The sequence below is a fragment of the Equus quagga genome, chromosome 2 (assembly GCF_021613505.1).
Source record: "Equus quagga isolate Etosha38 chromosome 2, UCLA_HA_Equagga_1.0, whole genome shotgun sequence".
NCBI classification, from domain to species: Eukaryota; Metazoa; Chordata; class Mammalia; order Perissodactyla; family Equidae; genus Equus; species Equus quagga.
This window is the reverse complement of record NC_060268.1, coordinates 162,171,780-162,315,958: the sequence shown is the minus strand read 5'-3', so window position 1 is coordinate 162,315,958 and position 144,179 is coordinate 162,171,780.

Here is a 144,179-nt window from a genome sequence, read left to right as displayed (position 1 = left end):
AGTGAATCATACCTTTGGCATCTTTTGGATGCGGAGGTTTCCTCAACATCTTCTGTGTTATAATGAGGAAGAGAGGGCTGCTCACTGCTAACACACTTAGGGGAAGCATGACTGATGCAAAATTTGGGAGGCACTCACTCTCAGGATCATGCTAGTGTAGGGCTGGCACTTGCAAGACCTTGAGAATGAGCGCCTCTTTAAGTTTAAAAATTTTACACCTTGGGCACCTTGCTTGTAATGCCGCCTCCAAGCCCTGATGAGAAACCTAAGGGTTTGACCCGGAAGAAAATCCATTGCCTATTACATTTGTGAGCAGAAGCGAGTTTCTTAACTTCTCTTGGGCTTAGAGTGGTCACATGTAAAATGAGATTCATGTTACCTACTTCATAATGTGGTTCTGCAGCATTAATTTTATAAGATTACAACTGTGAAACTCTTCCCAAAAGGCCAAGGGATTTAAGAAGCAGGGAGTTCTTATAATACCTTGAAAATGGATTATGTAGCTCCCTGGTGAAAAAAGAACAAAAGAAGGAGACTATTTCAAACAGGCTTTTACAAGATCAGCTTCTTTACCTGAGACATAAATCTTTTTACCACTTGGTCCAAATTTGCTTCTTCAGCCTCATTTCCTCATGTTGTAATTTCCCGTGAGGTCCTTAGGCTCCAGGCAAGCTGCAACTCTCACCCTTCTCGGAGTGTGTAGTCATGCTTCCTTGTAACTCCCTGTCTTCCTGAACATACTGTTCTTTCTGTATAAAATATCTATTTCTGTTCGTTCACCCAGCAAACTCCAATTTATCCTACAATACTCTGAAAATGTGATCTCTTTGGTAAAGCCTTACTCCATTGCCACACTTATCAATACCCTGTAACACTCCATTTATAGCCCATGAATTTACTTAGCATGTTATGTTATGTATGTCTATTTATATGACTCCAGCAGACTGCAACATTTTGAAGGCAGGAGAGATATGTGTTTTTTTTTTAAACCTAAACCCTAGGAAGCAGCACATACTTATCAAGCACAGCTTATATCCATATTTATTTATTCATTCACAAGCATTTCTTGAGTTTCTATATGAGGTAGTTCCTGTGCTTGGCCAAAAAATGGGGATTAAAAAGTATAGAAGGAACTATAGTAGAAAAAAATTATTTAGATTCAGAAGCTACTATTGTAGGCTATTATCTTTGACCATGCATCTTCATCTTTAAAATCTAACCATTATCAAATCCTCCTTCAGAGAGTTTTCATTCAGGCACTCATTTAACGGCAGCCACAGAACTGCAAAACATTATGGGGTCTTCAGTTGTCATTGCAGACAAGGTCTTTTGTTTCTAAGGATGTTGTCACAATTTGGGTAAGTAACAACCCATGTGTATCTAGGTAAAACATAATAACATTGATAAAATGATAAATACACAGGGAAATTAAAGATGTGTTACAAAAATGGCACTGTTATTTCTTTTATAAGACAGAAATATCACTATGACTTGAGGTAGTAAGTAGGGGCCTGGATTGGAGCCAAGGTTGCCCCCAGGTTCCTAACCTACACATGAATGCCAGTCTTCCCTCCATCTGCGCTTTTGCATAAAGGCAGTTTCTGACTCTCAATGTTCATCTCCACAGGGTGCAAATCAGTGATTTTGCTCTCCAGATCTTCCTCAGGACTGTTCCTACCATTTCTGAATACCAATGGATTTCCTAAGCAAGTTTGCCAGACATTTGCATGTAAATTACAAGCCCAGCTCCCATGAAGAGACTGTGTTGAAATGAGATTCTCACCCCACTCCACAAATCAATCAATCAATTAATCAATCAATAAAACAGGAGCCAGAGATTTTTATTAAACATTTTAATGAAAACACACTTTCTCCAATTCTCTTTCCCTAGTCATTGATTAAGGAATAAGATTGCTTCCAACTCTCGCCAGTTCACGCTTCTCCAATTACAGACATAGCAGTTATTTTTCTGTTGCTATTTTATTGGCCTGATTTTCCAGTCCTTCATTTAGAAACATGCAATCCATATATCTAATAAACTTATCCAAAACTCTTCGTGTTTTTCTTTAATCCCAAGTATTTTTCTTTCCTACGGAGGCATTGCACTTGGCAGTTGTCTTCCTGAGACCTGAATAAAATGAATAAATATATACTTTAAAGAGATACTGTTACCCAGAAAAGAAAATGTAAAATAGAGAAATGTTTGAAAACAGTTCTCATCATATATCACAGGTTCATACATTTATTGTCTTCCCTCAATCAAATGAAATTGGCATAAAACAAGCCCTGTTTCGCAAAGAATAAAGGTTGTTGCATAAGAATATTTGGAAACAATATCTCATATTTTTAAAAATAGCTCAGCTCCTTCTCCAGAAAGGATTTATTTTTTTCCCTGCACAGAACTGGCTGGAAGGCCACAACTATTGATCGAGTCCTGTAAGGGCTCCTCTATCTCAGCATGAATTCTCTTCTTACACCTTATAAGACCAGTTCAGAGGAAATTATTTTTCTTTATAAGCCCATCATGAATGAGTCACACAATTTTAAGTCTACGGTTAAATTAACAATAATAAATATAATAATAATATCAACATGATTGAACATTCACTATTATTGTCATACTTATTAAGCCCTGTATTAGCTCCTTTCGATTTTATAATAACCCCTGCTCATTTCTCCAGTCTCGTTTCCTCCTCAGACTTTGCCTCTAACTTTCTTGTACATACCTTGCTCTTCCCCATGAATGAATGTTTGCCCATGCTGATGTTTTTAATTTACCCAGGGTTTCTCTCTCTACACCGTCACACACCAACACTCACCCCTCCCATTTCTTTGTGTAGTAAATTCTTAGTACATTTCTATTCACCCTTCTGTATATTTTGAAATATTCCTGCCTTTAAAAAGATTGAGTGTACTTGTTATATATATCTGTAAACTCATCCCTCCATTTCTGTTGCACACGTCCAATCATCACTTGTGCCATATCTCTCCTCCCAGATAGATTGCAAACTTCCAAAGGCAGAGACAACAGCTGTCTTATTCAGAGTTCTGTCCCCCTTCTGCAGCTTCAACTGGTCAAAGTCCAGGAGACCCTAACTTCTGCCGGAAAGGAAAAACTCCTTTCAGTTTTCACTCTGTTAGTTATGGATCCTGGATTTGTGTAAATATGGAATTATTATTTTTTAAATAGTTCTTAAAGAGAGGTCCAATGTAAGATATTTGCATTTCAAATAAATCTGTGCTATAAAATATTATATTTAGGTTGTCTAAAGTCCTCTACAAAAGCAGAATGAGAAATGTCTGAGTTTAGAACTGTTTAAAATAGTTAAGACTTGGATTAAATTACTTTAATTAGAGAGTAAGAGCTATGTTATATATCCTGTATTAGCTTTTGCATTGGTTCCTAGGTTGCTCATGGCTTAGTTTTAATGCCCTGTAGGAGAGGAAGACATTTCCTCTTCCCAAATGGGGGTTCGTCTGGCCGGAGAACGAATTAAATTCACATGAGACAGAATAGCTAGAGAAAATTAAACAAAGTTTTATGAGGAACCATGGCCCGGGGCCTTTCTTCCCGAAGGAAGAAAAGGCACCACAGAAGTGGGGTGCACAGAGTGGTTATATACCCCCAAACAGGATATTTCACATATGATTGAAATGTCCCTTTTACAATAGTCACGAGGCTGCTCTGTCAGCACAGCACTTGATGGAAATGGCAGATAGGTCTGCTGTCTCAGTGAACGCCACGGGGTGGCAGGTGTGTTGCCTCAGGCTGGGGGGTCACAGATGAGCGCTGCAATCGGTTCCCAACCTAAAGAAAGATGCTTAATCTTTAAGGGGATGCCAACGTTGGGAGGGGGAGGGAAGTCAGTTACAGGAGGTTACCAGAGAAGCACAATAAAATTCAGATTTAAGTCCTTGCCTTTGGTATTGATTAAGAGTTTCTAGAAAGAAGGTCATCTCCTTTCTTCTTCCTGGTACAGAGAGGGAGGCACCTTTTAAAGATAGAGATTTACCTTACAAATGTAAATGTGTCCTAACAAAGGGCAAGTTCCATTCCTCAGAGCCTCCTTCCCTGTCCCAGTTTATCAAAAGCAATCAGCCTCAAATAATCCTGATGCCAAAGAGACTTATCTTGGGGTGGCCATTTCCAGGTCCCTACATTATATATCCTGTATTAGCTTTTGCATTGGTTCCTAGCTTGCTCATGGCTTAGTTTTAATGTCCCATAACAAAACCTTGCAAAAGTCGAGATTTTCTAATATACTCACTTTGACTACCTCTCGGTCATTACTATATAATTCTTGCTTTTTTCTCCTTCTGGTTTTCATCTTTGCTTGTTTGAAGGTTTTTGATTGTTACCAATTTGGGAGAGGATTGCGTTGCTTTGGTATCTCTACATTTTATTTGTGTTCCCTGAAATATTTTGTGAAAACTCTTGAGAAATCAATGTCTAATAAATGTCTATAAATTCATAGAAAGACAAATCACATAGCATACATAAAACATGTATTTGACTATTAGGAGATAGTATTTTGTATAATTCATTGTTTTGCTCAGTGCCTAGCGTGGTGTCTTTCACATAGATGGGGCTCGATTACTTTACTAAAAACAGAAAGTTATTATATCAGTGCAACGAATTTAGATATGAGAGGAAGGAAGAGAAAGATGAATGTTTCCTGCTACAGGAATAGCATAGGGAAATGTGTGTGCACTACTGGGGATTTTCTAAAACACAAAGCAAGAGGGGAAGGTGTTATGTTCACAAGCTTTGAGTCAGACAACCTTGGTTAGAAACTCAGCTCTGTCACTTACTCTCTGTGATGTCTTTGCTAAGTTTCTTACACTCTCTGAGACTCAATTTCACTACTTGTAAATTAAAGATAAAAGTATCTGCACTCTACATTCAGGAATTCATTCAAATAATGTTTATGAAATGCCTACTATATGTTAGGCATTGTCCAAGAGGCTTTTTTGTATTCGCCATTTAATCCTCATGATAGCACCGTTAATTTGTTATTACTTATTTTATATATGAGAGGAAGTGAGACTTAGAGAGATTAAGCAATTTGCCCAGGATATGCAATAAATAAATGGCCAGAGACCACCTGCTGCTCTGAAATTGTCTAGCATACCTATAAATCTCAGGGCTATGATGAACTCTCTCTCTCTCATTAATAGCTTTACTTTCTCTTCCAATACTATTGAGATTTATCTTTATTAGTATTTTACAGACACTACTAAAATAGTATATAATAAGTGGAACAATAATCTAATCTATTACCCTGGTGACAATTCCCGATGAGATGGGAAAAATTCACACAGGTTACGCCTCCGGATAAAATCTCTATGCTAATATTATTCAGAGGTGAAGGGTGAGATAGACAATAGGCTTTGGAACTAATTAAACATAATTGTACAAAATTTCCCCCATGACTTGTTATGATTGTCTTGCCATGAGAGAGCACATGGTATTGCAGAGAAAAGTAGCAATAATTACTTCCCATATTTCAAAGATTTTATTTCAAAGATTTATTTTAAACATCCCTGTTCAAGAAACTTTACCTTTTCTTTAGTCACCAGTTGAGCAAAATATTCATAAAACTTTGGGGGGAGGGAGGATGAGAAACTCAAATTTTAAATATCTTTATTGCCAATGTTTTTTAAAAATTTATCCAAGAAACCTTTGTTTAAAATATATACAAATAGGGGATGGCCTGTGGGCTATTCCACAGTAGTGAAATAGTGCGTACCTACTCCACTCATCAGCCATGCTGTGGAGGCATCCCACATACAAAGCAGAGGAAGATTGGTGCAGATGTTGGTTCAGAGCTAATTTTCCTCAAGCAAAAGGGAAAAAAAAAAAGAGGATTGGCAACAGCTGTTAGCTCAGAGTGAATCTTCCTCACTCACACACACACTATATATATATATATATATATATATATATATATATCCACTAATATAAATCATTCAAATAAATATAGAAATGATATACACATCCTCATCACATAAAGAGAAATTACCAATACTTTGTTGGTTTTTCATATACGTGACAGACTTTAAAAATGAGATGACAACACTATTTAATTTTCTTCTCAATAAATATATTCATGTGTTGTCATTGTTATTATCAAGACTGCAGGCAAATTGGTTAGTTAGCCAGGACCAGTTTGGTGACACTTAGACTATGTTGGTGTGTCCAGCATTTTTGATTTGTGTTGAGCTTATTTCTGCTAGCTTCCCGGAAGCCCCTCACATCTCTTTGGTCAGTAGTGTGAATACTCTTCAACCAATCACTGGCACGATGAATGAGATTATGGTGATTGGCTTGAACTAAGAAGTATTTCTAGGAGGCTTCTATACATGATGTTTTCTCTCTATTTTCCTAAAACCCCTTTGATTTATGTATTATTTGTTTACTTATAGACGTATGAAAGCTGAGGTCCAGAGGTGGTAACATGCATAAGTCACAAAGCTTATAAATGACAAAATCAAAACCAGAATTTCCCAAACCCTACATTTTAATTTAGTGTTCTTTTCCTACTTCAAGATCTGTCCATAGGAATAATCTGTGACTTCATTCTGTGCTGACCTGTGGTAGGTGCTTAATAAGTACTAGTTAATTGGGACAATGGGTACTGCCAGCCATGCTTTTTTATAGCATGGAGTTTAACATATTTTTTCAAGGAAACTATACTCAACGAGGGTCTTATATTTGGATAGAAATTAATATGGGAGAAAAATCATATATTTCTCTCTACGGTAGTAAACACCAAAAAAATTAATTTCTCTAAATTATACCATATTTCTATTTCTCACAGCTCCACCTATCAGATTAGAAAGACAAGACCAGAAAGATAACCTACACTGAAATTGGGACCACGACAGGATGAGATCTGCCCCTAAAAACTGATATTTTGCATAGATCCCTTCTTCTCCAGAAAAGTTTAAATTAGAGTGAAAACTACCAACAGTTGGTGTTAGGAAAATGGCTGGGAAGATGACCATTCAAATCATCCGTTCCTATTATTGAATTTTCCTAGGGAAATTAATTTTAATAGACAGGAAAGAAGGCAGGCTTCATGGAAGGAAAGAAATCATCATATAATGAAAACCAGCTCTTTATTGAGTGCGGACTATATGCAAAGGATCATGTGTCCCTTGGGGGATCTTAACCTAGGAGATAAAAGGGGACGTATATCTCAAAGGTAGATTATAGGTCCAGGCAATGTGAACTAAGACCCAAAGGAGAGGTATGGTTATTCTCTAGGACCTAGAAGAGAAAAATTCCCCAACTTCTGCTCTGGGGAACTGAGGTTTGTCCATTATTAAGGAGTCTGGGCTATATTCAGTACTCACTTAGAAGACCTTTACCACAGATCTTGTTATATCAAGGAAAAGATGTTCCCCTTGCTTTTGTGTGTTTATTGGAGTCCGGGTATCAGGCATCAAGGTTGGTGCAACTGCTCAGTGATTCTGTCAGATGGGGGGAAGTAGGGGTGCAGTTAGCCAGCCTACAGTGTCAGTATCTTTCCCTATAATAGCTAGTGTGCTTTCTTCCATCTAAGTAAATCGTTATTGAAAAACTCCAAACCTTGGTGTTTTGTGGGGTTTTTTTGGAAGATAAAAAGCTGATTTTTATTTTAGGGCAGTCACAAATACCACTTAGTTTTTGATTATACAGATGTCATAGCTGAAAAGTTGTACCAAAATTGCTCTAATCAGGTATTTCTGACTCTTTACTTTAAATATTATGCTATTATAATTAGCCTTCTAAGTCTTTAAGACTAAAAGAACTCAATTTTTGCCTTTGGTTTGTTTTCTTTAAGGTTTAATGACAGTATTTTGTTTTTGTAATGTAATGGAACTTCTGAACTGCAAATAAAGGATCTAAGTGAATAGGCTTGAGAATCAGATCAATCTGGGTTCAAATTTTTAATTCTTTTTACTAGCGAAGTGTTCTCTTGAAATGATGTTTAATTGCCAAACACCTTGCTGTGGCATCTCTTGTATAAAGGAACTTAAAAAAATTTTAGTCGTGTCACTCTGTTTTTTTTTTTTTTCTCATTATTGTTGTCTCTACAGATCTAGATCCGAAGGACATTTCATTCAATTTGGTGAAAATGCAACTAACTCTTCACAGTTTTATATTTTCTATTTATTACTTTGATTGACTTGCCTCTTGCTATTTGTCTTTTCTCTCTAATTTTCATTTGGGTACTTCTAATTGCCCAAATAGTTCATATGTCCCCATAAGGTGTAGAAAAATTGTCTATTGAAATGTGTTTACTTGTCTCGACACTTAGACACGAAGATATAGGCATACTATCAGAGATGAATTTCTTGACTACGGGGATTTTCTTCTGTTCTCCTCCATAAAATGAAAACCCTTTTCATTGTCTTCTGTTCTCCCCACTCCCTCAGTACCTCCTTCCTGCTCCAGTTTCTCTTTCTACTTTCTCTGCTTGTGTTTGTGGGCTTTGATTTATGGTGGAGCCCCTACTGTCGTTCTCCTCTTGAATTTGAATATCAATAGGGATCTGAGGCACAGAGAAAAGAGAAGCTGCAGGGTTTCTTTCACTGTCTTGGCCTTTTGTTTTAGGCTCCTCTTATAACCAAGATAAGAAGAGAAAACAAATTCTCCAGGTCTTTCTCCTTGCCTCCTGTCTTTATGTTCACATAGCATTCTCCCATTATGTGAGTCTGTCTCCAAATTTCCCCTTTTTTATAAGGACATCAGTCATCTTGGATTAAGACCCACCCCAAGGGCCTCATTCTAACTTGATAACAGACCCTGTCTTCAGACGAGATGACATTCTGAAGATACTAAGGATTAGGGCTTCAACATATGAATTTGAGGAGGGAACAGGTCAATCCATAACACCCTCAGATAAGCTGGACTCATTATTTATTAGCTTTTCCAGCCAAAGGAGACTACAAATGAGATGGAAAATACAGAGCCATAGTGCTATTTTTGACCATCCCCAGGACGAGTCTCTTGCCATAAAACTGAAGTATTTATGCCTATTATCTGCTATTATGGAGCTTTGTTATCTGAATCTAGAGATCTTTTCCTTCTTGAATCAGCCTTCTGTCAGAGAAACTCTATATAGTAGAAGGATCAAGGAAACTTGAGTTCTCATTCTGTCATGACCCTAAGAATGTTCCTTCACCATCTTTGGTTCTTGGTTTATTCATCTATGAAACCAGGTAGTTAGACTTGATGATGGTCATAGTCCTTTATGATTTCTTCTTTCTAGAATTGATTAAATTAAAATGCCATTTAACCTTAATCACTTACCGTCTAAAAAGCACCTCTGCTAGTTTTTGTGTGGATTATAAAGAACAAACAACTTTCCTTTCTCATTTTCTGGAAAATTGCCATAGTAAACACATATATCTGTGTAGATTATAAATGTCAATGTTATCCTTAGAGTTGTTTAAATGCAACTTGTACCAGGAAGTTATTGAGGAGGTGAATGTCTGAAAAGGATAACATGAATCAAAGATAAGAAAGCGTCGTCTCTGATCCACCCAAAGCACTAATATGGGTATACAAGTCAGAACCTTCGGGAAACTACATCCAGCTGCCAAACCAGGCCCAGGAAGGGAGAGCTTGTGGAGAGTTCTGTGCAAAGATATTTCTGTTGTATAACTACCACTTCCATGTCTGCAGCCATACAATTGCTGGTGGGTTGGAGGCCCCTGTTGGTCAGCATCTTTGGCTGTCGGGACAATGAGTTGGTTGTCAGGCACTTCTTCATTCATCCATCATTGCATCTGAATTTAGAGAGTAATGTCTATTGTTACTCCTGCTTTCCAAGTCAATTCCAAATTTCTATTTTCACCAACTGTAACCCAAAATCATAGCATAACCTAATGGATTATATTAGTTTTTTGGACTACTGTACAAATTACCACAAACTTAGTGGCTTAAAATGCTCTCTCACATTTCTGAAGCTAGAAGTCCAAAATCAAGGTATCAGGGGGCCATGCTTCTGCTAAAGGCATTAAGGGAGAATTCTTCACTGCCTCTTCCAGCTTCTGCGAGCTCCAAGCCTTCCTTGGCTTGTGACAACTTAAGTCCAGTCTCTGCCTCTGTCTTTACATGATCTTTTCCTCTTATCTTCTCCTCTTCTTTTTGCCTTCTCTTCTTTTAAGGACACTTTTATTTGGATTTAGGGTCCACCCAGATAATGAAAGATGAACTTATTTTGAGATCATAAACTTAATTGTATGTGCAAAGACATTTTTCACAAATAAAGTCACATTCACAGAATCCAGGTGGTCATTTCTTTTGAGAGGCCACCATTCAACTCATCATATGGACATTTTGGGAAATAAAGTTCCTAGCTTACTTAATCGTGTTGACACAGAACAATTGAGAACTGACAATCTCTTTTCAACTTGTCATCAAAATACATACCTTTTTTCTTTAACCAAATTTGTTTTTAAATAAACTCTGTAGCAAAATCATGCTTCCATATAAAATGATACAGTTATTATTTGTAAAACTGAAAACACTAATCTTCTTACCAAAGAAGACAGAAAAACTACCATTTGTCATGTTTTTCATATTTATTCATCTTTGGGTGTACTCCTTCCTCATTTAGTTAATTTGTACTCCTCCTGTTATATTCTGAACCTGCAGTACTGAGATATAAGTTTTATCATTATTACTCATTCTTAATACCACCTATTTTTAGATGTTTGATGAATAGGAAAGGAAAAATTATTTTAAAAAATTGAGTTATACATGTAAAAATGTTCTGTCAAAGCATAGAAGAAATATTCATAAACAGTAAAGGGCACATTTGTACAATTGCTCACATGCTGATACCTGATATTCAAAGCTTCTTTCTTCTAATGCCTGTACCATATATCCTTTGCTTTCAGAAAGTGCCTCAATTGGTCATGATTCTATGTGTGGTGGGGTGACCCAATCTTTAATTCCTGAAATATCTGTGCAATTAGAAGCTCTGCCTGTATTTCATTATTGATGTTTATTCATTTATTTAACGTTTTTTTATTTTAACACTTATTTAACATTTGATTATTTATTTGACTTTTTTTATTTAACATTTTTAATAGGGCAGAGAAGTACTATCACACTGGAGGATGTCCTACATCCCAGACATATTATTCCATACCTCTATTTTTTAGAAACAATCCAGTTTCCCCTTGGTAATCAGGATCAATCTCTCCAATCAGCATGGTATTCTGTTCTTTGCCTATTAGTTCTTTGACATGAAAAGCTCATGTTTGCCAGTGGCAGCATCAGCAGCCAGTAAAGAGAAACATTTTATTATGTCACCTGTTAGAAGAATTCGTTCACTGAGAACAAAATTGTCTAAACAAGCAAAACCCAAATTTGGGTATTAGGCAGGAAAAACTTTTCTAGTACATCATGGAGGCAATAGTTAGAATAATCCCCACCATTTGCATGGCTTCATCCCTGGATCAGTGAATTCTAGAAATACAAAAAAGATTACTGGATATTTATCACAGATTCAGAGAATATAAGACATCCTGGAGGATACAACCTCACAGCCTCAAAGTGTTTTCATCCTCTGATGCTATCAGTGCATCTTTAAAAGGCCAGTCCTCCATTCTGTCAAGCCAGCTACTTCATGATGATGGGGAATGTGGTAAGACTGATCAGTTACATGAGCCTGACTCCACTTATATAATTCATTTTCTGTAAAAGGAGGAGTTCCCTAGTCAGAAGCTATACTATGTAGCATGCATGACAGTAAATAAGGCATCCAGTAATTATTCAACTGGGGATTTTGGCAGAATCATTGCAGCCAGGAAAGAAAATCTATATCCAAAATAAGCAAATCTATATTAAGGAAAGAAAGTCTATATCCAAATAATATCCTATTTCAATGAGAATAAAATACTGTCTCTTTCATAATGAAAATAGTTCAGTGTAACCAACTGGCCACTTAGGACCAGCTGGTTGGTCCCTCCAGCTAATTGTGGGCTCAATGTTAATCTGTGCTGTTGGCACAGTGAGTTCTCACCCATAGCTGTAGCCACTTTAGTCTTGTTGAAGTGAATCCAACTTTCTGAGCCCATGCATAAACTCTAACTCTGCTGCCATGGCCAATTTGTTCATGATCCCATTGGACAAGGACAGGATGTTCTGGGGAGAAAGGCCAATTGACTTTCACTGAATATTTTATCTTATCCGTATGATTATTGAGATTCTCTCCTAGCTGAGGTTGCTCTTTTGTGAGTATTGGCATACCCTCCCCAGATTCACTGGTCACCAACTTTCCCATTGCCTTCTTTCTAAATCTTTGAGCATCCACACAAACCATTAGTTATTGCCTAAAAATTAGAGTAATTCCTTATCATTAGCAATCTTTCCTTAAAGGCAAAATTCACTGTCCTCTGGACTGAGCGCATCTTTCATAATAAATCAACTCAAGTAGTCTGATATCAAAGTTTTAGAAAATCTCCTCTGTAGTAAACCACGAACTTCCTGACATCTCAGCTTGATTCAATGCAGACCACCTCTGAGTTCAGTTTTCAGACATCTGACTGAGAAACTGTTGGACCCACTTCTCACTGCTCCAGTTTATGGAATCCAGGGATTTTGGCCAGCGTACCCATTTGAAACAGTAGGCTTAAGTCAACAATACATTTCCCGACTCTGATCCAAAATCTGCCTAATTAATTCCCATACATGTTCCAGTTCTGGTAAAGTAAATTGGCTAAGTCTCACCATTTTATTGATATCTACAGTCCCTCCTCATGGCTCACACCTTGGATCCAGTCTCTTGAGACCTGCTGGCACTGGATCTGGTTATAAACCTAGATGCAATGAGATATGTGTGGATAGGTCTTGATCGAGATCTCCATTCTCCCAAAAGGAGAATACCTTAGAACTCACTGCCAGTTCTTCAGGAAAGGTAAAAAGAATCCATTCACATAGGGCAGAATGAGCTGCTTCTACTGGCAATTGAGATGTGGCAGAATTTGGAACTTCAAGGCCCTCAGTCTCATGAGAGTTTTACATTTTATTTTTATTTAAATTTTCAACATCCCGATGCTTCCCAACAATATCCTAACATTAGCATAAGAGAACCTAAAAGGTTTAGTTTGGGTTTATATTTTCAGAAATCTTAACACTGTGACTAGAGGAGATACGGGTTGCTGTCAGGGCAAAATAGATGTGTTCTGGTTTCTTATTCAAACATTTATTTGGGAATTTGAAGTCCTGTCCTCAACTTTTTTTTTCCTTCCAAATACTCCAGCACTCTTAGAAGCAACCACAAACACCCACAATCATTATGCTCTTTATTTCCACTAAATTGTTCTTTGACTCTATGACAACAACTACTTGATATCCAAAGCCTTGCTTTCTGAAAGCACTTTACTCCAGGTGACTAAAAGTGTTAGTTTTAGTAACTCATTTGCCAAGGCTGAGCAGGTACTATAAATGTCTGATTTATCTCTGGCAGCAGTGTCATTAGTCTGGCTAAATGTTGTCAGATCATTTAGCCAGTTCCACATTTCTGTCCGTAAGTTTCTCTTTCCATGGAACCACTTCTGACACCAATATCTGAATCTTTGAAACTTTAGTCATGGAAGCAGAGTAGGGTATTAAGAGATTTAAGGATTTATTTTAGATATTTAGATCTTTGCAAGAGCTGGAGAGATAAAGGCCAGAAAGGAGGAGTCACAGGATTAGAGAAGTATCACTAATTGTTCCTCTGACCCTCTGGCACAGTTGAACAAGTCAGAGCTTTGGCTGAAGTCTGAAAAGCCTAGCAAAAGCCATCTGCCAAAGTAGACCTGAAAGGGCAAGCTCATGGGGAGATTGACTGGAAAGTATGCTGTTATCTAAAGACCACCTCTGTGGTTCTGCAGTTGTGCATCTGGGAGAGGGCTGATGGCAGCTAGGTCTGCAGTCTGGAAAGTAAGCCAGATGCAAAGAAGAGGACAGAAGGGCAAATGAGACACACTGAGCTATTCTGTATCTGTACGTGAGCATATCTGGCCATGAGAACCTTCTAATATTAATGGCAGTTGCTTCATTTCCCCCTTCCAAATCTCATGCAATATTCTCTTTTTTGTCAATCCTAACCTGGGATGACACAAGGGTGGGTATTCTGGGATACATAGCTCTTGCATAGCTAAGTTCCCACCTTAACCAAGTTGCCATGGAAACATCCAGCACATATATAACAATATTTAGTTCAATAACTAGTCACTATTTACCTTGCTGTGGTACTATAGACACTGCTCAGTGCAAAGTAAAGCTTTCTGTGCGCTACACCTGACCTCTCACATGCCAGCCAATATTTCTTTTTCCAAATCCCAAACTGAATCTCAGAATCTATTGACTGAATCTATTGAATTTTGTTCTCCTGGAGTTCCACATTCCAGAGACTTCTGACCTCCTGCTGAAAAATAGATTACCTTCTTTATGTTTTATATCTACTGGGTGTAGCTGTTATTTCCTGGACACTGATGTCCTGATCTTTGTTTGTTTATTTGTTTGTTTTGTTTCATCTATGTGGTCCGAAACCTTCTAGGTCGGTAGCTTCCTGAAGAAATATGTAGAAGGGAGAGAGGAGTAGAGGAGAAGGAAAAGGAGAGAGACTATGCTTATCTGAAAATTCTCTGTATTCTATTGTCACACTGGATTGGAAGTTTTGCTGAATACGCAATTCTAGGTTGAAAGTATTTTCTCATAATGTTATTGAAAGCACAAATCTTGTGTTTTCTATCACCAACAAGCCTATTGAGATTCCCTACATGATTCTATTTTCCATCTTGTTTTAGCTCTCCAGAATTCCTTATGATCTTTGTACTTTTGAATTCTGAATTTGGCAAGGTATGCCTTGAGTTGGATCCTTGTTTTATTTGCTGTATGGAATACTCGGCCTGCTACTTATTCAATCTGGAAATGAATCAATTATTTCTTAATTTTTTTCTCTCAAGCTAGTATTTTAAATAGGAAGTTCAGGTTAAACTTTTCTTTTTATTCCTATTATTTTTACAAATGAAACAAACTCAATATCCATTCAAACCTATTTTCCTTATTCTGTAGTATGCTCACTATAATCGTGATGGTTACCAAACCTACTGTTAAATGCCTCCTACCATATGCTATGTTCAATACAATTCGTGTCGTCTTTGCACTAGATCTCTCTTCTTTTTCATTCCACTCATCCAAATCATACTGGTCAAAGAAGGTCCAGTATATGCCCTATTTCCTCTAGGGAAACTTCTGAACATTCTATTTATCAATTGTCTCTTTTTCTCTGAGCCCTTGAACACCTACACTTTAGAAATTTTATATGAATAGTAGTAGGCAGCAAGTGTTATACTGTTCTAGGTAATGTTTTTTGAATCCAGGATAGTTTGGTCATTCTAAGTAAATTTGTGTAAATATTTCAGAAACTTTTGTAGTAGATTATGGCTTTCTTTTCTTTTTATTTTATTAAAGACTATTTTTTAAGAGTAGCTGTAGGTTTACAGTAAGATTGAGAAGAAGGTACAGAGATTCCCCATATACCCGCTGTGTCCACATCTGCATACTCTCCTTTATTATTAACGTTGCTTAGCAGAATGGTACATGTTTTTACTGAGGATGAACTTACATTGACACATTATGATCACCGAAATCCATAGTTTACCTTAGGGCTCACTCTTTGTGTTGTCCATTGTGTAAGGTTGGACAAATGTATAATGACACATTGTCCATCATTATAATATCATATGGAATATTTTCATTGCTCTTAAAATACTCTGTGATCTGCCTATTTATCTCCCTTGGCAATCACTGATTTTTTTTACTGTCTCCATAGATTTGCATTTTCCAGAGTGTCATATAGCTGGAATCATACAGTATGTAGCCTTTCAGATTGGCTTCTTTCATTTAGTAAAATGCATGTAAGATTCCTCCATATCTTTTCATGGCTTGACAGCTCATGTCTTTTTAGCAATGAATAATATTCCATGACCTGGATGTACCACAATTTATTTACCCATTTACCTGCTGAAGGACATCTTGGTTGCTTCTATGTTTTGAGAATTATGAATAAAGCTCCTGTAAACATCCCTGTGCAGGTTTTTGTGTGGAGATAGGTTTTCAACTACTTTGGGTAAATACCAAAGAGCACAACTGCAGGATCGTATGGTAAGAGTTTGTTTAGTTTTGTAAGAAACTGCCAAACTCTCTTTCCAAGCAGCTGCACTATTTTGTATTCCAACCAGCAATGTAAAAGAGTTCCTGTTGCTCCCCATCCTTGTCAGCACTTGATATTATGAGTTCTTAATTTGGCCATTCTAATAGGTACATAGTAGTATCTCACTGTTTCTTTCATTTGCATTCTCTGATGACACACCTTGTATAACATCGTTTCATGTGCTTATTTTCCATCTGTATATCTTCTTTGGTGAGGTATCTGTTAGGGTATTTGCCCCATTTTTTAATTGGGTTGTTTACTTTCTTACTTTTGAGTTTCAAGTGTTCCTTGTATATTTGGTTAACAGCTTATATTGGATACATCTTTTGCAAATATTTTCTCCCAGTCTGTGGCTTACTTTCTCATTCTCTTGATAATTATCTTCTGCAAAGCAGAAGTTTTTAATTTTAATGAATTCAAGCTTATTAATTATGTATTTCATGGATAATGTCTTTGGTCTTGTATCTAGAAAGGCATCACCATACCCAAAGCCATGTAGGTTTTCTTCTTTGTTATCTTCTGGGAGTTTTAAAGTTTTACATTTTATACTTAGGTTTATGATCCATTTGAATTATTCTTTTGTGAAAGGTGTTAATTCTGTGTCTAGATGGTTTTTTTGTGTGGATGTCCAGTTGTTCCCAGCACCATTCTTTTAAAAGGCTGTTTTTTCTACATCATATTGCCTTTGCTTCTTTGTTAAAGATTAGTTGACTTTATTTATGCAAGTCAATTTCTGAGCTCTCTGTGCTGTTCCACTGATCTATTTGTCTATTCTTTCACCAATACCACACTGTCTTGATTTCTACAGCTTTTTAGCAAGTCTTAAAGTCAGATAACATCAGTCCTCCAACTTTGTTCTTCTCCTTCAATATTGTGTTGGCAATTCTGAGTCTTTTGACTCCAGATAGAAACTTTAGAATCCTTTTGCCCATATCCGTAATATAACATCCTGGGATTTGACTGAGATTGCGTTGAATCTATAGACCAAGTTGGGAAGAACTGACATCTTGACAATATTGAGTCTTCCTATCCGTGAACATGGACTATCCCTCCATTTATTTTGTTCTTTTATGATTTCATTCATCAGAATTTTGGAGCTTTCCTTATATAGGTCTTGTATACATTTTGTTAGATTTATATCAAAGAATTTCATTTTGGGGGGTTCTAATATAGGTGGTATTGTGTTCTTAATTTCAAATTTTACTTGTTCATTGTTAGTATATAGAAAGTGATCAACTTTCCTATATTAATCTTATATCCTAAAACCTTGCTATAATTGCTTATTAGTTTCAGGATTATGTTGTGATTTGATGCATAAAGTTTCTTATTTCTCCAGCTTTGCCTTACTTATTAATGATGACAGAGGAACAGTAAAAACTTGAGTAAAAAAAAAAACAGTAAAAAATAACTTCATCTTATTTCACATTGTTAGTCTTATCTTTAAAACTGTGTTATTTGTTTAATATTCTGTACTGTCTTAGTATATGGTTTTAGGAACAGAGAAGAAATTTCAGAAATTCACTATTTCCTCTCACTTTTTTATTATTTTCATATTGTTCCAAAAAGAATCAAAGATTTTGAAGAGCATACAAATTACTTATAAAAACCACATTGATCATAATAACTTAGATGTGTTTTATGGCCCAGAATGTAGTTTATTTTGGTGAATGTTCCTTGTGAGCTTGAAAAGAATGTGTAATCTGCCCTTGTTGAATGAAGTAGTCTATAGATGTCAATTATATCCAATTGACTGATAGTGATAGAACTCAAGTTCTACTATGTCCTTACTGATTTTCTGCCTAATTGATTTGTCTATTTTTGATGGAGAAGTATTCAAGTCTTCAAATATAATAATGGATTTATCTATTTCTCCTTGAAGTTGTATCAGTTTTTGCCTCATATATTTTGACACTTTGTTGTTAGGTGCACACATGTTGAGGATTGTAGTGTCATCTTGGAGTATCGATCCCTTTCCTTTATCATGGTTCTCTTTATCACCGATAACTTTGCTTGCTTTGCAGAAATTTACTATGTCAGAAATCAATCTATGTCAAAAATTAATATAGTTACTCCCATTTTCTTTTGATTAGAGGTAACATGGATTATCTTTCTGTATCCTTTTCCTTTTAATTTTTATGTAACTTGATATTTAAAGTGGTTTTTTCTAGACAACACGTTAAGTGAGTCTTTGTCTTCACCCACTCTGATAATCTCTGTCTTTCAATTGGTGTCTTTAGACCATTGACATTTAAGGGGATTATTGATATAGTTGGATTAATATCTATCATTTTTTTTTCTTTTTTTTTTTTTTTACTGTTTTCTAGTTGTCCTTGTTCTTTGTTCCTATTTTGGTCTTCCACACTTTTTTCTGCTTTTGTTGTTTTAATTGTGATTATATATGATTCTATTTTCTCACCTTTCTTTTCATATCAGACTTATTTTTAATTTAATTTAAAAAAAAATTTTCCTTCTCCCCAAAGACCCCCATACATAGTTGTATATTTTAGTTGTGGGTCCTTCTAGTTGTGGCATGTGGGACGCTACCTCAGCATGACCTGATGAGCGGTGCTAGGTCCATGCCCAGGACCCAAACTGGTGAAACCCTAGGCCGCCAAAGCAGAGTGCACAAACTCAACCACTTGGCCATGAGGCTGGTCCCACAATAAGACTTCTTTTTAAAAAAAAAACTTTACTAGTTGCCTTGGAGTTTTAGATATACATTTACAATTAATATAAGTCCACTTTCTAATAATATTTTATCATTTTATGGGTGTGAAAGTATCTTATAATAACAAAATAATCTTACTTACTCCCTCCCATCTCTTGTATCATTGCTGTTATTCATTTAACTTATACATAAGCATATATACACATACACAAAGTATATGTAATTGAATACATTGTTGATAGTATTATTTTAAGCAAACTGTCATCTATAGATCAATTAAGAATAAGTAACATGAAAGTTTTTATTTTACTTTCACTTTTTTCCATTGCTCGTCCTCTCTTTATGTAGATTCAGGTTTCTGAACTATATCATTTTACATCTCTCTGAAAAACTTCTTTTAGCATTTCTGACAAGGTAGATTACTGGAAATATTTTCCCTCAATTTTTGCTTGTCTGAGAAAGTGTTTAATTCTCCTTCACTTTTGAAGGATAGTTTTTCAGAGTGTAGACTTCTGGATTGGTGTTTTTTTCCTCTCTACACTTTAAATATCCAGTCCACCCTCTTCTTGCTTGTATGGTGTTTCAGGAGAAGTTGGGTGTAATTCTTATCTTTGCTCATCTATAGGTAAGGTGTTTTTTTCCTCTACCTTCTTTCAAGACTTTTTTTTTTTATCTTTGAGTTTCTGAATTTTGAGTATGATATGCCTAGGTGTCATTTATTATTTTTGACATTTATTCTTTTTGGTGTTCTCTGAGCTTTCTGGATTTGTGATTTGGTAACTGCCATTAATTTGGGGGAAATTCTCAGTCATTATTGCTTCAAATATTGCTTCTGCTCCTTTCTCTCTTTCTTCTTCTCATATCCCCATTATGTATATTTTACACCTTTTACAATTTTCCTGCAGCTCTTGGATATTCTGTCATTCATTTTTTTTCTCTCTTTTCTTTTCAGTTTTGGAAGTTTGTATTGTCATGTCTTCAAATTCAGAGATTCTTTACTCAGCTATGTCTAGTCTACTAATAAGCCCATAAAGGTCATTCTTTATTTCTATTACAGTGTTTTTGATCTCCAGAGTTTCTTTTTTGATTCTTTATTAGAATTTCCATCTTTCCCTGCCTTGTACTGTCCATCTGTTCTTGCATGTTGTCTACTTTTTCCATTAAAATCCTCAACATATTAAACACACTTTTATAAATTAATTGTCTGATATTTCTAACATACCTGCCATATCTGGCTCTGGTTATGATGCTTGTTCAGTCTCTTCAAACTTTGTTTTTTGCCTTTTGGTATGCCTTGTAATATTTTGTTGAAAAGTAGACATGGTGTACTGCGTAAAAGGAACTATAGTAAATAGGTCTTTAATAATGTAGTCAGAAAGGGGAGCATTCTAGAGTTCAATGATTAGGTCTCAGTCTTTTGGTAAGCCTCTGACCCTAGACTGTGAAATTCATCAGAGCTCTTCTCAGTCTCCCCTGCCTCCTTAAGTAGGACACGATGGCTGGGGAGACTGGAATTGTGTCTTTCTCTTCCTCTATGTGGAAGGCTAGAGGGGTTGGAGTTGTGTAATTCTTTTCCCTCATGTGGAAAGTTAGAGCTGACTAGAGCTGAGTATCCTCCTTCTCAAGGAGATTAGTCTCTAATAAAACCCCAGCAGGCTAGGCTCTAGTAAAATAATTTCTCCTGAAAGTAAGTCTTGTTAAGAAGAACAGAATGCTCTGAGGTGTTTCAGAATGGTTCCTTTTCCCCTCCCATGATGGAAGTAAGTGAGGATTTTTCTTTTATATTTACTGTGAAGACCTGGTAGAGCTCTTATAGGCACAAAAGTGTGGAAGCCCCTCTATTACCAGATTCCCTTGGGGCTTTCAACTCTTAGAGTTGTCCGCACTGAGCCTCCAGTAATTCATCAATTATAATTCAGATTTTCCTACCCTATCATTGGTTCCCACAAAGGTTTCAGCTCCTGGGTTTCTGTTCCAGTAAGTTGTGATTCTCTGTATTTGCCTGTGTTCTCTCCAATTTTTTTTTGGGGGGGGGGCAGCAGTTTGCCCTGAGACCTTGCTTCTCTGCCAAATATAAGAAAAGTTGTTGATTTTTCAGTTTTTTTAGGTTTTTACTTGTTTTTAGGATGGAGTGGAGTCTAAGCTCTTACATTCTGTACCAGAAACCAAAAGTCCACAATATATTAGTACTTTCATTTCTATAAATAATTAAATATTTTTTTCAAAGCTTTTCTAATTGGATTGATCTTCAGCAAGTTCACATACAGTAAAAATAAAAAAAAAGATTTGCTTCCAACTTTTTCATAAAAAAATAACCATTTTAAATGACTTGGAAATATCCTTGGTAGAGAAGGCAAACAGTTTTTTTTAAAACTAATAAAAATCTTATGAGAAAATCAAACTCTTACTTGCACGTGATGAGGGTAATAAACTTTTGCTCCAATGAAAAGAAGCTTACATCAGTTTCAGCCTTCTTTTTGAGCTGCAAACATTGTTATTTTTCCCCTAGCATAATATAGATGTCATAAGCCATGCCTAAATGTGCAGAAGACATTTACTTCTGTTAGGTTTTTTTGAGCCATATAAAACTTTATAAGTGTCTATTTTATACCTTGTAAGTACATTTTAATTTAAATGTGTTTTTAAACAGACTTTATCTGCTTACTAGCTGACCAGAGTGGTTTAATTTCCAAAGTAATGGCATGTTTTAAAAAATCTCTTTAAAATGCTCTTAAAGTCTTTAAATATCATACTTCTATTATTTTTAAGTTTACTTAATTACATTGTAATTTTATGAAATTTAGAGTAGTGGAGCATAGGATGTGATTATAAATTTTCTAGGCTTCATTTCTAGGCACGCTATCGAAAGATTTCATGAACTAACAGGTTGTTTTCCAGAGAAAAGATCTTCAACAGGCCAAATAGCAAAAAGCCAGTGTATACAAATATCTGAAAGTTAAAGGACAGAAAGTACATTTAATCATGCATAGGTATGTTGGAGTGTGGAGTGGAGCAAAAGATGAGAAATTCTAATTTATACACAGCACACTGGAGGAAAACACGTCTGCCGAGGTTCACATAAGCTTCTTAATTTTCATATTTAAGGTTCATTTTCACTTCCAATGACATAAGAGAAGGACTGGATAGTGTGCTATGGAAGGGAGAAGATAATTATTTTCTTGGTACAAGATATACAAATGGAGCTTCAGATTTATTGATAGATCTTATCCTAAGGAAAAGGAAACTGATCAATTCCCTCAAAGTCTGTGTTGAGCAAGGACGGGACCAATTCTACCTGAGGAAGCCAACCTCTCATCGGGACGTCCCTCAGATGAGATATAACCCTTTCTGTAAAATCAGAACAATACTCTGAATCCAAATATTCTGTTAGAAAGACAACAGGGACCTTATCTGTAAAGAAGGAAATGATAAATGATGAGAGTTAATGAGGATACTAAGTTAGGCTTAGAAAGAGTAAAATGAGTAAAACTCAGGTGAATAGTAATATCAGATGCTTAAGTAGCACATACTACGTGTCAGTGGCTACTTTGGGTATTTTACACATACTAACTTATTTAGTCCTAGCAATGGCCCAATGAGGTAGGTACATTTAGCATCATTCTTTAAAAGCAAACCAAAAAGAGAGGAAACTGGGGCATTGAGAGTTTAAGTGACCTGCCCATATTACAGTGCTTAATCTGAAAGGAAGCGAGGTTTGAACCCAGCCAGTCTGACTCCAGAATGTGAACTATTAACTTCATAGGATACTGTCCCCTGTGTTATGCGGTAGCTTTCAAGTAATTTGATAAAATCATAAATGGTTTTTAAAGTTTTGATTTCTACTTTGTCCATATCTGAGTAACAGTTGCTGGATTAGCTCTGTGATGTAAACATTTAGAAAACTGTACAGATATATGAAAAAGATCCAATGTATTCTTAAATGTTGGATAATAGCAGCAGAGGAATATATTACTACGAAAAGGAAAGCAAATAGAATGAGCCCCATGATCATTCTGGCTTCCTGCCTAGAGACGTTTACTAAACTCTGACCCAAGTAGACAAGGCAAGAGGAACCAAAAACAAACAGGACTTTAAGAGTATGTGTGTGTGTATGTGCATACATTAAATTTGTATATATATTAAATTTGCCACAACTATAAGGACCCACAACTAAAATATACAACTATGTACTGAGGGGATTTGGGGAGAAAAAGCAAAAAAAAATTGTATATGTATTAAATTTATAAATATATGCAAACAAACATAAAATAAAAAGTGGATATAAGGTCAAATAGAAAATGTAAAAAGTAAAGAATTTCTAGAACTGAACAGTACAATAAATGAAATGAAAAATTTGTTGGTAGACTTAGTAAAATCTACATTACAGAGGAAATAGCAATAATCTTAAATAGGATTATAAAGACTATCCAAGCTAAAGCACAGAGGAAAAAGAAACAGAGCCTCAGTTATCTGGGAGACAAGTTTCCTAAGAAACAAGTAATTCATGTTCCAGAAGGAAAGAATGATGACAGAACAAATATTTGAATAAATAATGGCCAAATAATTTCCAAACTTAAGGAAAAAATCCTGTATTTTCAAAGAATTTTAATGAATTGCAAATAGAAGAAGTAAAAAAGAAACCACACCAAGGCATATGATAAATGACCTTCTGACAAGAAAAAAAAATCTTTAAAGCAGCCAGAGGAAAAGGAAACAATAAGTATCAGGGAACACAGACAAGGTTTTCCACTGACTTCTCATCAGAAAATACTTTATTTATATGTTTGGAGTGATTGGGGAGGATGAATGTCAACCTAGAATTCAGTATCCCTTGAAAATATCCTTCAGAAATAAGTGAAAAATGAAGATATTTTCAAGACAAACAAAAGACGAGAGAATTGTCACCAGCAGAATTGTAGTATAGGAAATCATAAAGGAAGTTCTACAGGCAGAAGGGAAAATATTTCAGATACAAACTTGAGTCTACACAAAGGAGTGAATAGTGCTAGCAATGTTAAAAATGTGAGCTGGAGCCGGCCCAGTGGCGTCATGATTGGGTTCACGCATTCTGCTGCAGCGGCCCAGGGTTTGCTGGTTCAGATCCTGGGTGTGGACCTATACACTGCTCATCAAGCCAGGCTGTGGCGGCATCCCACATAGAAGAACTAGAAGGATTTGCAGCTAGGATATGCAACTATGTACTGGAGCTTTGGGGAGGAAAATAATGTGAGTAAATATGTAAGATATTTTTCACATTAAAAATGTAAGAAGTAATTTACTATTTAAATCAGAAATAATAGCAACACAGTGAAGTTTGTAACATATGTAGGTGTAACATATACGGAAACAAAAGCAGGAATGATAGGTGCTATGAAATATTTACATTGCAGTTAAGGGAAATGATCTTATTTGAGATAGATTGTCATAACTCAAAGATGTGTACTGTAAATCCTAGCATAACCACCATGTTATGTTTCACAACATAAAACAAAGAACTATAGCTAATAAGAGAGCAGAAGGGATAAATGGAATATTAAATACTCAATTTATCCAAAACAAGGCAGGAAACATACTCAAAGCAATTTAATGGGGAAAGAAAAAAAATTGTTCAACAAATTGTGCTAGACCTACTGGATATCCATTCATAAAGAAAGTGAATCTCTACCTGAACCATGCATCATACACAAAAATTAATCCAATGTGGATCAGTCCTAAATGTGAAATCTTAAAACCATAAGATTATTGGAACAAGACAAAATAATATGTCTTTTGTGGATGGGCTAAGCTTCTTACACGAGTCACAGGGAAAAATAACTATAAAAGAAAAAATGGTAAATTAGACTTTGTCAAAGGATAAAACTTCATCTTATAAAAAGATATTAAGAAAGTCACACATTTGGAAAAATATTTGTAAAACATATATCAGACTATAAGATTTCTATCCAGTATGCTTAAAAAAAAAGTTGAGGAGAATGATCATGTTGAACTCTAACATAACTTTTAGGATAACTTTTTTCCCCCAGGATTCATTTCTCTTGAGAGCGAGTGATACTCTCTACAAGAGAGTTTGTTGGCATTTTTACACTCAGTTGTCCTTAGGCTTTATCTCTTTCATCTTAGATTTGTGCGTTTAATAAATCAATTTATTGTTCATTTATCTAAATTTTGTAACTTGCCATTTCTGGCTGCTAAATGTTTTCCTTTTTGTCTAAAAGATTTTTGATGTTAACTTTCCTTCTAAGTTTGTGTCATTTGCCTTTTGGACAAACATGAACACTAGGCTTTGATTAAGGCAGTGAAAAGTTGTTAATTAAGTCCACTAACCCAATATTGGATCTCCCATTAATTAAATGGACATTCAGACTTGAATGACAGATGAAGGATTAACTATTTTCAGATCTTCTAAAACATTAATGACGGATAGAGCCAGGCAAATCCAAATAATCTAACTCAGTTTTTTTTTTTTTTACCTTAAATTCACTAGTCTCAGTTTCTTTCTTTAATTTTTAAGTTGTACTTCTCAGATCTTCATTCCCAGCTCTCCCTCAGAAGCCAGGGCTCTTTTCACAATACTCTATTGTCTCCAAATTTACATTGCATTTTGGAGATAGTGTTATTTCTCCATGTAGGTCAGTAAACAAGCCAAACGATTATAGTGTCTCCAAATAGTTATTTTATGGAAGGATTGACCTGAACTACCCTAAGTGATTCCATCACAGAGTTATTGTGTTGATATTATAAGATACTAGACACAAAGTCCCTACCATAGTGTTGGCGTTTATAAAAGGTGTACAGTAAGTAGAAATTGAATAAATAAATCTCAGCAGTCTTGGGCACGCAAAGGTCTCAGAGGTCTGTTTCCACTGTGACAAAATAGGAAGGTTTCAGTTCATCACAGGAAGACTTTAGTACACATTGCTTGTTGTCCATGCCTCTATCATATTCGTGTTTTTAAGTTATTGAAGAATAGATATGTAATGAGCTTCTCATATATAAAATGTATAATTTGATGTTTTAACATATCTACACTTGTGAGAAACTACCACCACAAGCAAGATAATGATGATATCTATGACCCCCCAAATTATATCTTGCTTTTTTGTAATCTCTTCCTCCCTGCCCTGCCCCCGTCCCCAGGAAACCACTGCTCTGCTTTCTGTCACTATTAAGTAGTTGGCATCTTCACGACTTTCATTTGAATGGAATCATACTGTATGCACTTGCATTTTCTCAGGCTTGTTCCACTCAGCATGGTTATTTTGAGAGTCATCAATGTTGCAAATATCAACATTTTTTCCCTTTTTAATACTGCAGGCTATTCTACCATATTCGTACACCACAATTTGTTCATATATTTTCCTTTGTTGAACGATGTTTGGGTTTTCAGTCTGTTGATATTATAAATAAAGCTGTTATGGACATTCATGTACAAATCTTTGTGTAAACATGTGTTTTCATTTCTCTTGGGTAAATACCTAAGTGCAGAAATTGGGTTATAGGGTAGGCATTTGTTTCACTTTTTTTTTTTTAAGATTTTATTTTTTTCCTTTTTCTGCCCAAAGCCCCCCGGTACATAGTTGTATATTCTTCGTTGTGGGTCCTTCTAGTTGTGGCATGTGGGATGCTGCCTCAGCATAGTTTGATGAGCAGTGCCATGTCCGCGCCCAGGATTCGAACCAACAAAACACTGGGCTGCCTGCAGCAGCGTGCACGAACTTAACCTCTCAACCACGGGGCCAGCCCCTTTGTTTTGCTTTTTAAGAAACTGTATAACTGCTTCTCAGATGGTTGTAACATTTTCATTCCCACCATTAGTGTATGAGAGTTCCATTTGCTCATATCCTCACCAACACTTCATATGATCAGCCTTCTTAATTTTAACCCTTATAGTGGAGGTGTAGTGGTATATCATTGTGGTTTAAATTTGCATTTTTTTAATGACTAATGGTGTTGAATATCTTTTTATGTGCTTATTTTCCACTCACCTATCTTTTATCTTTTATAATAAAGTGTTTGTTCTAATATTTTGTTGCTTTTTATTGGGCATTTATTATAGATTTGTGCCTTTTGTTAGATATTTGTCTTGCAAATATTTTCCCATATTCTGTTTCCTTTTTATTTGTTTAATAGTATCTTTTGAAGAGCAGGAGTTTTAAATTATGATTAAGCCCAATTTATTGATTTGTTCTTTGCTTTTTCTGTCCTATGATTTTTCCCCTGCATTTTTTTCTAAAAATTTTATGGTCCCAGCTCTTACATTTAGATTTTTGATCCATTTTAAGCTAATTTTTGTATACGTGGTAAAGTAACAAAATTTGCTTGTTTTTAATATGACTATTCAGTTGTCCCAGCATCATTTGCTGAAGTCAAAGTTATTCTTTCTACACTGAATTGCCTTGGCAGTTCTGTCAAATATCAAGTTTCCACAAATATGTGGGTCTATTTATGAACTGTCTATTCTATTCCTTTAATCTGTTTGTCTATGTTTGTGCCAATACTATCTTGATTACTAGAGCATAACGACCCTTTAATCAAGTCATTCCAGCCCTTCCACTTTGTTGTCTTTTCAAAATCTACATTTTATCAAAGTATACTTTTTGCCTGAAATATCTTTCCTTTCAAAAGGAAAATACTGCTACTTTATTCTACCAAAAAAAAAAAAAAATCTAGACATCCAAGTCTGGATGAAACTCTGGCTGTAAAGACGAAGTGTAACTCATTCTTTTTGACCACAGATCTTTTCTGAGACCAGGATGGTAGTGGGTCCTCCAATGGCCTTCTGCATTTCAGTGATAATGCAACACAAGTGATGATGAAGGGAACATTATTCCTGTCGTTTTAGTAAGGCCGATTAGTTACCTGGGCCTAATATTTATAGCCAGTCACATTGACAGCTAAAAGCGTAACTAAATATCCTTTTTTGGTATATTTAAAAACGCCCTGGATGATGAGAAAGGCATCTTTTTCCCATGGAATATTGTTGTATAATTTCTGGCTTTCTCTAATTTTAGTATCTTGAGATACTATTTATATGAAGACAGAATTCCTGGATTAGATAAGGCAGCTTTCCTTTACAAACAGGACTCAAGAGAGCTCTCGGGAAAGCTAGGAGACCCTTTCTAGCTGTAGCCAAAGAATTCTTAGATGCTCTTCTTGGAATAGACTTTAATAATTTTTTCTTGAACTTCATTTCAGCAGCTAGTTTTTTTCTTTTAAGTAATCTTGAACATGTATGTGTGTGTGTGTGTATATATATATATATATAAAGCAACTGATTTGGTTTTTTTTAATTGGTTTGGTTTTTTCTTTACTTTTTAAGTTTTTAAATCTTAGATTAGTAATGACTCATTTGTCTTGCATTACCTCATATAGTTGTTACAAGGATCACAAAAGGTAGTGAGTATAAAAGAATTGTGCAAATCATAGACTATCGTACGTACATGGTAATGCATGGTAAAGTGACAAATAGTTACTAGATATTCTAAAAGTAGCGAGAGGGAATATTTCAGGTAGTTTATGAAAACGCTATTTTTTTTAAAACCCACGTTTAACACTCCCTCCGTATTGACACATTGTATTGGGGATCAGGGTGTGAGATAAAACTGCATATAATCATGGATCAGAGATTACACATACATTTCTCTTTGAAAGGTTGGGAATGTTTGCTTGGAAGTTTATGTTGCAAAAGGTTTTTGAGATTTCTCAGTACTCTGAATTGAAACAGTTTTTTGGTAGATTAATGTTGTCTTATATGGGAGGAAGATGGGAGTGCTGTATATTTTCCATTCATATCATAGGTTATATTTACTCTTGTGATTATTTATTTCCTTTTCTCATCATGAAACTCTTAATTCTGCATTCTTGGTGTTATATCTCATATTATTTTATGAGATGGCCAGAAATCCATAATTCCCCAAATTGTTGATAGCACTAAATTATCAGGCTTGCTCTTAGTACATATCATCTGAGCCTCTCTGTTTTTAAATTATGGCCAGTGGCCAGTCTACCAGCTCCTCAGCTGGTCTTTCCTTTATAGCACATGTGGTTCTTCATACCACAGCAATTTTAGAAAATCAACAAATATTATAAGTTCCATTGGAGCCCATATCACTTAGGGACTGAATAATTTATTATTACAGTGTTATAAATGCCTCTTTCCTCTCCAACACATTTTGAATACAAATTGAAGTGGTGCTATGTGTAAAGGAGAGAGAGAGCCTTTTGAAATGATGTTCAATAGATGAAAGGAATAAGATAATATTCAGGGTTCCTCCGGAAGCAGTGCCTCAAACATCTTCAGCTCTGTGTTGAGCTGCTACTGTCAAACCTAGCCTGTATACTTTGCTAATGAGAGGTTTTGCCAGTGAGAAAAGGGGTGAGGGATGAAGGGAGCATCTCCAGAGGTCTCCCGTGCATTTGGTAAGGAAACTAGCTCCCTGTTACCAAGAATCATCATTGGTGCCTTCCACTGTTACACATCCAGCATTGCATTGTGTGATTCTGATTTGTCCCAAAGGCTAACAGTATCCCTAATCATGACTCTAAGAAAATAGTGGCAATAGAAGTCCCGTCTCTTTCTTTTCCCATTCTAATTGTGATGGATCATATAGGTATTGGCCTTAAGTCTATCTTTGGAATCAGCAGAAAACAGTGCTTTCTTTTCTGGAACAGGGGCAATGAGTGATTGGAGGAGGGATGAAAATCACTCTCTGCTTTATGATGTGTGAATTAATGAAGGCATTAAGCCATTCTAATGATAGATAAGGAAATTATATCTGCTATTGCTGAAAGAGATAAAACTGTTTCCTCATAAATTAAAAAGGTCTAAAACATTGCAAGCTCATCGATAGTGCATGGGCAACAAAGAAGTACAATTTTATAACCCATTATGTGGCACCTTAATTTATTGACATCTATCATTTTTTTCTGCTTCATATCTGTTGGTTTTATTCTCAAAAACTTATGGAAAGCATCAATTTTTGCAGAAAGTAAAAAGAAATATAGGTCACACTACTACAATTTTTAAGAAGAATGCTGGGATTTCCCTATTTTATTAGCATGTTGCACTGTTAACTTTTATTTAGTTGACACTCCTCTATAGAAAGGAACTGTGCCCTAAGCTTGAATGGCATGATTTACTGCTCAAAGGTTAAATCCGGATTCATAATAAATGGTTAGATGTATTCCTAAACTGTCACAGCAGGAGTGATGTTCTTTCATATTGGTAAAACCCCATGGAATTTGTTGATTCATCAGCCAAGGGTATTACAGAGTATAATGTCATAAAAGTGCACGGAGGAATATGTTTATTGAACTTCTCTTGCTATGACTTTATGTCATCTCCACAGCTGCGGCGACCGTTATTGTGACCAACTTTCTGCTGGTGCAACCTGGTGCTGCCTTGCCTCAGGCCTTGCATCATGTACTTCTCACTGCTTGTTTGCAGCTTCTCCAATGCCAGGATATAGGATGCCTAGAGGAAACTGCTCAACACTCATACATGTCCAATCTGGAAATACTATCTAGGAGTGTAGAAGAATTGACACACTGCAACTACTCTTGACAAATTCAGGATGAAAGCCACTGCATAACTGCTTCCTCTTTTGATCCCTGAGACAATATCCCTCTCACTCCCTTTTCAGGAATGGCAAATAAAAGACGTGTCTGCTGACCCTTTGCATTCTCTTGTCCGTCATTGATGATAGATGGAGTTACTCTTCACAACGTGGTCTCAGAAAGTCACATAAAACGATGTTCTAGGCAGGCATCAATTAATTGGAGTTAGTATCCTTGTCCTACTTCTTTTTCCACTGCTCCAAAGAGAATTAGTTTCATGGATTCTCTGTCTTTAATTATTAATCATTGATTTCTGTTATACCAGAAGAACTAAAACTACCCACATGGAATGGACAATGCATTCACTGCTGCAATGTAGAAGCAAGACAGTAGGCAGGGCTTGCTCATTTACTTACTCACTCTTCTTATACTAATCTTATGGAAGTAACAGGAAATCAATTTGTTTCTCAGTACAATTATAATAACTATTTCACCATGAGAATAAGTTGAAAATAGTTGAAAACACAAATGCTGATTGTGCAAATTGCATAACTCTACCATATAAAAAGTACTAAGAGCAATCATGACGAAGGAGAGACCTAGCTCTATGTTCTGGCTCCCTCAATGGACCGGACCTTTTGGATTCAGAATTGCTTTGAACTGTTGACTGCTGTATTACTCCTGTTTTCACAATTTTGAAAAAGAGATTTATTAGTGGTTACCCTGTGTTTACCCCACCATTATATATTGGGTGTATGGACAGTAGCTACTGTCCTATTCCATGTTTTGGATGAGAAATACTGGAAGTGTTCCTAGCAGCATGGATCACCAATGATACATAGTGATGATATACTTGGTAACATAACCTTAGGTTAGCTTTCTTTATTATCCTGTTGCTACCCAGTCTCTACACACATTCCTTAGAATTATTCCCTAAGATAAATTATCTGTATACAAGGTTATACAAAGCCTCGTTTGTCAGACTCTGTAGTTTAAAAGAAACTAAGTAAAACACATGCTTAAGAATTTGCATATATCATTATTATTCTGAGGAATTCCAGTGATAGAAATCTAACTCAAACTAATTTTAAGCAAAAGTGATTATTCACTTACTCATACACACGAAAAATATGAAGAAACTGAATAAGAGCTCAACAGGTTTATTAGTAATTGCCCTCTCTCTTTCAGATCTATGTGTGTATGTGTGTATGTGTGGGCTTCATTCTAAAACAGGATCCCCCATGATGGTAACCTTATACATCTACATGTTTGTAACTTGCTAATTTCTGAGTCTAGCAGAAAGATACATTCTCTTCCCAAAGTTTTCAACAGAAGGTATAGAATTGAGCGTCATTTTCTCTGGTTGGCCTGACTCCATTCACATGTTACCCTGTGGCCAGTAAGATGTGATACTCTGAGTAGACATTTCTGAGCTACATGTCAATCTCTATAGTTAATACATACCCACCTTAAGAGCATTGTTTGAGAGTATAAAAGTAGTTGTTCACAAGTAAAATCAGAAAGATAATATCATAAGAATTGAAGATGAATGTTGGGCAGAAAAAATACAACAAATGACAATACACAATTCAATCATCTCACTCATAGTTCACAGGCCCTTTGACAGACAGAGAGCTTATGGGTTTGTGCTTCCCCATCCCTTCCGCAATACCCTAAAGATCACTTATGAGTCTCCTGCTTGTTCTGTTGCCTCATTTACTCTGCTTTCCCTGGTTGTTATATGTCCTTTTATAAGCACTTCATTGGCTTTGATGTTTGGCTTAGTGCTTTGTTGTATTTGTAGGGTATATTTGAGGTCAGATGACATCTCCCAAATGCTCACTGTGGGATTTCTCAATTTTTGTACATGGCCATCACTCTTAAGAATGCATTTGCATCATCAATGTTATTTTTCAGTGATCATCTTTATTGTGACATTCAAGCACTGAAGGGGGTCTACTGAGGTCATGAGAATCTCCTTGATGTGTTTCACCTTCTAGCGAGTCTTCATGACAAACAGAAGGATGGGGTATGGAATTCATCAAGCAACCAACAAGATATATATGGTGGGATGATGGTAGAGACATTGTGGTGAGAGACAAGGAAAAATTTGTTCAGTATGTCGAGCTTACTCGCCTACTCATTATCTCTAAGAAAGAACATCAACTCCTGTTCAGGAACTTGTATAATCATTTTAGATTGGATTTCAAGTTAAAAAATAAATAAATAATGCATTAAGGATCCATTGGGTAATGAATCTGCATCTATGTAATGGATACACTTTTGTAAACCCTTGGTTGTTTCAGACAATTCTCCACTAACTCAACTCAAAGGAATTGCAAAATTTTGTGCCAAAACTTGTATTAAAAATTATTTTGACCATTGCTAGTGCATAGTATGGAGTCCACAGGGGTGTATTCAATTCTGGGGTGGCCTAATTAACTTCAGTTTTTTCCCTTACTCCAGGGCTTAGCTCAAATATCTCCCATTGAGCTTCAAATCTAGTGTAACATTGTTAGCATGAAAATGGAAGGATAGAATACACTGGGCTTAGGGCAATAGTATCTCCCATGGAAAGCATGCTTTACTGAAGATGAGTTGGGAGAGACATCAATTATAAAGAAATACAGATAGTGGATTAGGACTCAGTGTGGGCAGGTGGTCAGCTTTGACCAAGTCCTAGCAATTGGCCAGAATGTCCTATCCTCTTATGTTGCCATAGCAAGAAGATGGATTCCTAAGAGACTTTGATAGATTATTTTGTGTGTCTACTTTCTAGAAAGACGTCTCTTAATCACCCCATTAAATGTACCACACCATCCTTTTGCAAATCGTATTAAAGAAATGAATCCTCTAAGTTTTAAGTTTCTAAATGATGTATGATGTGTATCAATATTGGGTAATTTATTATCTAACACCAATTCCTTCAACCTTGAAGAGAATCAGGGACAGTATTTGCTATGAAGTCTGTATATGCCCTCCACAGAATTAACGATACAAAAATATCTATGGACCTTTCATATGAAGATATGGGTATCATACTTGTGCATTCAACTTTCCTTTCTGGGATCCGAAAAGTTGATAGAGATCACTGGACTGCAATTCCATAAAGGCAAGCTTTAGAGCATCTAGCATAATGACTATTAGGCACTGAAATATTTTTGAATTAATTAATAGGTAAAGCCTTCACTGCTTTGTGAATGTTGTATTCACTCTGCCCACATATCTAAATAGTATTGTCATTTCTACCCTAGAAATCACTTTTGGAAGAGTTTCCACTGCTGCTTCCTTAACTCAGCTCCTTATTCTTAATTCTTTACTCACCTGGATTGTAGCAGTTGAGTTTTGTTAAGCATTCCTGCCACTGTCTCTTCTCATTACAGCCTATCATATATAGTACCATTAATCATGATCATCTCCCACCTGTTTAAAATTATTCTGGCTTTTCAATTGCCAGAAGATAATGTACATAAACTTTTTGGCCCATTATATAAGAAATTATATGGAGTGCCCCTATAAAAGAAAACTTGTAGCAGACCAGTTAAAACAGGCAAGGAAGACTTTACTCAAGTGTCTTGCAGTAGCAGAGAGAGATTGAACTCAACTCCTTAAACAAAAGGCAGATTTTTTTTAAGCACTGGAGTGAGCCAGTGGAAAAGTACTGGGGGATATTGGGGGAGGTTGGTCAATGTGATTAGGCCATCTAGGTTTACTAATTGACTTTATTCAAGTTAGGCTCCTACCCTTCCACAGAGACTGGGAGATAGAGGCCCTATTTGTCTTAATGATTATGTTTCAAAGAAACGGCTCTCAGGGCCATTGAGAAAGACATTACTGCTCGCTCTTTGGTTAGAATGGAGAGCATACTAAACTGCTCAGTGCCTTGCACATGGTGCTGTTCATTCTTGTCCTTGCTGTTTCTCTCATGCTGGATTCTTCTGTGTTCCCTTTGGATTAACCTTATTAAACAGATTTCTCAGAGATTAGAAGTAAAGTAAGCAGAAAAGTTGTATCTCTTTTCAGTGTGCAATTCAAAGAGAAATGCTCTGGAACTCTACAGCCAAGAGTACTGATAACCAGCTTTGTGATCCTTAATTTCGACCTCTCTAATGTGTACCTCTCCTTTCTTCCGAGTCTATTATGGGTTGCTCCTGGAATTTTATGCCTCTATGCAATTCTTTGTGATACGTTTTGGTGGAACGCAGAAGGTTTTATAGAGTTGTACTTGTTTTTTAGATTTTAGAAAGTTTCTGTGAAATGTATATTTTCCCAAAAAAGAATTAATTGAAGGGAGAGGCCATATTGAGGGTGTCATATCTGGCATTATCATGAAGATTATCATCAAATTTATTTAGCACTTATTATGTGCCAGACACAGTACTTAATGCTTTATGTTCATTACCACATTTAACTTTCCAATAATCTAAAAAAATAGCTTTTATGAATATCCTAGTTTTACAGATTTAAAAAGTGAGGCACTGAGAGAGGTTTACTAGTTTTACAAAGGTAGGAAGTGATTGAACAAGTTCTCAATATCAGATCTTTCTGATTTCAAAGCCCACACTCCTTGACAGTATGCCACACTTATTCCCATATGGACATAATCATGATCATAATAACTGGGCCATTTTGCAACCCTTTATGAAAATGTAAACCGAATTCAAAGGTATTATTTTTTAATTCTCTGCCTCCCTTTTCCCCTCATCATGGATACATAGTTCTCATTACAACTAATTCTTCATCTCTTTCCCATCTCATGAAAATAGGCCTAAAAATCTATTAATGCTAAATTTTCCATATCCAGGATTTAAAACTTAAAAACGTTTCCCTTAGATTCTCAAGTTCTTTAAACTTTTCTCATTAAGAAGCTACTAACTCACTCTCCTTCTCTGTGCTATTTAATCCCTACTAATCTTCCAGGACTCTGAATATTCCCTTGACTCCTAAGACCACTAAAATACTTAGCCCTGGTAATCCACACATTGAAAGTATAAACAAATGAGCTGGTGTCCATAATTTGAAAACAAATAACAGAAAAGATACATGAAGTTATTTTTTCTTTGAAACAAATATATTCAATGATGAACTAGACACAATCTTTATTCGCATTTCTTTTCCAAAAAGTAGACCTGGTCATTTTTCCATGAGCACCGCTGAGAGAGAGGAAATTTACCCTCAGACAATTGCCTTGGAGTATTTGATGGGAGGTACCCACCCATCTGCAGATTTGACTCTACCTAGCACTCTCCTCTATGCTGACTCACAAAGATTTTCAGAGATCAGAACCATAGAGAAAACTGCTGGAAAGAATTTCCATATGCTCTATTCCTTGGATATTTATTTAATCTGCTTCCAAACATTTCTCTATGACCTTAGGTTTGCACATTTAAAAATCAAAACAGAAACCTTCACATTTCTATTCATTGTGAGGAAAGAGGTGCCGAAAGGGTGCATTTATAATAGTAGTTGTTCTAATTATCATGGTACAGGATGGAAATGGTAAAAAGGAGTAGAACTTGAACGTCAAAATCAGCTAGACTGTCAGATATACATATGTAGTCCTACCTATATGCCAGCTTCAGCTTTACAAACCTAATAGTAGTGATAATAAAGAAAAGATAGATAAAGGCTCACTTCTGAAGAAAAGTATCATCCAGAGGTGTGGTATACACACACATGCACAGACACACACACACGTACATTATGTATTGCATACCTATTTCTACACTTTCAATTTTTTAATGTTTGTTATTTTTTTCAGCTTAAGATATTTTTAGTTAGATTTTTGTCACATGTAGACAAAATAGTCATAATGAACATAAACTTGCATAACATGCAATCTTGAAGAATGGTCATAATGTGGTTGAAGTGAGAGGCAGGGGAGGATAAGTGGTAAAGGGTGTCCTTTCTCCCCTTCTTATTTGCAGAGAAACAACTCCTTTGGCTTTAATTACCTAATCAGTGAAATAGAGTCTGGGTTTTTACCTCTATAAACAAGACTTTGCAAAGTTCTAACTAAGCTAAGCAAAGGAACTTGAGATCTCTGGGTGAAAGTTAAAGGAGGCAAGGACTAATATTTATAATGCCACCTCCAAAGTGAATGTGTTCCACCTTGTTTTATTTCGCGATATTAAAGTGTGGTGGAAGCTGGGAAGAGATGCATAGAGAGGCATTTTTCAATAACTAAACATCATTTATTTAACTTGCAATGGCTGCTTTATGATTTCTTTTATAAACATCCTTTCACATATTTCTGCTTTCAAAACAGCAGTTGCCTCTCTCTCCCCCCTTTTGTCTGTCCTCGGTTAACCAATTAGTCATCCTCTCAGTCTCTCTCTTACTTTCCCTATATCGTCATTTTTTCATCTCAAAAAGAGAACCCTTTTACTCTAAGTGGTCATATAACCCAGTGAGTTTACCTAGTTATTTTCTTAAAGGAATATAATATTTTTTAATTCATTTAAGGACACATTCTCCAGGTCTCATATCACACTCAGCTGAAAAAAATACGTTGCTTGTTTCCACATCTTAAACAAAATTAAACCTTTCCTCTTTTGCTCTGGTTTCTGAGGGTCATAAAATATGCTAGCAAACGTGATATAGTGGGTGGAAAGGAGGTGAACTTGAGTTAATTATGAGGGTGATCTTTTATCATTCTCTACAGAGCTCTTGTTCTGTGTGGAAAGTAATGAAATAAGGGTTTCCAGACTCATAAACCCATAAATAAGCGTCCTGGTAATCTATCTTTACTGTTACCAGATTGAGACTGAGACCAGAGTGCTCAAGCAGGATTTCTTGTTCAGCGACTATTCTAGAAATCATGTGGGGGAGGTGGAGGTTGAGCAAAGGAAGATGGTATCCTTGTTCATGTGAAACTACCCTCAAATATCCTTGGAAACATATGGAAAGATTGAAGAGAGCCCTCACAAATATTAAGCAATTGGCGGAATAGATCTCCAACAAAGGTAACAGATACTAGAATTACTCAGACCAATTTAAGAAAGTAGAGCAGAGTAGAAATGAGAAAATGACTCAATATATATAAGACTTTTTTACAAAATGAACTAGTGACCAATGTTCAATATTTTCTGAGGCCTGAACAACAGGCAGTAAGCTCGTGAGGCACCTGGGCTTAGATTAGGCCGCAGAGAAATTCCTTTGACAAAGTGAATCAGAAGCTGTATAATGGGTAACAGACGGCAATTATTGGAGCTCCCATGTCTCAAGATCTTGTCAGAAATGATTCTCAGTTGGGATTAAAGGATATACGACATCCTCACAAATGCGTTCTTATCATAGAAACTGGGATATAAGGTGTGTTTTTGAAAGGAAGGCATAAAAAAGTGTAGGTACATGTCTTTTAACCTGCTGTATCCTCTTGATTTCACTGCATGGAAAGAGAGCAAAGGAGAGAGAGAGAAAGAGGGACGAGAGAATGAAACAGGAAAAAAAAAATGGAAGAACTAAAAGAGGATAAAAAGATGATAAGCAGGAATCTCCTGAACAATAACAAGGCATAAGATCATATATGCCAATGATCCAGGAGAAACGAGGTTGAACCAAGCATCAACTGGCTTGAAGAATAAAAAGAGAAAAACAGGTGCCACAAAGTGGCCACTCATGGCCTGGGGATAGGAGAATGTGGAATCTAGGAGAGAAGTGTTACTAGAAAGTCACCTACCATGGCCCTCCTCAAAGTTAGAGATATGACTAAAGAGTTTGGGCTAATGCTGATGGCAGGCCTCTCTGGTATGATTTGGTCCTGTTTGGAAATACAACCTTTTTCTGCTTTTTCATTTTTACTGTCTTCCTGATCATCTCATGTAGTCATCTATTCTTAAGAGCAGCGCAAGGAGAGGCTAAGTGAACAAGTTGGCTATATCCTAGTTATGACTGGAAAGGTAGGAGAGGGGGTAGAGCTGGGACAATTAGGGAAACATTTAATACAGTGTTTAAGTGCATCACTCAGATAAACTTGGCTGCGATGCCCAAGCACTTATAAAGTCAGTGACCTTCAACATCTCTTAATGTCTCTACTTAGTCTTTAAAATTTGGCAAATGGGAACAATTACAGTCTACCAAGAATTACAATGAAGATTAAGTTAAATAACGCTTATTGATTTTTTAGTGTGGCTCTTGTCAAATTCTTAAGAAATCCTATTTGTTATTTTTTTTAGGTATTTTTTTAATTAAGATTATGATAGATTACAACCTTGTGAGATTTCAGTTGTACATTATTGTTAGTAATGTTGTGGGCACACCACTTCACCCTTTGTGCCCTCCCCCCCCCCCCCCCCCCCCCTTTTCCCTGGTAACCACCGATCGGTTCTCCATGTCTATAGGTTAACTTCCACCTATCAGTGGGGTCATATAGAGCTCGTCTTTCTCTGTCTGGCTTATTTTGCTTAACATAATACCCTCCAGGTCCATCCATGTTGATGCGAATGGAACAATTTGGTCCTTTTTTATGGCTGAGTAGTATTCCATTGTGTATATATACCATATCTTCTTTATCCAGTCATCAGGTTCTGGGCATTTAGGTTGGTTCCACGTCTTGGCTATTGTAAATAATGCTGTGATGAACATAGGGGTGCATGGGATTCTTGGGATTGCTGATTTCAGATTCTTAGGGTAGATACCCAGTAGTGGGATGGCTGGGTCATAGGGTATTTCTATTTTTCACTTTTTGAGAAATCTCCATACTGTTTTCCATAGTGGCTGCACTAGTTTGCATTCCCACCAACAGTGTATGAGGGTTCCTTTTTCTCCACAACCTCTCCAACATTTGTCACTTTTGGTTTTGGATATTTTTGCCAATCTAACGGGTGTAAGGTGATATCTTAGTGTAGTTTTGATTTACATTTCCCTGATGATTAGGGATGATGAACATCTTTTCATGTGTCTCTTGGCCATACTTATATCTTCTTTGGAGAAATATCTGTTCATGTCCTCTGCCCATTTTTTGATCGGGTTGTTCGTTTGTTGTTAAGCTGTGTGAGTTCTTTGTATATTATGGATATTAATCCTTTGTTGGATAAGTAGCTTGTAAACATTTTTTCCCAATTAGTGGGCTGTTTTTTTTGTTTCAATCCTGTTTTCCCTTGCTTTGAAGAAACTCTTTAGTCTGATGAAGTCCCATTTGTTTATTCTTTCTACTGTTTCCCCCGTCTGAGGAGTTATAGTGTCTCAAAAGATTCTTTTGAAACTGATGTCAAAGAGTGTACTGCCTATATTCTCTTCTAGAAGACTTATTGTTTCAGGCCTAACCTTTAAGTCTTTGATCCATTTTGAGTTTATTTTTGTGAATGGTGAAAAAGAATGATCGATCTTCATTCTTTTACATGTAGCTGTCCAGTTTTCCCAACACCATTTGTTGAAGAGACTTTCTTTCCTCCATTGTAGGCCCTCAGCTCCTTTGTCGAAGATTAGCTGTCCATAGATGTGTGGCTTTATCTCTGGGCTTTCAATTCTATTCCATTGATCTGTGGACCTGTTTTTGTACCAGTACCATGCTGTTTTGATCACTGTAGCTTTGCAGTATGTTTTGAAATCGGGGATTGTGATGCCTCCGGCTTTGTTTTTCTTACTCAGGATTGTTTTAGCAATTCGCGGTCTTTTGCTGCCCCATATGAATTTTAGGATTCTTTGTTCAATTTCTGTAAAGAATGCCCTTGGGATTCTGATTGGGATAGCGTTGAATCTGTAGATTGCTTTAGGTAGTATGGACATTTTAACTATGTTTATTCTTCCAATCCATATGCATGGAATGTCTTTCCATCTCTTTATGTCGTCGTCCATTTCTTTCAAGAAAGTCTTATAGTTTTCATTGTATAAATCTTTCACTTCCTTGGTTAAATTTATCCCAAGGTATTTTATTCTTTTCGTTGCGATTGTGAATGGGATTGAGTTCTTGAGTTCTTTTTCTGTTGGTTCATTGTTTGTGTATAGAAATGCTACTGATTTATGTATGTTTATTTTATGCCCTGCAACTTTGCTGTAGCTGTTGATTATTTCTAATAGTTTTCCTATGGATTCTTTGGAGTTTTCTATATATACACGATCATGTCATCTGCAAACAGCGAGAGTTTTACGTCTTCATTGCCTATTTGGATTCCTTTTATTTCTTTCTCCTGCCTAATTGCTCTGGCTAACACCTCCAGTACTATGTTGAATAGGATTGTTGAAAGTGGGCACCCTTGTCTTGTTCCTGTCCTCAGAGGGATGGCTTTCAGTTTTTGTCCATTAAGTATGATTTTGGCTGTGGGTTTGTCATATATGGCCTTTATTATGTTGAGGTACTTTCCTTCTATACCCATTTTATTGAGGGTTTTTATCATAAATGGGTGTTGGATTTTGTCGAATGCTTTCTCTGCATCTATTGAGATGATCATGTGGTTTTTGTTTCTCATTTTGTTAATGTAGTGTATCATGTTGATTGACTTGCGGATGTTGAACCATCCCTGTGTCCCTGGTATAAATCCCACTTGATCATGGTGTATAATCTTTTTGATGTATTGCTGCATTCGGTTTGCCAGAATTTTGTTGAGGATTTTTGCATCTATGTTCATCAGTGATATCGGCCTGTAGTTCTCCTTCTTTGTGTTGTCCTTGTCAGGTTTGGGGATCAGAGTGATGTTGGCTTCATAGAACGTGTTGGGGAGTACTCCATCTTCCTTAATTTTCTGGAATATTTTGAGAAGGATGGGTATTAAATCTTCTTTGAATGTTGGGTAGAATTCTCCAGAGAAGCCATCTGGTCTTGGACTCTTATTTTTGGGGAGGTTTTCGATTACTGTTTCTATTTGTTTACTTGTGATTGGCCTATTCAGATTCTCCATTTCTTCCTGGTTCAGTTTGGGGAGGTCGTAAGAGTCCAGGAATTTGTTCATTTCTTCTAGGTTGTTCAATTTGTTGGCATATAGCTTTTCATAGTATTCTCTTATGATCCCTTGTATTTCTTTGGTATCTGTTGTGACTTCTCCTCTCTCATTCCTAATTTTATTTATTTGAGATTTCTCTCTTCTTTTCTTGGTGAGTCTGGCCAAGGGTTTGTCAATTTTGTTAATCTTTTTGAAGAACCAACTCTTTGTTTCATTGATCCTTTCTATTGTCTTTTTAGTTTCAATATCGTTTATTTCTGCTCTTATTTTTATTACTTCCCTCCTTCTAATGACTCTGGGCTTTGTTTGTTCTTCTTTTTCTAATTCTGTTAGGTGTCATTTGACGTTGCTTATGTGAGCTTTTTCTTGTTTTGTGAGGTGAGCCTGTGTTGCGATGAATTTCCCTCTTAGGACTGCTTTTGCTGCATCCCAAATGATTTGGTATGACGTGTTCTCATTTTCATTTGTCTCCAGATAATATTTGATTTCTTCAATAATCCATTGTTTGTTCAGTAGCGTGTTGTTTAGTCTCCACATTTTTGCACCTTTCTCTGCTTTATTCTTGTAGTTGATTTCTAATTTCATAGCATTGTGATCAGAAAAGATGCTTGATATTATTTCAACTCTCTTGTATTTATTGATGCTTGCTTTGTTTCCCAGAATATGGTCTATTCTTGAGAATGTTCCATGCACACTTGAGAAGAATGTGTAGCCTGCTGTTTTTGGATGAAGTGTTCTATATATATATCTATTAAGTCCATCTGGTCTAATTTTTCATTTAATTCTATAATTTCCTGGTTGATTTTCTGTCTGGATGTTCTATCCATTGGTGTTAATGGGGTGTTGAGGTCCCCTACTATTATTGTATTGTTGTTGATGTCTTCTTTTAGTTCTGTTAAGAGTTGCAAATTTTGGTGCTCCTGTGTTGGGTGCATATATATTTACAAGTGTTATGTCTTCTTGGTGGAGAGTCCCTTTTGTCATTATATACTGTCCCTCTTTGTCTTTCTTTACCTGTTTTACTTTGAAGTCTACTTTGTCTGATATTAGTATAGTGACACCTGCTTTCTTTTGTTCATTATTAGCTTGGAGTATTGTCTTCCATCCCTTCATTCTGAGTCTGTGTTTGTCTTTGGGGCTGAGGTGTGTTTCCTGGAGGCAGCACATTGTTGGGTCTTGTTCTTTGATCCATCCTGCCACTCTGTGTCTTTTGATTGGAGAGTTCAATCCATTTACGTTTAGAGTGATTATTGAAATGTGGGGGCCTACCGCTGCCATTTTATGTCTTGTTTTCCGATTCTCTTCAATTTCCTTTGTTTCTCGTCCCATGGTTTAGTCTGTTCTGATGTAGAGCTTCTACTCTCTGTTGTTGTCCTTCTACTTATCTCCTTTGCTATTGGTTTTGCAGTCCCTTTCCTTTTTTTGATTTTTCAGGAATGAGGGTTTTCCTGAGCATTTCTTGAAGAGGAGGTTTGGTGGCAATGAACTCCCTTAATTTTTGTTTATCGGGGAAAGTTTTTATTTCTCCATCGTATTTGCAGGATATTTTCACTGGGTAGAGAATTCTTGGCTGCAGGTTTTTGTCCTTCAGATTTTTGAATATTATCATTCCACTCTCTTCTAGCCTTTAAAGTTTCTGCTGAGAAATCTGCTGAAAGCCTGATGGGGGTTCCTTTGTAGGTTAATTTCTTCTGCCTGGCTGCCCTTAGTATTCTCTCCTTGTCGTTGACCTTTGCTAGCTTCACTACTATATGTCTTGGGGTTGGTCTACTTGCATTGATAAAATTTGGAGATCTATTGGCTTCTGTCACATGAAGTTTCATCTCCCTCCCCAGGTTTGGGAAGTTCTCAGCCATTATTTCTTTGAATAGGCTTTCTGCCCCCTGCTCCCTCTCTTCTCCCTCTGGTATACCTATAATCCTTAGGTTGCATCTCCTAATTGTGTCAGATAATTCTTGGAGAGTTTCTTCATTTCTTTTTAGTCTTCGTTCTCTCTCCTCCTCTGCCTGCAGCATTTCTATATTTCTATCTTCCAAATTGCTAATTCTTTCCTCCATATTATCGGCCCTACTGTTCAATGTGTGTAGATTTTTCTTAATCTCCTCTATTGTGTTCTTCATTTCCAGTATTTCTGTTTGGTTCTTCTTTATAGTATCGAAGTCTTTTGTGACATAGCTCCTGAACTCTTTGAGTTGTCTATCTGAATTCTCTTTTAACTCATTGAGTTTTTTAATGATGGTTGTTTTGAAGTCATCATCATTTAGGTTGTATATTTTGTTGTCTTTGGGGTTGTTTTCTGTGTGTTTGTCATTTTCCTTCTGTTCTGGAGATTTAATATATTTTTTCATATTGCTTGATGGTGTAGATTTGTGCCTCCACATAGAGATAGAGTTCAGTTACTGCTTCCACTTGTTTCTACTGGTGTGGTTGGGGGACAGCTGTTCATACTGCTCCAATCAGGAACCCTATCAGCTGTTGCTATCTGGGCCTGGGCCCCTCCATGCAGTCACAGTGATCCTATGGGTTCCCTCTTCAGCTGTGGAGGCCATCACAGGGGGGCTTCAGACTGCTGGTGCCTACTGTTGCAGACCACCTAGATGTGGTCCCTCCTTATGTTTTGCAGCGGTTTTATGGGCTTTCCCAGTGGCCAGGGGCAGGATCACTTATATTTGCAGCTCTGTCACTGTCAGCGCCCACAAAATCTCGCTTGTCCACTATGGGTCACAGCAGAGCTATGGGCATTTTCTACAGTCTGTGGTTAGCTCCCCTAGCTATGCTACTTTTGTCCCAAGGTCTTCCAGCCTTGTGGTTGCCAGATGGGTGCTCTCTACTAGTGCTGTGCAGAGGCTATCGCTGAGGCTTCTGTGAGACTGTAGAGTTTCCCCCCTGGGCCACAGAGCCAGGTAGCTGGAACTCCACTCAGCCCCAGTCCTCTCCCCTAGGATCTTGGGGAGCTCATTGCCCTAACTGGGGGATAGCTGGATACCTTGATTTCAGTGGCAGCTGGTCTGCTGCTGCCCTGCCTGAGATTCTCCTCTTCGGGACCCTCCCGGAGTTGTGGATGCTGGGCGAAGCCTCTCTGCTAATGGTAGGCAAAGACCCTGCCTGCTGCCCAGATGGGCCTTCAGAGTTTCTCCCCTGGGCCGCATAGCCCACTGCTGGAGCTCCACTCAGCCCGGGACCTCTCCCTGGAGATCTCCAGTAGTCCCCCCCGGGCGAGAGACCGGTCAGCGGAGCTTGCTGCGTCAGCTGGCAGGCTGGCGAGCCATCCGGGAGAGCCCCCAGGCATTGTGGAGGCTGGGCAGGGCCTCTCCGATAATGGCAGGCAAAGTCCATGCCCGCCGCCCGGCTGGGACTTCAGAGTTTCTCCCCCGGGCTGCGTTGCCAGCCGCTGGAGCTCCACCCAGCCCCGGACCTCTCCCAGGAGATCTCCGGTAGTCCCTCTCCCAGGAGATCTCCGGTAGTCCCGAGCCTCTCCCGGGCTAGAGCCGGGTCAGCGGAGCTTGCCGCGGCAGCTGGCGGGCTGGCGCGCCATTTGAGAGAGCCCCCAGGCGTTGTGGAGGCTGGGTGGGGCCTCTCCGATAATGGCAGGGAAAGACTCTGCCTGTGGCCAGGACTGAACTCCAGAGTTTCTCCTCCGGGCTGCGTAGCCAGCCGCTGGAGGTCCGTCCAACCCTGGACCTCTCCCAGGAGATCTTCGGTAGTCCAGATCCCCTCCCGGGCGAAAGCCCGGTCAGAGGAGCTGACAGGGGCAGCTGGCGGGCTGGCGCGCTGCTTGGGTTTCTCTCCGGGGGGCCCCCAGGCGTTGTTGATGCTGGGCAGGACCTCTCTGCTTATGGCGGGTAGGGGTTTTCCCCACGGCCTCCGGTGTGTAACCTGGAGCTTCCCTCTGGTCTCAGGTGTAATTGCCGGGGGCTTAGGTAGGGGTCTGTTCACCTGTTTCCACCGTCGCTCCTCTGGTGTGCACTCCCTCCTGCCCTTGGCGTGTGGCGATGTTCTGGGAGCGTCCGCAGGGAGAAAGCCGCCCGCAGGATCTAGGCTGTTCCGGGGGCGGGGTCAGAGAGTTTTCACCTATCTCCACCTCCGCCCTGAGGGAAGTCTGTCCACCTTCCCATGTATAGCAGTGTGGGTCTCTCCGACGTCCTGAGATGCTATATAGATATCCTTTGTCAAGAGATGAATGTCCAATTAGTTGTAGATTTGAAGGTGGAGAGATAAAGAAGTCTGCTCATGCGGCCATCTTGGATTTTCTCCTCCTATTTGTTATTTTAGTTGAAAGAGTAGTGACAAGAGTCTTCAAGGAAAAATATGAGTTCTTTCTCACCTTTCAACAACACCTGTACTGGACCTTGCTTGAGATCTTATGTTTAGACACTATGGGCCATTCAGTTTTCAACTTCAGTGTCCAGATGTGTGTAAATATAGTGCTGCCTGTTCTCTGGAAGTTAATTTGGACTACTAAAGCTAGAGAGAATTAATTTTAGCAAAATGAGAAGAGTAAATCATTCATAAACAGTTTTGGAAACATAAAGAAAATTGTTTCCAAATCACCCACAAAAAAATATATTTGAGAGCCAAGGTAGCCTTTTAGCTTTAAGGTATTCTTTTCCAAAACAGAAGGATTCACATGCCCATAAGTTTCTGCATGGTGGCCTGGAGCATTTGAGGAAACTACCCAAATAAACTTAAACAATCTTGGCACAGAAGAAAATAAATCCAACTTTAGTGCCTGTAGCCATGGGTAAGCAAAGGATCTGAGGATGATTGCTTGTTTATGAGAAAGACGGAGAAAAAGAATGTTGCCCTGTAAATAACTTTGTGATTTCCAGCCATCCTGGGTTAACATTCCAAACGTGTCACTTACCAGATACTTAGTATTGAACTAATTTGTTAATCTCTGAGTTTCCAGATAGATGCATCTGTAAAATGTAAATATTAATGGTTATCTTGCAGTTGTTGTAAAGGTTAAAACATCGTACTCGTTAAAGAAAAGGCATAATGAAGAGGTGGAAAAGTTCAAGAAAGATGGTCATGGTAAAAGTATGCATTAATTGTATGTCTCCCATTGACTTTGACTGGAAAGATTAGGGTAATGGCGTGTTAATCCAGGAGAAAAAGCTAACCTCATGTGCTAACCTGAACACTGAAGCTATGTAAACCTGCTTTTTATTTTTAAGAAACATCTCTCATTAGGAAGTTGGATTTATATGTAAAAAATACAGCTAGTGAAGAACAGAGTATCTTGATGACTTTTAGAAGCCATTAGAAGAGTTACCAATGAAGTAGTCTTGAAAGAAGGTAAGGGATGGTTCAAAAGAACGAGTCAAATAATGGCCTTAACAGGATGCAGTTCCTTCTGACCAGCTTTCTGGTAGCCAGTACTCCTGAAGAAGAATACAGCCAAGCATTAGAAAGGAGCTAGATCTTGGGGAAAAACTTGTTTTTGTCCAATCTCTTTGAATATAGTCTCTTTTTGTCCCCATCCATGAACACCACCCTCTTCTTTCATTCCTTATAGACTAACTCTCACTGTGACTTCTCAGTTCTGAAATGTATATATTGCCAGTCCAGATATGTCCAGACATGTAAAAAAGACTGATAGATCTTTTTTGTAAAGATAAATTCTGTCAGTTTTACTTCAGTACCTGTATGAACCTAAATATTTTATTATTTGAGCTTTTATATAGACACATTTTGAAAATGAGCTAACTGTATAGTTTTACAAATCATCTTGCTGGGATAACGAAGATGAATGTTCACAACAGGGAATAGCCTTCGCTGATGCTACTGGGACATAAGTCATGCTTTGTTCTCTTTCTACCCAAATTTGTCATCTTGACTCCACCAAGTCCATTGCTCCTGAGTCTCATATGCCGGCTCTGATGATTTAATAATCATTGCAGTAGGCTGAAAAATAGCCTCCAAAGATACTCAAATTCTATTTTCTGGAACCTGTGGTTGTTACCTTATATGGCAAAAGGTACTTTCCAGATGGGATAAAATTAAGGGTTTTGAGATGGAGACATTATTTTGGATTATCTGGGTGGGGTACTAAATATAATCACGTGTCCTTATAAGGGGGATAGTGTGAGATTTGACTATAGAAGAGGGAATAGGAAACAGGACAATGGAAGCAAGATGTGGAGTGATGCAGCCACCAGCTAAGGGATGCCAGTAGCCACTAGCAGCTGGAAGAGGCAGGGAAGAAATTCTTCCTTGGAGCCTCCAGAGGTATCAACTCTGCTAACACCTTGATTTTAACCCCATAAAATATGAATTTCTTGTCTCCAAACTGAAAGGGAATAAGCTTCTGTTATTTTCAGCCAAAAATATTATGGTAATTTGTTATAGCAACAAAGGTAAACTAATACAGGGGTGGTCCAGATTTATATTGAGAAGGATTCTAAGGACTTTCCAGAACTCAGAAATAGTTTTGGGATTTATTGGTCTTGCTTTTCATGATTTAGGAAGAAGTGCAAAAGTATTTGTACTGTTTATGTTTAATTTCTGCATATTTTGAAAGACGCTACAGAACAGACAATAATTTAAAACCAATTGTAAAGAATAGATGTCATGAAATCTGGAGCATGTTGTCCTGGCACTTACCACATGAATAGTTGACCCTTGGCATTCTGGAGAGATATATTCAGACACCTCTGCAAATCACTCATCTTGGTAAAATTACTCAAAATTTCCTAAGAACTTTTTATGTGTCATTCACTATTCTGGATACTTTATACATATTCTCTCTCTTTTTTAAATCTTCACAGTGGTCCCATGAACTAGGCACAATGATCACAACCCAGTTAACCTATGAGAAAACAGTAGCTTAGAAAAATTAAATAATATGTTGATGATTACACAGCTAGCAAACAATGGAGTTGGGAGGCAAGCCCAGGTAGTCAGACTTCTCAAATCTTAACCCTTGTGCTGTAGGGTCTCCAACGTGTAGGGGAACTAAAAGTAGCTGAGATGGGAAGGTAGGGCCATTGGGTAGGCTCTTTCACTATCTTGCTCCTTTACACTAGTCTCAGCATTGCCTTATTCAACCTTGGCTGAGCACTCTACTTACACTGTCTTATTTAATCTCCACCACAATTTTATAGCATAGCTGTGATTTTTCCTAAATGTTCATTTTCAGGGTCTCTGCAAAACATTAAAAGCTCTGAAATTGTAAACATCAGTGGAGAATTGTAGCACAATCTTTCACCATTTCATCGAAAGATCGGAAGATTAGACCTTGACAACAGAGCAGTAAAGACTAGTAGGCAAGGTCGTTATTTCCAATGATGGAAAAGTTCAATAAAAATGAACAAAAAGAGGTCAAAGTACAGAGAATGTGGCTGCATGCTGAAGAGCTACATTTGTCTTCCCCTGTGCTCAGATAGCAACGTTCCACTTCACTATACATAACTCATTTGTATTTACAATACATAATGTGCATAATTTCTTTTTTGTAAATTATTTGTGGTTTATTTTAAGGGATAAAATGATCAAACAAAGGAAAAAACATGCAAATGCTGCAAAGAAACTCTCCCTCCTCTCCAGTGTTACGGAAATTCCCAGAGCTGGACTCATGAGGTGGCACAGGACCCGAGCCACATCATTCTCAGTGTAGAAAAATATTGATATGTTTGTGGGATATCTGATTGCTCCTTATGGCTGCAATGTGGGATGATGAAGAGAAAAGAAGATAAGAATATTCCTTAAGGGAAATTAATATTTAATTTTAAGGGTTAAATTGTCTCTAAATTAATAGAGTTGTCTGATTCATAATTCAAATATTGAACTCAGTCAGTTTTGAATTTGTTATTGGATGTCGGCCAGTGAAATTTATTCATTGCTATATTCTAAGAGATTTGAACATTAGTATTTTTCTGTATATAGGATTCTTCTTTTGAGAGAGAAGATGGAATAATAAATTAATGATCAGGTGATGTTGTTGATCCTACTTCATCATCTTTTTAGTTTTATGATCTTGGATGGTTTATTTAACTTTTCTGCTTCAACAACAACAAAAAAGACTGGAGAGAAAATACTAGCCTTGTCTATGTGAGGGAGATACATATGTATATGTATATATGTAAATATATGTATATACATTTATTATTAATATTTACATATATAGAGAGAGATTGTAAGCATTTTATGAAATGATGAGATGAGATGTTTGTTCCCTATTCTAAACTCACACAAATCATAGTTTTCCTTCTCTTTTTTGGCCACAGATACAGTCTGTCATTTTGTCTTTTCTCTAGAAGATTGCATGTTCCTTGAGGGTAGGGCAGAGTCTTTTCTCTTGTGCTTATCATTATCAGAAGTCAATAATAATGACTCTCAGCCGTGCTTGCCATAAAGTGAGAGATGAGTGTGCTGGAAAAGGAGAGGGAAAGGGAAAGAGGCAAAGATAATATATTATTTTTATTCAGTTATTTATTCAAACATTTTATATATTTTCATATATGCAAATGTATATATGTATGTATGCATGTATACACACCCACACACATACGTAAAAATGTTGTATCACATATGAGCCAGACATCCTTATGATTTTCAGCCACTAAGTTAACACCATTTGGACCTCATCCTTTCCAGAATGAGCATTATGGTTTCATGACTGTACCTCTGATTTTGCTCTTAGGTGAGCAGACTCCATTAATCACTTCTATAGGATGGGTCAAGGAATTATTTAGGCAGTAGAGCCCACTTCTTCTTCAAAAGAGAAGGAAAGCAGGGTTGGAGGTGATAAATCTCTCTCATAGAGGATCTCTGGGCATTTTATTTCTACCAGCTACAAGAGAGTGTGGGAGGCAGATAATTGCCCCCCTTACCCCTGAACGCCAAAGACGTCCATGTCCTAATCCCTGGAATTTTTGAATATATGACCTTACATGGCAAAAGGGACTTGCAGATTTGATTAGATTAAGAATTTTGAGATGGGAAGATTATCCTGGATTATGTAGGTAGATCCAAGGTAATCATTAGGGTCCTTATAAGAAGGAGGCAGGACGGTCAGACTCAGAGATGGAGATGTGACAATTCAAGCAGAGGTGTGAGAGATGAGGCCAAGAGCCAAGGAATGTGGGTAGCCTCTAAAAGCTGGATGGACAAGGCTCTCTAGAACCTCCAGACAGAACACATCTCTGCTGACATCTTGATTTTAGCCTGTAAGACCCATAAGACATTCTTACCTCCAGAACTGTAAGTTCATACATCTATATTATTTTAAACCACTAACTTTGTGGTAATTTGTTACACCCACAATAAGAAACTAGCACAGAGAGGAATCTATAAGTTAGAGAGACCCAAACATCCAGGAAAGGTGCCGTCCTGGCAGATAACGCTCCTTCCGCCTCAAGGACCTACAGATATCATTTTGCTCTGTAGTTTGGAAAATGCTGCCTTGAATTTAGCCCTTAAAACCAAACCTCCTGGAGCAGGGCATACTACTCAAAGGTTTTCTTAAGCCTGAGATTTCCAGTCCTGATTTTGTGAATCCACAAAATGATTTCAAATAACTCCCCATATTTTGATATAAATTTAAATTTCTCTAAAATTTTAAAATAAATATGTTGTTTTATTATTTGTTACTTTTTTCTGCTATGGGTATGGTATAGTAACAATTAAATACCTAATAAGATTGTGCTTAATATGGCACACCTGTCTCCCACAGTCATTCACCACAGGATACGTTAAGGCACAGGATAAATATGATCCATCTTGTTGGATAAATATGATTTATTAGTATTCTGGGAACATGTTATTATATTAAAGCACACATGAACGTAAGAGTCAGATGCTCATATTTTCAGATATTATATGACAAAACACAACCCAAAATTCCCTGATGTTTTTGAAGAAAAAGTACAAGACTTCAGAGGAATGTTACACTTTCTACACCAATTCAGTTGGTACTTGCACTTTCTCCAAGAAATCCCCAAGGCTGCTGTGGAGGGATTTCGTGGAATAATTTTATTTGGAATATATCTTTTAGCCACAAGGTATTTATTTCTCTACTTATGCACGTACAGTCAAATGTCTAATACTCCACCATCAGATTTGTGTCCCTGTAATACAAAGATTTTACTAACACTACCTCTTTGTACACTTTCCATTCACACTTAAATACTCGCTGTTCTTCAGACTCAATCTAAAATTTCACATCTCATTGCCTTTATTCATTCTGGTCCATATTCTATGAAACCCCTTCTATTCTCTCAGTTCCTGATTTGTGTCTGTCCATTCTTTAAAACCAAGCTCCAATTCCGCTTCTCTCACCAGGCTTTTGTAAACTCTCCTTTCTCCTTCTGTGACGTTAGGGAGGAAAAATCACTCAACAAATGTCTACCAATTCCCAACTTTGTGCCAGGTACCATGCCAGGCAATGGGTGTACTAAATTGAACAAGGAAAATATTTGGATGATTTCTCATCTGGCTTTTTTCCATCTCACCTAAGTGATTACTTTTTTGCCTTCTATTTTATTTATTTGTAAACATATGATATAGTTGAAAAGATAGGGAATTTGGAGTCATGTAGCTCTGAGTAACAATCAGAGCTCTATGAGTGATAAACCTGTAATAACGAAAAATCACGTAACTTCTCTGAACGTCACTCTCATCACAGTTACTTCATGGTGGATTTTTAAAATAATGCATATCCATAATCTTGCCTGCTAAATAGTCAATGATCCAAAAATATTGGTCTTCCTTGTTTCCTACCAGCTTACATATTAGTCGAGGGCAGCATTCTTATTTAGTTAATCATTATCTCCTCCATAGCACCCAGCACAACTCTAAGCAAAAGGTGAAGACTCAATAAATAGTGAGAGAACAAGTATCAATAAATTTGCCCTCCAGGAGAAGTGATACAGTCATGGATGCTCCCAAATAAATGGAAGCTTTGAAAACAGTTTAGAGGATGGAGTACTACTGAGTATGTGTTTGAAGAGGCTATCAATGAATCCTGGGCCATTAAAGAATGGCATACAATAATAATAGTTTGGCATGAACCCTAAACATATCATGTGCATATTCCTTAGAAAAGAAAACATTTAGTAAACTCATTCTGAAGGAACTGATTAGTCAGGGCACTGGGTTCAAAATAAAAGAGGAGAAACTCTTTCTCAAAATAGGTGGGAAAATCTGAAGTCACATTTACTGAACACTTTATGAGATATTTAAGTACAATTAAGGATAAATGCTAAGCGGAGAGTGAAATTAGATCCTAAGAAACTGAAATGACTTGAGGGAGATATTCATTTGGAAAATTCATTTGGGAATTCTAATTCAATCTATAGCATTAAACAAAAGCTACAGATTCCTTCTCGTACTCCATATCCCTGTAAATGTTGGGAAGGCCTCCAGTGAATGAGAAACTGTGTCATCTGAAAACGTGGAGAAGAAAAAGGGCATGGATTGATGAAGAAAATCCCAACCACAACGTGCAAATCACGGAACCGCTGTGGGTCGAGGAGCTTCATGAAGAGTTCTCCATGCCTGCAGGTGGTGGATCCTGAAGGTAGGAGAGAGTTCAAGGACTATGACTTCTTTAAACCCTTTGAGGGCTATCCCATCTCAGTTATCACCATGAACTTGGCTTTATTAGCCTTCTAGCCTCCTTTTCTCCTGCTTCTCTCTTGAGCCTGCTCAATTCAACCTTCTTGTGTTTGGGACCTATACCTCCCATCCCATCTTGCAGCCTTTCTCTGGCTATTAAACCAACACTTGGGATAAAGGCTGACAGCACCTTTTCCCTTCCAACAGAAATGTGGCCTTTCTATAAGAAGCACGCAGAGTATAGCTACCAGAAGCCTCTCCATGCAATAAACGCTTCACTTGCCGTAAGGATTCAAGCAACTTCCTCAGCAGATAAATCTTTGTGTGTGTCTATGCATCAGTGCCTCAAATGCCTTCTCGCCACTGACTACATTTCCAGAACTGGGTGAATGAGTGATACTGACCTAATCAGGAGATGGAAAGAGAAAGGCAAAAGCTTTATTTCTCTGATTTTACAAAATGGGAGACAAAAAAAAAAAAAAAGCACACATTAATCTTGTGTGGATTTTCCAAGCTAGTAGGATTTAGTAAGAGAATTGTTAAATGTAACCTAAAATCCTGGGAAAGAATATGATTTTGCATTTTAGACTTTATTAAAATGAATGAGGTTTCCAGTTCTCATTTCAACATCTTACTATGCTAAGTTTTGTGGCTGATCTTTCACATGTGTATTTTCACAGAGGTGCTCCTCGGATTGCTAGCTAAACAGAAGCAGATGAATCTCTGCTTTCCCCTCTGATTTGGTTGTATCACTTTGTCCTGTACTTAGTGGAGAATTTGGTTGCTGTCTCAGGGCTTCATTCTGTTTTGTTTCAGTTTCCCACCACTTTAGATCCAAAGTAGAACTGGTCCACTTTGAAGCAGGAGAGTTTGTGGGTCAAATTTGTCAGTCAGTTTCACACTGGTTACACCATAAGCTGGATGTAGAGATTTCCATTGAGCTAACAGGCTAAAATGCAAAATAGAAAGTATACCTGATGTGAGTACTTTTGGAAACAGAACACAGATTTTTAGTCCCTTTATTCCTGTTTATTCGTATCTTTCTTCATCACCTCAGAACAGTGTATTATTAGTATCTCCCTCCATTTATCTATATTGTCCATCTCTACATGTAAAAATTCTGTCTTCCGTCCATCCTTTAATATCCTGGCCAGATTTTAAGGCCTATCTCAAATCATAGCACCTCCCTTTCCAGATTACTCTGATTTATTATTAGATCTTCATCACTGAATTCATATGACGCTTATCATCTGCATTATCCACTTTAATATTTAATCATTAGCATCTGCTTTTATTACAGGTAAAGAGTTTAACTAAAGTATGTACTTTTCATAGGCTGGTTGCATAACTTTGAAGTCACTGTGATACCTCCTACGTGGTAAGATATGTTGCCAGAGTGATTCTAATAGTGTGATTCCTCAAATCTTAAATATTTCACATGCTCTAATACTACTCTAATTATTCTTTTATTGATTAAATTGCTCAGAAACTCCCATAGTTCTAAGTGATTCATTTTCATCAGAGGTGTACATTACAAAGGCAGACTCCTGAGCTCTTCCCTCTAAAGACTGTGAAGTTTGTTTCACTATGAGTTTGAAAACTTTCTTCTATTCATTTTCTCTCTCTCTTTCATTTTCTTGTATATTTTCCCTTTTTTGTGTAGTGTTATTTTTGTTGTTGCTTTTACAATTACATCAGGTATTCTGAGGTGGGTGAGCTAAGGAACAAACTCTAAAATCTGCTGCCATACATGCTTCGGACACTTTTATCTATGTGGCTCCGGAGGCTTTAGGAAATACCATCTCAAGTAGATTTCTGCTCTCTGAATCTGAATTTTCTTTTGCAATATTTGATCATACAACTGTTACGGTATATTGAAAGATTCAGGGTCAAGTGCCTGAAAGTGGAAAAAGAAAAAAGATCCTTGAGAATTTGATGTCTGGCTGCAAAGTTTGTCTACCCCCTGGCTTGGGGCTGAGGACTCTGAATTTGACACACAGATAAATTTTGCACATTATGGATTTAACACAGAGAGAGTTGCCCACTTAGGTGGCCAATGAATTGTACAAGGCTCTTAGCAACATTTGAAAAGGAGATCAGCCACATTTCCACAGCCATTGATTTACCTAGCAAAGCATGAAATTTGATTATTCTCTTTTTTTATTCTCTAACAGTCATGGCTAATTGGATGTAAAACCATCTAGTCTTATTCAAGATCAAACTAAATATCTGATTCAGTGAGCCCTGCTCACACAGGGCAATCATGAGATTCTCCACGTAAAAATCTTTGGGGGTGGATGTGCTTAGCACAGAATGTTGAAAGTGTTCAATTGCTCATTAAGTGCCTTGGAGATGAGACATTCAGAATCTCCCCATTCCATAAAGCTTTTACTTTCCACAGCAGCAGAGACGTGGAATTACGGAGGTTCTGAAGAAGTGCAAGGTGTGAAAGGGAAGCACGGTAGGAAAATTTCTGCACTAGAAATCAGGAGATTTTAGTTCCAGTTCCCAACGTCCAATAATCTCAATAGTGAACATCTATTAAACACTTTGCGAAAAGTTTCTATTCTTTTCCTTAATTTTTCCAGAAATGCTGTCATATTGAATGTATCAATGAAGAAACCACATCTCAGGAAGTTTAAGTGACTTTCCCCATGTTACCTCGCTACTAAGTGGGAAAGCTGGGATTTGAAGCAGACCGTTTAACTCGAAAGCAGAGACCTCTAAACCACTGTGTTTCTCTGACACTATTTGACTCATGTAAACTCTTGAGATAACTTAATCCATATATATGTATATACGTATATTTAAATGTTTTTTTGTGTATGTGTATTCCAGTTCTGTATTGCCTTAGTTGTCTGACAATAGATACTAACATGTTCATAAGAGTATATGATACTATACCAAGGTTTGGCTTTCAAATGTAAATGCCACAGGAGTCAGACAGGATGTATGGAGAGAGTTTTCTTGACGTAAAACATGTCAGGTACCACTGAGCTGTTGACAGGAACCCAAAGCAACATCCTATTATACATGGAACACAGAGCTAAGATTTACAGGATCTCTCAAGTATTTTTACATAGTTTTACGTGAAGCCTTCTAATTTAAAAATATTGTGTCAGAAAAAGAAAGAAAATGCCGGTCAACACAAAGTCTGCAAGCTGGCTTGAGATATTTGCACTACAAAAATGCATAGTCTTGTTGTTACCAAGAGCCCTTGTTTTACGTGGCAAGGGAATGTTATTTGTATGAATTTGGGAAATATCATATAACCTCCTAGAATCTTAGTTGTCTTATGCACAACACGGGTCTGACAGTTGCTCTGGTTGCTTGTATCTGTTCTCCAAATCTAAAATTTTAGATTCTCATAGTAAGAGTCATGGTCTTAAACCTTGATTACCTCACATTATGACTGAGAAGATAGAAAACTCATAGATAAAGATAACGTGAGAAACATTTTATGGCAGCTTATAGACAAGAGTATCTTTTGCCCTCAGCACTCAACGGAAGGAATGGTTAAAATAAAGCAATGCAAAACTTCAAAAGGTAGGCTAGATATCACAGAAGAGCTGTGATATATTTGAGAAGCATTAGGTAAGCAAGAGGTTGGTACTTTAGTATGGGATAAGTTATCCTATGGAGAGAAAACTCAACAGAAAATGTTAACTGTTTTCAAATAACTGTAAGACTTTCAAATGGAAATAAAAGTTAAATTTATTGCTTGTGGCCCCAAGGAGCATTGCTGAGTGAAAAGTTTAAGAGACAGCTCTGTTGGGTAGAATTAAGATGTTATATATAGGAGAGTTGCTCCAAAAGAGAATGCATTCACTATCATGGAGGCATTTAGTCTACTTAAGTACTTATCTTTATCTGTGCTCTTTAATTTTTTTGTGTGGATTCACGTTAATCTCTAGTTTGCTTTAATTTCAGCCTAAGGACTCCCTTTAGTATTGCTTGTCGGGCATTGCTAGTAGCGATGAATTCTCTCTGTTTTAGTATATCTGAGAATGTCTAATTTCACTTTCATTTTTGATAATGATTTACTGGGTATAGAATTCTTGGTTAAGAGCCTTTTTCCTTCATCACTTTGAATATGTCATTCCGTTGCCTTCTGCCCTGCATGGATTCTGAAGATGACAATTTGTAGTGTATCTAGGTGGGGATCTATTTGACTTTATCCAACTTGGAGTCTGTTGAACTTCATGGTTGTATATGTGAATATTGTTTCATCAAATTTCGGAAATGTTATGCCATTAGGCCATCAAATATTCTTTCTGCCCCCTTCCTTCTCTCCTCTCCTCCTGGAATTGCCTTGTGTAGAGGCTGGCGCACTGATTGATGCCCTGCACATCTCTGAGGTTCTTTTCATTTTCCTCCATTCTTTTTTTCTTGATCTAGATAATCTCAATTGAAGTATATTCAAGTTCACTGATTTTTGTTTTTCTGCCCCTTCAAATCTGGCTTTGAGTCCCCTAGTGAATTTTTTCATTTCATTATTGACTTTTCAACTCCAGAATCCCTATTTTAAAAGTTCTATTTAATGAAAGTCTCTGTTTAGCAAGACATCATTCTCATACTTTCTTTTGTTTCTTTGGCTGTGATTTCCCTTAGCTCTCTGAACTTAGTTAAAATAGCTGATTCGTCTAGTAAGGCCAATATCTGTGTTTCTTCAAGAGTAGTTTCTATACTGACTGCTTTTGTTTTTCTGTGTATAGGCCAAACTTTCTAGTTGGCTTGCATGACTCCTAATTTTTTATTGAAAACTGGACATTTTACATAATACAATATGGCAACTCCAGAGATTGTTGTTGTTTCTGTTTGTTGTTATAGTTGTTGTTGTTTATTTAGGGACTTTTGTGATCTAAATATGAAAAGTTTGCATTCTTTGTTGTGTGTGGCCACTGAAGTCTCTGTTAGGTTCAACTTAGTGGTCAACTAATGACTTAGGAAATATTTCCTTACGTGTCTGAAACCAATAAGTCTCCCAAATGAAACAAGGTCTGTGATGTTGGATATTTCAATTTCCCAGAGGTTGAAGTATCATGCAGCTCAGCTCTGTTCAAATATTTTGTCTACTTATTTCTCTAAGGCAGGAAAATGGAAATGGGAGAGCCTTTTTTTTAATGTTAAGGCCACCAAATTTTGCTAAATGAAAATGAACTCTGAGTATGTAACAGTCAGCCTGGCACTTTTTCTTCATGATCAACAAATCAATATGTAACCACGATTGCTTTCAGCTCTTTCACCAGAGAAGCTTGGAAACACCATCAGAAGGGATCAGTGATGCATATATTATATTACAGAAATAGAATTGTATGTTTCTGAGGCAAAAGTTAATTATATATTACACACACAGATAGATAGATATAGATAGATAGATTTGACATGATGGCATAAAAAGCATACTTAATTGAGGGGCTGGCCTAGTGGTGTAGCAGTTAAGCTCGAGTGTGCTCTGCTTCGGTGGCCTGGGTTTGCAGATTCCGATCCTAGACACAGACCTCTACCAATTGTCAAGCCATGCTGTGGCAGCAATCCACATACAAAAAGAAATAGAGGAAGACGGGCACAGATGTTAGCTTAGGGCCACTGTTCCTCAAGCAAAAAGAGGAAGATTGGCAATAGGTGTTAGCTCAGGGCCAATCTTCCTTACTATATATATGTATATATACTTGAGTTAAATGCCACACCATTAACTCTAGAGACATAATACTTCTGGAAAGAAGATTGGAGCCATTATGTTACACAGTTCTACTTATGTGGATATTTTGAGTCCGTCAAATACAGAAATATTGAAAACAAAGTAAGTCAGATGGCATCTACGACAGGGTATGGTAGTTCTTCCTTTACCACAGTCACCGGCTATGTTGATATCTTCTTTATGTTACAAATTTTATACGGGCTTTTTGAGACATCAGTTTAGAGTACTGCCAACAAATATAATTGTTATGAAGAACAAAAAGAGGAACAAGGCAGGAGGACAAATAAGAAGATTGTGGAGATGGAGTAGAAAGATGGAAAGAGGTACATGTGTGTGAAGCTTGCCTCAGTGTCAGGATTTGTGTCTAAGGTGCACCACTCTAGGACATAGTACCTCCTAAAATCTTTGCTGAACTGAATTAAGTTTGGCAACTAATTTGACAAATGAGAAGTTAAACCTGGTAGGAGACCCTTGAAAAGGTACAGATTTGGGGTAGGTGGAAACTGTTAAGTCTGTTTTAAAGTTGTTGGGCTTGCCAACAGTAGATGTCACTGCAAATTGAAGAGGAAAAGAAAGAAAAGAAGTGAAATATGGCAAAAACTATAGCAGAATAAGACAATATATAGAAAACTATATATTATAAGCTGTGATTATATCAAAAGTGATCTTTACATTGAGAAATCTGGAAAAAAATTTAACATTTTTATTTACTATCCTTTTTTCGAAAAGTGTAGAGTTATAAATCAAATGAATTGTAATGAATGATGACTATTAGAGTTTTTCTTACAATAGTTCGTTTTATTTTAAGGAGAACAAAAAGATGTATTAGAATAGTGTATCAGTCACAGTCCACTCAGAAAAATAGAAAGCAGCTTAGTATTTAGTAAAGTGAATTTAACATAGGGACTTGGAGTTATTACAAAGATCCCATCCATGTATGGTTAGTTTTCTCCGAGATGAGAGGGCAGGCTGTTTCCATTGGCAAGTGAAGCACTGAGAAATTCAAGAGTTTCAAGATTGTCAGCTTCTTTTAAATTCATCCAGCTGTCTCTATTCCAAAGTTAGGCTCCTACTTGGTTCCAATGCCCTAACGTTCACGTAAGAGAGTTTATATCTATAAATCATATTTTCTTGTAATTATGCAGCCCATACAATAAAATTTGAATTTATGTTTCAGAAATGTTTCCCTATGGCTACAAGAAATAAGATATTAGTTTCAGGCCACCATTGAAGCCTTCTGCTACTTTGATATTGAATTGATCTCAGAGATTAGACTCAAGCTTATGTTTCTTTCAGAAAGTGCCCTAGTGCAGTGAGCGTTGGCCATCTTACTTACAGCCCTCATTGTCCTCATTCCTTGACCAAACAGTCAAATGCAGTCACCACTTAGGGCCCGAGGCATTTGCTCTAATAGCATCTTTGTCAAAATCAACCACAGGCAGCATTTTACTTAATTGTAATGAATCCGTATGGCATGGACTGCCAGTTTTTTATTCCTTTTGGTAAAGAGCTCAGCATTATGTTCATTGCCAAGTAACCACCACACTGTTTCCAGAAACCATTCTCAGATGGTTCTGCTGCTTTTGAAGAGGCATAGGAAGAATAGTTTAGGGAATAGCAAAATAAACCGGAGCCGGGAACACTGCTGGTGCTAAGGTGGAAGACTATTGCTGATAGAAACAGCAAACAAAATAAGAAGGAGCAATTCCTTCTCCCCTCCCCCTGTTTTCCTTTGTGCCTCTTGGACCTAGTAGGAAGCCATCTAATAGAGGATAAACGTTTGTGTTTCAGTTCCCGCATTATAAACCAAAATACAGAAGGATAAACTGGGGGGGGGCGAGTAATAGCTTAATGATTGGTAGAGCTTTGTTGGAAGTAATGAATCATTCTTCAAAGTAAGCTTTCTTCAGATTTTGACAACATTTTTCTATGAAATAAAGAATGAATCTCTAACTTCAAGCTCAAAGATATTCATATATATTCAATTATGCATTCAATTATATACAGATGCTCCCTGACTTACGATGGTTTGACTTACGATTTTTTTGACTTTACTATGGTGTGGAAGCAATGTGCATTCAGTAGAAAGCATATTTTGAATTTTGATCTTTTCCCAGCCTAGTGCTATGTGGTACGACACTCTCTCGTGATGCTGGGCAGTAGCAGCGAGCCACACAACCCAGTCAGCCACACAATCGCAAGGGTAGACAACCAATAGACTTAGAACCAGTCTGTACCCACACAACCACTCTGTTTTCCACTTTCCCTACAGTATTCAATAAGTTACTTTATTATAAAATAACACTTTATTATAAAATAGGCTTTGTGTTAGACGATTTTACTCAACTGTAAGCTAATGTAAATGTCCTGAGCCTGTTTAAGGTAGGCTAGGCTATGTTATGATGTTCAGTAGGTTAGATGTATTAAATACATTTGCAACTCACAATATTTTCAACTTACAATGGGCTTATCAAGACATAGCCTCATCATAAGTCAAGAGACATCTGTGCATATATATATAAATTATATGTAAAAGTAAAAAACTTTGAGTTTTCCTTGAAGATATTAAGGAAAACTTGATGTGTTTGTGTGTGTATGTGTGTGTTTCTGAGTTCTGACCTTCCTAGGTAGTGCTTGAGCTTAAACATAGAACTAAATTTACATACATATTTAACCAATTCTATGCCTGTTTTTGAAAAAAAAATGTTTCTATTAAGTATAATGCACTGCAATATACAAATTATTACACAAAAATATCAGATGTGAAAAAAATAAAACTGAGGTGGGGTTTATTTAAATTTATAACATCTTTTCCTTTTCTAAAATGTTCATCATTTATAATAAAACAGTATGATGGAACTCAAATGCAATAAGCCATCCAATTTGACTGTCTGTGAATAAAAGAATAAGCCTTTTTGGACGTTTTACTTGGATTTCATTGAATTTCTTTTTTTGGGCCTTCAAAAAAATCTTGCTGGCTGTAATATATTTTTGCATAAACAGTAGCTCCATTCTCCCTCAATGGGAACTGAACGGAATCAAGTATGTTTTTGCCCAACTTAAGGATTGTACATAACTCATGCTTTTGAGAATCTGGACAAAATGTAAAAGGAGGTCTTTTGGGAAGATATTTAAGACAAATGAATAAGAAGGAAAGCACAGAGTGAGGGAGAGGTAAATTGTAAAAGCCAAATCATGTATTGGCAGACACAAAATTCTGGGTTACACTCAAGCATTTGTTTCTACAAAGAATTTCACCAATAATTGTCAGGTAAATCTGAACAATGGGAGGGAAGGCTTCTGGAGATGTCTGGTTCCTAGAGCAAGGATTTCAGAAAGTTAGTCTTGGTGTGCTGAGAAATTCTCCTGGAAAGCTTGAAAGCCAAATATATTTTTAAATATTTGGCTTCTCAAGTACATTTGAAGATTGATAAGCAAGTTCAGGATATTCAAAGAATAAGTAAGAGAGGGAAAACAATATCCTTTATAACAGGGAATGAGTTTTAAAACTGCAGATAACACTTCAAATTAAAAAAGAATATTTGTAATACAGGAAATAGTGACCTTTCTAGAAAGACCAATGCATTCAAACCAGTGAGGGAGGGTGTGAATTTCTAGATGGAAAGACGGAAAATGGTTCTCTCTTTTACGTTTGTAACTTTTGGAGCGGTAGAATGAAAAAGGTCATGACAATAAAGCTGAGGTTTTTACCTTGTCATCTTCATTTTGATGAGGGAAACCTCTTATATTTGCCTAAAATACTGGATTCTTTATTACAAAAATCTTCATAATTAAATAGCACTTGGCACTTTTTTGCCAATGCAAGATTCTTTAAGCTACAATGGGTTTGGAACCAACAAAATAGGCTAGAAACAAGCTTACTTGTTGTTGATGAAGGTGAGGCTGGCTGGATTACAGCTTGAATTCATGGCTATCATGGGATGTCTAGGGTACCAGCTCTTCCTGCTAGTCAGAACATCACTGGCAGGATCATACATTCAGCTACCTATTTTTATGTTGATTAAATGGATAAGCTCCACTGAGTCAAGGAAGTCAGTCCACTGGGAACTTCTACATCTACCCAGCCTCATGCCTAAAAACGTTGTGACTAGTTTAATAGACCTGAATGTCATTTACCTAACAATAATGGTTGCACATAATGGAGTTGGAGAAAGTGAACTGTGGCCACTCTATAAACTGATTTTGTGTTCAGATGGAAAATCATCACAAAAAAATGGAGCTGTGAAAAGTCTTCAGTATTTTAAAATACATGCGCAAATTGCAAATAGGCACATGCAATTTTGAGTATTAATATGCAAATAATATTTATGCATTCCATATTTGTATAGTTAGGGTGTTTGACAGAGGAATTATGTTATTCTTAGTAGCACAAAGTGTTGGACTAAAAGCAAACAATTTCCTGGAATCTGAAGTTTTTATCACTTAGAACAAGTGATAGCCTTGCAGCATGTTGGAAGAGACCATTTCAGGTTAGGGGAAGGCTCTTTGCTTTCCATTTTTCTCCTGTGTGCCTTTTTCTCCTTTTACATGTAACGTGCTTTTTTTTCTAGCTTTTCTATTAGAGAGCATCTTACTAGGAAAAGTACAGCAACAAAAATAATGATGACTCTCCAGGAAAACAGACAAAAAATTCTACTCTGTCTCTCCACTCCAGCCCCATCATTATCTCTCCCCCTCATCTCCCCCCAAATAAGGTTCCTGATCCAAGAAGCTGCATTGATGGGCCTGGAGTTTACTTGCCCAAGAATCAGAAAAACAGCAACTTGGTCTGTGGCTCCTGAGCAACACCCATAGCCCTTGGTTCAGAAGTACATTTTCCAAATCTCATTGGCAGAAAAGATGGGAAATTGAATTGACTTGGTGAATATTTTGCAGTCAGAGTTTTCAAACCCAGAGCACTCTATCAGAAAATCTGTTTGGAGCCAATCCCAATTCTTGTTGGAGGAAATTAGAGAAAGAAATTAGGCAAATCTAAAACCTAGGCTTTACCTCAAATAGCTCCATCAGGCACAGTTTAGAGCATTTGAGCTGGACTGGGCCTTAAATATTGCTGCCATCCTGGCACTAGTCTATGGCTCTAGCCATCCTCTGGCCCAGAAAGCTGATTACTGTTTCCTGAAATAACACAATTGTCTTCCCTCTGGAGGCTGGCTCTGACACAATCCCAGCCTTTAATTTCAGCTTTCCTGACTAGGGACACAGGGTTGACATTCTGTTTTGCTCTGACCTCCTATTGTTGGTTGGGCTCCCAGAGTCCAGACTCCCTTTGGAGTTATTACCCATTCCTAGCATCTACCTTCACAGATCTAGGACTGTGTGGTAGTCAGAGTTCTAAAATGGCCTCCAGTGTTTTCTACCTCTTGATATCTATGGCTGCTTATAATCTCCTCTCCTTAAGTAACTTGATTCTAAACAAAAGATTACAAGAACATTGATCGTTATTACCTCCATGATTAGATTACAAAATATTGTGGCATCTCTCTTGCTAGCATGCTCTCTTTATTTCCCTATGGTTGGTATGCTTTGATAAAGCCAGCTGCCATTTTGAAGAGGATTACATAGCAAGGAACTGAAGACACCATGCAGCCAATAGCCAGTTAAGAACTGAGGCCCTCAATCTAACAGCATTTAAGGTACTGATTCGGCAAACAACCACAGGAGCTTGGAAGCATCCTTGTCTCATCTTCAGATGAGACCCTAGCCCTGGCTGCCAGCTTGATTGTAGCTTTGTGAGAGACCTTAAACAGAAGATGCAGTTCAATTGTATATAAATTTCTGGCCCACAGAAACTGTGAGGTAATAGGTATGTGTGTGTGTGTATGTGTGTGTGTGTGTGTTGTGGTAAACTATACATAACATAAAATTTACCATTTTAATCATTTTTAAATGTAGAGTTCCATAGTATTAAGTACATTCACATTGTTGTGCAACTATCTCTGCTATCCATCTTCAGAAATTTTTCATCTTTCCCAACTGAAACTCTGTATCATCCAACACTAACTTCCTATTCCCTCCTCCCAGGCCCTGGCAGCCACCATTCTACTTTCTGTCTGTATGATTTTGACTATTCTGTGTACCTCATATAAGTTGAATATTGCATTAGTTGTTCTTTTGTGACTGGATTATTTCCCTTGGCATTATTTCTTCAAGTTTCATCCATGTTCTAGCATGCGTCAGAATTTCTTCCTCTTTAAGGCTGAATAATATTCCAGCGTGTATATACTGCATTTTGTTTATCCATTTTTCTGTCAGTGGACACTGGGATCACTTCCACTTTTTGGCTATTGTGAGTAAGGCTGCTATGAACATGAGTATACAATATCTGTTCAAGTCCTTGCTTTCACTTATTTTGGATATATACCCAGAAGTAGTAATTCCATGTGTAATTTTTTTTGAGTAATTGCTATACTGGTTTTCATTTTCTGCACCATTTTGCTAGATGTGTGTAGTTTTACATCACTAAGGTTTATGGTAACTTGATGCACAGTAATAGATAACTAAAAGGAAAAGCTGTTAGGATACACAAAAGTGAAAAAACCATAGTCCTTGCCCTCATGGTGCTTATAGCCTAGTAGAGGAGATGGAAATAATCAAATACTCATGGCATTGAATGTATAGTCACAACTTTTATGTGTATTAAAAAATAGAAGTGTATGGTATAAGAGAATTTTGTAAAAGTTGGTTTCACCCAGGCTAAGGAGTCAGGAGTACTATGGACACAAGCAGCAGGAGTACCTTCAAGTGAGCCAGCTGGCTAAGAGCCTGCAGCCCAGATTCAGCAAAAGAAATCTCCTTGCTTTGAGATCTCATCCTTCCCTTGCAGCAAAGGGTGCAAACCGTGTGAGAAGAGAAGCAAGCATATTATCAAGGCCTCCTCTGTAACAAGCTCTAATGCCGACTGTCTGACTTTCTCTTCCTATATGCAGCTCTTGTAGAGTGGCAGAAATTCATTGTATCTTCATAGAAAAGATTTTCTGGCTCAGGAATTACTGTTTTGTTTGCTTTATTTTATTTTAAAATACATAGTATTTTCTGCATTGTTCAGCCTTAATTAACAGCTGTGAATCTTAGTATCCCTCAAAGCAAAGATCTAGAAAGATTCAGTAACACATGAGCTGAGTGTGGAAATGTAATTGAGCAGGCATTGTTAGAATCTCCTGCTATTAAGACTACTGGAAATTTTTCATTTTGGACTCTTCGTTGCCCCCAAGTGAGCTTGCAAAAATTGTGGCCTATTTTGGTTGATATCCTAAATGTATAGTAGCTAAGCTCCAAAATAAAAATAAAGAAACTAAAATATTTGGTCTCTCTCTTGGAGTTTTCTCTACAAATATTTTGATTCTAGACTTGAGTACAAAATTCAGAAATGACAGTTCTCCTGAAAGGTTTGATGTCTCTTTCTTTTCCATCAGGAATAAGTAGCAAAAAAGACAAATCAAATTTATTAAGAAAAATAAATTTTGGAATTCATGTGGCACAGTTAGTTTGGATTCTCCACTTCTCCACTTGGGTGGGATTCTCTCCCAGCTCCCGCCCCACCCCTTGCCCAGGCATGAGCAAGCTCACGTCTTCTCACAGCTGGGACTGGGGGATTACTAATGACATAGTTAGGACATTTTTTTTTTCTTTTTTCTTTCCTTCTTCCCTGCTGTCAGGCTGACATAAGTCCAATGCTAATTGGCTATGTGATTTGGAACAGTGCATTTTCCATATCCTATATTTAGAACAACAATGTTAAAGATGAAAAACTAAAGGACTGACTTTCGGGGGAAAAAAAGACACATAGACTGCAATTGAAATTAACACTCACCATTTAAAATGAAACACCCTCATAAAAAACAACGAGCAGAATGGACTAAAAGCAAGCTGTAGCTAATCCTACACAATTATAAAAAACTAAACTCACACAGCCAATTAGCATAGTTTTGAGAACCATGGTTTTTCCCAGGATAAAGAGAATGTTTGAATTTCCAGAGGATGCATTGCAAAGTAACTTCAAGATTGAGTTTCTCTAATGCCTTATAAATGGAATTGTTTGTAAATTCTAACCTGACTACGCAGGAATGGGCTGTTACTCTTGAGTAAAGAGAGGATGTGCAGAATTGGGGCTGGGCTGAGTGTAGTACCCCTTATGGCCTAATGGCGTCTCTTCTTCAAGAGAAAAAAGTCCATACATTTTTAAAGTATTATTCATAATGATTCACTTTTTGGGTATAAAGTTAATGTCTAGGCCAAGAAAGGGTCCCTGCAGTTGTTCCCCTGGAAACCAACTTTTTACAAGTGATATTCCACCTCTAGTGGCTCTGGGCCAAGGTAGTGAACATCATTAGTGAACATCACAGTACAATCAAAAGTGGTGCAGTAACAATGCATTTTTTCTTCTTTTTCTTTTCCCAAGCAATATGTTTTCCAAAGCTTTCTGTGACTTTTCTTCGCTTGTCTGCCATTTCTTGAAAATGATAGAGGTCATTGTTTATCAAACATTGAGATCTTATACCAGCCTATAATCCCCAAGGGAAAGACAGAGTGACCACACTGGGAGGGTCAGTTGAAGAAGGAAATCAGTGAATATGAGCCCTTCACAACCCAGCCTGTTGTGGCTTATAGAGTTAAACTTTGTTTTCAACCTATGCATCTGAAGATCCATCTTTTATCTCTATTAAGAAGAGAAGCCAGTGAAGGGATTACAGATCTTTCCTTTATTTTTTTTTTAATTGAGGTAACATTGGTTTATAACATTATATAAATTTCAGGTGTACATCATTATATTTTGATTTTGGTGTAGACTACATTATCTTCACCACCCAAAGACTAATTACTACCCGTCACTGTACATGTGTCCTATTTCCCCTTTCCACCTTCCCTCCTGGTAACCACAAATCTAATCTTTCTATCTATGTGTTTGTTTTTGTTTTTTAAATCTTCCACTTATAAGTGAGATCATATAGATCTTTCCTTTTAAGATTCCAAGGAAATTTTGGCTTTAGTTGACACTGGAATTAAGAAGTGGATCTTGATTACTTTGCTTGTTTTACTTTATTGTAAAGCTTTACAATTTAATTTAATGCCATAGTTATTTAGCAGTGCCACGTTCTGGCTTGTGGGACATAAGGAATATAAGGGGATTTGATGGTTCAGTTAACCACTCCACCAAGCAGTGAGGAGGCTGTGCCTGCCCTACAGTGTTGAACTGTTGTTCTTCCTGTCATATCAGGGGTTTTGGGTCTGTCTACTGTGGTCACTAGGTTCATACTTGACCATTTTCCCAACATCAGATCACCTGTCTAATGTTCCAGTTAGACTAGATAGAATCATAATACACTTGCCACCCCCCAAAGAGGTTGTGGTTGTAGTCTTTGTTGAGAGAAATATATTTGTGTGTGTACGTATATACATATATTGAGAGAGCATTCTCCTGACAAAGACTATTATCTATCTATCTATCTAAATTTTATCTACTTATGTACATATACGAAGAGAAAGAGAGAGAAAATATATGTATATACTTGAAGGAGTTAGTGAAGGAAAAACATTTTTAAAGAAATGTAGTGGTTTTATTGCACAAAAAGCTGAGTTTGAAACCATGCCTACTAGAGGGGTGATACAGAATAGGGCCACTGCCTTCTTTAATTCTCAATTTCTTAATCTGAAAAATGAGAACAAAGGCAATGTTTATATTACAATTTCCTCTATTCAAACTTCAAGACACTGATACTAAAGGATTTATTTATAAATGTATAGGCCCCTGAGTGAGTGGGATTTGTGCTGTGTATGTATAAATTTTAGCAATAAAATACCAAAATGTCTTTGTTGCTAGTAACATTGTCAGTGGCAGAGTCACAACTGGCTAGAAGATCAGCCTTCTAGATTCTATGTATTCCACTTATTTAATTGATTGAGCATCAGCTATGATAAGTTAAGGAATATAACGGAGAAGATAATTATATATTATTTTTCCACCATGGCCTTTACATTCTCAAAGCTGGCACTTTGAGAGGAGAGACAAGTAGACAGACACATTACACACGAGCAAACACCTAACACACATGCAAATTAAAATTATAACTTTAGAGGTATATTGTGTGAGGAAACCATAAAGTAGAATGGCTTGGCTTTGGGATATGTTAGTATCCCTGAGGAGGTGACAAATGAGCTGGAACGTGGGAGATGAATTGGAGTTTCTAGATGTGGTTGGGTAGAAGGGAAAAGAGAATCAAGGAGGAAATGCAACAAGTGTAAGGGGCATAAAGCCTACGGGTGGGATTAGGGAGAACATAGAAAGAGGAGTAAGAAGTATGAGATGAGACTGGAAAGATAGGTGACTGTTAGACTGTGGAAGCTCTTGTTATATCATGTAATTGTCACTCTCAGTTTTGATAATTCACTAGAAAGACTCACAGAACTTACTGAAAGCTATTGCATTCATAGTTATGAATTTATGGTTTATTACTGGAAAATATATAGGTCAAATCAGCCAAGGGAAGAGATACATAGGGCAGAGTCTGGAAGTTTCCAAATGCAAAGCTTCCACTGTCCTTAGGACACGTTACCCTCCAGGTATCAATGTGACAATACACATGGAATATTGCCAACCAAGGAAGATCATTCAAGTTTTAGTGTCCAGAAATTTTTTGTCTATTATTTTTGGTGTCCAGCGACATCCAAGTTTTGCTGTCCAATACATAGATGTGACTGATTGATTGATTGTCCATGGGACTGAACTAAATTTCCAGATTGACTGATACTAGATGACCCAAAACTCCCACCCTAAATACATGACTGGTCTTTCTGACATGGCCAGTCCCTACTCTGAGATCTAGTATGCCAGCCAGCACTAAACAAAGAGACTCCTCTGAGGTATGAAATAGATTATCTCCAAAAAGCCAATGGCAAAGACCAGATTTCTCTTTGGGAAAAATCAAATTCTTTACTACATAGTAACATTCACAATTTGCAAAAATTAGGATGTAGATATCTATAGAGATCTTTCTTTGGGGGAAGGGGCATTATTCAGTCTACAACATGGATATTTATTAATTTATCAAATTCTTGTTTGTTGCTCATTGTATCCACATTATCTCCACGTAGGTGGAGAGATCTGAGTAGGAGTTAAGAAATAAAATAGACAAGAGTTGATGGTGTATTGGATATGGCTTGAATATAAAGGATGAGGAGGTTGTAATGTTTACTCCTACGTTTCTGGCTTTGAAAAATGGAATGGAGGTGGTAAAGCTGGACAGGGGGGTCAGGTTGGCAGATAAATATTATATATTTGGTCCTGACACATTAAGTTTGTAGTTCTTTTGAGATATCTAAATACCAATTTCCAAGTGACAACTGGAAATCCAGTAGAGTTGTCCAGGCTAATGTGCCATTTATCACTATATTTGCTTTTCCCATCCAAATTCTTACTTTATTGCCTGCTCTGTGATAATGAAGATAGACCCTGTAACAACTTCTCCTTTGCAGTGCCATTCTGCAGCATAAGGGGGCCAGCATGCCCCCAATAGCTTCTCCTGGCAGCCTTTCAGGCAGCTTTTCAATGAGTTCTGATGAGGGTACCTCCCGGGGACCTCCCCCAACACCTCAGAAGATGGATTCCCAGCAAGTTTCTCAGATGCAGTATCTCAGAAAACTGCTCCTTCACACAGTAAGCCACAGCTGGGCCTTCTCCAACCAGGTCTGGTCTTAGCCTTGGGGCTAAATGGAGTAGTGCTGATAAAAATATTTGTTTTATTTAGTTACAGGGAAGTTATCAATGATCTTATGGAGACCTCTTTGGGTAGAGACACAGGCAGGAACAGACTGAGGAGGAACAGACAGAGGAGAACGTTGAGAAAATTCTGAAAATCAGTTTGACTGCCAAAAAGGGAAGAGAAAGTGAGGAGCGAAATTCTTGTCCCACCACATCTTGCAGCTCTACTTTTGCCTCTGCAATTCTAGGATTTCTGCCTCAATATTCCCTCTCCTATAGAATTTCCCAAGGTCAGATCTCAAGATGTCACTGAGGCAGCCCCTGGACACACTCCAGGGTATTCACTCTGCTTCTGAGATGCAAGTGAAGCTTTGGCAGAAGGCAAATCATCACAGGACATGAGGATCCAGCATTCCCTTATCCCAAAGTCAGGAAACTGTTGGAATGGTTCCAGGGATAAGAAGATAACATTTAATAGTTTCATAAAGGTTTTATCTTTAGTAACAAAAGTGCAACTCTAGGAAATATCTCAAAAGCAACAAATGATGTTTCTGTTAATGTAGCCAGAATTCAACGATAACAAATCCACTCTTTTATGTAGCAAGCAACAGAGACATTTTGTGTCCTAGATAGTCTGTTTTATTAACTGAAGCTGTCTACGTCCTTAGCATTAACTCATTTGATTCTCTGACTTGAATAAACACAAACTGTTCTACACAGTGTATATGCATATATCTTCCTTGCGATCTCTAAATGCTGGTCTTCTATGCTTCTTTTTGTTTTTATATAGTGTTTTATGATGGTAAAAGGTTGCAAACCATCACTTGCCACTTTCTCACGGCAGTAATTTAGCATCTAATGGCCAAAAATCATGAGCACAGGGAAACGCAGAAGCTTGACAGCTGATGATGGGGCACAAAGGGGAGTGACTTCAAAAAGGGAGTAAATTGCAGCTCAGAAATGGCAATTGTGCTGAAGAAATATGTCCCAAGTATGCTTGGGATTGACATACAAGGAAGAAACTCTAAAGGCAGATTATTGATGGATGTACACTACAGACGGTCAGCTGATATTTTGGTGTAGTACACTAGTAGTAATAAAAATCAGTATCATAATGGGTTGATATTGTCCCTCTTTTATCAAGTGCCGTGTATTGTGATAACATGTATTATGCCAATGGCTTTGCGAAATGATCTTATTTGAACACCTAGAGGTCACATTCATTATATAGAGAACACTCTATGTACTGGGCAGATTATTTACTTCCATGAACATCAGTTTATAAATATGCAAAATCTGACTAAGTTCACAAAGCTGGCTTAAGTTAGTAGACATAGATTCTAAACTTAAGTCCAGCACTTTTCAGAGTAAACTTGCCATCTTTAAGGATTTGGATTGATGATAAGGCCATCTGTGAGTTCTCCTTATGACCATGAATGAACTGTGTGATGCAGAATCAGAAAGTCAAAGCAACTTTACCCTTCATGCAACTTTCTGCAAGTTTCCTTATTTGTAAAATGAGGAGGTGGCCTATGGTGATTTCTCTGGTCCTCTCTAGACTTGACATTTTACCATTTTCCTTATTGCAAGCTTTTGGAGAGCCTTCCGATTTTTTTCTGCTGTCACCAGGCAAAGTAAACCTTAACTAGCCCTTCTTAGTTGTAGACCTGAATGAATACATGAAAGAATGAATGACTAAGGATCATTACTCACAGCACTGTACCAGATGTCACAGGAATAGAAGGGATATATGAGGTACAGAGTGAAAATCAACCTGTCTCTGACGGCCCCAGACTCTGGGGTGTCAGTCCAACCAGAGAACACAGGCTGGGAGGAATCCACAGACATCAGAAAGAATCAGTTTCCAAATACTCTTGCTGCAATGACCTTTTGATTTTTTCCTTTTATCTTGATTTCCCAACATCTAATGACTCTGGAGTCCAGAGAACCAACTTGTGCCCAAGGATAACCAACCAACTGAAGTGGAAAAGGAGGGTATCAGCAGGCCGTCTCTACCCCACCTCTATGTTCTTAGCCTCTCAGGGAGGCAGGTGAGCTGGTTATAGCAGCAGACATTGGTGGACTCTATAGTCCATTTTCAATTCACAACCTCTGCCAATGTGTGAACTCTGTTATCTCCCAGGCAAACAGTTATTGGAGCAATACTGAATGGCATAGTGGATAAAACAATGGGAATCTGCTAGCATTGATTTATTTACAGTGGCTGCAACCAGGTCAGGGAAAGACATAACTCAAGAGACCCTAGAAGTATCTACTTGGATTTATGTATTTACAGAAAACCTTACAAGCCTTTGCCTTGTCTAACAAGCTCCTCTCTGGAGCCAATCTGTACTACCACCTGGGTGGTCCTCTCAGTGCTGTGCATCTTCTTCAACAAATTAGGCCTTTCCAGCTGCCTCCTTAGATTACTATGCTATTAAAATATAAGAGAGGCTTGGGGTCTTAGGTGATGCCTAGCATTCTCTGTCTATAACTCTAATGCTGCTCGATTTTCTTTTAAATGTATGCAAATCAAATTTCCTTTTGAGATACAAACGAACGCTTTTGTTTTTCATTATACTTTAGGTCACTACCTGCTGTTAAACTAATACTCTTTCCTCATTGTCCTTCTACTTTTGATTTTATTTGCTTTCTTTCTTTTTCATTCATTTTTATTTTCTGGAGTTTTCTTTCCTTCTTTTTTCTTTTTTGCAAGCCTCTTTTCCGTCTGTAAAGTTTGTTAATTCCAAAAATTTCCTTTACTTCACTCTGTTAAAGAATGGTCGGTCAGACAGGCGCTATGTTTATTGCCTTTGAAACCAAAGGAAGGACTTAGGAACACAGAATACTTAACTCTACTTTTCAGCCAAAACATCATACATCTTTTCCTCCAGCCTTTTAATGTATGTTAAATATTTAAAATAAAATCAAGGTGCTCGTTCTGTAAATAACTCAGATACAGTTAAGCTAAGCCCATGCAGCCTTGTTCTTTTTCATTCTATTTCAACAGATTGCTAGAGATGATCTGTAAATATCCAGATTTGGTTTTGTTTTTATTTTTCACTTCTAAGCAAAGGCTTAGTGCAGCATGACCATTGCTTGGGAGGCTGGGATTTTGGAAGTGGTAAGCTAAGTTCTCAGTTGCCCATTTAGGCTTAATTCAACAATTTTGTAAAAGTATATATCCTCTTCCCTTAAAGCCATGGACCTCAGGCTGGCCACAGAGAAGTTCACAGCTCCATTAGGCCCTTCCCATCAACGCCTTTCTCTAGACTGTGCTTGGTAATTGCTTGTCCTGGGAGAGCCTTCAGCTATCCTGGGCAGAGTTGGAGCAGGAGATCTCCCACAGCTGTAGGATGTTCTACCTTCCCGTGGTCCTGCTTGTTCCTTTCTTTTGAAGGTATTTGTTAGTTTGTTAAATCTAAGCATTTGTTGTGGGATTTTGCTTAGGTCTCATACTGACACACAGCCCAAGTTCCTTCTCACAGAATCTATTTAGCTCCACCCCTCCTCCTACACAGCTCCCTCTCCCCCAGCGCCCACCTACCCATACAGCCCCTTTGCAAACACATGCACCTTGTAAGCCTTTAACAGAAGGAGATGCTTCCCTGCCTGGGATCTGAAAATATGTGGAAAGTGAGTGTGTATTTAGGCTTTGGGATGGTAAAACTATATTTTCTTTAGTTTCCTTCAATGAAGAATTGGTGATTTCAAAAGCAAGGTCCTTACTTAGAGTCCAAGATCTTAGGATTTCTGAAAAGTCAACTTTGGATTGAATAATTCTTCCCTATCTACTCCTTTTCAGAGATTAATTGACTCTGAAAGGATGGTGGTGGAAGCTCTTTAACCTCTCTGCCATTAGGTCTTAATAGATAATGATCCCTAAAAAGAGGCTGAGGCTTAAAGAGGTCAAATCACTTAAGATTTGAGGTCTTAGCATGTTCACAGCATAAATTATAGTTACCGAAATTGGTAATCGTAAAAGTTGAAAAATACTAAACTGCCATCTGTTTACTCTTCCTTTGTCGAGCTGTTATTTCAATGAGAATTTATTTCTTACACCATTTGGTTCAAGAATTCCATCTTAAGAATTTAACCAAGAATATAATTTTTAAAACCTTGTAGGACTATAAATGCGTGGATGTTTACCAAAGCACAAAAAATCAAAAACATCATCAAGTACATTAGACAATTGGTTAAAAACCAATACACTGATTGAAATGAATGCATTTAGCTTTACACACGTCATTGCCAAATCAATGTATTGATGCAAAAATGTCAATGTTAAACTATTATGTTAACAAAAGGTTAATAAATATTATAGTATGAGCCTATTTTTGAACAAAAAATATATAGATAGAGAACATATGTGGACACATATACACAAAAAGGTTTAGAGGTTATTTTTAGGTAGGGAGTTTATGAATACTTTCAATTTCTTATTCATATTTATGTTAATATCTTATTATAATTAATTCATGCAGAAAAATGTCTTATCCTTCACGAGGGTTGATTGTATCCTTATGAAAACTTTAGTTTTTTTTGAAGGGGGGAGTTCTTGAATCAGTGATTATAATTGTCAAAAATATATGATTGCATATTCATAGAATATATGAAACACTTAGAATTTCACAGTTCTTATATTTTACAGTTGAGAGGCAATTAGGCAAATTAATAACAATCTTTTAGAATAAATCATGTAATTGGCTGAAGAATTCATATATTCTTTAATTGTCCTTCCTTCCTAGGGACATGTACACACCCCCACCTAAGGGTTGACCGCAATTGGAGAGATACAGATGGAGAACTCTCATGGGGTAAGCCATAGCATGACCTTCTTCCTCATTCTAGTCTTCAAAACTCTCTCCGGGCTCTGAGCAAAGCCTTGAGTGTTCATGATGTGTAGTCTTGATGATAGAAATCATTCTGCTATCAACCTGCTACATTGTGAAATTTAACCTGATCGCATGGATAAAATGTGACCTTCTGAGTAGCTTTTTTCCCTGGAGAAAAATATGAGAGAGGAAACTGTCTGGCCTCAAGGCACTATGAGACAGTCAAGTGGTAATTCTATTTCTACTTTTGTCCCTTATTCCATAGTGAATAAAGATGGAAACCTCACTGTGAGTCATGAACAAACTCATCCCACCCAGTTAATCTAAGAATCTAAAATATCATTGTCTTTACCTAGAGTAGCTTCAAAGTAACTCATTCTGCAGAGAATCAGAGATATTACAGTTATCCTTGTCTTTAACCCTAGTCTTCCTTCTGACCTGATAGTGATTGTTGGACATGGAAAAAAGACCTTGTTGTTACCTTGGACTTAACTGAAGGGGCCAGGCTGCACTGGAATCTGGACCTAAGGGTGCCAACTGGGTCCTTAGTACAGATCCAGATAGAGATGCAGAGAGAAGCTCCAGCTCCAACATTCAGGTTTGGAACAGAAGAGTAGCACCAGAGGTCATAGTCTGGGCCAGCTGTTCACTTTGAAAATTCTGAGATATGGCAGCAGTATGCACAAGTGTAGGCAGACATGCATTTGGCATCATGGAAGTCTGTGAGCTGGGAACTGGGTCATGGCTCACAATGAGCCTCAGGAACAGGATTCTAGGGATTGGAGAGTACTCTGAAGGAGAATGGCAGTGCCTCTAGTTTATAGAAGTTAGGATAATAGGCAGGTTAATAGACACTGGGGATGTGGTTTATGTGATGTGACTTGAATGGGATCTCAGACCACAGCTGCCTCACAAGCATGAGAAGACAAATTTCCTGTCTGAGGTTGGTCCAAGAGATGAGGGTAGACGATGCTGTAGATGGTCAGAGGGCAAAGGGATCAATCAAATGTGCAACTCTAGTGCAACTTTCAGATGCAACTACCACAAGGGACAACAAGCATGAGGAAAAGCTGACCTTGTTTCTGAAGACATGGGAATTTGGCAACAAGGAGAGGGAATGCTGCTTCAAAGCATGCTTAGGGATACAGATGAACAGGGACCACTCTGCCTGGAAGCTTGTCAGAGCATTGGGGAAGATCCCTGCGCCACAGAAATAACTCCTAAAGTAAAAGGGAACAGAGGCCCAGCTTTCCTCAAATTCTCTGACCTCATATTAGGGTCTCTCTGATGTTCCTGCTGTACCTCATAGTGAGGAAAACAAAGAACAAATGAGTCACAGAGAGAGAAGCATGATCCTTCTAGCCTGCTCAGCACACATCCATTGTGTTGCTCAGTATCTGTGTTCCCTACTAGAATGTAAGCCCTGTGAGGGCCTGTAGGCTGATACAGCGCCTGGGTCAGGTTGAATAATTGTAGGAAGGAGTCATCTAGGAAGGTGCCTGAGGTGTTGCTTCTATGCTACATTGGTCAGACTGGTGCATGTCTACTGGATTTGTCTACTAGCGGAGAGGAAAGTAAGTCAGAAGTGAGATACTGGAGGCCTCCTGTGCAGTGTGAGCTCTCAAATGCAGGGCAGAAACCAAAATGGGAAAGTGAGTGGGACAAGGGAAGCAGAGTGGAGGACTGAAAGAAAGAAGACGATAGTATCAGGTAGCCCAGATCTGGGCCAATTTCCAGAGAAACACAAGGGACCATGAGACTAGCCACGAGCTTGGAGGAAGCAATGTTCAAGTCTTGTCCTAATAAAAGGAGCTTTCTACAAGGAAGTGAGCTCTTCCAGGAATCCGCCTCCTCCTCACCATCTCATTACATGGTGGTATTGGTGGTGATGGGTATCTGAGCTCCAACTGTCTTAAAGTAAGAATGCTGGTTGTCAGCAGCTCAGCTGAGCTGCCAGGTGTCTGAGTAGTCAATTGAAGCTACAAATGACAGTAATACTTGTGTTTAATCACTTACTGGAATAGTATAAGCAAGAGGCCAAACTGGAGAAAGCAGCAATCCCCCTTGGTCCGTTTTCCCCCACGGAATGGCATACCTACCCACACCTGTTGAGGAGTGTCTGGGCATAGTGAGCCCAGTTTATGGACTCAGGGACAAGGAGAAGGAAGAGAAGGAAAGGCTAAGAAGGAATAAGAGTGGAAAGGTACTGAGTACTGAGTCATAGTGGAGAATAATGTCAAGATTCCTCCCACCTCCCAAGGAGGCTTTGGCAGAGATGCCTGAGAAAGGCCTCAGTCATGGCCCCAAATAAAGGGACCTGGAAGGTGCCTGGGTCAGGAATGTGAATATGTGTAAGAGTGTGACTTGGCAGAGGGGCCTCAATCCTTGACCGCAACTCCATTTAGAGACTGCAGTCCACCTACTGTCACCAAACCTGGTGTGTGTTGGGGGGAAAACCTTCCCGCATGAGGCCTGTAGGGTTGCCTGGGCATATCAGTTGCCATGTGTCACTGCTCCTGAGAACCAGTTCTCTCAGTAACATGGATTCTGGGACAACCAGGGAGATGTCTGGCTGCTGGCTGTGATTTTCATGTGGCTCCTGAGAGGGGATATGAGAAGGAGGTGGCACTAATGACGTTGCTGAAAATAAGAATTGATGATTATATGCATACAGTCATTTTGTAACCACTCCCTATTAATATCCAGGCAAAACTCTCTGGGTCCTTTTGTATAAATTACTCAGGATTTAGTTTATGACTTATTTTTCTTGGAAGACCAGGCTATTAGAACTTTTCACCTATCTTACTAGGCTGCATATGTAAATTTTGGATAAACATCATGACACATGTATGCACAAACACAGGCACACATATGCACACACAGTGATTATCTGGGGTCTTCGCATACAAATGAGCATCCTGTTGGGAACTGAAGTAGGTATTTAGAAAGAAAAACAAGTCTCCCAAGTTTTAGGTCACTTTTATGTTCTTATTATTAAAATTGATAATAACAAATACATATTTCCCCTGCAATTCAGTGTGCAAATCTATGCCAAAAGTTACACTATTCTGCACAGACATTATGAAACAATAATCACTTGAATCTCGATTTCATTGTCTGTAAAATGGAAATAGTGATAACTTTATCACAGGTTTTTTGTGAAGATTTAATGAGATAATGCATATACTGGGATAGAGTCTCCAAATTGTTTGATTGCTATTATTATTGCTTTATTACTAGTGAGTGACTGAAAATCCAGTTCATTTTGGACTAATCCATGAAGAAGAAAACTCTGAAGGTTGGTTCAAAGCAGCATGGAGAATGAGAAAAGAAATCGAGTTGACCACATTTTAATTTTCATCATTTGTGAGAACCTTCAGGATCCACAGCTTTCCTCCTAGTGGTCTAGGGGAGCCCTATAGCCCTTTGGTCATAGATCCTGGTCCAGAGCTAGAGTAATCTGTGATCTTGGTTCCCATTGTATTTGAATAGAACAGAGGGCCTGCCATCCATTCTTCTTTTTGTTTCAGAGGCTGGTATAAGGATGAATTAAGCATCAAGAGTTTAGACAGGATTCTTTCAGTTGTGAATGAGAGAGTTCAGACCACAGTTTAAGAAAATAAAAAAAGGGAGGGAAAATTTGCTGACCTCATCAAGAGACTGCAGGACGGTAAGGATGGAAATGAGCATGCAGGGATGGGGCCATCACAGCTTTCTGAGCCCTCCAGCTTACTCTGTTCCTTTCTACATGTTTGCTGTCTTCTCTTTTACCGCTTATGGGCATTTGTTTAAGATGTAGGAAACATATATTCTGACCATGCTGAGCTCATATCCTTACAACATTACCCCAAAAGATGAAAGAGAACTCTAATTGACTTGAAAACTACTAGAAAGCGAGTGACTGGCCCCACCAGGTTATATGCTTTCCTCTGTGGGCCCTGAGAGGGTTAGGCTGTGGGAGGTATGGAACTTCAACACTTGGTTCCACCCAGAATAAAATGTTAGAGATGGCAAAAGCAGTCACCCAAAGGAAGAAGGGCACCACCCTGAGCAAAGGATGCAGTGCATGAAGCCTACTAGGCTTGCGGGGTTTAAAAACATTAGACAAGATGATTGTTTCCAAGACTCTAATTTTTGGGATACCTCTTCATGATGCTCGCCAACTGGCTGTGTCACTGGAAATAAGGTTTTTCCATGTCAGTGTTGATTCTTCCAAGCATTGCATCTATTTTAGCCCTGTCCTATGTGTAAATTCTGTGAGACTGTGATTTTGATGTCTATATTAGAAAATGACTGAGACGGTGACTGACATGGGTGGTTTTAACTCAACTCCTTACACATTCGTTTACCATTTTAATATAATTCTACTCCCATCCCATTCTTCCCAGAGAATGTAGAAGTGTAATTGTAATCAGTGCAGACTGAATCAGCACAAACTACAGTTCAGCAGAGTCCCAGGCAATGAGTTTTGCCAGATACACATCATGATCAACTGATCAATTGTCTCTAAGTGTTTGGAAACAGAGTAAGCCCTTCTTTTGAAATGTTGTCTTTACTAGTACCCACAATGATGGTAATAGCCAGTATTTCCACAACAGACTTGTTTCCAGTGTCCTTATGAGGAAAATGAGGGTCAAAGGCTTATTCACTTGTCAATGGCCCAGTCTCATTGTTATGAAATTGTAGATCCCATTGCTCCATCTCTAAGTCCAGTGTTCTCTTCCCTATCCAATTCCACCTCTTCCTCCCATTCCAGAAAGAGGCAGCCTTTTTGAGAAAAGACTTAATAGACCTCTAAAACTCCTCACTTATCACATAACCAAGCCTAAATGCAGCTAATATTTAGTATCATGATAACACCATTCCTCTATCAGAGAGAGTCCAATATAGCCATTTGGGCTATGTGCCTACTGCTTTCTCCATGTGTTCAGAGTATTTGAATGTATTAATTCAAGTAGTGATAGCTGCATGAATACAACATGCCAGATTCTGTGCAAGGCACTAGGGGCGCAGCCTCCAGACTCACAATATGTATTTGGGGGAAATAGTGCAGGTCCTAACTGATTATAGTGTTATAAATACTAAACTTGGAGAACTGCAAACTACTCCAGGAGCATATAGTGGTTGAGACTATTCATTGACCCACATTGGCACAGTAGGGGAACCTCTGATTTTAGTGGAGATGCGGGCACCTAAAATAATACTACATTTTCAGCTGTTTTTGCAGCTAAGTCTGACCATGTAGACAAAGTTCTGGCCAATGGGATGTGAGGGGAAGTAAAATGCACAGTGTTCAATTATTTCCTTAGGAGGAAGCATAGAACTTATCTTTCTTCTTTCCTTGCTTCCCCACTGGTTGGAATGTGGAATATGAGTGAGCCGACTTGAACAATGCAGAAGAGGGCAAATCTTTAGGGATGGAGGAGCAACAAAGAGAAAAGGCCTGGATCCCTCACACTATGGATCTTCCTTCCCAGGTCTGAATTTCTTAAGCCCTGGATGGTAAATGAGGGATGCATAAAAGTTATTCCATCAGAAATAAGCTTTTGTTCTTTTGACTCTCTGTCATAATAGTTAAACCTATGTTTTAACTATTACAACTCGTCGTGTAACCCAGCTTAGAGGATCAGGGAAAGCTTCCAGCATGGAATCTAAGATTTTTGGTTGAGTGCTGAAGAAATTTATTCAGATAAGTGGGTTTTGTAGTGGTGGGAAAATTAAGGGTATTCATGTTAGAAGGAATAGTGTCTTCAAAGGCCCAGGGATGATAACCAGCATTGCATTTTTAAGGACCTGAATGTAATTCAGTTAGCTAGACCTTTGAATAAGAGGGAATGCATGGAGGGAGATCAAACAAGAAAAATCAGACTGGTGCAGCTATGAAGAGCTAGTTCTAGGCCATGTTAATGCGCTTGAACTTTACATTATGTCTATGGGGTGGATACATTTTGTCTCATAAGAAGATTGATGATAGCGGTTCAAGTGAATCTCAATAATAGCAAATGTATAAAATGCTTTAAAAACTACTATGCAATAACTACTTCATCATCATCTATTTTATGTCCTTCTTTACTGTAGAAAAATCCATTTTTATGGTCTAGATCTTAAACAATAAATAAATAAATATTAGAAGAATAGCTTAAAAAATCAATTTGATACATTTCCTCCTCACCATTTCTGCCAGGGTTTCTATGCCTCTGTTTCTATGCCAGCATTTCAGCTGGTTATATTGAGGCTTGCAGAATGGTTATTGTTGCATTTGGAATGACAAGTCATAGCAGAGGCCAGGGGTGAGCCTGCGGCACTTCTATTCACCATCTGGTAAAGAGACACAGAAGCTCTGTCTATGGGGACTGCTAAACTCTTCTTAGTGGTGTTGGTTTTCCTGAGGCCATCAATAGTCCCAATCCTGGAAAGTTTGTAACTGTATCCATCTCTATCTCTCTCCCTCATCCATTTTTCCTTCTCTTTCATCTATCTTCCTAATTCTCCTTTTTTCCCCTCATTGCTCATCCCTGTCTTTTTCTGCCATTTGATTCATTTTTTTTTCCATACCTATCAAGAGAGGCTCATGGACTATAGGTTCCTAGAGTGAATTGTGCTTATGTTTATCTTTTCACCCTGCCCTGCTTAAAGCATCCTCAATCCTTGGCTCTATTCCTCAGAGCCTACTTGACCCTAAAGCCTCAGCTGAACCTCGCTTCTTCCATCTATCTTTTCCTCAGTTCCCCAACTGGAACAGGTCTCTGTTTCTGAAAGTCTATGCACTAAGAACCTGCACAATCCGTTTGTTACTCACCACCCACTGGCTGAAATTCATACGAAATTTGCACTATTTTATTTTGCAAAGGTGATAACTCATGTAAAATACCTGTCCAAGGAACAGTGGATGTTCAATTGTTGTCGTCAGTGCCACGGAGTTCATTCTGACTCGTAGTGACCCAGTGTACAGCAGAGCAGAACCCTGTCTGGTCTTTTTGCGCCATCCTCTCATCTTCCGGCACTATGTCAGAAAATGTTCAACTGCTGTTTATGGGGTTTTCATAGCCATTCTTTTGAAAGTAGGTAGCCATATCCTTATTCCTAGTCTGTATTAGTCTGGAAGCTCTGCTGAAAACTATCCACCATGGGTGACCCTACTGGTGTTTGAAATATCAGTGGTATTGTTTTCACATCATAGCAACATGCAAACCCCCACCGTATGACAGCCTACAAACGGACGATATGGTTCCCTCACAGGGAAACAAACCCAGGCCATGGTAATGAGAGCACAAAATCTTAACCACTAGACCACCAGAGCTGGCTAGATGCTCAGTAAATGTTTATTAATTCAATAATTCAATAAAGAGAAAGAAGATAACAGAACAGAGGCACACTAAGCTGGGCCCCCTTTTTGAAAGCTCTCTTATTTCCTTCTAGCTTTTTTCAAAATCATTTTCTCTCGTTTCTTATTCTTTTCTGACCCTCCATTTGGTCCTTTTCTCACAGTCAGTCTCTCCCACGTGCTCTCTCTCCTCTTCTCATCCTCTTCCATCTTTGATAAAGCTCTGTGGCTTTGTCGAAAGCTCCCATTTTTCTCCTTATTTCCCCTTATTCCTTTCTCAGACTTTTTCTTTCAAATTTCCTCTCTTGTTCAACCCCTCTCTCAGTTCAAGTCTGTTCAGAAAGTGATACAAATAAAATTGTTCCAAAGCTGAGACAATGTGGGTAAGCTTTGCCCGTAGAAAAGTTTTATAGCTGATAAATTGGAATCATTATGGAGATGTTAACAAACTGTGAACTAATGCATTTCTGGGGATGTTTTCACAAGGATTACTGCAGGTGAGAGAGTCAATGCTTAACAGATTCTGTAGTAAAATTAAGTCAGCAAACAGCAACTATGTATAAGAGCTACTGTGGTCAATTTGGGGTGGAATTGGGGTAAAGTTTGTCAGTGAGGACAGACTCTGGCCTGACCTGGAGACAGTTCCACTTGAGTAGGGTAGGGACTGGGAATCCAGGAAGGCAGTTAGCAAAAGGGGGATTCAACACCTGGTCCCTGGACCAGGAACTTGTTGGAGCATCAGGGAGCCTTCACTCCCTATCTTTCTTAGCTATCAGTTCCTTGTATTGAGGTACTGGAAACAATTTCAAGATAGAGACTCAGACAGAGGAAACAAGGCAAGTATTTGGTTACTAGGGTGAGAGCATAATATTTCTCTAAAGAAACCAAGGAGAAAGCAGTTACTAATTTGAGGCATAAGGTTAGTTGTAGAGACTGTTCACCAAACCATTTACTTTCTCCACTGGACACAAACATAAATTACATTTGCCAGCCTCTCCACACTTCCTCATAGTATGGAGGGAAATAATATTTGCCACTTCCAGGCCTGCTCATAAAGCCATCCCATGTGTGATCTTCCCAATTTTTTTCCTTATCTGATGGACTACCAGACAGTTGTTTAAAGATTGAAAAATGGTAGAGCCACAGATGGAAGGGGCTCGAGTCCCCAACTCCCCACTCAGAGAGTAGCTGTCCAGAAGAACTACCTAATCAAAGATAACTCTGTGAGGGTTAGTGGAAAAACTGTATTGGGTTAAACAGCTGAGATCTCATTTTGTTGTTACAGTAGTAACCATAGCAACCATGGGCTCCACTGCTAATCCAAGGTGAGAACGCAACTGGCAGCAAGGCTGACTGATGGATATGGGTTGATTTGGGTTGCTCAGCATCACTTTTACTTATCATTCTGAAAACTACAGAATAGTATTCTTAAGAAATCACTCCTGATCTCAATTTGTGTGTCTTGCATGGATTGACATACTCCTTTCCAGATTCAAAGCATATAACACAAACCTAGATAGTTAGCATTCTTCATCTCCTTACCATAACAAATATCTAAAAAACCAAATTTGGTCTAATAAGAGTGAATCTTGAAATTTTTATTGGCATTTACAGGAAAGAAATAATCACTCCTCAATGACCTATCTCCGCGAGATCATGAGTCTATAGCTTCTGGGGTCTCGATGAAAGGAGAACATACCTGGAAATAAAATGGAAATAACAGAAGGCAGAATTGAAAACCAGAGATAAACGGGTTTATGATGATATTTATTGACCATTAGGATCCAGCTGTGTCTGAAGTGAGGCCGTGCTTGGGGTTTTCAGTTTTGTGGACAAACACACAGTCCATGTATTAGTCAGAATTGAAATTCTGTTACTTAGACCTGGCACAGTTTCTGAGATCTCCTAAAACTTTGTTCTTCAAATGATTTAGGCCATGCATCTAAGTAAAATTCAGACGTGTGGTCCCACATGAGAGAAGAAAGTTGTGTAGGAATAGGGAGAGAAGGAGATTATCAAGCAGAGGAAAATGTGATTACAGTCGTGTAGCTTAACCACAGGAATATGTTCTGAGAAACGTGTCATTAGGCAATTTTACATTGTGCAAACATCATAGAGTGTACTTACACAAACCTGGATGGTGTAGCCTACCACACCCCTAGGTTCTATGGTGTAGCCTATTGCTCCTAAGCTACACACCTGTACCGCATGTTACTGTCCTGATTACTGTAGGCAATTGTAACACAATGTTAGGGATTTGTGTATCTAAACATATCTAAACACAGAAGAGGTACAGTAAACGATATGGTATAAAAGACAAAAAATGATACAACTATATAGGGCCTTTATCCTGAATGTAGCTTGCAGGACTGGAAGTTGCTCCGGGTGAGTCAGTGAGTGAATGTGAAGGCATAGCGCATTACTGGACACTGATGAGGATCAAGGCTGCCACAGGGAGAGAAGCCCAATGCGTCCTGCCCTGCAGACCGGTCTATATCATCTTCCAGGAAGTATAGGACGTCCTGACCTGATCCGATCTAATTCTTGTCTAAAGTTATAGGACCACCCATTAACCAGGCCCTACTTACACTGATACCATTTTAACGTTTTTTTTCCATAATCTTTCCTTTGTCTTGTAAAGAAATAACTCATATACCTGTGTCTCATAAATTTAGCCCTGATCATCAACACGTTGCAGTTCTTCACTGCCCGTGGGTTCTGTCCCCATGCTATTCTCTGAATAAAGGAGCACTACTACCAGACCTTGAGAGTCCAAGAAATCTTTCTTTCGACTCCTCGGCTTGCTGAGCCCACATCATACACTACAGTAGACTTTATAGACACTTTACACTTAGGCTATACTAAATTTATAAAAATATTTTTCTTTTATCAATAATAAATTAACCTTAGCTTAGTGTAATTTTTCTACTTTATAAATTTAATTTTTAAAAACTTTTTGACTTATAATACACTTGGCTTAAAACACAAACACATTGTACAAATGTACAAAAATATTTTCTTTATGTCCTGATTCAATGAGCTTTTAAAAGATTTTTCTATTTTTAAATTTTTCATTTTTATTTTTTTACTTTTTAAAGTTTTTTGTTAAAATCTAAGAGACACACACATTAGCCTAGGCCTACACAGGGTCAGGATCATCAATATTACTGTCTTCCATTTCCACGTCTTGTCCCATTAGAAGATCTTCAAGGCAATAACATGAATGGAGCTGTCATCTCTTATGATAACAACGTCTTCTTCTGGAGTACCTCCTAAAGGACCTGAGGATGTGTCACTCTTTTCAGAAATATGTGCATGGTAATTTGCTTGGTTTGCTTGTAAACAGACAACACATCACAAACATTCCTCTCTATTAATGAAAACCTTTCATTGTTGGGATCTACTTTTTCAATCTTTTCAAGGAGCTTCTTGAGGTCTGCAAAAGTTTCTGTTAAACCCTTCCCTGTGAATTTCCTTGGGGTTCTTCTTTTTTCTTTTCCTGCAGTTTCCTTTCCTCTTGCCTCTTTTTCAGCCATGCATTCCTATTCCAATTCCAACAACTCCTCATTAGTCAATTTCTCAGGACCCTCCTCTAAGGAGCCTAATGTCATCCTTATCGTCATCCCCACCCAGGTTGAAGTTGTTTGTCATCTCAACCACAGCCTTGTTGATTTTCGCAGCCTCTTCATCCTTGACAGATCCTGTGAAGTCATGAACAAACCTCTGAAGTATCTTCTTCCAGGTGTCATTCATCTACTCCTTGATGACATGACCCCAAGCTTGAAAAAGGTTCTTGATGCGGTCATAGATGTTGTGATCCTTCCAGAATTGTGTCACTGTCTTCTCAGTTGCAGCAATAGCCTGGCAAATGTTCTCCTCAGGCAGTAGGCCTTAAAAGTTGCGGCAACTTCTTGATCCATTGACTGGATCAAAAAGGTGCTGTTTGGAAGGAGAAATACCACTTTGATGCTAGAATGAAGATCGTGAATAAAAGGAGGATGTTGAAAGCATTATCAACAATCAGCAAAATCTTGAAAGGTGTCTTATTCTCCAAGTAGTACTACTCCATTTTGCTAGCATAGCAATTCAGGAGGGCATCTTGTAAGAGGAGCTGGGTTATCCATGACTTCCTATCGCTCCTGTGATACACTGGCAGTGTGTGCTTACAGATATGCTTGAAGGCCCCAGGGTTCTCACTGTGCCAGATCACAAAGGATTTCCTTTTGCAGTCTGCAACTTTGCCCTCAAGCAAGATTTTTATCCTGTCCTTAAAAGCCTTGCAACCTGGCATTGACTTGGCCTCCTTACCACTGAAAACCCTTTCAGGCATCGTTTCCAGAATAGGGAGGTTTCATTCTTACTGAACATTTGTTCTTGCAAGTAATTTTCCTCCTTAATCAGCTTATCTAGAGTTTCCAAAAATTCTTCAGCTGCCTTAACATCAGCACTTATAGACTTACTGCTCACTTTCACATTATGTAATGAATAATGGTTCTTGAATTGTTTAAACCACCCAGAACTAGCAGTAAATTCAACATTATAGTTGGGTCTGGCCTTATCTTTCAACATTACAAGCAAACTCTCTGCTTTGGTGGTGCTCATCGTGGTGCTAATAGGGATGTGCTTCTGTGTCTGGTCTTTAATCCAGGTCATTAGAAGTTTCTCCATGCCTGATATAGGCCCTTGTCGAATTTTTGTTAGTCTCGTTGCCTTTGATGAAGCAGATCCTTTAACAGCTTCTGTTACTTTGTTCTCGTTCTTCAAGATCGTAGCTATGAATGAATGAGATATGCCTGACTGGCAAGCAGTAACCATCACTGATTTTCCACTTTTGTAGTCCTTAATCACTTTTAATTTTGTTTCATTTTTCCAATCACTCGACATGGCCTCTTACTGGCAACATTAGCAGCGGATTTTGTACACTTAGAAGCCATGATGAACAAAACAACAAGAGATTAAATCAAGCACAAGAGAAAATGATGCAATCAGGAGAAGTAGTAAACACCAGATGTATGAGGCTGCTGCCAGTGTAACATGGCATACTATTTTACAGTGAACTTTTCTTTTTTGAGGAAGATTAGCCCTGAGTTAACATCCACTGCCAATCCTCCTCCTTTTTTTTTTTTTTTTTTTTTTTTTGCTGAGTAAGACTGGCCCTGGGCTAACATCTGTGCTCATCTTTCTCTACTTTATATGTGGGACACCTGCCACAGCATGGCTTGATAAGTGGTGCATAGGTCCACATCTGGGATCCTAACCAACAAACCCTAGGCAGACACAGCAGAGCATGCGAACTTAACTGCTGCACCACTGGGCCAGCCCCTAAACTTTTTTTTTGTAAGTAGAAAGAGTACACACTAAAATAATGATAAAAAGTATAGTATAGTAAATACATAAACCAGTAATATAATTGTTTATTGTCACTATCAAGTATAATGTACTATACGTAATTGTATGTGCTATACTTTTATTCAACTGGCACCACAGTAGGTTTGTTTACATCAGCATCACCACAAACACATGAATAATGTGTTGCAGTATGACGCTGTGATGTCTACAACGTCGCTAGGTGATAGGAACTTTTCAGCTCCATTAGTCTTATGGGATCTCTGTAACATATGTGGTCCATCATTGACCAAAACGTTTTTATGTGGCACATGACTGTATTATTTCCGCATAATCCAGAGCCTATTACACAGAACATATTCACAAAATATTTTTTGATTCATAAAATTCATAACATGCATCATGTAAATAATAACATAATAGATTTGGGATATTATTTGTAGACAAGGATTTGCTCTGTTTGGATGTCTTAAACATACTATACATTGATTCTTTCTATCACCTTAAAGATAAAAACGCTTTATAACTAGAGTGATCATAAAATGTATAGTTCAGATAAAATCACTTTTGAGAGTCTAAGATAGGCAGGATAAGAAGGTAGGAAAATTGGCTTACTTGAGAAACGTTCTGAACAATGGTACAACTGTGGTCATTCTACTTACGTCATTTTCTAAGACCAAGTGTCTAAACCAATTTCCTCGAAAGCTGTGTTAGTTTTCTATTGCTATGTAACAAATCATCACAAACTTAGCAGCTTAAAACAATGTCCATTTATTATCTCAGTTTCCGTGGGGCAGGAGTCTGGCCATTCTGCTCAGGCTCTCTCCATGCTGAGATGAAGGTGTTAGCTGGGCCTGTGAGCTCATCTGAGGGGCAAGCTCAACGGTTATTGGCAGAATTTAGTTCCTTGTGGTGTCAGGACTGAAATCCCTGCTTCCTTGCTAGCTGTTGTCTGGGGGTTACTGTCAGCTCTTAGATGTCACCCTCAGGTCCTAGCCAAGTGGCGCTCTCACAGCAGAAACTTACTTCTTCAAAACCAACAGGGGATTATTTCCACAGCCTGTTTCAGTGGAGTCTTATATCATGTAACATAATCGTGGAAATGACTAGCCTGTCACCTTCACCACATAATGCACCCAAATCAAGGGAAGAATTATCCCACTGTATTCTCAGGTCCATCCTAAACTCAAGGGGATGGGATTATACAGGAAATGTACACAAGGGACCGGGAATCTCAAGGGCCATTTTATAATCCTGTCTATCACAGAAGGGATGCTCTTACTCTGAATTCTGCTTTATAGAAAAAATAAACAATAACAACAAGAAAAACACAATCAAACAAACAAAAACCAGGATGTTTGAGTAAGAAAAACAACCCCAAATTAATGTGCAGCGTGCTTTCCTCCCGAGTGGAAAGTAAGTTGGAGTTTCTGAAAGACCTTGACCTTTCTTAAAAACTGTGAGTTTGTGGGGGCCGGTCCTGTAGCATAGTGATTGGGTTCATTCACTCCACTTCAGAGGCCTGGGGTTTGCTGTTTCACAGCCTGGGCATGGACCTACACACCTCTCATCAGACCATGCTTTGGCAGTGTCCCACATACAGAATAGAGGAAGATTGGCATGAATGTTAGCTCAGGGCCAATCTTCATCATAAAAAAAAAACATAGAAATCCTGGTTTTGGGAAAAAATACTTTTTTATGATGAGCTATTACTAGGACATAATTTTTTATTTCATAAACCACTACAGCTGACAATTTTAGGGCTTTCATTTATTTAGTTATCCACTCATTTATTTATCATTTATTGAGCATCTACCCTGTGCGAACCGCTATGCTAGGACAACAGTTACACATCGATATTATTCTAACCTGGAAAAAGAAGCTCAAGAAGATGCTTATGATGCACTGCGACGAGGGCAATGGCAGAGGTATATATGTGACTCTCAGGAGGAAGAGAAAGGACGCATAACGTCACAGAGGAATTTGCTGAAAGGTTCAGAAAAGGCTATGACAGGTTTGGAGAAGTGAGAAATGTTTATTTTATCGTAAATGTTGGGTAAAGTGGAGGACTGTTTAGAGAAAAGAATTAAGCTGGGTTCAGATCTTGAATGACCAGGAAATATGACTGGGAGAGAGAGGGAGAGAAAATGAGTGAAGTCATATATAGCAGTGGCAGTGGTTATGGAAGAGATGGACAAAGAACGTTGAAATTTGACTTTTTCTCACTTTGTACCCAGGACAGATTCTGTGCTGTGAATATCAAATGTATTCCTTTTTTGGATTTTTAAAATCTTACATTGACACAGCTTGAGACAATGTACAAGGCACTTTCACTGAAATAACTTCATTGAATATTCACATAAAGATGCTGGGGTGGGAATTGGGATTGAGTGAAGGACTTGCCTGTGGTCAAGTGAAGGGGCCAGAAATAGCCTCTTCCTTCCATCATTTCCATTCCATTGGCCCCCACTGCAAGCGTGATAGAGTCAAGGAATATCACTGTGAGAAAGAGTATCAAAAGTCTTCTACGCATCTCCCAACCAATGTAGGATTTCTCTCAGGCATTTTCTATGTTGGCAAGCTCCTTGCTTCTCTGGGAAACCCATCCTTACACTTTGCTCTAATTTCTAGGACATAAACACAATTTTTATTTTCTTCAATTAAAAAAATGTAAAAACTTTTTCATGAACACAAGTTGTAATTCTCTAATGCAGTTATAAAGATTCTGAGGAATGGAACAGATCACGTGCTGACTGCTTACTGCTGTCGGGGCCTAGCATAAAACAAGACGTCAACACATCCTCTTCATGTCTGCTGAATTCCTTTCAATGCACGACATAAACAGAAATGAACTTGAGAAGTTGGAATAAATGCAGACAAAGCAGATTGACATAAAATGACATGAGGTGCTGATGCAAGGAGGTACGTCAATATTAACTTCATCCCCTGATTCTAGATTGTTGTCTCTCTCTATGTGATTTATGTGTGAAATTTCTGAGGTTAGAAGGGGAGACTGCTCACAACCCTTGAACTAAACATAAAACTAACATTCTTTACTGAGCAGTTGCTTTGAACTTCAATTCAGGGGAAAGCTCTTTTTGGAAAAGTGTACCTTTGTTCTTCTCACTAATAATAGATCGTCATTGTTATGTTACCACATCTGACCAGCACAAGAGGACTTGAATGGCTGTTTTTCTCTAGTTCCATTGGGGTGAAAGCCAGCCTCTTAACTGTGCACATGGGTGAATATATAATCAATACCTTGGATTTGGCACCCTTCTGAAAAGCAAGTACTGAAAAAACATTTTCCATAAAGCGGCTGCCATGGTACCATTAAAGGAGAAATAAATCTTACCATCTTGATGACAGCCTGTGAAACTGAAACTATGCAATATAGATTTCTCGGAGAAAATGGAAACTTGTATTTTTGACAGTGTAATTATTACGCTTTGTCAAATTACTTGGCTTTTTTCCATAAAAATCACTTAATGCCTCATGTAGATATTCCTTTCACCATCAAATATCACTTTGGGGAAAGTTAATAATTTAGGAACTTTTATATTTAAAAATGGCAAATCCAATAATTGCATGAGCTGCCATAGCCGGATAGTCCTCCCACTCTGAAAGTTTTGTGTGATTGCTTCAGCCTCGAAGTAGTGTTCCAGAGAGAACAGGGGATTGCACATTAAGGAGGCTCTACTTAGGCGATCTGGAGGCCCGAGTGTCAACAACAGTGCTGGAAATAGTTTAAGACAGTGTTGTGACTTTTATTTAGAAGAGAGACATTTCCTCACCAGCAATAGTCTCTTTTATTTTATGACACTTTGAACGCAGAGATCTCATTTTTGCCAAGTCTATACACTGAGCTGATATTTACTGGTAAGTGAAATGCATTTTTATTCCTATGACAGCAATTATAGTAATAATGATAATTTTAACTGGCATTTACTAAATGATTAATATATGCCTGACACTCCTCTAGGCTCTTTGCACATACTATCTTGTTTAATTTCCTTAAACAATAGAGTATATTATTAATGATAGATTATATCATTACCCCATTTTTCAGAAGTGGAAGTGGCAGTTCAGCAATAGTAAATAACTTTCCCAAGGTCACACAACTAATTGTCCTAGTGTGAATTTGTACCCAGACGATCTGAGTCAGAGCCAATCATTGTAAGCACCACACTTTAACGCTTTCCTGTAACAGCTGTCAATTATTGAACACTTGCTCCTGAGCACATGGTAAGCGTGTTTTCATTTGGAACTTACAACAAATTCAATATATCTTTTGATTCTCATTTTATAGATGAGGAAACTGAGGCTTTTCATGATTAAGTCATCTGTCCACAGTCACTCTCCTATTAATTAATTTTCAAACACATCTTTAAATCTCAGTCTTAGAAATTACAGAATGTTTAAATTTTTTTTAACAGCAACATTATCCTATTTCTTTATTGATTTTTATTTCTCATTCATCTCAACATGACACAGCTTTTGCAGTTAGAACGACTTTTTGGACATGAATAGAAAGAGTCTTCCATACTTCAAGATAGTGAAGGACATAATAAATTATATTTGGTAGAAAACAGATTTTGTCTTTATCTTGATTTTTTTCAACTTTGATTTTTAAGGGTTGAACAAATATATACTCAAATCTAATTGCATGAGTTTGACATGTAGAGGGAAGTTTTATATATATTTCAGCATCAAATTGTCACTCAAGAAGCTACATCTTTTTCCAAGGACGAAGAGTTAAACATTTCAAAGCTAGATAACTTATATTAATGCCTTTTTTGTGACCACTCTAGAGTTAGAAGCATCTGCTACCTCAGAAAGATGTATAAAGGGAGTATTTGGTGGGTTTTTCCAATGTATTTGTGATAATAATATTGTGTTTGGCTCTTTTGTCTCCCATAAAATACCCTGAAGCACTTTATGTAAGTATTTTAATTAATCCTCACTGTACTTTGTACATCAATGCTATATCAATCTTACTGAGGCACAAAAATGTGGGAAGCAAATGTGAGGAATTAAGATCAGATCCATGGACTGATGGGAATGATTTATGATTTATCATAGTGGAAGTAGGTCCATGAGAAGATGGAGTAGGAAACAGCACCCAAGAAACCCTAATGTCTGATGTTTTCCCAGCAATAGCTAACCTTTAGACATCCCAGTGGTCCTTTGGATATCAATTTCTCAATGCATTTCCAAATAAGAAAATATCCTGATTCTTTACCCTACACTCCTTCCCAGACTGGAATGTAGGTCTACAACAAAGGAGAGGTGTGGTGAGGTATGGAGGGGTTATCTCTTTTCTTGATGACCATCAAAATTTCAGTCCAATCTCACACTACTGCCAGGTACACTGTTAGGCATCTTAAATTATGTTCATGATGTTCTTTGTTATCATAGTATTTACGCAGTAGTGTCTTATCCATGAATAGTTAGTAGTTGGTCTTCCTATGAGAGGGAATGAAGTTAGGAATGATCTATGTTGCCATCTTGGTGACGCCACCCCTTCTTTGTCAGCACAGAAACCGAACCTGGTTAAGATTTTTTCAGGGAGTGACATCAGCATCATGGCAGCATGAACTTGCCTGGGATTCTCTCCCCGCCAACATACAATGAAAAGGGGCATCCATACTCCAACAGGGGACATCCTAACACAACACAAAAACATCAGAGAAACATGCAGCCATACAACAGAGGGTGGAATGGTAGGAGCCCCCCTCAGAGAAGCTGGAATGGGGTAAGAGAGAACTTCCCTCCCTCCCTGAAAGACTGCTATCCATGACAACAGCAGGCTCTGAGAGGGAAAGAATGGGGGAGGGGATGTTCATTCACACAAGCATCAAGGACCCCTGAAGGTCCATGCAACCTAGAGGGAAGACCTCTACCAGGGTGAGAACTTTCATGGGGGGTGACCTCATCAAGCCAACACCCAAGGAGAGTAGATAGTGAGAGCAGAGAAAGCCCAGAGTTCAGGCAGGAGAAAGCTCCCCTCCCCCCATCATTCCCATGCCTGCTCTACTGCCTAGGATTTCAACTGAGGGCAGAGGGTTCAGAATACGTGGCTCTTGACCCCCACACAGTGGCGATCAGTGGTAACTGCAACAAAATAGTATCAGGATGCATAAGATCCAAGCCACCTCCTCTAGCGATATCAAAATTATATCAAATCTCCAGAACAGAGAAAAAATGACAAGTACTGAGAATTCAGTCCTGAGGACACAGAAATATGTATGATGAATGACAATGAATTCAAAATAGCTATCATCAAAAAACTCAATGAGGTAAAAGAGAATGTAGAGAAATACTTCAATGAATTCAGGAGCTGCTTCACAAAAGAGATTGGAACTATAAAGAAGAATCAATCAGAAATATTAGAAATGAAAGACACAGTGGAAGAGATAAAACAAAATATGTATTCCCTGAATGCTGTAGTGGACATCATAGGGGAGCATATCAGCATAATCAAAGACAGACATATTGAAATGCTCCAGACAGAGGAAGAGAGAGAACTAAGGCTAAAAAGAAATGGAGAAAGTCTTCAAGAAATATCTGACTCAATTAGGAAATGCAACATAAGAATTATAGGTATTCGAGAAGGAGAATGGAGCAGAAAGCATGTTCAAAGAAGTAATAGCAGAGAACTTCCCAAATCTAGGGAAAGAGATGGAAATCTGTATGGAAGAAGCTTCCAGATTGCCTAGATTTGTCAATGTGAAAAGAACTACTGCAAGGCATATAGTAGTAAAACTGGCAAAAATGAATGACACAGAATGAATACTAAGGGCAGTAAGGCAGAAGAAAACAACCTACAAAGGAACCGCTATCAGGCTTTCAGCAGATTTCTCCGCAGAAACCTTACAAGCTAGGAGAGAATGGAATGACATATTCAAATCTTTAAAAGACAAAAATTTTCAGCCAAGAATACTCTATCCAGCAAAAATATCCTTCAGATATGAGGGAGAAATAAAAGCTTTTCCAGACAAACAAAAGCTAAGGGAGTTCATAGCCATGAGACTCCCCCTTCAAGAAATCCTCAAGAAGGCCCTCATACCCACCCCCCAAAAAAGGGAGAAAGGAGTCACAAAGCATGGAGTAAGGAGATAAATAGGTAGACAGAATCAGAATAGGATTGCAAATACTCAAGTATAGCATTAAAGATAAAAGGAAGGAAAACACCAAAAACAAAGATAATCTTAGGGGCCAGCCTAGTCATGCAGTGGTTAAGTTTACACATTCTGCTTCTCGGCGGCCTCAGGTTCACTGGTTCAGATCCCATGTGTGGACATGGCACTGCTTGGCAAAAGCTATGCTGTGGTAGGTGTCCCACATATAAAGTAGAGGAAGATGGGCACGATGTTAGCTCAGGGCTAGTCTTCCTCAGCAAAAAGAGGAGGATTGGCAGTAGTTAGCTAAGGGCTAATCTTCCTCTGAAAAAAAATAAACATGTAATCTTGTCACTTTAACCAGAAATTCACAACACAATATGGAATATGATGTGACAAAAACGACTTAGGTAGGGGACCTCAACACTCCTCTCACATCAGTGGATAGAGCATCCAGACAGAAAATCAACAAGGAAACAATGGAATTAAATGAAAAGCTAAACCAGTTGGACTTAATAGACATATATAGAATACCATGCAAAAACAGCAGAATACACATCCTTCTCAAGTGTGCATGGAAGATTCTTAAGATGTTTTCAGAACAATGCTTCAGTTTGAAGCTTCTTTCCAATCCGCCTTTCTTCCTTCTCTCCTTTCCCAGGTTTCAGACCTGCATTTTGGTTTGTAGGTTATCTTCACCTACTCCTGTTCTCTCTCCTTTTACTTTTCACAGGCTTTTCCTCTGATAAATCTCTTAGATGTCTCACCCTATGTTGAGATCTGCTTCTCAGAGAACCAAAAGTGACATATCTAAGCTGTCATATACTCAAGTGATTATAACTCTCTCTTGAGCAATATAAATTTGTGGGGGCATAAATTAAAGCCATTACTTTCATGTTAATATTCATCAGATTCCCCAAGAATTGACTGGGCAGGTGTCAGTATCCACTGCATATTTAGAGACTTTAAATATAAAAATCACTGGGTTCATGCTCTCCTTCTTTCTCTTCCTCACTACTCCACATCCTCTCAGCTGTCACCAACTCCTGGGCAGTTTTGAATCTTGATAGCTATATGGAGTGGAGAGTGTTAAAGTGGGCTTTGCAGATGTGTTATACTCTCAGAGATCCCCAATCCTTTTCTCTTTTAGGGGGATTTACCACACCTATCCCAGTCAAGTGCTTCAGTAACGTGTCTCTACAGAGAAAACTGGATGGCAGAATCTATGGACGTTTGAAGTTTAGGGTAAAAACCAAGAAATCCCCAATTTCAAGCCAAGTTCCAAGGTAGTCCTTCAATTACTGAAGAGACTTGACCTTTAAGCATGCTACCACATATCCCCTTCCAACTTGCCTTTCCAGCCTGAGAACAAATGAGCTATGAGGGACTGAAGATACTACCACTGCCCTTTCTTAGTCAAGGTCTTCAGAGATGACACTAATGAAGCCCTGGCGCATGCAGAGCACCATGCGGGAGCAGGAGATGTCTGATTCTCCTCTGGGCAATTTGAGATAGAGACTAGCCCGAGTTATCAGGGAAGCTTGGCTGCTTCACAAGAGTCACGTGCATCTCACCACAGGAGAAACTCCAGTAACTCCACACTGATGCACCCTGACCATAGTAATGCCCTGTCTAAACTGGCTGTTAGAGCAGACAATCAGACAACATTCAAAAGGGAAATGATGCTGTCTCAATTTGGTGTCATCTCAGTTTGCAACCACAAAATATTGCAAAATCAGCATTCTACTTGGTAGCAATTACCTTTGTATCTGACCAGGATTATTCTCCACTGTTCCCAGCACCACCACCTAGTCTGCCCAAACCTGTTCCCCTTCTTTGCCTCACATGGACCATTTCTGTCCTTATTTCTTCCCCAGATGACTGTGAGCCATGTAATGTCTCTCTCTTCACCACCATATTTCAAATCCAGTTTATCCCCTAAACTCAGTGCAACCCCTGGCACTTCCATGTACAATTCTTTGCTTCCCATTGGCCTCATCTCCCATTCTATGAAATACAACAAACTTTCCTTCACTACTGAGCAACATTAATTACCTACTGACTGGTTTCTCTCTCCTTTTCCTCAAGTGCTATCTTATCTCCTTAACTAGACTATTAGTTCTTCGAGGAGAGGCCCTGTGCTATATGATTTTTCATCTCGTTATAGCATCCAATGCAGAGCTTCCAGCATGGTAGGCTCAATTGGGATCTGTTGGTTGATTCATATGGCTTTTGTGTAAATATATTCAGTAACATTTTAGGAGATTATCACCCTGAGTATAACACAATACAACTAGCGTTTCCTCTAATCTTAAGAACTCAGAATTTTAAAGATAGAGGAAACTCAGAGGTCTATTATCCAGCTTCCTTATTTTCAGAGGAATAAGCCCAGGGGGTGAAGTGACTTGATTAAGATTATACAGCATATTTTGATGTAGTCTCACTTGTGTTAACTAGCTTGATTGTGGTTATCGTTTCATAATGTATACGTATATCAAATCATCACATTTTGAGGCATCAGTGCTGATAGTGCAGGAGGAGAGATGTCTAAAGCATAACGCTGTTGTGAAAACCAAACGCAGGTCAATGATCAGGCAAGGGGCTTTTAAACTGTACAGTGCTTCATCCACATGAAGCACTGTGATAATTGTTATTGGGAATGATAATGACAGCAATGTCCAAGGAAAATCATCAGAAACTGCACTCAAGTCCACCAGGATTTTTCCTCCCTAAATCTGTGTCCAACTTTCTTCCTGGTGTTCACAAAAAGGTATTATTTAAAACTAGGTTATACCTTTGAAAGATTCTGAAATATTCTAGGAATAATTTGTTTAAAGCTTTACATGTAAAACACAAATGACGATTGTCAGAAGACCAGCAGCTTATCCATGGAGGCCATCCACCCCACTTCCATCACAAATGTGACTGCAGGAGAGGAGGACGCGCTAATGTGCTGTCAATGTATGAGCAGAGTACAGCTTAGCTGAGCACAACTCTGGTGTAAGCACACTTTCTATGTTTGATTTATTACTCTCTAGTGCACTGGCTATTACTATTATTGTTATTATTATCTTTCTCATCCTTATTATTATTATTATTGTTTTTTGAGGAAGATTAGCCCTGAGCTAACATCTGCTGCCCATCCTCCTCTTTTTACTGGGGACAACTGGCCCTGAGCTAACATCCATGCCCGTCTTCCTCTACTTTATATGTGGGACACCTACCACAGCATGGCTTGACCAGCAGTGCATAGGTCCACACCCAGGATCCAAACCAGCTAACCCAGGGAAGTGGAACGTGTGAACTTAACTGCTGCGCCACCGGGCTGGCCCTACATCCTTATTATTTTTGGGACTTAGATTGGTGCCTCTGAGGATGTACTACTTTTCTCTTGCTGTCTAACAAATTAGCACCAACTTATCAGCTTAAAACAATAGACATTTATTTATTGTCTCAGTATCTCTGGGTCGGGAATGCAGGCATGTGTTAACTGAGTCCTTTGCTTAGGATCTCAGGAGTCAGAGGACCACAAAGATTTCTAATTTCTGCTTCAGAGGTCCCCAACAATCTGAGGAGGCAAAGTTACTTAATCCCCCCTGGGTCTCAGTTTTTTCATTAAACACCAAAGTCTAATACCTCTTTACCTTCTCACAAAGAATTTTGAGAAGAAAATTAAAATTGAAATAATAAAAGTGATAATGAACTTGGGAAACTTAAAAAGGATGAGAAACTATATAATAAAATATAGATATATATTAAATATGTATAATAATAATTAAATATATAATAAAATATAGAGAGAAACTAGCCAACACTTTTATAAAGTCCTTAATTTGGGCCAGATATCCTTTTAAGCGCTTAAACAAAAAGTACATCATTGACTAATTAGGAAGGACTAAATTTAATAGAAATTTATCCATGTGGCTATTCACATTTTTAAAGCAAATTAGAAGCACTTTTCACCTCTTGCTATATGCCGCCCCATCTCAGTTGCAGAGCAGAAAGTAGGAATACTGTTGACAAGCCTTATATAACACATAGGAAAAGTAGGATAAACTGTTTTATCTCTAGGGGGACTTGAGTGAATGGCTTCTGATCTTTATAGTCCTCACCAGAATGGATTATGCAAAGTCACTGCTTTTTTATCTCTCTGACTTAAACATCAAGGTCCCATGTAGGCTCTTCTGCTTGGCAGAGCTCAGGTCACATGTTTGTGACCTACTTGCGGAGGAAGCTAGGAGCATGAGTGTCTTGCATTCTCAACTTCTGGAGAGGGAGGCAATGTCTGCCTCAAACCAACACTCAAGCATTAAAGGAATTTGCCAAATATAGCAATGAGGTATATGTGTTGGGTAGTGAAAGAAAGAATGATAAATGTTCACACAGCCAAGAACTGAGTCTTTAACACATTTTATTTCCAGAACCTAGCACAGTGTCTGGTGCATAAATGACTCTCAGAAAACATACAGGGAGTGAATGAAAGACAGAAATATGAACACTTACTTTAGTCATTAAAAATGTGTCCCAAGCAATGATGCACACCATCTTCATAATATAGGACTGTTCATTTGCAAAGTAGAAGAGGAGGGTATATTCTTAACCCTTATTGCTGATACCACGGATGATCATAGTATGCCTAAAATATATACCTTGAGGGCTTCAGAGCCATTAATTAGTAGCAGGATATCAACATCCTCATCTTAATTAGAAGCCACTGAGAGAGCCAATGTAATATTCATTCATTAATTTTTTAATTATTTCATTTAGTTATGCCATGACTTTTTAATGCATACTTTGTGTTCTTCTTTATTATTTTATCAAAATGGTGAGCATAAACAGACTTTGTACCTGCCCAGATGCAATGTACAGTCAAGTCCTGGAGAAAGACAATAATCCTTAAAAAAGGAAATAAGTGAACAATAGTTGTCTTATGTGTTATCAAAGAGAGCACCTGGTGCAAAGAGATTGTGTAATGAAGGATATAAGACCTAAGCACTGGGTTTGAAAAGAGGCTTCTTTGAAGATGTAATGATTGAATTAAGATTAAAATAACTAATAGAAAGTAACCAACTAAAGGGACTAGAGGCAACACCTATGCAATACCCCAGAAGGGCAAACGTATAGTATTTTTCAGAAACTAAAAAAAGACAAATGTTGCTGGAGCATACGGTGTGTCCTGCAAGATGAGGCTATAGGGTGTGGCAACAGAGAGACCAGGCAGAATTTGACGATTGTATCAAGTATCTGTATTTGTATCTGAAGAAGAAGCAGATTCATTAGAGGGTTTGAATTAGGAGACCTTCCTCTGCCATGGTCAGATTTGTGATTTGGAAAGGTAATCATTGTTATCCTGTGAAGAAGGCTGCAGGACACAAGAGAGGAAGTAGGAGGCCAGACAGTAGACTAGTTCAGATGAGAGATGAGTGGCGGCTTTGACAGAGGTGGTAGTGGATTTGAGAAGATGCAAACTCTTGATGACAAACTGAGGTGTGAGTGTGACGTGGGAGGAGGAGGGGAAGTGGGAGGGGCAAACACCAGCTTTGTCTTAGTCCAGTTATAACTCTATTCTGTGCAAGGATATTAGCGAGAATCTAGCCATCTTAGATTTCTCCCTCAAATTCATTGTGTGCCCCTATTGAAAATTATCACACAAACCTGTATCACCAATTCTAATTAGTCTTTTTATTCTTAGCCAATAAAACTTGAAACTTTCATTTTCTCCAATAAAACTCTTAATAACCCTTTTTTATTTCCCCTCTTTTAAAAGCCATTTTTATACATTCAAAGTAAAATAATTACTGGCTAGTGAAAAATGTATTCCTAATTCCACAATTACTTTATTAAAAATTACCAGCTTAAAAATGCTTAAAGTCTGAGATTTGTCTAGGAAATAAATGACTTCATGTAATGTGAATTATAATGTTCTCTCAAATAATCACTTAGGGATTGTGGGGAAAGCGAGTTGGGCTGAGAAGTTGCAGTGTATAATTTTAGACCTGATCTTCCTGGTGCAAATCAGGCAGCATTGATTGCTATGAAATGAGGTTGTGGTCCTGTTTCCTGTGGGTTGTGAATGGGCATATATCTCTGTGTGCATTTACACGTGTGCGCATATGGATGTGTATAGTTGTGGTTTGTCATGAACTGGGAAGTGTCTTCACCAACAAGAAGCTCATTTTTAGTCTCAGTGCTCAAAAGTTGAAATAGGTGTCCATGTGGTAAATCCCCTCCCACCCTCACCACTGAAAGATTCCTCTCCCCATCTCTACTACAGCACCTTACATGCACGTTTCAAAGTTAATGCTTTCTAGGTAGGTGACATAGGATACTTTAGTCAATTACTAATGACCCAAAGGGAGAATAATTATTAAATTGTTTGTATTCTCCAATAAGTGAGAATAAATACCAGGGTTAATGAAAACTTTGGTGGAGGGCTTGTTGGAATCCTAAGTTGAGACCTAGGAACTTTCAAGCACCTGAAGAACAAATGCAGAGCCCTGAGCACTACCAGGTAGCGATCTGGGAAACAGAGAACCGAAGACCAACTTCATCAGTTGGTCAATTTCACGAATTTCTGGGTACCAGTTCTGTTTCCTCAGTGAATTATACGTTAAAGTTAGATATGATATTTGTTCACATACACAGTCTTCTCCAAGGTTTAGCTTGGCTCACCTCATGTCACAAGAACATAGTTTTCTTGTATTTCAGTCATGGGGCCAAACTCTAGGGCACCGTCTGTACTGTAGCATAGTTAGATACTTTAGAAAATTCCTAAATAATTCTCAAGTCCCAATGTCCCCTTCGGTTTACTGTTTTTTTCTGGAGAAATCGCACTACCCACTTTGGATGAGTTAGGCATTACTGGAGGAGTCTAGGGTGTAGACTTTGTTCTTTCAATTCTCCCTTTCATCTCTATTTTCTCTCCCTCTTTTCTCTCTTCCTTCCACCCCCTTTCTCTCTCTCTCAATTCCTCTCCTGGATCCTGTACATGAGGATCTAAACATGTGAAAATCTTACCCATTTTCACTCTGCTTCTACTCTTCATTTAGACCTCAGCACAAATGGCATTTCCTCTGGAAAATACCCTCTCCCCTCGGCAACCCACCCAATCAGACTTGCATTCCTCAGACTACATTAGGCTCTGCTTTGCATGTCATCTCATTTAACACTGGTAATTATTCTTCACTTAAGTGCTGATTTGCTTGTGTAACACCAATGTCAGATGGGGGCCTTCTTTGCCTTTTGAAATCTAAGTGAAACTGGATCGAACTTCTCAGTGTCATGGCCTAAGAAAGCTCATCCATCTACAGCCTCACTGCTAGTAAAAAAGGTGAGGTGAGAGGGGTAGTGAGTGGGCATTTATTCTCCTAGACAACACTGGTTTAGAGCTGGTGAGAAAGTCGGGACATACTGTTCTGCCCTACCTGGACCCTAAGACGAAACTCATGCCAGTGCTCAGTTTTAACAACAGCAAAACAACAGTAATAATTAAAAGCATTTATGAGTATAGCACACTTTATTGAAGACTTTTCGAGGGAGAATTTCTAGGAATGGGCTCACATGCAAAGCGTGTAAGTGCCCCTCCCATGCCTATTTCTGTTCCTCATCTTCTGCCTCTCAGCTATTCTAGGAAGCCTAAACTAATCTCCTTTATTCAGAGTACCTTTCTCCCTGTGGGCATCAGCTGGCACTTGGGCAATTGGGGTGGGGTGGGGGAGGTTCAATGTCTACCCCAACTCAAACAAAATTTATCCAACAATTTCCTCTCTCCACGATAAATCCTGGAGTTGCTGCTCAAATAATACAATTTTCTCCTGCTCATTACATTTACTTATTTCCCTTATTAGATTATAGGTTACATGAGAAAAAAGAATTGTATCCATCCTATTTATCCTAGCAGAATGTCTGGCATATGGAAGTAGCTAGAGAGAATTTGTTGAGTGAATAAATGAATGAGAGAGGCACTATCCACTTGTTGAAATGACTGAAATGATTGGAGTCTCACATTCCAGTCGCTTAGTCAAGAAACCATTTAATTAATCACTGAGTCCCTCCTTAGCGTGACTCAGTAAAACAGGAATATTCGGGGGGGGAGGGTGTGTACATTGATTTTTGTCTTTGTCCTAATAAAATATACAGTGATAAAGATAAAATGCACACATCTGAAATAATTAGCTGATTGGTAAGTAAGGGTCTGTTTGGAACTGTCTATAAGACAAATAAGCTTACAGAAGTAGAGAATAGAATGGTGGTGGTCAGGGGCTGGTGAAAGAAAAGAAATGGGGAGTTATTGTTCAACAGGTATAAAGTTTCAGTTATGCAAGATGAATAAGTTCTAGAGATCTGCTATACCACACAGTACGTTATTCTATGCTTAAAAGTTTGATAAATGCATAGATCTCACATCAGTTGTTCCTACTGCTATTAAAAACAAACAAACAAAAACTTGGGAGAGGGGTATGCTCAGTGCTTGTTGGAATATTTAGAAACTGTGATGGAGGAGGGGGAGCTTGATCAGGGCCTTGAAGGATGGGTAGGATTTGTACTGGAGGTGGGGGTGGGGTGGGACGCTCTCTCACTTGGGGGCATCATGAGTCAGGATGAAGTGAGCTTGGAATGTAAACTTGGCAGGTAGAGGAACTTAGCCTGGGTGGAAGGACGTGTATGTTAGGGAGGAGTAAATCTCAGATCAGATGAATAACCTGTACTTGGAGGTACCAGAGAAAGCCAGGCAGAGGCATTTGAACTCCATACTTGTAAGTAATGAGGACCCACTATAGGTTTTTAAGCAGAGGAGTTGCTCCCTTGATGTTTACTTCAGTTACCTCTCATATGTCAGGCTCTTTCATATTCAACATTTATACCTTCTAACTCTCCAGTGGGTTGAGACATGTTTGTATTTTACAGATAAGTAACCTGAGACTCAAAGAGGCTGATTAAATTCCCCGAGGACATACAGCAAGCTACTGGCAGAGCTGAGATCCCTCTCTGATCTTCAGACTCCCAATTGGAGGCTCTTTCCGTTCCATCTTCCCGACTATAGAAGGGAGATTACAGACAGAAAATTCTGTGGAGACACAATTTTCAGAGAGGAGGGTGGTGAGGTCCTGCGGTGGCCTATTCTCTCCTGAAGAGTGGAAGGAAATATGGTCAGAGGGAGGGGGAAGAAACTCTTAGTGGGCAAAGACTCCATGCATCAGTTACTGAGAAATACCTCGGGTTCTCAGTCTACTCTGAGCTAAGTGAGCCCCGGAGACAGCTGAAGCCCTGCAAGAGAACAGTCAAAGGGGGTCCTTTGGAACTCTTGCAACATCTCCCTTCTCTGGGCTGTGAATTATGTCCCAGAGAAATCACAGCAGGGGCAGCCAAGGTGGGAAGAGAATATTCCACCTTCCAACTCTATGAGCAAATGCCAATTTGTCACTCCAGTCAGTCTAATGACTATGTTGACTAAGTCTGTGTCCATTTGGGGGTTTCTTGATTTGCTACTGGGCCTCTAACCAGCTGTGGGCCCTAGGGTGCAATTGCAAAGGCAGGGAGGCTGCAAGGTGAAGCAAGAGGAGGAAAGAAAAGAAAGCAGCTGTGCACAAAGTATCTGGGGCCAGTGGCCTGTTTCAGGTGTTTATATGGACAAGCATCAGGGAGCCTGACTCTGCAAGTCAGACATTGCTGTGGGGACCTGAGGAGAGTGCTGAAGGCCCAGCAGGTCAGCCTACCTCTTTGATTCAGGGAAATGGTTCCTAAACTACTCAGAGGACAAGTTGGACACTACCGCTGGATGCTTGGCTTTTGTTGACAATCCTATGCAGGTGTTTCCCTTCAGTGTTCACAGAGGAACCACCCATCCATGGTTTATCCCTTACATGAATGTTCCCTGTCCTGTCATCTGCTGAGCCCTAACCTGAAGATAGGAAATTGTCCTTGCAACGTGCCTTTAGGGCAATATCATCATTTGTCCAATACAAGGTAATATCATAAAAGGTATAGATGATAGAAATAGAGAATGTTAGCCCCTGAGTAAGCTTAGAGTGTACATTTGAGATGACTACGAGGGAGGTGAATATTCTCATTACAGGTTTTAGACATTTTTATGTGTTTATTGCTTTTAAGAAGTCAAGCTCTGAGATTATATTATCAAGAATTCTATTAGCAACTCTCCCAGATTATTTTTATTCTCATGATTCTACAGATGAGATATAGAATGCAGAATTCTACAAATACAAAGCTTAAGGATCTGAGGTAACTAGACTAAAATGTACATACTGGAAATTGAATTACGATGTTGGTTTCCAATACTTCATGCTCTCTTTGTTGCATCACAAGATAATGAAACTACAATTAATCAGAATATTAAGCAACTGACATCACGAAAAGGGATTTGAGCTTAAAGGGAAGAATTCCAGTTGAATTGAACATGTCCAGATTTCAGCACATGCTCTGAAAATTATGTCTTGGATTACACAGCTGATGCGTGCTTGACTTTTGTAGTCATTTCTCCTCTTCTGTTGGAAGTTAAATTTTGCAGTGCACTGCTCGTGCTAATTGTGCTCCTTCTATGACCTTGAATGAGTTATTTCTTTGTTCTGGGATTTACTGATATCATATGTAAAGGGCCGATTTGATGTATTGTGTGTATTTAAAACCCAGAGAAGCACTTAGTTAGTTCAGAGGTTGGGAGTGCCTGAAAGAGGGAAGCCAGGGGCCCTGAAGGGGCGGGTAGTGTCCTGTTGATTGATCTACGGTTTGGTCACAAGCTGCATTCACCTGGTGAAAATTCACTGAGCTGTGCGCTTATGATTTGTTCACTTCTCTATGTTCATGTTTTATTCAGTAAAAACATTTGCATTAAAGGCAAATAGGCAACAACAGCAAAAACATACTCACATCTAAAATCCTTGTTGGTTAAAAAAATGGCAGGTATAAATGCATAGAAAATAAGCAAAGAGACAACACCACCAAAAAATATAAAACCTCATATGAATCCTCTTCTCTTTTGAGGGGTTACTACTTTCAGAGGACTCAAGTGAAATGTAACCATTAGAAGAGAAAGATATACCAGTAGCAACCACAGCTCTAAATGGGATGAGTTATTTTTGGTAGCAGATGCTTAATTAAAAGATTACCTAATGCAAGCTCCCCTTTGAAATATGACTTGAATACTACAGAGTCTGATTTTTTTAATTAAACTTTATTCTAAGGCATTATGATTTTAATAAATTGAACATAGGAATAGTAAATTGAAACCTGCAGTTACCAAAACCTCAGAACCTTAGCAGCCATACTGTCGCCCTGTAGTGCCATTAGCCCACAGCAGGATGTAACAGGATAGTAAAGCTCCTGGAACACAGGAAGACCAGAAGAAGGCAAATAGGAGCATAATCACTTCTGTTAACACAGATCAATTTAGATAAATGTGAGCCTTTCTTTGCTGTTAATGGTAACCTTCAATTATGCTGGAAGCTCTGTTTGCAACAAATAGCAAACAATTGAGGATAAGGAGGAGAGATATCTTAGACTCCGGACACTGAGCACCGCTGTGACCTCAAGTCGTGAATTGAAATTGGAACACATTCAGACTGTGGCGGGTCCAATTCTCTGCTCTTAAACACACATGAAGTTTCTTAGGAGCTTTAAAACACAGCTCCTTGAGCAAGCCTGGGAGCAAAGATTATCCTCTTGTAGAAGTTAGTGCCCAAAAGGCTAAGAGTTACCGTTGGAAAACTGAAGTTTTATAAAATGAGGATTCATAGGAGTATAAATTGAATAACCATTTTAAGGAGATGCCTGGCAATCCCTAGGAAAGTTGAATATACGTACACTTTATGGCACAGCAATTCTGCTCCTAGGGCTTTTCCCTAGAGAAACCTACTTACCATGTACCGGGGGGCTTTGGGGAGAAAAAGGAAAAAAATTAAAAAATCTTTAAAAAAAAAAAAAGAAAAGAGTTCTCCAGTTCAATGTTTGTAAAATGCTGCAACCTATGTTCTTTCTTAGAAATCTGCCTTTCACATCAACATATTGGAGAGTCTGAGAGGTATGACAAGGAAGAAACCTGTTTAATTCTCTCAGTTTATCTTAGACTTATTTAAGTATGGAGTTCTTTATTTCTGAGTAATAGCAATTAATAAAGGGCCATCAGATGCAATAATCTCTGGATTTGCATTGAGGACACTTGAAAGTAAACAATTTCCAAGGTTTCTTGGATTGTTTATGTAGATCAAAACTATACCGTTGTGAGAGGATTTTTAGGACAGTGAAAATACACTGTAGGGATACTATAATGATGGCTACATATCACTTACTTTTGAGCAAACCCAAAGAATATACAACCCCAAGAGTGAACCCTAATGTGAACTATGGGCTTTGGAAGATAAGATTGTTGATGCAGGTTCATCAATTGTAGTAAACATACCACTCTGGTCATGGATGTTAATAATGACAAGGCTATGCCTGTGTGGGGGCAGGGGGTATATGGGAAATCTCTGTACCTTCCTCTCAATTTTGCTGTGAACCTAAAACTGCTCTAAAAATTAGTCTTAAAAAAATGTTTAAGAACTATTGTGTTCTTGCAATGTGAGACTGCTCAGTTATGTAACAGAATTTACAAATCCTCATTGTGAGATAGCCCTTCCCTACCCACTCTTTCTTTATTTTAGGGGAAACAAAACAGGTTTAGTAATTAGTATATAGTCTCTTTCTCTGTACACACTTTCAGAGGTGTGTGTGTGTATAAAACTTTTCTGCATTGTGTGTGCATAAAACATTTCTACATTTCTACACGGGAGGCCAGTAGCAGAGAAGAACATAAAGTTGGAAACTAACTTCCTCAGATTGTGTTTGGTCATCATGATCTTCTAGGCAAATTAATCTCTCCATGTGTTAGTTTTCTTATTTGGAAAATGGATCCAATAGTAGCTGCCTTTTCTTGCTTATAAGGATGTTCAAAATAAAATGCGTAAAGTTGGGCTCAAAATTCAATAGCTTCTCATTCTAGAGAAATGAAGGCAGAATGAGGAGCTAAGCTTAAAACTGTAAAAATTATGGAAAATTCAGATGAGAAGGACTCAGTTTTTAAAATTAATTTCTGAAATACATGACTTATGGAGACCAGTCTGAATTTCAAGAGATAATTTTAGGACAGAAATAAATGAAGCAATTGCATCAAGCTTGTTATTTTCAAGATCATCCAAGCAGTAAGTAAACTAAAATTAATCATGATAATACAGCTTAAACAAGGGATTGCAGGCTCTAAGGGAGGACACAGTAGATTCTTAAAGATCCGTGGCAATATTTGAATACAATTCTCACTTTTGAAAACTGAAGTTAGAGTCTCAGTCTGAAAAGCTCCTTCCAGGTTGTCTAACCTAGTCTGTCCCTTAACATTCCCTACACAATCTAACACAAATGTCGTCAGGAATGACGGTGCGTCACCCTATGGTACATCCCTTGTTTTTTCCTCTGCATGTAACTTTCACTCACTTGAGAGGTTCTAATATATTTCTTTTAACTGCTCAATGGTTTTTTTTTTTAAAGATTTTATTTTTTTCCTTTTTCTCCCCAAAGCCCCCCGGTACATAGTTGTATATTCTTCGTTGTGGGTCCTTCTAGTTGTGGCATGTGGGACGCTGCCTCAGCGTGGTTTGATGAGCAGTGCCATGTCCGTGCCCAGGATTCGAACCGACAAAACACTGGGCCGCCTGCAGCGGAGCGCAAGAACTTAACCACTCGGCCACGGGGCCAGCCCCTGGAGAACTCTTTTTTTTATGGTGCATTTTACAAAACTCATTTTGGGGAATATTGCTCTAGTCCAACCCTATTATGTAGCAAAAGAGGGAACTAAGGTGTATGGAGGTGAAATGATCATCCCAGAATTGACAGATTGATAAGAGAAATTAAGCCAGAGAGACAGGGAGAGATCATTGAATATCATTTTGCCCAAAAGAGGGGTGAATACAATTAGATGATATTTTACAGTCCATATAATGCTAATAAAACAAGTGTATTCTCCAGAAAACTAAATAGGGAATTATGTAATGTATGTATACTTCACACTTCTGAAAACATCCATCATCATTAAACAGTATGCAGAAGGCACACAATTTTATTTTGACAACAGTACTACTATGCATGCATTAAATACCTATTAGACATGTGGAATAGCAACAAGAGCTTAAAATCACTAACATTATCCAAACATATAGAAATGCTCAGTTAATAATATAGTGGAATGTGTTTATATACTTCATAGGTTCATAAATGGACCTATGTATTAAGGAGGACAGGATTTTGATATCATTTAAGCTAATCCTCTCATTTTGAGTAGACTGAGACCCCGGTGGATCAAATATCAAAGGCGAACACCTGGCTTTTGGCAGCTCTGGCCAAAGAGCCTATATTCCCACAGCAAAGTGCTTTCAGTCTTATCTAAGCATGTGTAACCATGCCAACTTTCTGGAGATGGGTCATGGAGTACCCCATTCCATTCTCATTTAAACTTCCATTTGGGTTTATAGGATAGAGGACAATTATGAAACAAAATGGCTTGCCATTCCTGAGTGAACAATTCTCCTGTTCAGGTAAAACAAAATAAAGACACACTTTCCCTTCTGAGAAGGGTGAGGGGTGAGGAATAGCTGCTTGATGCATGCGGCATTCATTAGCCATGCATGCCCTTGTTTAGAAACCCTGCTTTATTTAGAGAGGCACACCCTTTTCAAGGAGAAGAATAGCCATTTTTTCTTGTCTGTAAATGTCATCTGTGCTGCAAAGCATAAATAAGAGCAGTGAATGCAAGAAATGTGATCATCTTTCAGACCAATAAAAAGTTTTAATTTCCTTTGAAATACATAATAAAAGAAGAGAGTATAATTTGTTATTCTTTTCCTGTTTGTTGTTTGTCACTAGGTAGGCTCGGTGTCATTACAAATGCTCCGGTATCTCATCAATTACATCAGAAGCAGGCATTTATTCTTTCTTTTTAGGGTTGAGCACTGGATGTCTGATTGCTCTAGATTTCCAACTCTGGAGTCCAAGAAACTCCCACCCAGTCACAGAAATTGCCAACACCTACATATCTAACTTCAAGTTCTCTGTGTGAGGTTCTTCTTGGAGCTTGGTATTACTGTCTTGTTCCAGTGTTGGATAGGGTTCACCTGACAGCCTGTCTGATACTAAAACCAAGTAGTAACCTTAGGGTTGGCTCACTGTCCTGTCACCCTGGGCCTGCGTTTGCCTTGAGCACCCCCTTGGCTGGTCAGTGCTTCTTTCCCTGAAGTGCTGGCTCTCAGGTTTTGGATCACCCTGCCTAGAAGACCAAGATGTGCCTGCAGGTGTGCCTGCACCTTGCTCCTTAATCTCCATTCTCTGTTCTCAGATCCCTGCTGGTCTGTTGCTTATGGTCCCTTGGGGTCCTCTCGATTATACACTATTGTTTGGAGAGTTGCAGTGTCTACCGAAAAACTCTTGGCCACTTCAGTTCTTTGTCTTTCCACACGTGCCTAGCCTTATTCTATTACCACCATAATTTTTGGTGGAGCATCCCATCTGGAAGTTGTAGGTAGCTCCAGCTGACTTGGGACGTGATTATAAAACATAAGAGTCTGAATGTCAAAGATGATGTTTTCACTGAGGTTGCTTCATCTTGGCAAAACCAATATTCCTAAGCATCAGTTTGGCCAATGAAAATAGAGATAAGATCATTTCTACCTTCTGATAAATAGAAGGAATACTTGATGAAATTCTGAGGCTAGATGAGTGTCAGAGTCCAGGACATCAGCAATGTGTGGGCTACCTAGGAACTCAGGTCCAAATAGTCACAGTATCTCTGCTATTATTGATTTTTCCATCCCCTTAAGGAAGCAAAGTAGAATCATTTCTCAGAATCTAAATCCATCTGGATTGTGTCTGAATGTCTGAATTTCTTACTTCGTCAGATGATTTTGATCCTTAGATATCAAAGGGTAGTATGGGCTCACTGTAATTGAGAATCACAAGCAGAAAATGGAAATGAAAAATGACCTGGCTTCATGGTTCAGAGCTTCCAGTACATATTAGAATAGATCCACTTTTTCTTTATTATTGATTACATGATTGAAAAACAAGATCTGTGCCTTTGGCTGTCGTTTAAAATCTAAAATAAAAGCTTGAACATCATGATTCCACTGACTAGGCCAGAGAGTAAGGACTCTTCAGATCCTCTAAAACTGCTGTGAATATGATTGGCTATATCTGCCACACTGACATTTAGTGAGTATCTTTATCTAAGGCTGATAGAAGGGGCCCTCCTGTCACCTGAAATGAAAAGCAAACTTTTAAACACCAAGAATTTCAACTCATATTCCTGAAAGTGAGTTGTCTGAGAGCATCTCAGCCTCAACAAGTGAATGATGACTTGCTTGTGAATTACACCTCTTGACAGGGAAAAGGGACAAAGTCCCAGACGATAGCTCTAGGCAATGAGGGACAGAACTCTTCCCTAGCTAGCTGCCCTACATAAACCAAGTCCCTGGTGAAATTTGAGATCCCAAAATGGCAATACCTGATGAAGTAACTGTATCTCATCAGAATCTCCTGTAAATCTTAAATTTTGGGATTAGAAATATAGTATTTTTAATAGGTACCTTTATTCAAAATGCAAATCGGTGATATGGTGGAAGTGGAGGGAGTTACAGACTGTCATGATTTAGCTCAACTGGTGTCATTACAAACCAAGCCTGTCTAGCTGTTCATCTTGGGACCAGTTGCCCAACTTTACAAAGTTTTGTGTCTTACATTTAAACAAAAGATAATCCCATCTCTCACCCAGAGTTACTCAAAGATTAGCTATAATAAAACATATAACATATTTAGAATAGGCCCTGGTTTGGCAGTCTCCTCTTGTACCACACTCACAGGGCAAACAAAAGGAGTGGAGTCTGGATTCTCAGCCTTTGTAGCATTTGTACCTCTCTGACGATACATCTCCATCTCTCTGTCCAGAGAAAGGAGATGAGTAGTAAGGCAGCCTAGTAGGGAAGTCGAATTTATACTACTGAACTGAGAGAGAGACGACCAAGATTACTCAGGCCTTAGAAACACACATTAAGACTTCAGGCCAGTGTCAGAAGAAGATGTCAGACTGACGCTGTGGGCTATTTACTTACTGTCTTTGTGGGCCAAAGCTGCTTTCAGACCAAGTACTCCAGAGGATGGAGGACCCAGCAATCCCTTCAGCCTGATAATAATTGACTGCACCTGCCTTGTTACATTGTAGGTAAGTCTTTATGAAAGGCAGCATGGTGGAGTAAAGCACCCAGTGATTCAATTCTGACACATAGGAGGTGGTGGATTTTCCCAAGGCAGTTACATTTTCATATCTCTGCATACAAATATAAACAACTGTGTATATGTACATGTGTGTGTCGTATTACTTACAGTTTACTGGGTGCTTACCATATGCTTGGCTCTTTAGGATCTTTACACAATTATCTCTTTTAGTTTTCATCACCACTCTGTGATGTAGGTACTTGGAATTGCCTATTATGCATGGGAATAATAGGTATATTACAAAAGGAAGAGGATAGTTACTCAAGACCAGTTGGACCTAAATGACACTTTTGCCAGTGGTTAATGTCATTGAAGCCATACAACTTGCAAAGAACTAGCTGGAGAGTCTAACCCTGCCCTGATCTGACACACTGTCAATATCATCAGCAGATTCTCACCTGGTGCCCATAGAGCCACAGGTTGTAAAGAACCAAACAGTTTAATGTGGAGATGACTCCTGGTCCTGTAGAACATGAGGCCACCAGAACAGGAAGGCAGCCAGGCAGGTTCTGATCCCAGGTCCCATGCCTTCATAGTCTTTTCTCTTTCCCTCATTAGCTATGTGGCCTAGGATAGTTTCATAACTTCTGTGAGTCTCAGCTTCATCATTTATAAAATGAGATTAATGAAACCTATCTTAGTGAGGATTACTGAAGATAACACATACAATGTGTTTCTTGATGTGGTGCCTGACAACAAAGTAAGCTTTACATAAATGGTTGTTAACTCTCAGAACTATTACTATTAGTAGTAATATTAGTATTGCTGCTATCAAAATATGCAGATTAATTGGCATATATTATGTAACAAAAGTGTTTGTAGAAGAAGGCTGGCCTTTTCAAAGGTTATATTTTTAACCTTACAAACATAGAGAAAAATAGACACAATAGTACATATCAATCTTTTTACTTACTTCAGTTTGCTCTGTTGTCCCCTCTGTTCCATATCATGTAGAAAACAGCATAGTTATTCTAAGGTCTGATGACCAGACAGTTCTGTGACACTAAACGTGTTGACATTGCTCATCATTGGCATTTTATGACTTCTCAGTGGAGTACTCAGAACAAGTATCACTTCCACTAGGTTAATGAAGTTATCTAACTGGTTAAGTATTAGAAAAAGAGCCAACCCCAAGATTGCCTGATTCCTTACCATAAATTCTGATTACACTGTTACCAACTATTCTATATCTCCATCTCCCCAAAACCTGTGAATCAACTGATCAAAAGTAGTAAAATCATCTGTGACTGCTTTCACCTGACCTAAGTCAGTCTTGAATAAAGCTATTCTGCAGGGTACTAAGAATGGTCAACACAGTGCTACTAGATGGATGGGGGTAACACTGAACCACAATAAAAACCCTGTCTGTCTATAAGCACCTTCTTGATTCATTGGAGGAACAAACAACACTCATGGAAGTTATGAGTGGAAGATATGATGAGAACAGGTATAAATCTGCATCCCCTATGAAAAGTAATGAACATTGGAAGAATCTGGCTCTTATGTTAGTAACTGGTTCTGCATGGTTCTGCCTCAAGAACAGATACAGAAAAAAGCCAATGCATTACAGTGGAGTAACAATTCAAATGACTTGATTTTTCATCAGAAATTATGGAGACAAAATACAAGGTTTATCCACATGTTTAAAGAGCTGGAACAGAAGGAAAAGAAAACAAGGTAAAACACTGTCAGTGAAGAATTTAGTATTCAGCAAAAATATCTTTCAGGAATGAAGATAAAATAGATACATTTTAGAGAGGGAGTACTTAATAGAAATTGAAACCATCAGATCTTCTTTATAAGAAATGAAAAAGTAATTTCTTCAGACAGGAGAAAATTAATAGCAGAAGGAAAATTGAATTTTCGGAAATGAAGTGAGAGCATCTGAAATAGTGTTATCTGGGTAAATGCAAAAGACTATTTTTTTCTCTTAAGTTCTTTCAGATACAGATGATCACTTTTAAAGCAAACATTATAACATTGTCTCCAATTTAGGTTGAGTGAAGTAATATTAAGAGTAAGCAAACTGTTAAAGTTTAGGTTTGTAAGTTAAAATCCTTATTGTAAAAAAAAAACCACCAAGAAATATAGGAAAAAAATAATAGATGTTTAAAATGGTATGGTAAAAATATTAAAAAATACAGAAGATAGTAGAAAAGGGATTAGAGGGACAAAAAAAAAAAACCAGAAAAAGATGGAAGCAATCAGAAAATAACAAAACCATAGACAATATAACTATATTAATAATTATGTTAAATATTTATATTCTGTAACATTCCGATTAAAAGACAGAGATCGACAGTGGATCAAAACATACAACCAACTTACCTGTGTGCTATCTAAAAGAGACACATATAATATAAAATACAGACAGGTTTAGAAGTAAATAGAGGGAAAACAGTGTACCATGCAAACTGTGCGTAAAAAGCTGGAATAGCTTTATTAACACCAGATATATAAACTTCAAGATAAATAGTATTGCCAGAGATATAGAAGGATATTTCACAATAAAGAAGGACAATATGCATTCTAAAGATATAATCATATATGCATGTGCTTAATAAGAAAGCTACAAAATGCGTTAAGAAATAAAGTTGAGGGAATTAAAGAAGTAAAGAAAACAAATTTCCCAACCACATTTGGAAATTTTAAACCTTTCTTTCAGCAACTAGTGGAAACATCAGACAAGAAATTCAAAAGAAAGACTAATTTGATCTAATTTTTATTTACAGAATGATATTTCCAACTGTAAAGTATAACACTTTTTTAAGAGCACAAAATACATTGATTCAAATAGACCATTTTCCAGGCAATAAAACAAATTTCAATATATTTAAAAGGATGGAAATCATTACATTATTTTGAATGACTACAATAAAATTTGCAATAATATATCTAGGAAAATACCACTTACATAAATTAAACAATACATTTCTAAATAATTTCTTAGTCAAATATGAAATCTCAACTGGTATTAGAAAACACTTAGAGATGAGAAGGGAAATGCAAAATAACATCTAAGTATTATTATGAATGTAGTTTTGACGATTCAGTTTACTGGAAAGGATTTTGGGGGCACTCACTAAAAACACAAGCCCCATGAAAATATGAAAAAATCTTGGAGAAGTTTTAAGACGTCTGATAGGTGGTGATTGAATCAGTTTTTTCTGGATCATGAGAGTCAGTGAAATCCTCCTGGGACATCTGGATTCAATAAAGACCTGGAGAAACAACCCCACGTCTATCAAAGCTTCGCCACACTGCATTTAAAATGAATTTGCAAATGATGCTCCAAGAGAAGTGGAGGGTAGATAGATATATCAGATAAGGAGGCTCTGTTTAATTCAAGGAAGACAGTTCTGCAATTAAAAAAATTTACAAAAATAGAATACTTGATTATATGTTTTAAGTGTTTACATGTATTGTTTATTTAGTACCTACAGGTTATTCTTGGTTTTGTAGCTAAGATTAACTCCATTTTATATCTAAACAATTTGAAGTTAAGCGAAGAGAAATTGTGTAGTCAAAGAGTAAGTAGTGAATTAGGCTTTAAATTCATAGATGAAGGGATAAAGAAATGCAACATATATGAAAAATGGAACATTATTCAGCCATAAAAAGAAGGAAATCTTACCGTTTGTGACAACATGGATGAACCTGAGGGTATTATGCTAAGTGAAATAAGTCAGACACAGAAAGATAAGTACTGTGTGATTTCACTTCTATGTGGAATCTAGAAAATCCAACTCACAGAAGCAGAGACTAGCATGGGGGTTGCCAGGGTCCAGGGCAGTCAGTGGGGAGAATGAGGAGATGTTGGTTAACGGGTACAAGCTTTCAGCCAGAAGATGAATAAGTTCTAGGAGTCTAGTGTACTGTATGGTGACTATAGTTAATAATACTGTATTCTATATTTGAAATTTGCTAAGACAGTAGATCTTAAATGTACTCATCATACTCGCAAAAAACTAACAGTGTGAGGTGATGGGTGTGTTAATTAGTTTGATTGTGGTAATCATTTCACAGTGTATACATATATCAAAACATCACATTGTAAGACCCTAAATGTATCCAATTGTTATTTGTCAATTATACTTCAATGAAGCAAGGGAAAAAAAATTCAAGAAGTTTGATTCAAAGTTCTTGGAACTCACCATCATGTTATTAGGGCTTCTTGCCTATAACACATAATATGTACAGAATGGAGAGAGAATTTGCAGAAAGACTACATCGAGGCAAAAATGACAACGGTGAACTGAAAGAGCCACTAAGTGCTTTACTTTTCCTGCCAGAATCTAAAAGAGTATCTGCCAGTGACTAAATCAGATATGCAAGCGATTGTAGGACTTGATGGCAGAACCCTTTGAGCAATTATGTCCCAGAATTATCATGATTCTCTGGCAGAAGTTTACCAGTTCCCCTCCTCCAAAACAAAAGTTGCCCTCCTGGAAAAACAAGGAAATATAAAGTGGCATTACGAATGAAGGAAAATTGGCAAGTGATATTTTTAAATCCCATTTATTTAAATTTGCTCTTTCTGAGAGTAGAGGCAGTATTTCTTAACATTGTGGTAATTAATACATGATGTGTAATGTCTTATTTTCTTCAATGTATAGTTATTAATCTCCTGCCAAGATGCAATAAAAGAAAATTAAAATAGCCAGGGAGACATAATATATAGCATTTTTTCCCCCTGAAGCATGCTTTTAAATAACATTCAGCACAGTGTCATCCAGGCCATTCGGGGATTACACGTTCTATTAGTAATAAATTGTTTGCCTGAGATGAATTGAACTAACAGAGACAATGCAAGTTAGAAGCATCTTTCAAAGACTAGAAGAAACTGATACATATGGAACAATATGGGATTCACATCATCTGATGACAAATTAACCCAAGTTAACATGGTAGGTAACAAGGATCAGCAAAGGTCTACTCCCAGCTACCCACTTCTTTCTTCCCAACCCTTTGTAAATACAAACAACCTTCTTCAAGGTGCATATCCTGAAGACTGTACCCAAAGAAGATGGACACAGTGTCTAGACTGCAGAATAGAACCAGTGGTCATAGGCTTCTGCCTCTACCAGCAGATAGAAGAGTCATGATCTCAAAGAATCTTGGTGGTTGATTAGGCCTTTGACCCTTTCAAGAACTCTTGTTCCTAAGTATTTCCTTATAAAGATCCTGAAAATCTGGGTAGTGTCCAAAGTTTTCGTCCATGCAAATCCATGTCTTCCTGTGGGAAAATACAGAGTAAGTAAGAGCAGGATATTATGTGAAGAAACAAAGAAATACAGGGACCATGAATTTTTTTTCAATATTTGCTAAGATGAGAGAAGAGAAGTAGCACAAAAGATTTAGGAAAGAAGCTACAGAAGGCCGGTGCAAGAAAGAAAAAAAAAAGAGGCAAAATCTCCTACAGAAGGCTGATGATATAAAAGGCAGAGGGAAAGCTGATGAATGGGAAGCAGGAGCAGGAGGAATGTAGAGGGATGCACAAATGTGAAAACAGCGTGACCAGCACAGGAGATTTGCAAGATTGTTTTTGCCTGTTTTTGTACTTTATCTCTCAATGTTACATTTGTGAATCTGATTTCTATTGTTGTATGTTGTTGTAAATCATCAGTGTGTATTGTATAATATTTTATTTGGCAAGTATACTACAGTATATCTACTCCACTGCTGATGGAAATTTGCGTAATTTCTTATCCATGTATATTACAAATTGAGTTTTTATGAATACACTAATACAGGTATTTTGGTGAACACGTGCATGCATTACTCTGGGTGAAGCTAAGAGTAGAAAGTCTGTCTTACTTAATATCCATATTATCTATGTTAGATATTTCCAAATGCCTAGACTGCTGCATGAATTTTTACTCCTCACAGTAGTGTATGAGAGTCCTGCACACTCCATGTTGTTGCCGGAACTTTGATATTTATCTTTTATATAAAGTTTAGCAATTCTTATGGGTATAGAGTGAGAGCTGATTACTTAAATTTGCATTTTCCTGATGAATTAAGAAGTTGTGAATTTTTTTCAGGTTTTCATTCATTTGGATATATTTTTTTAATAAAATATCTGTTCCAGGTATTTTTTCATTTTTCTATTGGATTGCCTATTTTTTAATGTAATCTTGTTGATTTGTAAGTAGTTTATAAATTTAGAGTGCAAGTCCTCTGGCAGATGTATGTACTTGAAACCACCAGTTTTTAAACTGTGGATTGCCATTTCACCCTCTTATTGGTGTCTTTTAATAAACTATTCATTTTTATATATTATTATTTACCTTTGGGTTTAGGTTTTTGTGACCTTTTTAAAGAAGTATTTACTTAGTTCAACATAATGAAAATGTTCTTCTATTTCTCCTACAAAGCTAAAATATGTTGTTTTAAACCATTATTCAGATGTGCAGTGAATCTGAAATATATACATATTCATTCATACATACATATACATATATATGTATGTATGTATGCATGAATGGATTCCAATATACTTTTCAAATAGAGTATCCAACTGATCCAGCATTGTTTATTTAAAAAAAATAGTGGCAATCAGGTGAGCAAAGACCTGCTTTGGATTCTGTGACTGTATTGAATTCATAGATTACTTTGAGAAGAAAACATGACTTTTACATTATTGACTTTTTCAGCCTGTGAACATGGTCTACACTTTGTCTAGGACTTGATTGATGTATGTCAATAAAATTTTGTAGCTTTCAATTCAGTGGTCTTGTACATCTTTCTTTAAATTTATTCTTTAGACACTCGCTCGTTTTTGATGCTATTGTTAGAGACATTTTCTTTTTAAATTGCACCTTCCATTTATTTCAGTGTAGCATAGAAATCCAATATTTTGTGTGTATTGATCTTATATCTAACAAATTTGTCAAGTGCATATTAATTCTGTTTCTGTTATTGTTTTATGCTCTTGGTAGACAAGTCATCTATGAATTTTGACAGGTTTATCTTTTTCTTTGAATTCTGGATGTCTTTTTTAGTTTGTTTCTTACCTTCTGGTGATAGCTTGTCTGTCTAGTAGAATGTTTAATAGAGGTAATGTCAATAGGCATGTTTTCTCCCATTCCCTATGCCAAGGGAATACCTAAGTATTAAGTATTCCTCTAGTAAGTACAATATTTACTGTAGGTATTTTTAACAGTTTTCCTTAATTTCCTAATTTGAGAATCCTTGGTAACCTAGAGAAGCAACTGATGAGAAACAATTTTATTTTCAAACCCAATTATTTCTGGTTTCTTTATATTTCCTGTATTCTTTTTCTTGAAAACTGAGCAGATTTTGCTTGTTATTTCTTATTTATATTTGTTTTGTTGGTTTGTTTTGCTTTCTATCTCCTCTCTGCATATCTTTACTTTGCTTCATTATAAGGAGTTCAGAGAAACCAGTTGGCACTTTTGAGATCTGGCCTAGAATTTCCTTTTCCAGATCCAAGAGTGAGTAGATAGATACTCTCTTTTCCATGTTACTACAAATGATAGTTTTGCTAAACATTCTGCAAGTACACGAATGAGTCCAGTGGTTCCTAAGATCAATGGCCTGCCTTTTGAGTTAGGAAAGGTTGAGTGTGTAGGGCAGCCCTAATGTCTGGTTTATGATTTGGCACCAAACCATGAAATAAAAGAAGCTGCTGCTTTAGATGAAAGAACAAGCATAGTTTTTTAGGAAGCTGTGTCCATTTTAATTTTCAAGGCCCTGGATTTGAAGTACAGGCATATTCTCCTTTCAAGATATTTTGTCCAGGAATGGCCCCACTTTCTACCTATCCATATAAGCTACCTTTAATTTTAGTTGCTGAGGCTTGGTGAGCTGGCTATGTGTTGTCTCTATAGTGCAATGTAATATTCAGTACTTTTGTCATCATTCAAACTGTAGCAAATAAGTCAGCAAAAGTGGAACAAAGGAGCGTGTCTATGTGCTGTTAATTTTTTTCTTTGTATTACATAGAATATAGACATTTAAATGTATTAACACTGTTTTTACAGGATTAATGATGGCATTTTCTATGAGGTCACGCTTTGATTCTTATACATACTCAGATTCCTCATTGAATCATTTTGTATGCATATAGAATAAGCACTATGATATACATTTATCTGCATCTCTGGAAGTGTCTAACATCTACAAGTATTTTATAATAGCTTTCATTAAAAGAACCATCTAGCTGAGGAGTCGCAGAATAAATATAGGAAAAAGTTAAACAACATTGCAAGAGACACATAATTCAACACAGCAGTGTAAAAGGATCATAAGATAATTCATGCTCAACAAACTTTTATTGAATCGAACTGAATAGAATTATTAAGAGTGACAAAGGAAATAGAATTCTTAGTTCATTTTCTCATGGATTTTCCAAACTAATGGAAGGTGTAGTAAGCACCCTTCTAAAAAATTCTAGAGTATTTATAAAGAAAATCGAAAACCCATGGGAATGCAAAGAGCAGGATGTGGAAATTGTCAGGTGGCTTGCTCTTTATCTAGATATTTGCAATTGTATAATTTATCCAGAGAATGGGCATTATGGTGAATTCTTAACAAGGTGACGGCTTGGGTTAGATTTGGTTCACACGGCAGTGACAGATCCATGAGTCAATTCTAGCCCACAACAAGTACTTGCTTTGAATTCACTCATGCTCATAAAACAGCCGGAAGTGTTTTTAAATGATTCTGCTCCTATCTTTAATAGTCATACTTTCTCATAGGACATCAGAAAACCTCTCTCCTCTTGCTTCTTTCTTTCACTTAAAATTGATAGGGATTTTTTGCTGTCAGATTTCATTTTAGATTTGACTGTGTGTGAACTCTTCTTCATGGATTGCTTTTATTTTAAAATAGAAAAAAAAATCTACAATTTTATTTTTTGGTAGTGGCTGTGAGAAAATTCAAGTAATTTATCTACATGTTTTGCTTTACTGCTTATTTCAAATATCCCCAATCATCCTGGGTAGTAAATTATCTGTTTGTTCTCTTTAAAAAATACTTGTCTAAATCTAATTTTTCTACTTAACTTCCAACTTAGAGTTGGGGTCCGTGACTATGCCAGGCTTCATGATGCTGCTAAGTTATGAATCCTGGATTGCTTTCTCCCAAGAACTCTATCTTCCATGCTTCCATTCCATCTCATAACCATGCTCTGATATTTTGACTCTGACAAATTTATAACTTGGTTGCCTATTTTTTCTGTTTGTGATGGCTCCCACTTTATATTTTCCAAGGATATTCAGATGTGTTAGGAAGCTTGGAGGTAGGGAGAAGTTATGGGAGCAGAGTCATCGCGTCATTTCCAGATTTCTACCAGTCACTCTGAGACAAGGCATTATACAAAAGGAAAGCAGAGAAGGATCCGGATTTCGTGAGGCCTGAATATCAAAAATTTGGGGAATATCAAGGAAAAAAATACAACACTGTGAATACAAGACTAGATAAAAGTAAAAGTAGATAGTTCCTTAGAATCAGGAAATAAGAGGCCTTAGAAAGGGGCTCTTCCAAGTGTGTGGCCCAGAAGAATAAGCTACGTTAGTTCAACTGAAACCACTCACGGGGAAGAGGACGACAGGGAATGGCGTTTGAAGAACCATCAATAAGATCCCTCGTCCTTAGTCTACCGAAAAGAAGTCTACTAGGTTAACTGAGTTCAAATGTAATTAAATGATGTTAATTTTATTTGATAAAATGAATCTAAGTGAAGTTTATTTTTTTCTTTTTTTATTGAGGTATGATCAATACATGATATTAGGGGTACAACACAATGATTTGATATTTGTATATATTGCAAAGTGATCATCACAATAATTCTAGTTAACATCTGTCACCATACACAGTTACAAAATTTTTTTTTCTTGTGATGAAGACTTTTAACATCTACTCTCTTAGCAACTTTCAAATATGCAATATAGTATTTTGAACTCCAGTCACCATGCTGTGCATTACATCCCCATGACTTTTTTATTTTATAACTGGAAAACTGGAAGTTTGTACCATTTCACCTCTTTCACCCATTTTGTCCAGCCACCCCTCTGGCAGCCACCAATCTGTTCTTTGTATCTATGAGCTTGATTCTTTATTCCACTTAGCATCATGCCCTCACGGTCCACCCATGTTTTTCCAAATGGGAGGATTTCATTATTTTTTATGGCTGAATGATATTCTATTTTGTATATGTGTGTGTCTGCGAGTGTGTGTGTGTGTGTATGTGTGTGTGTATATATATATATAGATAGATATATCTTTATCCATTTTTGTATCTATGGACACTTAGATTCTTTCCGTATCTTGGCTATTGTAAATAATGCTGCAATAAACATGGAGGTGCATATATCTTTTTTAATTAGTGTTTTCATTTTATTCAGATAAATATCCAGTAGTGGGATACATGGATCATATGGTATTTCTATTTTTAACTTTTTGAGAAACCTCCCTACTATTTTCATAGTGGCTGCACCAGTTTGCATTCTCACTAACAGTGTGCAAGGGTTCCGTTTTCTCCACATCATGTCCGATGTTTGCTACTTGTCTTTTTTATAATAGATTTTTTTTTAACAGATGTGAAGTGATATTTCATTGTGGTTTTGATTTGCATTTCCCTGATTAGTAGTAATGTCGAGCATCTTTTCATCTACTTGTTGGCTATCTGTATGTCTTCTTTGGAAAAATGTCTATTCAGATAATCTTCCTCCCTCCTTTTTTTTTTCTGATGTAGATTTGCCCTGAGCTAAGATCTGTGCCAACCTTCCTCTACTTTGTATGTGGGTTGCTGTCAAGCATGGCCACTGACGAGTGGTATAGGTCTATGCCCAGGAACTGAACCTGGGATGCTGAAGCAGAACACACTGAATTTAACCACTAGGCCACAGGGCCAGTCCCCATCTGCCCATTTTATAAATCAGATTTTTTTTTTTGCTTTTGAGTTGCATGAGTTCTTTATATATTTCAGATATTAACCCCTTATCAGATATGTGATTTGGAAATATCTTGCAAATAAGTGAAGTTCTATGACTTGGAGTAAATAGTATGACTTGGACTACAAACTCAAGTACCCTATGTCCTTCTGCTATGACAAAGACAACATAGATATATCCTGAGAGTGAGCGTAGAAAAGAGAGAATAAAAGAGAAATTTTAAGAGGGCAGATAAAAGAGCCAAAGGGAAGCTTAGTGCTGCCTTGGGGAAAGTGAGAGAGGGATCCTGTTCACAGAGTTGCCCAAAAGTCCCTTCACAGTATAGCAAGTCCAAGGGGGAGAAGCAGGGGTTGGATGTTTAGATTTCTGTTTTTCGGAAGTGTGCAGTGTAATCCACATCCAGCCCCCTCCAGCCAACTCTTGTCCCTCCTTTCCATATTGCTCATTGATGCCTTGAAAGAGCCTTATGTGGAATCCAATTTGCCATTGACCCAGACCGAGAAGAGACTGTATTACAGATCTCATGAAGAGCGTAAAGTGTGAGGCATTGAGAGTTTGAACAGGAAACTATGAGAAACAAAAATATAAAGAAAACTCCTCACTTGTGTCTAATGTTAAAATATTTGTTTGATAGATGGAAACAAAAACTAACAATGTGTGTGCTTTGCCTGCGTGTGTCAGTGCCAGAGCACACACCTCTTGCTTCCATATCCAGCTCCTCACTTTGCTTGCTTATCCACAGTTCTTTTCTTTCCTCCAAGGGAAAGCATCTCTTAACTGCACTAAGATTTGCACTGACATCCACCTGGAGTTCGTGGGCTAAATGTGTAGAGCCCTGTGAGTCTCTAAGTCACAGAGACTGAGCTTCCAGGCAGCGGTACACTGGTAGAGATGTCACAGCTGCTTACCCTACTGTTCTATATGGTCAACTTCACTGCTGAAGATCTGGGCAGTCTCTTCATGAGCAGTGAAGTGACCTGGAAACATTAAGCATTGATGAGACTCTTCTCAGTGATGCCATATTTTTTTAATTTAACGATTGAAGAGGAAAGAAAAGAAAAAAAGGAGATGATTACATTTCCTTTGCTTTGCACTTTGATGATCAGAACTCATTTTTTATTTAAAGCTCTCTCTAAGGCAACAATTTACATGAACACAGTTAAATGGTGAGTCATCCTGTCTTCTCTGTCTTATAACAGTCCTATTCTTGGCAGCTTGTAACTTAACCATGCTGTTTTCTGCCATATCTATTTAAGTCTGATGGAAGCAGGAATCAGGCAAGGTGACAATGTAGCGATGCAATGCTGCTCAGGAATTGGAACGCAGTTAAAGCAAAGAGTGTACCAGGTTTCAGAAGACAGAGCAGACACAGGATAAACTTTGAGAAGTGGGCACATCTGGGAGAAATGTGTGAGTAATCTCTTATTCGAGCCTGTTGGCCAACTGCATTTTGGAGTTACTCAGTTTTATTTGTACATAAGGTTTAAAAACCTGAATCATTTAATATTTGCGCAAAGTCTATTCTATATGCCGAAAGCCACAACCACAATTATTTTCAGATATGTCTTTGTAGACTATATGTGCATGAGGCTTCTGTAAGACCACATCTTCAGTATTTCTAAAACCCCGCTGGGTTCATTTGTCTAGCTAAAGGGATCCACAGAATGCCACCTTAATACTTTCAGAGATATCAGCAAGAGTATGATCGCCACATCCTTGATTGTATCTTTGCCCTGATTCTTGGTCTTAATAGCAGTGCCCTATTTTTTTTTAGCAGCTTAAAAAAATCACGCATTTATTATGCTATACTTTCTGGGTGTCAGAAGTCTGGGCATGGCTTAGCTGGATCCCTGTTTCCATCTCTCACAAGCCTGCAGTAAAGGCATTAGCCAAAGCTAGGGTCTCATCTGAAAGCTTGACTGGGGACAGATCTGCCTCAAATCTCATTGGCTTGTTGGCAGAATTCAGGACCTCAAGGGTTGTTGGACTAAGAACTTCAATTTCCAGCTGGCTTTTGGCTTAGACTTCCTTAAGTCCCTTGCCTCATGGGCTTCCACAACATGAAAGCTTGCTTCATCAAAGTATATAGGCTCAGTAGGCAATAGAAAGACTCTGATAGCACAACAGAAGTTACAATCTTACATAGGCTAATCATGGAAGTGACATCCCCTCACCTTTGTCATATTCTGTTGGTTATAACCAAGTCCCTAGACTATATTGCAGGGGAGAAAATTATACAAGAGCATAAAAACCAGGAAGTAGGGATAATTGAGGTGGAGTATTCTAGTGTCTGTCTGCCACAACAATTATGCACTCATTATTTTAATTATGTGGTTAAATTAATATTGTTAACCTAGTGATTTAAAAGTAGGAAAAGGAAGTGGTCGGCATAAAAACTATTTTATAGTTTGTAAAAACATGATAAAGACAAGTTGCTAAAGATAAAGGTTTTGCATTATGTCTGAGCTAGACAATTGAAAACACCAATACAAACCTAGGATTATACCTACAGACTTTTTTCACAGGTGTCTAATCTCTCGTACTTTAAAGAAATGGGAATTAGAATTATACATGATCCATTATGGATGTGACTTATGCAACAAAGACAATGTAGAAATCCTATCAGCCATACTTAAAGAGGTCATGGAACTCCATCAAAAACATGGGCTACACCAAATGATTTAAACAAGTTGACTTTTGGTGTAGATGTTGAAAAACATTATGGGACCTACATATTAAGTGCTAACTAGGAGAAATTCCTACTGAGATAAGTGTTCCTCAGAGATTTACAGAAGAGTTAAAGGCATTTGTGAGTAGACAAAATTAGATCAAAGAGCAACTTTACAAACTATAAGAAATATAAATAAAAATGTTTACATATAAAAGTATAAAAAGTAAAATCAGAACAAGTGGCATCTATATAAAGAAATTCAAATAAGAAATCATATGTGTTTATTTTGGGTTCTAAAGTCCATAGCATTTAAAAGTCCACGGTTTCATTTTATAACATCACCATTTTCATACTTCTAGGCTCTGTCTATTTCTTCTCAATTCTGTTTGTATACCAGAGAAGCTCTTCTGGGCTCATCTCCTCCTTGGTTAACCTTTGGAAATTCAGCTACTAACAGCTTACCTTTTCAATATTCTTCCTTGAAGCGACCTCATGCAACACTTTATGTTCCTAAGGTACATTTTCTGTCTTCACATTGTTGCAAATGTGTTGATATTTTCCTAGCCTCCTGTACTAGTTTCCTTACCATCGATTGTCTTTTCTCAGTGCCAATGCAATGTATTTTAACTTTTGTCACGGCAGCACGTAACTTTTAGTATTGATTTCTATATTGGTCAATTATTGTGACAATATTATTATATAACAAGCTATCTCAAAATTTAAAGCAGTGTTATTCTTATTCTCATGGGACAATAAATTGACTAGAGTTCAGCTGATCTGGACAGACTTGAGCTTCAGGCTGCCGCTTCAGTTCATGTCTATTCTCAGTGTGTTTGTTCAGAGACCCCAGCTGAAAGTCTAATAGTGATGTGGAATATATTCTTCTCATGGTGGATCATCAGAAGAAGCCCACACATGCAAATACATTTCAATCCTCTACCTGTGTAATAGCTTCTAATGTTCCATTAACTAAACAAGTGATATGGCAAAGCGCAGACTCAGTTTGGGGACGGATGTATATTCTGCCAAAGCAATGGCCATGACAATGGGGTGGAAGTGTGAATCTGTTACTGGTAGTAATAAAACAGAGGCTAAATAGTTAACTTACCATTGTGTTAGACGCAAACTGGGCCAATCAAAGCCGTTTCTTTGGGAGTGGAGACTAGAAAACCAGGCTTTGTTAATGTGATCTATACAACTGTAGCACAACCCTCTCTACAATAAGATTTGAACAAAGAGAGCTGATCTGAAGAGAAAAGATTCAAAGTTGCTTTTATTTGTCTTTGAGAAACGCCTATATCCTTATCATATATTACTATTTTTAATTTTAAACTAGCTTGAATGTTTCAGCACAACTGGAAACCAAGTGTGCCTAACTAATGCAGAAGGACAGGGTGTTGCTGAGGTCAAAGTCACGGATCGTATTCCATAGAGACCAGCTGTCCAGCCCTAGGCAATCAGACTCCAGACTACATGGTCTCTTCGGTCTCCTTTACACCTAAAACTCTATGGAGGGAGCCTCTGAATTACCCCGCTGTCATGGGGAATCAATATCTTCTACAAAATAGCGAGTGAAGACCTCCCAAGAGTGACTGAATAATTAAAGATACTACCACCCCATTATTAGGAAAACAACTCAAAGTACATGCTCTACAGGCAGCATGAGGTATTAGACATTCACTGAGAATATTCTTTCTGGTTCCAGTTCCAGCACACTGAGTTCAGGGTTATTGAATTTTTCTTGTTTATGTATGTGCAAAAAAAGGAAGAGTAAGCCATAGAATGAACAGAGAGCAAAATTAATTTACTTTATAGATTGAAATAGGCTTTATAAGTAGCAATGACTGTATCTATACACACATTGCAGCCTGAGGTTGGGGTTGACAGAATCTTTTCTTGATATACTTCCTTACATGAAAGCTTCTGCATTCCTTCCTATACTAGGGGGGTTAGGGAGTCATGCACTGGGCATCCATCACATTAAACCTAGTACGGCCCCGTGGCACAGCCGTTAAGTTCACACTTTCTGCTTCCGTGGCCCAGGGTTCCCCGGCCCGGATCCCGGGTGCGGACATGGCGCCGCTTGGAAAGCCATGGCGTGGTAGGCGTCCCATAATTAAAGTAGAGGAAGATGGGCACGGATGTTAGCTCAGGGCCAGTCTTCCTCAGCAAAAAGAGGAGGATTGGCGGCAGATCTTAGCTCAGGGCTAATCTTCCTCCAAAAAAAAAAAAAAAAACAACTAGTAACATAATGAAATATACAGAATGTCCCCTAAAGTTATGCTCCCTTAAGTGGTGGTGGTTCTATTTGGTCTTGCATTGGGTAGAGCACATTGTGCACTTTCTGAACACACCAGCTTCTATGCGAAAGCCATGAAGTCAGTGCCAGCTCAAGGATAACTAACAATAAGCCTGCCGTGTATCTGTGTATGTGGTGGGGGAGGGTGGAATCTGTGGTGTCTACAGAATCCAAGTAGCCAGATTTTAGAACATGTCTTTCCTCTTGATACCCAATTTATAGACTTTCATTTCTACAAGAGACCCTTTAATCTTCACAGAAAATTCCTTATTCTAGGTCTGAATGTCAGAAAGCCAGTCCTATTATATTTGCCCAAGCAGTGGAGGCAGAAAGTTTCATATCATACCTTAGATCCTACTGATCCTGTGATAATTAGTTCTTCTCATCATAATGACAAATTGAATGAAATCAATACTGTCATAAAAATTTTGAAAATAGAAGTACCACAGAGTGTTCCCTACTACCAAAAAAAAAAATAACATTTCACTGTTCTTACTCATCATTCCTTCTAGTATTTGCAGAATCTCCTGAATTAATGTTTGTGGAAATCATGGATGCTTTGTTTAGTTCATTCCAGATAGAATATAGGAATGGTGGCTTTAAATTAGAAAGATATGAATTTGAATATAAGAACACAACTTACAAGCTCTCTCACTTTACTCTCTCTATACCTTGGTTTTCTTATATTTTAATGTGGAGATAATAAGCCCTCCTTCTTAGAATTGTTGTAAGGATAATAATAAAATGCTACAAGAAAATTTTTTTAGCTTGATATCTGGCTGGTAGTAAACATATCTTTTTGTGCTTACTGCTTTATTATCTTTTATTTGATTTGTAAAGTAACATTGCATGTGAATGTGCCATTGATGAAAAATTAATTTTTATAGATGAAAATGGAGGACATTGTTTTAATGGCATTCTGTGTTCTATTAATCTTTATTTCATTCATATACAAATATTTAATAGACCAATTCAGTTCTATTCCCCTTCAGGCTTTGAAGGTTTCGAGCCATGTGTTCACAGAATTTTAAGTTAGAAAAGGTGTTAGAACAGTTTGCTTTACTAAACTTTTATTTTATAAATGAAGAAACAATTCTTCAAAAGATAAGGTGATATTTTTCAGGGAAATTTAGCTGGATGGTGACAGCTGAAATTAGAATCTCAGGTAGACATCTGCAGTAATGATGCTCAATTTGTTGATGCCTCCCCATGTCCATGCTCATGCCCTTGAATAGTCCCCTCCCACAGTGACTCTGGGCTTAGCTGCATGGCTTGTTTTGGCCAATGAGACAATAGAAATCTGACACATGCAAATATTTGAAAAGAGGTTGGGCATTGAAAGTTGAAATACCCTGGAGTGATCCCTACTATAAAAACTGAACCAACATTTCACTGTTATCCATCATTGTCCTTTACTGTTATCCATCATTCCTTGATGTGTCTTGGAATCTTGCCACTAAGATATAAAGAGGACTATGATTGATGGTGGATGAGAGCCTATGTGGGGAGAGACGCCAGTCATCCCAGGTGTCCCAGACATTCTAGTCATCCTAAAAAGGCCTCATCCAAAAACAGCCAAGCAAAACCCCAAAATGTGGGATAGTCAAGCTTAGTTCAGCCCAATTATGTAATCCACACCAATATAAGGAGCTGTTGTTTAAAGTCATTATGTTCTTGGGAAGCTCGTAACAAAGCAAAATCTAGTGGGTATAGAATTGATTCCAGTTTACCTTGGGCTCTGCCATATAACCTAAGGGCTTAAACTGAAGTTGATATGACTTTTTTCTGGATTGACTTCCTATCAGTTATTGAGGCTAATGTAAGTAGGTTGAGAATCGAATTTACTTTGTTCACTTCATCGTGGCTCCAGATTATGCACCTAAGCATTAAATTTCAAGTCTCATGAACAGGAGGTAGGAACAGAGGTGATTATGAGTTTATTTCAGACACTAGTGCAAAGTAAACAAATCCATCAGCCCGACAAATTTCTAAAAAACAATCGTTTTGGAGAGTTCACCACAGGTCCCAATGTGAAAATGAAAGACCACTCTTAGAACTCTCCTATTGCCTAGCATCCAGGAATACCCCGCAGGCAACCAAAGGCATAACCTGGAAACAAACCTAATTAAACGATCGTGAACAAATCTAGACCACCTGCACCGTCAAGACTCAGTGTTTCTTCAAAACAGAGAGAAGAAAAAAAGACAATTCCTCTATTGTAGTTCCAAGGGAAACATGTTGTAATTGCTGTGATAGTCTGCCAGGGAGTAAATACGTCACAGATCTGAAAATAGCTGTTCTCTTGGATGTCCAGCACTAGAACCCACACTTTCTCAGAAGCCTATTTCTAGAACTGCTCTTGAGAATGATGACTGTGGCTGGGATGTACAATGGCTATTTTAAAACTTAAGATTCCTATAGGCACCGAGTTTCTTGCCATGCACTGCCTTGGCCAAGAGAATGACAGAAGGTGGACCATAGTGTTCTTGAGCATGGTCTCTTTGACCTTACTGGATAGTCAAAGCAGACCACACCCTAGAGGTAATGATCACTGAAGCGTCAAAACCTCATTACCATCTGAGTAAAACAGGCAATGAGAGCAGGAGGAATCCAAGTGAAAAGAAACCTCTGTGTTGGAAGAATGAAGGATGTCTTCATGGACTAGCTTCAGTTGGCCTGTTGTCATTTGAACCCCCTTTTTCATCCCCTTGTATTGACATTTCAGTTAGGGGTACATGGGTTTCAGCTACTGCTGAACTTCATATTCCAATGTAGGACATGTAGAATAGTTGCAACTGTAAGCTCCTGTTCTTGGGTCTACCTGTTTGAGTGTTCAAATGTCTGCCCTGGAAGCTCTTCCTCAACTCAACTTTAGCATGATGATAATTGTTCTGCTTCTACTTACATACATTCTAAGGCCTTGTGTCTTCCTCTCGGGGACCTCATCACCACCTATTCACTCACTTCTCCACATGTGAATGTGCTTTCATCCTAATAATGCCTCTGGAACAGTCCTGCTTTCTCCCCAAAACTAGTGTTGCTTATTTGTGCACGAACCACTGAAGTTTCTACCTATCTTTCCCTTTAACACACACTTTCAAATGAAACAGCTTCTGAATGATACATGATTTTTGCCTATCTATGGAATACCAGAGAATCTCTTCACTCTTGTAATGCACTTGTCAACTTGGATTTAAATATCACAGTTGTCTACCCGCTGCATAAGATAAAAGTGCTCTGAGAGCCTCTTAAATTTCTTTTGATATATGCTGTGATTGTTATCCTTAAGTAGTATTGTAAGCATTATTTCATAGCGCACTGACTGCTGTGAAAAAAAAGTATGTCTCTTTCTCAACAGGCTTACAATTTAAACTAAAAATCTATCTATAAGAAATGGGAAAAGCAGGGAGCACAAAGGGAAAGAATGTTGAGGAGAAGTGAAATCATTTCACAGGGCTGTTTTAGCTATGTGGCGGGAAGCATGTGTGTTTGTCCTTTGGAGCATCGCTTTGATGACTCAAGCAGGCAGGGAAGTGGTTTACATTTGGGAAAGGCTTTGTTTCCTCATTTTAAAACAGATAGATATTAGTAATTCTACTCAGCTCTTCCAAGATGTGTCACACCTTGCTATAAATAGGCTTTTTAAAAATTATAAGCTGTAACATGCACAGTTATTTAACAAAAGGATGTAGGGGTCCATAATTCAATGAGCACTGAACAGGCACTAGGAGTATGTTGATGAATGAGAGAGACAAGGTCTCTGGCCTCATGGAGCTTACAGTTCAGGGAGGGACATATTTATATGTTTTCTAGTGTGAATACGTGTTTAATTATACCTACTGTAGAGGAAAAGTGCGGGTCATGGGGGAACTTACAGCAACATAATGACGTGAACTGAGGGTAATGTTAATCAAGGAAGGTTTTCTTGAGAATGGGAAAATCAAGCAATGCTTCCAAAAGTAAGGAGAAGAGAAAGAAGATAAAGTGGGACAGAGGAAGAGATCCGTACAGTATGAGAGAACTGTAGCGTGTGGAGACCGCTGAGGCTTGGGGAGACATGGCACATTTGAAGAGGTCTAAACTGGCCAATGTGACCAGAAAGCAGGGAAGATTGGCTAGAGGTGAGGCTAAACAGACAGACAAGGGCCAGAGCTTGCCGTGTCCTGTTCATTTTGTTTATCCAGAAAGCAATGTGACCCATTGGATTACAATTTTCTGGGCTCTGGAAATGTTAGCATTATGTATATACATATAAAATATAGCAAGGCTTAACTTCAAATTAAAACATTGCCTAATTTTCCCTAACATGGATGAAGTAATACTGTGACTTTCTCCTTTTCAGAAGTCTTTCCCAAAGGTACCCTAAGAATTTTATCTGACAGTTTTATCTGTATAACATTCATCAAAAGAAACTCTGTCCTTGACTACCCCAACAGGCAGGGTAAAAAAGAAGCTGGTTCCATAAATCTATCTTGCATTCTGTTCATCTGCTCTTGTGTCATTACTTACCAAAATCCACCTATTTGAGAACTTAAGTTTCAAAGAAGATATTCATAGAAATGTGATGAGACAGGTGGGAGTCAGTGGGTCTGTGAGACAGTCATAATTTTATTAAAGCCTGAAGAAGAGTTAAGTCGTTCACACTCTCCCACCCCAAATGTCCCCACAGCTGGTGGGTCCCACATTATGTCCGTTAATCTGGATAGAAATGAGTATTTAAATGGGTTAAATATTAAGTTGAAATTAACAACCTGAGAATTAAACAAAAATCTTAGGTGTTGCTAAAATCAGCATATTGAGGACCATTTCAGCTCAGAGAGTTCCAGAAATGAATTAGGGAGAGAGTTTTCCATTGATTCTATTGATAGTGTGCTTTCTAAGATTCATTTGGAGGAAGTATTTTTCTCTCCAGCCAGTCCTTTCTTTTGATGTAACTGATTCTGCCCACCTCCTTTCTTTCCTGGCATGTTCTCTATCAGTGCAGCCTCGCCCAACCCCATCCCACAACCCCTCACCCCATCCATCTGTCAAGTGCTTTCTTTTCTGTTTTTGATTCCCATTGATTTCTCTATGGAGGTGGAATTGTGCAGAGGAAATTTTCTCAAGAATTGCGCTCAGGGATATTATATCAAGAAGACCTTCCTAATATTGCTTTCTATTATGTGATAGAACAAGTTCCAGGAGCAATAGTAACAGGCCAATCACCTGAGTTATTTAAAACTCAACTGGACAAAGTCCTGGTGGATGTGCTGTCAGGAATTCCCTAGTTTCAGCCACAAGAGAATTCAAAAGACAAAATGATCATAAAAGGATTTTTTTTCTCTTCACCTCGGTTTTTCTCGAAGTTGAATTCTATAATTTCTTCTGAAAGCAGCTGTAGTAACAGAAAACAAGATTCTCTGCTTTTCTGATGCCAGGTTTATCAAGATGGGTAAGGACAGGAGTACCACAGAAAATCGCTAACTATAAAGAAGTAGCCTGATCACATGAATGAAAATTTGAACTTGGTGTTTAGGAACTCGGGTCCTAATTCTACTTCTCTTTCTGATTCTGTGGTCAAAGAAAAGATTATGTGAGAACAGGCAGTCAGTCCTGCTAACATCAAATGATAAACTTCCCACAGTGTCTATGTATCAATTTTGTCAAGCAAAAAGTGTAATTAACCTTAAATTAGTATCTGTTTTGCCACTAAAAGCTTAAGATGATTTCTCTGATATCCATTTGCTACTACTCCTACGACTACGATGGTGATTGTGGTACATACCAGCCTTGAAGAACATTCTGTAAAATTGCCCTAACCCAAAATATGTAAAAATATATGCATTTCCATTTTAAGATACAACTATGTCCCTAGTACAGCAGTATAATGGCTTTTTACTATAATATCAGCGGAAAGAAAATATGTTCTTAAAATGTACTGAACTTTTATAAAAATCCCACTATGATTCCATAAGTCAGTAGCCCAATTATAAATGCAACTCATAGTTTGTGAAGTCCTTTCATAAGCATCTTCTCATTTAAACCTAAGGACAACCCTGCATGGTCTATATCGTTATTTAGTCTAGTTGACACATTAAAAAAACTAATGTTCAGAAAGAAGTATGGTTTGCTCAGATGAGAGTAAGTCCAAACTTAAATCCAGCTTGGATTCCAAAGCCTTGTACTCTTCCAAGTCTACATATCTGCTCTTCTCTAGCATTTTGGGGTCCTCATTCTCTAAAAATATTCAGATGACAAATTGGATATCCTAATTTTACTTTTCTCCTTCCACTTCTTCCTCCATATATTCTGTTCCAAATCCATAGACAGAAATATATACAGTATTTTCATGAATGGCTAAGAAAAAAATAGAGGCTTATTTACTTGCAGGTATCTAATTTTTCATTCACAGAGAAACAATCATGCAAATTCCTTTGAACTGATACCTCTTGGTTGAAGTAATTAACCCTTCACTTCATCACCAAGGAACTGGATCTGTTCTTTCTGTAGGACCCTCTCACCCATAGTCTTCTTAACCAATTCCATCCACCCAGCAGGTCAGAGACCATAGCCTGTTTCTCTGTGATTTGAGAAAAGAGTCTGTGAGTGAAGAAAGAACTAACTTTTGGTTAGTTTCAACAAGCAAAGATGGTAATGTGTGTCTTCACTAAATTGTGAGCAAGAAACTTTGTGTCTGGCTGGGATTCGTTGTTTATGCCAGGGAATCATCAAAAGCTTTAAATCCTGATGTTAAGAATGAAACAGAGTAAAAGAAATAAACTGGTGAACAAAGAAATAATGCTTTGACTAATATGAATACAGCTGAAAAGAAATTGTTACCTCCATAGTGATCATAGTAAGATGTTTTCTCCATTGTCAAGAGGAGCTAGTCCTACACAATAATGTAAGTGAATGTCACAAATATTATATTCAACAAAAGAAGACACATGAGTACATACTTTATGGCTCTATAGATGATTTCAAGAATAGACAAAAGTAATTTAAGGCAATTGAAGCCAGAAGAGAGGATCCCTCTAGGGGAAGACTGGCTGGGAAAGGGCCTGACAGGGCTCTTGGGGATACTAGAAGTGATCTCTATCTGGATGTAGGTGTTCATACCTGTGTATTTAAATGTTATAATTTATTGAGCTTTACATCTAAGAATTATGCACCTTACTTAATGTATTTTATATTTATTTTAGGAGAAAGCAAGTAGATCATGACAGCCTTTTTCATTTATGTGTAGGACTTTGTCCTATGGGAGGTAGAAATCACCAATATAAATATTAAGCAATTAAGTGATTAAATTTGCATTTTGAAAGACCATTTGTTGGATCCTTGGAAGACTGACTGGAAGAGCAGAGAAGGAGGAGTCACGTACCTGCTCCAGAGGCTGTTCAAATAGGCCAGGGGGGAAGTGATGAGAGCAGAGAAATGTAGGAAGGGGGCAATGATTATTAATAATACCTATGGAATATTTGGCTGTGGAAAACGATGACAAAAGAAAAGCTAAGGGTTATTTTCAAGTAATTTGTGATCATCCTAACTGAGATAATTCAAACTAGATGATCCAATAACTCGTCAAATGCAAGGATGAGCTAATTGTCTTCCTCCTATATTTTCTGTGAAATGTGCAAATGAGTATGACTCACCAGGGAGATGTTTTGACTGGTGAGATAAGCTTGTGATTCATTAGCATAAACATATTGTAAGTCATTAGCATATTAAATATTGTCCAGGGATATTGTGCAGTTAGAAGAAGAGGCCGAGGAATGAGAATTTGGAAAAAGAAATTAAAGGATGAGCAAAGAAAAAGAAGGTAAGGCAGCAAAGCAAAGAGGAACAATTAGAAAAGCAGAAGAAGATCTAGATGGTCACAGAAGTCAAGGAAAGAGAGAGTTGCAAAGATTAGACCATCAATGGTATCAAATCTACAAAGTTCAAGTAATATACAGATTTTACACTGTCCATTAAATTTGCGTGTTAACGGTTATCAGTGATTCCTGCAAGTGAAGAGAAGTGAAATTGGTAATGTAGGTGGTGATGGTGAAACTGATTGCCATGAACCGTGGAATGATTTGGAGGTGAGGCATAGCAATTGTGGAAATGACTGTTCAAGTAAGTTTGGAAATTTAAAAAATTGAGGGTAAAAGCTAGATTCACAAGGCTTTTAATGAATGCTGTTTTTATAATATTAGAGAGACTTGTGGAATTGTCCTTGAGGCCAAAGTGTAGTTGAAAGAAAAGAAATTAAAAAGAGAAGATGGAAGAGAATGAAATTCAATGCCGCAGTGGAATAATTAGCTTTGGGCAGAAGTGCAGATTTCTAGGCCTTTGACATTGGAAGAAAGATCTTATGGACATTGTAGACATAAATAGCTTACAAGCAGAGACAGAGGCAGCAGGATGCTCTGAACTGTTCAAAAAGGAGGAGGTGAGGGAGTAAGTCTAAGGTATAGAGCGAGTAGAGGTTAGAATAAGTACTGAGCAGAGTGGAGGAAGGATTACAAGCAGGCTCCGCACCTTTTTTCCCTTAATATTGCAATACTTGGCTTGAAATATTGAAACATGGTAGTTAATAACCATTCAGATTTAAAATGTAATTGTAACATAATGAGAATAAAATGCTACAATTCTCTAAGATAAAGAGAAAACATACAAGCCGTTCATGACCCTAGTCCCAAGTGACCACGGAACTGGACGTAAACCAGCCCCTCTCCATCAACAGCAGCCCGGCTTTAGTACTCATGCTTCAGACAGGACAGGACCAGGGTGAGGCAAGGGAGGCACTCCGACACAGCTTTTAAGGAGGCACCAAATAACTCATTTGTCAAGATAATATTACAATGCAGTGTCTTACAAAAATCAAAATTAATGCAAAAAAAGCCATACTGAACAAAATAAAATTTTGTTTTGATTGCATGACCCTGTCTCACTCTCTTCATCCTAATTTCCATCCGGTTTCTGAAAGTCAGCCAGTCTCTAAACCAACCATCCACCGCCATGCTTCTGGTCAGCCAGTCCCTGAACCCATGCTTCCCTAAAATACTAGGGGAAACTGTTTCCCTACTTCCTTCTAAATGACAGTTCTTTAACCAGACTTGTCCTTTGCTTAGCAAGCAATAAATCGTGCTTTGTTTCAGATGTATTTGACTGCTGATTTTTTCCCTCAATCCAAAAATACGAGCAGGACATCTATATTTTCTGTGTTAGACAAGGGTTTCTAACCCAATCTTGCCATTAATAGTCTCTGAGACTTTGCTAAAAATTGTCCTTTGTAGGTGTCTTTTTACTTGCGTTAAGCAGGGTCTTAGGGTTCTAATTGAAAAGATTCTTTTGGATACTTTCAATGGAGAGGGTTATTTCAAGGAATCGCAGAAACAAACCTGAGGCTGGTATGGTTGCTGCCTTTTAACCCTGAGGGATAGAGCAAGGCTTAGAGAAAGCCCAAAGAAATAATTCTGCTTCTTTCATGATGGAGCCAAAGTAGTGGTGACTTTTTTTCCTTTATTCTTCAATATCAAAGACATGAAAATTTTAAGTAAATAATTTCCCCAATATTTCCCTCTCATAAAAGAAAAAGTTAACCTATGAAAGCTGACAAATTATCTCTAATTATGACACACACTCAGTCACTTTATTTTAAACAAAACAAAACTAACAATTTGAGAAAGACGTATTATTCTTAAATTATGTCAGTCATTGTTAGCTTGGGCTGCTAATAAAAATAGAATTCATCAAGTGCTAATAATGCTCAAGACCATCATGTTTACTGAGGTTCTCTTTTAATCTTTATATTAATTCTGTGAGGCAGATGTTATTATTACCCCATTTCACAGATGAGGAAACCGAGAAGAGAGTGGTACAAGCTTGAACAGCTGTGATACAGAAAAGCCAAGGTTTCAACAAGGGCTATCTCTCTCTGGAACTCATTCCTGGGCATTGCAGTCTCTTGCTTATAATTTTTATCACATCCAATCATGTTTTTTGAAATTAAACAGGAGGACAAGAAATTATAAACAAATTTAGTATTTGGTCAGAGGAATATACTTCCACAATTGCAAGTCATTGATATTATTGTAAATAAGCCTTTTAATGATGGTTCTATAAAACAACATAGTAAGTTTTTGCTGTGAAGTTAAGTTATAGAGATCATAAATATATATTTCAGGGCTGGTTAAAATATATCACTTTAATAGTATGTAAATGTGTACTTGTGGCTTAGGATAAAATCTTTAGGATTCACATTGGACACTGATTTAAAAAGGGCTGTGTCTCAAACAACTTCACTTTAGAAAATATAATATCCCTCCTCTTTTTTATACTACATGACTTAAAAAGTGATTCCAGTGATGAAGTCCCTAAGGCTGAAGCTGTCTGTGAAGAATTTAAATATCTGTCTATAGTTACTGCTCATTTATAGTAGTGCACTTTGTGGTAACAACTGATTTGTTGTGGTGGTTCATATTGTCTCAAAATTCTTTATTATGTATTTTCTCATTGTGAAATGAGATATGCCTTTGTATTTAGGGAAGTAGAATATGTGAGAATACATATTTTTTATACTTCCCACAAAGCAATTTTAGTTGTGGCACATTGCTACTCAGATATGGAGTATCCTGGGGCTGGCCTGGTGGCGTAGCAGATAAGTTCACCAACTCTGCTTCTGTGGCCTGGGGTTTGCAGGTTCGGATCCTGGACACAGAACTAGTACCGCTCAACAAGGCACACTGTGGTGGCATCCCACATAAAATAGAGGAAGATTGGCAAAGATGTTAGCTCAGGGTCAATCTTCTCCACTAAAAAAAAAAGAAAGATAAGGAGTATCCTTCTTTAGTAAAGATTGAGACTAAGTCATCTGAGAGACAGGTGGCCTTGCTCTACTCTGATGGCACAGGGTTCTCTTTAGCCCTGATGCCATCTCTGTGGCCATGTTACAGGGCTTGGTTTCCCTTAGGATGCACTGAGACTCGAGCCTGTGGGCATGACAAAGTGCCTGTGACTTCATGGACACCTCCATTGTCTGATCGCAAATCTCCAGTCTGATAAACAGAAGTTGTATCACCTGCTCCATTCCTTTCCCAGAGAGGAGATAACCGAGCTTTTTCATTTCTTTCATCCAACTATTGACAGGGCTTCTTTGTAATACTTAGTGGAATACCTGAATACGTTATATTTTCTAGCCCAGAAAGCATTTCCAGCCAGCTCTATGAAGGTGAGGTGTTTGCCACAACAGTCAGGACCCTTCCAGAGTTTTTGCTTGCCCCCAATGTTGATAGAACCTAGCCTGGCACTCACGACATATTCCACGGTTTAGTGATGTACTTCATGAATAAGGGAAAACGAAAACCAGTGATCTGTCCCTCCAATGTCCAAAGCTAGTTATATTTGCCTTCTGTTTCCCGCACATTCTCCCAACTCCAGGCTCTGGCTTCATGACTTATATCCGTGGTATTCCTCCAGAGTGAAGTTACGGAGTTCAGAGACTGCCACTCAGAACTGCTTGTCCTCCTCTCATTGTCTCCATATTCTATACCTGACTGGTGAATGGAGGAGTTGTGGGATAACAACAGGAAAAGCAGGACGGAATGAGGTCATCTAAAGGTCTAATCTTCCTACTTGCTTTGTGACTTTGGGCAATGCATTTCACCTCCTGGATATCATTTTTCTCCTCTGTAAAATGAAGGGGCTGAGTTAAAAGATCTCAAAGGTATCTTCAAGGTAAGAAATATGTGAGTCTATGATTTTATACATATTAGTAAATTTATTTTTTCTTACAAAACTTTTGCTAACGGAAGCTTAGCACCTTAAATATGGCTAGGTTCATTCATGAGGATGTGCTCTGACTATTTCAGTGTCGCTACTGCTGTGACATGACAGCTACTTAACACCCCTATTAATGTGTCATCGATTTATTTGTGTGCATAAAGTCAGCAAATCTCAAAGACCTGGGATTAATGGAAAAGCATAGCTTTCTGTGTCAGAAAATCAAGGGATTAAATGTAGGCTGTGTCACATATCATATACTTATATCATTTAACTTCTCTATGTCTCAATCTCCACATCCATAAAATTAGGATAGTTACACCTACTCTTAAGGTTTTTATGAGGATTTCATGAAGTAATATGCCTGAAGATTGGAGAACAGTGCCTGGACCATATTAAGTACCCATGACAGCCAATTTTCTTTGCTTCTTTCCTTAATATTGAAGCTGGGCAAGTCTACAAGATCTATAATTATCCAGTATTTTTCAAAACTTAGGCTGAATGAGTATCTCTTCCTCCTGACATCTCTGCCTCAGGATTCAGAGATCTAAAATCACTGGAAAACACTAACGATGTCCCTCCACCAACACGCGTAGACATTAAGATAAATGACTTTCGATGTTTACCATGAAATACTATACAATAAATTATCTTTGAGAAGTATATGTTTAGGATAATAGAATCCAGAATTTTTGAAGCCACATTACAAATGCTACCATTTGATGGTTACTAATTTACTGATTTTTAAAATTACATTTATTACAAGGATCTGTATTTCTTAAATATCAACAAGTGATTCTCCGTTATGTCAACATCCAAATACATGTTGCCTTTGGACACATATTGACATTGTCCTCTAGTTTTAATACACATGTACATTTACAGAAACCTGAAAGATACGTGTCAGTATCTCAGATGTCTCACAGTCATTATGTGCATTATGTGTCATTTAATCTTGAAGTGGCAAAACCCAGGCTGTGTGACCACTACTCCTGGTTTTACCAGCACCTGAGCCTCCTATAATAGCCCACATTAACCTTGGTTCATAATAAGAAAGCATTTCCACTTAGCCCTTCTTGTTAGACGTCTATCCTCTTGACCTGGGCATTAAACAATGAACAGTTTATCACTGATGGGTCAGGGTGTCAAGTCCAGCAGAAGTATTCCCTCAGGGGCCCGTCACCACTTTCATACTAACTTGAATTTCTTTGGGTCAAATGTTTAACTGGTCTCGGCACTCTCCAGAGCTATAGTTCTCAATCTGGATAATAGATTGTACGGAGGGCAAGTCATTTTCTATCTCAATTTAGTCAAGACAGCAAAAGTAATCTGTTGCTTTGATTACTATAGGCAAGTACCTTCCCTGCCTTTTGATTTCATTATTGTCATCAATAATATAAAAGAATTGAACTAATTCACTTTTCCGTTACATCATCCTCTGGGATTTTATGACTCTAAGTATTTTTGAGTAACTGTTATGTACCAGATTTCATGAGTTTTAAAGGAAATAAATGCCCCTGACAAGAGGTAAGTAAGGATCTCCTACTCAATGAACATGTAGAAGTATTGAGGTCACAAAACAGTCTCCCAGGAAGGAATGGGAAGGCAGAAGTAATTGCTCCAGCTGTGTATCTTCTTATCAGCCTCTTGCTCTGAAAGCAACAGCAAGGAAGTGCTCAGGTATGCCTGTGCTGCCCAAGCAAATAAAGACACTTTTATCTCCTTGTCGAAGATATATAGGGACTGTGAAGAAGTTGCCGACTTGAGTATGAATTAGAGGAAGCTAAAATCTCCTTCCCAAACCAAAATATCTTCACTACTCACTGCCCATCTCTTTGATCTAAGAAACATTTAATGAGCAGCCATTTTGGCCAGACGTTGTGCATGGTGCAGGGCACTGCAAAGCAGATGAGGTACAACTATTTCTCTCCAAGAGTTCAAAATCTGAGGCAATGATTATTCTTGTAGGAAGGAAAATTGGCTTCTGGAAAGGTTAACACAGTGGGTGTGGTATGTTGAAAACACCTGGGTTCAAATCTGGCCTTTGTACCAGAGTGACTTGAGAACAATTACTTAACTCTCTGACCCTCGATTTCCTTAATTATACACCTAGTTGCTAATAATGTATTTCTTTCTAAAGACCTTAGTGGAGAGAAGGGCAATGAGAGGACAGAGCTCCAGAGAGTTTTGATATGATTAGAGCAGCAGGGGGTAGAAGAGCTCAGGGAGCCCCAGGAACAGATGTGGTTTAAATGTGAGATATTTAGCATTCAGGGCTGAGCAGGGATTTATTTAGCATGTTCCAAAATATGTTGGGTCATCAAAAGTGTGACACTAAGGAAAAATCTGATGCATCACTCTGGGACTTTTTATAGGCTCTTTAGAACTGATGTCAACTTCACAGCTTCTCAGGTAATAAGCAAGTTAAGCATGGATCTTGGTTACACAGTCATTGCCTTTTAAATAATACACTCAGGACCCTGGGTATTATTTTAGCCTCAGGCTGTTTATTCTTGATGTTTCATGTTGCCTTGATGTGATTTAGTACCTGGAAATGAGGCCAAGGCAACAGACCAGAAGATAATATCCTCATTTACAATTTTGTAAATCTTGGGATGAATTTAGGAAGGTAAGGAGAGAGAAAGGAACAGGTCAGTTGAGTATAAAAGCCATTGTATTTCAAAGGAACATGGAAATCTTGTGAATTCATTCTAGGACTAATATTCACAACGTGGGGACTCTAAAGGAAAGGGAAAGTTCTCGAAAAATCCCCTGGAGAAAAGACCATACTTCATCATCTGATGACAAGGCAGGAATGTAACTTCTTGAGAGAATATAAGACAGGACTGCCCAGTTGCATTCTGTGTTGTCAGGACTCCCTGCTCTCTGGTTGTTTGGCTGCTGCACCATCTGACCTTAGGAGCCAGCAGTCCTCATGCCCACACAGAGGATAAAATGGAGCGAGGTGGATGAAGAAAGGGCTTTAATTTGTTCAGCTTGAAATAGTGGGCATCTATTTTTATCATTTAACCTTCTTTTGAAGTCTGGCTGCCTTGGATGACCCCTCCTTGACGGTTCTACAGAGATGACTGGGGCTGGGGGAAGCAAGTGCTTGCTGATCCGAGGGTCTCTTTTCAGGTTGTTCTTGAATACCTGGGGCCTTCCTGATGGGCATCATAATTTCCCCTCTAGAACATGGCTTTGTCCCAGGCACAGGCAGAGCTAGTTTGGGGTGCTCTTGGCCAAGGGTGTTACGGGCCATCTGGTCTTTTAACCTAGTCTAAAGGCACCCAGAGCAAATATACCCAACCCTCACCCTCATGGAAGATTCACCTCCACCCAGGTTGTCCTCACTCTCCCTCCTCTTAGGAAAAGGCTGGTTGAGGCTTTTGGGTTGGCCTTGGTCACACACACAGACAGAGCCTGTGCTGAATCTGTCCCTGTCAAAGGGACTGGTGTCTTGGTCTCATCATTCCTTCCTAGTTCTGCTGTTTGTGCCTCTGAAATAAACAGGACTTGATTACAAAAAAAAAAAGTTTAGGCACATTGTGCAAAGTTTTATCAAGAAAAAATTTTTCATGACTTTGGGGCACTTCCATGCAAGGTCAATTACTTGGGTTATTTTGGCATTATTAACTGTGCTAGTAAAAGCTGTTAAAAAAAATAAAAAGGCACTTGCCAAGTGGTCAGGGTAAGTCCTGTGCATATTTCAGTACAACTACCACTTAGGGCTAGCTGCCACTCAATAATGGTTATGCAGGGTTGGGTGGACCAACACTGTCACACTTGTAAATCCCTTTTTGTTTTGCTGCCCAAATCTGAATAAATACTTTTGCTAACTGATAATTGCTCTTTTACTAAGAGAGAATTTTTTTTTGAAGAAGATCAGCCCTGAGCTAACATCTGTTGCCAATCTGCCTCTATTTTGCATTTGGGATGCTGCCACAGCATAGTTTGGTGAGTGGTGTGCAGGTCCACACCCAGAATCCCAGCGCAAGAACCCAGGGCCGCTGAAGCAGAGCATGTGAACCTAACCACTACACCCCCAGGCCAGCTCCATACTAAGAAGTAATCTTTACTTATAGAAATGTATTTTGCAAACTTATTTTATACAGCAATTTTTTATCCATTGAAACTAACCTTTTCTCAATAAAGCACTATTGTTTAGATACTTTAAAAAGTACTTCATTGTAATTTATGTTTTATTTAAGAATCATGCCCAATTTTATTATTTCATAAGAAAGAAGCTGGAGATAAAGGTAGGCTTAACACTTCCTGGCTGCTGATTACTGGCAAGCTGCTGCCCCCTGGTAGACAATCTGTATTC